At 42.2% G+C, this 122591-nt stretch overlaps 1 protein-coding gene across 1 annotated transcript; it reads right to left on the reverse strand.

Moving 5' to 3' along the window:
- Positions 1-1053: 1053 nt before the first annotated feature.
- Positions 1054-74577, reverse strand: rspo2 (R-spondin 2). The gene is made up of 5 exons (XM_086114478.1): positions 74446-74577; positions 42536-42724; positions 33003-33146; positions 32588-32776; positions 1054-2693 (listed from the first exon to the last, which is right to left on the reverse strand). Exons 1-5 carry the CDS (start codon positions 74543-74545, stop codon positions 2578-2580), a joined length of 738 nt encoding a protein of 245 aa, XP_085970604.1. The 5' UTR covers positions 74546-74577; the 3' UTR covers positions 1054-2577.
- Positions 74578-122591: the final 48014 nt, after the last annotated feature.

The raw sequence follows: 122591 nt of genomic DNA on the forward strand, positions 1-122591 counted from the left end.
TTAATGTCACGATTCTACTTTTGTTGAGTTGACATTTAGCTTCGTTTCATAGTTTTGTTTCCTCGTGTGCTTTTGTCTTCCTCATTTTGTTTTTTTTTCCACCTGTCCGGGTCCGTTGTGTTAACCAATCAGCTCCCATAACTCTTTGTGTTTTGTTCAGGTGTTCCTTTTTATCTCGTAAATTTGCTTGAATTTAGTTTCCTGGTTTCTGTCAGTCCTGGTTGGACCGTTATGCTAATCTCGTTTTTGTTTGTTTGTTTGTTTTGTTTTGTTTGTTTGTGCTGCTGTCACGTTGTTTTGTCCCGCTCTCATGGGTTATTGTTTGTTACTTTGGTTTCTTTACATTTTCAGAACTTTGTGTTTTGGATTTAGTTTTTCCACTGTTCCCCTATAAATCCATCCATCCATCCATTCTTTGATCCGCTTATCCTCACAAGAGTCGTGGGGCTAGCTGGAGCCTATCCCAGCTGTTTTGGGGGAGTAGGCGGGGGACACCCTGAACTGGTTGCCAGCCAATCACGGGGCACGCATAGACGAACAACCATTTGTGCTCACACTGAGACAATTTAGAGTGTTCCACTAACCTACCATGCATATTTTTGGAATGTAGGAGGAAACCAGAGTCCCGGAGAAAAACCTACGCAGGCACGGGGAGAACATACAAACTCCACACAGGGAGGCCAGAGCCGGAATCGAACCCTGCACCTCTGCACTATGAGGCCGACGCGCTAACCAGTCCACACTGGGCCGCCTAAGTCAAACAAAAAAATTAAAATATCTCATAAAAACTCATGTGCCAAGAAAAAAAGATATGTTTGAAATATGCATTTCGGGACACACAAGCCATATGTGATTGAAATTTGCTGCTGACCAGTGTCATCTTTTTAAGTGTATTAAGTGCAATGTGGAGCCCATAAAGATGTGATCAAATGTTCTGCTTAGAAATTCAAAACACAATTGTGTATGACTGAATATTCCGAATCTTGTTACACCATTTTAGACCAAACGGTCGATGCCAAATCCTTTGGCTTGATGCTGCACTGGTGTTTTGTGATACAAGATGATTATTTCCACGAAGGGTTTTGAAATGATATAATCGTCAAAACAGAGAGTGAAAGAGTTTCCGAGTGTAGACACTTATGTTCGAGATGAAGACAATAACAAATTTCATACAGTCACACGAAATATCGTTTAATAAAACACAATGTACACATATGCAGTCCTATGACCATACATTTGTTGGCATCTAATTATTAAACTCAGAATATATCAAAGCAGAGCTGTATACGTCATTTTTGCTTATTCTTTGAAACAGTGAAATCAGTAGATGTAGTTGAACGGATGGAATACAACACGGAGCAATGCATGACATGACAAAACAAATTCTGGCAGATATGCACATTGTGTCAAACTCAAAGAATTATTAAAGCGTATAAGAGTAACAGTATGAGGCGAAAAGACATTTTCATTAAAAAAAAAAGTACAAAATTGAATCAATAAATAAATCAAATATATACCTACTATATAAATGAAACTGCTATGTGATGGCCAGGTTATTGTTTTTAATCATTTTAATCTGCAGTTTGGTATTACAGCCTTTTATCTCGACATTTAGAACGGTGAGCAAGTCGAGACTGAATATACGGCAATAAGCTTTCATCATTAGATCAACTATGTACATGTGTGTCTCTTGCCATGCGAGTCAACCAACTCAAGTTCTTTGTTTTTTTTTCTTTCTTTCTTTCTTATGCACACTATACAGTGAGAGCATACAGCGGACTGAACGTAAACAGTTTTGTGCTGAGAATGAAAATACTTTGCAACTATGCATGGTAATTTATTTAATATTACTCTCAAAAATGTACAGAACATAAAGGCCACATGGAACAATCCATATCCATTCAGACAGACAGGTGAGGGTTGTTTGGACATAAATATAGAAATGGGGAGAAAAAAAATATATAAACAACTGTCTCTTTCAGCTCAAGGTGCCATCTTCTTGGCCGTCAACCTCCCTTTTCTCGTACCTCTTCATCATCCTCCATCTTTTCCTAGTTTCTCCTTTTAGGGCTGTTTCATGAACAGTTGGCCAAATCTGCCTGCCTTTCTCTTTCACTTCCCTCTATTTGGCTTGCCCACCCTTGCTGTCTGCGGTTGCCCACTCTGTCTTTAATCACCCTAGATAGTTGATGACATTGTTATTGAGAGGAAATGAGTTCACTAATGTCGACTGTTAAAGGTCCACAAGGCAAGGCATGAGGTGGAACCGCAGCGAATCGAGTCACCTAGCTGAACAGCGCAGCCAAGAGGAAGTAGCAACAGGCAGGTGCGTAGAGTAAGATTTTTAGTGTGTCGGCACGGAAATCGTATCGAGACAAAACATTTTGCAGTGACGGATTTACGAATGAATCATGGCGATGCTCTGGAAGGTGAGGGAGGTGGGCGGGATGTTATTGGAGGTCTGAGACGAAGGCGAGGTTGACGGTGTTTTGTGATGTTTGTCAGTCAGAGCATGGTTGCAGCTAGCAGCTTTGCGTAGATTCTTTGTTCAACGTCCAAAGTCCATCTTCTCAGTCCTCACTGACTGGAGCGCGCAGAGGCCAAGTGGTCGCTGTGCTGGTTCTGAGCCCAAAATCGCAGCCTCTTCTTCCCCTTCTTCTTTGGTTCTTTGGATCGATGCTTCCCCGAGTCTCCTGAGGAAAAAAAATGAGGGGAAAAAATGTTAACTCATCAATCAGCTCCTTTCTTTCTCTCTCTCTCTTTTTTCAGGGTCATAAACTACCATGAAGCTCTTATGGCTTCAGTGTGAAAAGTGAAGTTGCACCCCCTGTTGACTGCAGCTTGCGTGTTTTTCCAGATATGATCACTTTAAGCATGATTAGACGTACTGTACTATCAATGTTAAAGCAATGAGCTGCAAAGACTTGTTCATTTCATTATTTTTTGCATTTCCCCCCCAAAAAAAAAGAAAACAAAAACAGACAACATTTTCTCTCCTTTCTCCAAACTGACACGTGTTCCTTGCGCTTATCAAACAGGCACCACATACAGCAGGACAAGCCAATTTGTGGACCTGACTCCAATCGTCTGCCAAGATTCACAGCGCCTGCCTTTTCAAAGAGTTTCCATGGACTCTTTTGTCAAGTTTTCTCTTCACCATGACATGATACCAAATACACATGAAACATGAAACCAGTCAGCCGTATTTGTTGTAAGCTCCAATATTCGCGTCTGAACATGAGGTTTGAACTACGCGTTCACCCCAACACTTTCCGGTGCCAATGGAACAGAGATGGGAGAAAATGGCAGAAATTTGTGAAACTCAACTCTTCCCAACTTCGTCCCTCAGCCGGAGGTTAATCCATCCCAGGTTTCCCCGCTGGGACAAGATATGCTGGAAACTGACATGCCGCTCTCATGGAAGCATGTGTGGTGAAGGTTTTGCACCCTCAACTCTCTGTGATAGGGAAAATGCTGTCTCCTAAACTGCAAGGCAACAATCTGCCTGCCAAGGCCACAAATTAGATAAAGAGGTGCATGTGTGTGTGTGTGTGTGCGTGCGTGCGTGCGTGCGTGCGTGCGTGTGAGAGATAGAGAGATTTATGTAAGACAGAGTGAGGGTGAGGGGAATTTAAGGTAAAAGAAAATCTCACGATGCGGAGAGAGGGGAGGACAGCGGGACCAAAGATGATGTTGAAATACAACATAGTCAACTCCATGCCATGGTTCATCTGGGAGTCGGGTGGAGTGTGGGAGGGATGCTTGAGAAAAATAAATACGTTTTTGGAATGCTTTCAATAGCTTCTGGCTCTCATTATTGCACTTGTTCGACTCTTTCTCACGGAAAAAAATAGGCAACTGTGTGTAAAATGGCATTATCTCTAATTGCCTTCTCATATGTGCTTACACTTGGCCTCTAAAGCACCCCAAGAACACACCCTGTGCCCATTCCTGGAGTAAAATTTGCACTTGTTTAAGCTGACACGCATGAGAAGGCGAGATATTGCTCCGCTAATAGGCTCTCTTGATGAATAATACAGATGCATGCAAACATCAAACCATCTCAGAGCTATTTCCTGCAATTAATCGCAATTGGCTATTTTGAGCCACATTGCCAATTTAAGCCACGGCCATAAAGCTTCTCACACACAGCTTGCCCTGTGAGAACAACTTTCACATCACTTCCATCGAAACTGTATGCCCTGACATGGAAGAATGTCAGCGGAAAACTCTGTACACTTGCTTAACTGATGCCACTTTAGATTTTTAGCATGGCTTACAGCACGAGAATGTTTGCTGAAGCAAACCTGGACCCGAAAGGCATTTGGCTCATGGCATCGTTTTCCGAGCCTTTTAAACAGGCAATTTTCATTCAAAACAGCGTTGCTAGGTGCCTGATAAACAACGCTTTCAGCCTAAATCATATTTGACAGCTATAAAGAAACCGGTGCACCGTTAAACTCCTGTAACACGGAAAGCTCCATTCCTTGGAAACAAGGTTACATTTCAGCCTTTACTGTTAAAAATGTAAATAAAGATATGTTTAAAAAAATAATAATTCTTGTGTTCAGGTTGGGAACTTCTACAATGAAGCGTTACGTGTTTATACTTGTGTGAAATGTCCACATCAGGCCTTTGCCTTCCAGAAGATGTCCTGTGCACATCGTTTCATTCAAACGTTGAGAAATGACACCATTTCCCAGTTTGGTTTCTAAAAGTTACTACTTCTGCAGTTTGCTCTGTTTTTTTTTCTCATCCATTATAGCGTCTTAGTCCCATGCTATGGACAAGTAAAACTATTACAAGGTATGAAATCAATAAAAAAATTGACGATTAGCAATGGGCGGCCGACTGGTTAGCGCGTGGTCTCACAGTGCAGAGGTACCGGGTTCGATTCTAGCTCCGGCCTTCCTATGTGGAGTCTGCATGTTCACCCCGTGCCTGAGTGGGTTTTCTCCAGGTACTCTGGTTTCCTCCACAGTCTAAAAAAACATGCGTGATAGGTTGAACGTGTGACTGTGGATGGTTGTTGTTTGTCTTTGTGTGCCCTGCGATTGTTTGGTCTTCAGGGTTTCTCCCGCCTACTGTCCAAAGACAGCTGGGATAGGCTCCAGGATGCCCGCCACCTTTGTGAGGATAAACCAATCAGAAAATGGATGGATAGATAGATGATTAGTAGTTGTAACTGATTTGTATTTGAGGAAGTTATGAATGCAATTACAGAGCAAATGCACTCTATAAGCCTATCTCTGATGTTTCCCACTCATCAATTTCAACCATACCATTCTTTGTAGTATATTTAAACAATGCATCCAGTCAGACGATTGTGGTTTATTTCTTGGTCCAAACACTGCAAAGTGACTAACACGCTACACCGGGATTGCCATTTTGAGCTGCGCGTTGAACTCCAACTTCTCAGTGTTGGCAGCTAGAGGGCAACCAATATCCACATAAGACTATCTGACCAGATAGTCAGATGATCCATCACACATCTCCAAGATCCCCCATTTCGTTTTTTCCTCAAGGCACCATGCATCCTGTACCTTTCTATCATCTTCTGATTAAATAATGACTTAAGCTGATTAAAAGGGTCACAGAAGAGGCTTTTCCATTGAGACAAATTATTAACTTAAGTTGATCACTCTGTTCCAAACATATTCATCATTCATATGGAATGTGAAGATGATTTGATCTCGGGAGGCACAGAAAGTTTAATACCATTTCCCGCCTACGTTTTTACGTTTTAGTCAGTGGAACAAAAATGTTTGAATGGAAGAGGAATGACCCCTATCAGAATATGATGATCTTTTACGTGCTATTTGTTTCCATTCTAACTGCATTTGCATACCACAGCAGAAGCATAACTCACCAATGTTTAGTTTTCCTTTACAGATGCAATCTTTTTCTGCCAGCTTGACATTTGTATTTGAGCTGGAAATGAATGTAAATCAAACGAATTAAAAAAAAAAAAGCTCTAGTAGAAATCAAAATGTTTTGTATTCAAAATCAGAAGCAGAGCTTGTGGTGGGACAGTTGTTTATTGCTGTCAGAAACGACCTTTGGTGGAATTCTTTAATGTTCATATGTCTTTGTGTGCGTGCGTGTGTGCGTGCGTGTGTGTGTGTGTGTTTGAAACAAACACATGCCTGTAATTCCTTGTATCCCACAGAGTGTAAGCTCCTATGTCATCTACATAAACTTTGGAAAAGGATTCATGCTTTTTGCTCCTTGCGAGAATCTTTCCAATAATCGAGATAAATGTATGAGGAGAAAAAAGTTGCCACCTACAACACACATCATGATGACGTGCTACAAATGTCTAGAAAAGAAACAAGAATGATATTTTGCAATTATTTCCCACCTTAAAAACAAAACCAACAAAACAACAGCTCTCCTTTTTTGGCAGCTGCAACAAAAACGTCTTTAATAAAGCAGCGACACAGTTCACTGAACCAACGGCAAGTTATAACATAGTAAGCATGTCTCCAGCAAGGAGCCATCTTTGGGTCGACATATTATCGTAATGACCATACACAAGGCGCACCGGATTTTAAGGCGCGCTGTGAGCGTATATACGTATACCTCATACGAAAAAATTCGTACTGATGAAATGTGAATTTGGAGATTCTCCCGCTGCTACAACAGTACGCCACAAACTGTGGCATTTTCACCGTGGCAACAGAAAATCAAAACGCCGCAGAGAAATCAATGTATTGCATGATGTGTGGTGTGGTATGTATATGCATTGTCTGGAATGTACCATGCCCAAATAAATAAAAAAAACGAATGGATTCAAGTTAAACCAGCTTAGACAGTGGCAACGCAAGATGCCTTCACGCTCATCTTCTCCGTCAAGTAAGGCAGCAATAGCAGTCCAGGCTATTACATCCGTCTGTAGCATGAGCACAGGAGAGTTGTCGGTCCACACAAAATGTAAAAAAAAAGATAAAATAAAAAATAAATCAAGATGTTTTCGGAGCTGAATTAGGCGTAATCAGCAGTGTGTCATCTCCTCTAACGGTGGCTTGTTTTGTCTTTGGAATATATTTAACATGGGAGAATTTCAAGTCTTGTAGGAGGTGTTTTTTGTTTATTGTACGTTGGGGACGCAAGAACAAAAACAAGTCTAGAACATATTACAGTGTGGTCATTTCCAATTCCGAAATTTTCCAAGAAATTCTCATTGGAAGATGTTTCTTACTCTGCAACTGATATGTAAACAACTAGAAATGCACTGACTACAGGCACAGGCCAAATGATTTCATGCACTAACAGTGCTGGCAGTGCCGCATGAATCGAAGGCCTAATCTTACCTCCATTGCTTGCGGTTTGAAAGAGATCGATGACTGAACTCAAGAAGGCATTAAGACATACGGTAAATGGGATCCTATTCTGCTGTCAACCCCCCCCCCCCCCCAAAAAAAAAAACATCCCCCTCAGTGCACCTCTCGATGCGGGCTGCTAATTAATATCCTTTACAGCACAGAAGGAGGGCTTGACATGCTGCAAATCATCAAATTTGAAGGGGTGGACTGAAGGTAAATTCATATTCAGCAGCTTGGCTCTTGCATAGGCAAGCAGTAGTGCAGGCCATTATTTGTGAGGGGAGGGGGGGAAAGAGCACTACTGGCGCCAGTGAGATTTGATTTCAGTGGGAGGAATTGGATTATCAGCCATTAAGGGCCTCCTCACACGTACATTTGTAACTCTGTGAAGGCAAAAGGAGACATCTACAGGCAGTGTTGTCTTTACTTGCACACTAGCAGCTGTCTGGGGAAAAAAAAGTGACCTATTGTTTATACTGATGCCTCTCCAAACTTCTGCCACCGTTTAATCGGATTCATTGGTGGTTTTCGGCCGGATGACATCAGGTGAGTTAAAGTTCAATGAGAGGTAGTCCAAAGCTTGGTCCGAAGGGTCGGTTAAGGTTCAAAGTTTTCTGAGTTGGATATCATTTCCGTATATAATCATGTGAATCATGCATAAAAGTGCACTATTTTAGAAATATTGAGGCAAACAAATGCTGGGAAAAAGAAGTGAGCCTCATGACAGGGAGAACAATCATTTACAAGACGCTCATCTTGCCAACCAACTGACAAGAGGTTCTCTGCACAGTGTCACTAAACTCTAACAAGGTTACTGTGTGTTGCACTCTTTCATTCACTCTTCCACGTTGTGCTCCTCTTCTCCCTCCCATGCTCTGCTTCCTATCACCGTGCTGCTGGGCTAAAATGATTGAAAACATACACATTCCAATTCAAAAAGCTAACGTCGGGATTAGTTTGGTCATTAATTTCTCATCCAAAACCTGGTGCAGGATATGCGGTGGGATTAAAAGCATGTTAGTTCACCCATTCCCTCTTTGATGCTCTTTCTTACTGACAATAAGTTAAAGTGAAAACCGACTGGGAGATTAACATCTCTAAGCGGAAAAATCCCAACTGAACATGCATGAATGACAAGGTGATTAATATGGCCAATAGTCGGGACAGACAACATGTTTTTTCCCCTCTGAGAGAATCTGTCATAGCGGCAAGAATCAGCTGCAAATGGTCCACTCGGGCCAAAGAACAGAGGATGACCCTGCACATTAAAGTATCCATCAGTCTCCTCAAAGTTTAACGTGACACTTTAGTGCATTTCACAATATCTCAACTGCTCCCTTGTGATGTTTGGGTTACCACTTTTGGCTCCAGTGTTTAAAGGTGGATTAATAAATTTGACTGTTGTGAGACTCAAGGTTCTTCCCTTACATAATTCTACTGTCCTTAACTGACGTTCCAACTGTACAAGGACAGCTGTAAACACTGGGTCATCCTCATTCTTTCAAAAAGCACTTTGAAGGATACAATAAAACCAACATATTGGAATCTCAAAACTAAATTCAGTTGAGTTAAGCAAAACTATTATGTAATTATAGCAACTCTTTGTCTAGACATTCACAGACTGCAAGTAAAACAAATAATCAGCTTTTATGTACAGCATAGAGCATTTGGATTATATTACCTTAGCCTCGTTTCAAAGTGATACATTTCGGTTCGGTTTGTTCATAGAGGTTTGTTGTCTTTACTTGTCCCGAAATAACTAACCCAAACATTCCCACTTGGCAAATTTTGGTGGCAGTGGTATATCCATGCACGTTCATTGAGTAACAAGGGATTCAGTATAACAATGAAGGATATTTAAGTCTGTGAGCATGTGAAAGACGAACCAGTGACGCTGCCCCTAAAATCCAATATAATCAGCTCACATTACTGACAATCAATGGCTGACTCAACACTGTTCACTTCATGTCATCCACAATGGAAATGAAAGTCTTACTGCTTTGAATATCCTCTTTACATATCTTCGTCTCATGTATTACCTTCACCTTTGTTGAACCCGACCCTCTTGTGTAATAAATGTCACAAAATGACAAAACGTGACATTTCACACTTTTAGTGGCATACTCTCATATTATAGGATATCAGAAGGATTCAACTTTTAGGGTCCCTCTGTATCACACTATCGCAGACTAAATAATAATCCGACCCCCACCACCTTATTGTGGTGGAGAGGTTTGTATCTCCCAATGATCCCAGAAGCTAAATTGTCTGGGGCTTTATGCCCCTGGCGGAGTCACCTATAGCAAAAAGGTGCTAGGTGAGGGACGAAAACCCCGATGATGAATACAATTAATGTGTAATGTTTTCCCTCACCGGGAAGGCGGCTCATCGAGACCCCCCTCTGGAACCAGGCCTAGAGGTCGGGCTCGATGGCAAGCACCTGATGGCCAGGTCTGAAGAGGCAAGGTAAGTCTCTCTTCACATCGGCTCACAACCGGTGAGAGGGTCCAACGTGGTCAGGTGCAAAGAGAGATAGGGGTGGCCAGAGGCAGGGACCTTGGCAGTCACATCCGAGGCTACGTAAGATGGCTCGAGGAACATGGAACGTCATCTCTCTGGCAGGGAATGAGCCCGAACTGGTGTGTGAGGTTGAGAAGCTCAGTTGGGCAAGGACAGCAAGAGCTAGAGGGGTGTGAGCGGGAAGAAGCCCCCACCCCTTCAGTGGTGTTTTTTTTTTTGTTGGGCTTTCGTGCTCGTCATTGACCGTCCATAACTAACGCCCATCTTAAGACATAATGATGTCTACATACGCACTTAGCAAGAGGACACTCTCGGCTGCAGTTCGATCATCGACTTTATGGGAGTTTCAATGAACTTGCTGCCTCGTGTTTTGGACACTCGGGTGAAGAATTGTCTTGAGCTGTCGATTGATCACCACATGGTGGTGTGTTGCCTCAGATGGTGGTGAAAGATGCCAGTTCAACCACAGTAGTCTTCAACATGAATAATCTGCAAGAAGTTTAAATTATAATATCATTCGGTTTAACAATAGGAATGCTTTTTGTTATCTGGAGTTTTATGGATGTGGGCCCCGCTACGCCCCTGGTCATGGGGCACATTTTCAACATCCTTGACGTCAGAATGTTCTTAATAACAACAAACAAGTGACAGAGCTCGATGATTAATATGATGAATGTCTATAAGTCTTTCATTGGATCGGTTAAAACTTAAGTTGAAAAAGTTTATTGACTTCAGCTGCACCATGTGCTGTTACCCATTGCAATTCTTATTGAGTTGGAGGTTTACACGGGCCTCACACAGGATCAGATGGTTTCTTATCAACCGATGCAAAGTTTATTAGTTTCAAGCTACTTTCTGCAAAAATTACACTATATTGAAAATGTTTTCTTCCTGTTTTCTTCATAAAAATTATCCAAAAAAAAGAATTTCACTTTGAGAGTAGTGTAGCAGGACTACTCCGTGAGCATCTCCTCTACACAGTATCTATCGATCCATCCGACTAAGGGCAAAAAGTGGAGAAATACACCCTGGACTGGTCACTAGTCAATCACACATTTGACTATTTAAAGTCTTCAATTAATCTTGCGGCGAGTTCGTGGCTTCAATCCCGGCTCCGGCCTTCCTGTGTGGAGTTTGCATGCTCTCACCGTGCCTGCGAGAGCATGCAAACTCTGGGTACTCTGGTTTCCTCCCACACTCCAAAAACATGCATGGCAGGCTGATTGAACACTCCAAATTGTCCCTAGGTGGGAGTGGGAGTACGGATGGTTGTTGGTCTCTGTGTGCCGTGCGATTGGCTGGTAACTGGTTCAGGGTGTCCCCCGCCTACTGCCCGAAGACAGCTGGGATAGGCTCCAGCACCCCCGTGACAATGTGAGGATAAAGTGGATCAGAAATGGATGGATGGATGGATTAATTTAGCAGAAATTCATTGAAGGAAACCAGAGTAACTGCAGAACTTCAAAATGACGCCGTGAGAGTGGCTGCCTTTCCTGTAGTTCCTATATTTTGTTGTTCTACTTCTTCCTTTCATAACTTTGCTGCTGTGAATTGGGAATTTCTCCATTGCGAGACTAATGAAGGTTTTCTTCAGTTCTTCAACTCATATAAGCACAGGAAGAATACCCTCTTTGCCTCCACCCCCCCCCCCCAAAAGTAAAAAATTGAGAGCTTCTGAATGTATTGACTAAATGGAGAATGGTTTAAAGTGAAGTCAAATCCAAATGCTTGTAATGCAAGCAGTTGTTGAGAAATTCGTCATCTGCATGTTGATATGCAATATCAGGCACCAAGAAAAAGAAAAGCGGAAGAGTTGCATCCCTTGACAAAACTATGTTGAGGTGGTAATTCAAGGCAGAAATAAACACCTTCGATGTTTGCCCTTTTTGTCTTCCTATGCGTCCACTCCATGAAGCTCTTTTTCCTGTTTTCCACTTTGATTTATTTATTTATTTTTTGTAAACTCATCTGCAATGATTTCACACAGCCAGTTGTGTCATGAGGGGTAAGCAGCCAGGCCGTGAACAGCCATTAACGACAGACACGCTCAGCCTGATGCGCTTGGAAACCACAGGACTCCCGAGACCAACGAAGCCCCCTCTGTGGTTTGCTATCTCTCGACTGACTCATCGACACATCTGGACTTAAGTACATGTGGCTCTCATGCTGCACGGGCACTTGGGCAAATGAGGGATAATTAGGCTTAGTTGACTTTAATGAATGGCTTAATGTTGTGTTTCATTTCAGATGAGGAAAAATATAAAGCTCAGCACTTATCAAAGGGCAGGCCATGGTGATGCTCCTGAAGGCGTGTTGCTCTTGCGGGCTGAAAGTTTTGTAATTGTTGTATGGATGGGGTCAAGGCAAAGTGAGCTGTAGATAGTAGCAGCACATGAGGGAGTCGTTACAATGTGACCACAGATTTAAGGACTGGGAACACACTGGGATACACGGAAGCAAATTGATCATTCTCTCTGCAAAGTTACTACAGATGCGAACTCTGTCACTCCTCAATGACACAGAGAGAGCTCTAGCACTCCATCTCTATTTATTATACAGCAGGTAAAAATATGAGGAAAGAGCCTTCGTTTATATTGTAATATATGATATTATAGCAAAATGTAACTAACTTTCTGCGCGAAGCATTGTGCGGCTGTTTAAGGACAAGTACGAGCAAAGAGAAGCATTTTGAGTCGAGATAAGCAGAGCGAACATGTACCATAAAACCATTTCTGCAGTACGACCCCCATCGGCCTGTTGTTTGTTTGGCTACCGGAGATTCCCAAACCATTGGTGGCAATGGATGGCTAGCTTATCCTTGTGGATGGCTCTCCTGCGTTTCCGCAAGAAAAATGGCGGAAATGAGTCAGTTGTCACGTCACTCTATATTTGGCATCATGACTACATCATCTGCACATTTGTTATTGTGACAGTGTTACCACACCACTGGACACCTTGTGTTGTTTTGTGACTCTACATTTGTTCTCAAAATCTATTTTGCTACAGTGGTTTGTTTGCTGTCGTTCTATGGCCACTCCATGTAGCAGAGACAAATTCCTTAATAAAAGTAATTCGGATTACATATACGTTCTACATCATATGATACAAGCAATGCTTTGCAGAGTAATCGATGAATCACTTTATTTGAATCGATAAACAAAAAAGAAAATATATATCAAACCAGACAATATGGAAAATACATCACATACTTCGTCAGAGATTACATTTATAAAGCCCACACCAACATAATACAACTAAATACAAATACACATATACTGTACATAACACTCTAAGGAACCCGCACTTTTATTTCCATACACCGACTCCTCCGTTTTGTGCATAGACTTAATAATTTTAGATTTAATAGACACCTGAAATTATATGACTATTTAGAAAGTGGATATCATTTTTTTTTTCTTGGACTGCAATCATCACACTGAACAAGTAAAAGATTACATTGAATTGCTCTGCCAGATCTGTGATAACCACTGTACGTTTAGCAATAGAGGGCGTTCAGGCACCACACTCCTGACCAGCTCAGTCACCTTGAAAGCTAAATAAATAAATCAATAATGAACTACTACTACTACTACTACTTCGTGGTTCTGTAATTAAGGCTTCACTCTATCTTAAATGCTCCCCTCTTTTTAATTTCCAAACACAGCCTATGTCCTAAACCAATCAGTAGCATATGCTTGAACTGTTTCCATCTGGACTGCCTGACGCACTGGCATACCGTGTTCCCAAATGGAGTGCTGAGAGTGTGCACCGGCCCTCCATTTTGTTGCACTCTGAATAACTGAATGGCACATTTGAACAATGCTCTGAGTTTCCGAATGGTCAGAGTGGAGTGAAACAGTGCGCGCTCTGACTTTATTTCCAAACACGCCCTACAGCTCATATGTACATGCTGCTTCACTCAGATCGCCAAATGCTAACGTATACTGTACATACATATATATACTGTATATATATATAAAATCCTCGTCTCACCCTTCGGGTGGTGTCCGTCCCCTATTCAACTCGGGTCCTCTACCAGAGGGCAAAAGAAGCTTGAGGGTTCTTGTGCAGTATCCTTGCTGTTCCCAGCACTGCGCTTTTCTGGACAAAGATGTCCAATGTTGTTCCCGGGATCTGTTGCAACCACTCATCTAATTTTGGGGTCACTGCCCCGAGTGCTCCAATCACCACAGGCACGACTGTCACCTTTACCTTCCAGGCTCTCTCCAGCTCCTCTCTGAGCCCTTGGTATTTCTCGAGTTTCGCGTGTTCCTTCTTTCTGATGTTTCCATCACTTGGGATCGCGACATGTTCCAACTACAGAGGGATCACACTCCTCAGCCTCCCTGGTAAGGTCTATTCAGGGGTGCTGGAGAGGAGGGTCCGTCAGGAAGTCGAGCCTCAGATTGAGGAGGAGCAGTGTGGTTTTCGTCCCGGCCGTGGAACAGTGGACCAGCTCTACACCCTTAGCAGGGTCCTCGAGGGTATGTGGGAATTCACCCAACCAGTCTACATGTGTTTTGTGGACTTGGAGAAGGCGTTTGACCGTGTCCCTCGGGGAGTTCTGTGGGGGGTGCTTCGTGGGTATGGAGTACCGAACCCCCTGGTACGGGCTGTTCGGTCACTATACCACCGATGCCAGAGTTTGGTTCGCATTGCCGGCAGTAAGTCGGAATCGTTTCCAGTGGGGGTAGGACTCCGCCAAGGCTGCCCTTTGTCGCCGATTCTGTTCATAACCTTTATGGACAGAATTTCTAGGCGCAGCCGAAGCGTTGAGGGGGTCCGTTTTGGGGGCCTCAGTATTGCATCCTTGCTTTTTGCAGATGATGTGGTGCTGTTGGCTCCTTCAAACAGGGCTCTCCAACTCTCACTGGAGCGTTTCGCAGCCGAGTGTGAAGCGGTTGGGATGAGGATCAGCACCTCCAAATCTGAAACCATGGTCCTCAGTCGGAAAAGGGTGGAGTGCCCCCTCCGGGTTGGGGAGGAGATCTTGCGCCAAGTGGAGGAGTTCAAGTATCTTGGGGTCTTGTTCACGAGTGAGGGCAGGAGGGAGCGGGAGATCGACAGGCGGATCGGTGCAGCGTCTGCTGTGATGCGGACGTTGTATCGGTCTGTCGTGGTGAAGAAGGAGCTGAGCCAAAGGGCGAAGCTCTCAATTTACCGGTCGATCTACGTTCCAACCCTCATCTATGCTCACGAGCTATGGGTCGTGACCAAAAGAACGAAATCCCGGATACAAGCGGCCGAAATGAGTTTTCTCCGCAGGGTGTCCGGGCTCTCCCTTAGAGATAAGGTGAGAAGCTCGGTCATCCGGGAGGGGCTCAGAGTCGAGCCGCTTCTCCTCCACATCGAGAGGAGCCAGATGAGGTGGCTTGGGCATCTGATTCGGATGCCTCCTGAGCGCCTCCCTGGTGAGGTGTTCCGGGCATGTCCCACCGGGAGGAGACCCCGAGGAAGACCCAGGACACGCTGGAGAGACTATGTCACCCAGCTGGCCTGGGAACGTCTCGGGATCCCCCGGGGAGAGCTGGAAGAAGTAGCTAGGGAGAGGGAAGTCTGGGCTTCCCTGCTAAAGCTGTTGCCCCCGCGACCCGGCCCCGGATAAGCGGTAGATGATGGATGGATGGATGGATGGACAAGTCACGCTCGTAACACCACCGATTTGTCAGAAAAATTATGAAGTCTTCCTAATCACCACTGAAATTATTAGTACCATCAGCATCTTAAATAACAGTCCTTGGAACAGTAAATGAATTAACTAAACAACATTAGTGACACGGACATGCAAAAGCGACCATGCATGTTCCCTCCATACATAGAATTGGCCTTCATGCCAAAGTGTTGCTCATACATGTGCATGTACAGTGCACATATTGATTATCGAATTCCACCTGGACTGCATCACCCTGGTTTCCGTGGGCCTTGTAACAGAAAGGAGCATAGTACAGGAGGAAATTGTCCATCAGGAATCATTCTAATTTCTGCACAAGGCCTTTCATCCCTTCTTTTCTCTACTGGGAGATTTCATGAGGAAATCCCGCACATGTTTGGACATGGAGCGCAACTGTCCCAAAACAGGACCAGACCCTAACGAGTGGGGAGCCAAACTAAGTCAGGCAGGCTTAGGCACGAAAACAGAGACAGGGGCCATCCGGATCACGCAGCGACCCCTCAGCAAGAGCTGGTGATGAGGGAATACGTGCAGGTTGATTCTTTTTGTCTTCTGATTGTAATACTAACTCTGGAAGGCTCTGTTCAGTGTCCTTTCGTGATCCAACACATATTGTTTGATAAAAATAGCTCAATAGTTCACAGAGTTTTTGGAAGAAAGGAGAGCGTGTGTTTGATGTATTAGCAGAGCTGCTGCTGCACAGGGTAAAAGGAAAAGCCCGTCCAGGAAGGGTCTGATCCTCTTTAAGGCCTGCGCTGCCTCAAACACTTGTCAAACACCAGGCAGATGGACAGCTGAGTGGCTACGACAGATTGGATCACAGAAAAAGGCCAACAAGAATCACTGTTGCTCAGCTCATCTATCCAGACATGGCTCTCAAAACTCCTGTCAATAATCCCCGTTGCGTCTCACTCAAACACAAACAGAGGGCTTTGGGCCATATGCCAGACATTTTCTTGTTGGCTTTAGATGTGTATGATTACAGTGCAATTTCAACGGTCATTTCAAGGTCTCACCTCACTGAGGTTTGTGTAGCCTGGAGATACAGCACAGGAAGGCAAAAGGAATTAAATCAAAGTGAGACCCAAGATCCCACAAATCCGAGAGAGATGTCCATGGTCTATTGGGATCACGGACCTGAACCTTGCCACCCAGCAAGAAAGGATATTTATGTTTTAAAGAAGTTTGATCTGGTACCCTGGCAGAGTGCAGCTTCTTGACAGTAATCCCCCAATTATGTCTTGGGTTTTGCTAATCATTCAGTTATGCCATCCTCCCACCTCTGTGGACTACCAGTGTCAAGAACAATGATGTCCAATCTTGTTCTTCTCAGGGTCATAGAATAAACAAAATGACAGGACACAAGGGCCATTGCCATTATTCACCTTGTGCCTATATAAGCCAAAACCAATCCATCAGTTTAGGTAAATATTATTAGCTATGAGACTGTATATCAATTGTGTCAAAGTCAAGTCCCGGGGGCCAGATCTGGCCCGTCACATCATTTTATGAGGCCCGCAAAACCAAATCAAGCATGTCAAGTTCCATGATGCTTGCTAAAGTCTGAACCGAAATTTCTAATTGTCATATGTAATCCACAATAACAGTCATTATTCTTGACTTCTAATTTTAAAACTAGGTATCCACCAATTTTTTTGTGCACTGAATATGTAATATGTGGAGGTGATTAAACATTTACTGTGTACTGTTTCCCAAAATTTATTATCGGCCCTCCAAGGGAAACTGTAACTACAATGTGGCCCGTGACAAAAATGAGTTTGACACCCCTGCTATTGTTTTGACACACAGTGGCTATACAGTGCCATGTCTTTGTTCGATAAAAAAATGAGACCAGAATAAATCATTACAAAGAAGCTGACAAGGGTTAAAGAAGCTGCAGAAATTTCAAGCAAGTATGTCTATTGGCTATTTAGTACTTGTGATAACCTCCAGTCTTCATTTGTCTGCACTATGGGGTCGAGTGCCAAGACAAGCACATTAAAAAAATAAAAAAATTATGCTTGAAATTTCACAATTGCTTTTCAAAAATTGTGTTATGGGCTGATGATATAGATTCCAGACAATTCTAACATGTGATCACAAAAGATTCTGATCAGTGGTGGCATGCTACTCGTGACGGGTCCTACAAACCAAACAGGTCCGAGTTGTTACTTGTGAAATGGGGGGAGTACTTGGCAGTTGGCACAAACACACGCCACACTGAGGAATAAGCTTCAAGCTGCGTTTGCTCGGCAGCGTGGTTAAACATTCCCTCACTCTGTACTGATCCTCTCCTCTAATCCTCATCTCTGCGCCTCCAAACAAGTATCATAAAATAAGCATTGTCATCATTGAAGACAGATGAGAAGTAGCCTAAATGTTCGACAGCAGATGAGCAAGAACAGAAAAAAGGAAAACAATATTAATCAGCTAATGTTGTGTCGCGAAACACCAGAAAAGGGGCTTCGGTGAACAGCACACTTTTTACAGAAGTGTGGCTGGAACTGTCTTAAAGCGGAGAGCAACCAGCCACAAACAGCAACTGAGCAGATAAAATAAGTGTCTGGGGAGAAAATAATAGTTCAGCGAACAGCAACACAGTGTGCACACATCCCTAAAACGCAGAAACAAATTAGTTACGTCAGCCAGGATGAGGTCAAAAGTATATTATTTTATTGGCTATATTTGATATTATAGTAAAAATAATATTCACTTTTCCATTTATGTTTTATATTTACAGTGATCTATTTGTGAGTGTCTGCTCTACATTGAACCTGACAGTGCTGATTGTTGTGATGTACACATTGATGGGTCTTTCAAAAACATTATCCTTATTAATGAAACCAATTTCGCTTTGCTGTGGGACTATATTTATGTTATTTGTTAAAGTTATTTCATTAAATAGAAGATAAAGTGGTTATGTTTACTTGAAAATGTATTGTGAATCAAATCTAAAATAATAAAAACAAATATCCTGAAATCATTCAGACCGAGTGCAAACAGCATTTTTCAGAACCAGATCGAGATTATACCAACAGTGAAGCATGGTGGTGACCACATCATACTTTGGGGCTTTTTTCTGTGACCTCAGTCAAGGTGGATGGAATTAGGAAGAGTGCCATATACCAGTCAATGTGAGCGTCAAAAAAAAAAAAGTCAGGAAAAGCCTATTTGAGCAACCAAAATGTATTTGACATCTTGACGGTACATCTTAACTCACTTAATACCAAAACGTAAAAAATATGTTTGCAAAGCCCATTCATTTAGTGCCAATACGTTCTGGGTGTTTTTTTTTAAAAATATTATAAAGTGCTTAATCTCGCGCCACCTTACCTCTCTGAGCTCATCCGCCCCTACACACCTGCCCGGCGCCTCAGGTCTGCGGACCAGACATTATTAGAAGTACCAAGAACTAAACTGAGGCTCAGAGGGGATCGAGCCTTTTCTGTTGCTGGTCCCTCTCTCTGGAATGACCTCAAACTGAACATTCGGCAAGCCTCCTCGCTGCCCATCTTCAAAACCCTCCTCAAAACTCACTTGTATTCTTTGGCATTCGACTCAGCATGACTTAGATTTGTTCTTGGTTTTACTGTTTGGTGCTCTCTACTGCCTTTATTACCGATTTGTCTTACTGTTTATTGTGCATGTTAAATTGCTCCATGTACAGCACTTTGTATGCAGCGATGGCTGTTTGAAAGTGCTCTATAAATACAGTTGACTTGACTTGACTTGACTTGCTTCGTGCATCTCCTCATTCAGTTTCGATTATGTGGGAATAATTTCACTAGTGGTTTTTGACCGGATCTTGGTCGCACGCAACGTGAGTTGTGTGGGGTGTGGTATGCTTGCTGATCCTACGTCGCAAGGTGACGTGCGGAAGCAGTGTGCTCGTGAGAACATGGATGAATACCGGCAGCAAACTCTAAAAAAGAGCTTTTCCAAATCAAAAAGATGACGAAGTCCTTTCGTCATCCTTAACGAACATGTGCACACGCACACACAGGCACGCATGCAAGCACACACACACGCACACACAAAATTCAACGTTCATGCAAACTTCATGCATCAGTGCAGCGTTTACCTTGCAATAAACTGTTATTTTGCAATCAAAGTGGATTTTTTTATGTTGTTTGTCTTGTTATTGACTTGGAAAGCATTGCTTAGATATTTGAGGTATGAAATGCAAAATTCCACAGAATTTCTCTTAGGTTTCTTGAAAATACTGAATTCTATCAATGTTCCAACTGCTGTTTACTAAAGAATGGTAAAAGGTAGAAAAACGTTTTTTCCCTGATGAAAGAAGAGGGGTAAAGCTTTGTTTATGTAGGTTCCATGCTTATATAGCTGGAACGCAATTTTCTGTAGACCTTCAAAAATTTGTCAAAATGGTCAAAAATGGCTGGCACCAACTCTCCCAATTTGAGAAAAGCGGCCGGCATTGAATGAGTTAAATGGTGTCAGATGTGTCTGACTCCCATTTAACTTCAATAATTTAATTCTGAAGATGGTCATACACCCGCTGATTGTTTTTCTTTAGTAGTTGCACACAATTGTATCACCACATAATCTACCTTGCTTATTTTTACTTAGCTTTCCAATTATGCTATACTGGGTATCGAACACATTAATAGTGGAAAAAGTTTTGAAATTATTTATCTTGGCATCATTTTCCTGGCATCATGTCACAACACCTGGCTTTTTATTTATCCACGTTATGTTGATACATATACAGTATGCATTTACTTAAAAACAGCTAGGCGATGAAGATAGATAGATAGATAGATAGATAGATAGATAGATAGATAGATAGATAGATATGTATGTATATGGGGATGCGGGGGGGGGGGGGGGGCTCTGGGTATATGTGCCCTGGCAACCAGTTCAGGGTGTACCACGCCTACTGCTCGATGACAGCTGGGATCGGCTCTGACACGGCTCGTGAGGCTAAGCGGCTCGGATAATGGATGGATGGATGGGTGGGTGGATATTTTTTTTTCAGGCTTTTCGGATGACCACCTGCCCTCTATTCCAGTCGAATAAATCCATCATTGTATGGACTTCAACACAGAAACTTTGACTGTGAAGCCGTAATGTTAGCCAAATGTTGCTGTGTATCGCCAGCATTTTAAGGTAGCAGAAAGGCTGTATTTAACCCTTTCAGTGACAGCGGTTACTACAGTGGACAGCTAATCATGTTATCAGGTTACAGAGTGCATGAATGGGTTAAAGCATTTGCTCTTCTGAATTAAGAAAAACATATGACTGCAGCTTGTACTTGTGGAGCGATACCATGGCCAAGTATGGTGATTTGTCTTATACTTTTAGCAAAAACAAACAAATAAACAAAAAAAAGCAAATACATATTCATTATTTTTTATTCACTATATATATATATTTTTTTACTTTGGCTTTGGCAGTCTTTGGGCTCTCTGAGTTCATACAATACAATACAATACATGCTGATTTATATAGCGCTTTCACAACAGCGGCAGCTGTAACAAAGCGCTTAACAAAACAGTTAACATAAAGTAAAATAATAAACACAACACATGACATAAAACACGGACAGTCGTCATGCAGTTCTAACCACTTTTCCATCACACGCTTTGTTGTTTGAATTCATCTCCTTTTTGTGGTCACAGACACCCAAAAAAAAGAAGAAACTTTTCTTCTTCTGTTTGACTTTTCTTCCAAGTCAAACAGAAGAAGTTTATCAGCTCCAATAGCCTCATGGATGCAGGTTGGCCTGTTTTATGTCATCAGAAAACCAATAAATGTCACTCTTTTCATCTTAAATTGTGAATCTGTGACATCACTTTCGTGTTCAGCTTGACTGTGATGGTGGGAGTGCAGGGCTCTGCTTCATGCTCTCTACTTACCACCAATAAGGGTCTACTTTTACTTGTGCCCTGTATTTGTTCCTGTATCGTTCACCTAACACACACTCACAAAGAGAGAAAATCACAAAGATGTGCATACAACCCAAGAAAGCGGGTCTATACTTGCCACTTTGTTGTGTCTTAAAGTCTCCACCTTGGCTCATTGCTCATGGACAAGATTGGGTCGGAAACCAAAGTCTCGCTCTGAATTACTAGATGTAATTAAAAGCTGTAATGTGTCTGTAAAACTGACAGCCAGATATAGAGATAGACAGGGAAGAGGAGGGTGGAAAGAGGAGGAGAGCTGAGAATGAGCTTCTGGTGGATGAGTTTGAGTTGCTGTAACTGTGCACCAGATGTTTTCGGGCACCCCTGTTCATATTTCCTTCTTCTCTCCTCAAGTCAAGATCACTGGAAGCAGACAGCATGCAGAGCTGCTCTCAACTATGTGCGCCACATCCTCCTCTATGACATGCATGTTTGTTCCCTAGGCCGCCTCGCTGAATGAAATGTAACAAGCAAGCCAGTGTTGAGTCCTATCTGAGACAGGAAAGGAGTGGAAACAAGACCAAGCAAAAGTGCTGCTAATGTCGTGACGGACTCTTCCTGTGAGGTCGTTTTTATTGTTACTTAATGACTTTTACTTGCTTCTCACAGGCAGTTTGAGAATGGGCGCATATGATTCCTCATCCGTATGGTGGGGGTTATGATGAAAGTTTTGTGGCAGATTGGAGAATTGTCAGAAGCAATGTAGTGGAGGTCTGGCAGACTCGTAGGAGCTTGGGTTATCTAAATATGAGGTGAAAAACCCTGACACTGGGCCTACTTAAAGCGAGGGTTACATCGCTATATAGTCGGGTGACAAATTGAGGTGAGCGAGCAGCCAGAACAGCTCTGGCATTTATTCCACAGATTTCTGGAAGTCCGCGGGAGGAATACAAAATCATTGTTCCTCAGATATTTTCTCTTTTGGTGGTGGAGAGTACTGTCTCAAAAGTTGAGCCAAAATGTCCCAGTTAAATTGAGTTTAAATGGTTTCACTTGACCATTCACCCATTAAGTGGTGCATGTTCTATTTCAAACAATCTGCCTTGGTTTCTGCACGAATTTCTTCATGTTTTGGCTTTTGCTATCCATCAGTGGAGACTTGCAGTTTTTGGGTATTACTTTTTTTAAAAATCTGAAATCCCACTTTTGAAGTTTCTGGTAACTGTAATGTTTTGTTATCAAATCAGTATCTAAATCGATTTATTTGAGCGACAGTTATAACTACACACAGATATTTCACAATGTTATTATCGTCATCATCATTATCAATTTTTACATCAAGAAATACGATTTCAACATTTTCAGCATTCTCTTTTGTGATCAGAAAACATCATGAAACCATTAAAGCAGGCAAGACGAAGGTTGAAAAAATGTTCATAAATAATTTTAGAAAAACAAGTTTTTACTTGTTTTATGATGGATTTTCTCAAACTATCTATTCATTTATTTGCCAAAGCTACTCTAAATAATGTCAGATGGCTGAACTAATATCACAACATTGAATTTGAGTTTAGAATCGTTATTTTTTTTACTGCACAGAGTACAACCGATATCAAGACGCATTGTGGATGTCGAATATTCTCACTGTAAAAAAGTGGCAAAAGAACTGTACAGGTACTTCAAAATAATTAGAACATATGATGTTGAGTGCAGGATTTGCCCAGCAGGCTTGAATTTGACATTTGTGGTATAGGTTGTGAAAAACAGTTTAAACTGCTCATCAAGTAAAATACTCTCCAAACATGTACTGTAATGGGTAATATCAGCCCATAGAATGCTCAGCGGGGGTAAATTGTCATGGTTCTGTTTGTAACCAACAGGTGGCACTGTAGGGCTCCGCCTGCAGCTGCACACCTGTTGGTCGTTGTGTCATTCGTGGTTTAAAAGGACTCAGCATGGCCACTCGGTGTTGGGTCATTGTTTTTATTGCTGTTTCTGTTAGTTTTCTGCTTCAGTCATGGTTTTTGTTTGTTACTTTGGACTATTTTTGTTTTCAAGATTTTGTTTGTTTTGGATTTTGTTTCCTCAGTGTTTTGTTAATACAATTTGTCACGCTCACATGGCTCCTCCTTCCTGCCTGCTTTTTGGGGTCCTGCACCAAGACCGCAATGCGACATGAAAAGGGAAACTTGTTCAGCGTCTTTCTTGGTGTCTTCTTCCCTACTCAGATTTGTTGTTACTTTGCCTGCAGGTAACACAGGTGTGATGATGGCAGCCCCTAACTTCCTCATTTTCCAAAGCTCTGAAAATTAGTGATGGGTCCATGAAGCGTGTTGACACAATGACACACTGTGTTGATACTGTGCTGATACTGTATAACTGACCACTGATACCTGCTGGACTTTCAAAATCCCTGCAAGCAACCCACTTGACAGACTGAACTGACTGATTTGATGATGAAGTGTATACAATATCATTCATATCTATGCGTTCATATTGTATTATTCAATATGTTTGAATAATGTGAAAATGATATAAATGAGGATGCTTGTGGGCTTTGTCTGCACAAATTTTTATTCAGGAAAAATAAGTTGCTCCAGTGTTTTGAATTTCAGTCTGTTGCGTTTCTTGCATGCTATTTCTGTCACGTTCCGTATTTGACAGCAGGGGGCAGGCGTTCTTGCTTGCCGCCTGCACACCTGCCATCCATTTGTCGGTGATTGCACCTGCTATATCTCGGCGCTCCGGCAGTCGACTCACTGCCGGAGTATTCCACGCCGAGCCATTGCTATTGCCTATTCCTTCTCGGTTAAACACTGCCTTAAAGACTATTGACAATTGTTGCGTTCCTAGATATCCTCTCGTGTGTGATTATAGTATTTTGCCTAAACTTTCTCCTTGCCGTTTTTTCGCAAGCGTTTTCTGTTGCCTCGTTATAATTATTTCCTGGTTCTCTTTTTGACCAGCGTTTTCTGTTGTCTGTTTAGACAGGGGTTTTTGTGTTGAATAAATATCATTTTCATGACAAAGTTCCTTTCTGTGTCTGCTATTTCGGTGATCCACTTATCTCCAGTTTGTTGCGCACAAAGCGATTACTGTCGCTTCGAGCACAACGTGACAATTTCCCTTGCTGTGGAGAACACACGCTCGCATGGCACTGGTGATGCCGGCGTACAGAGAAGCCGCTTTGCGAGGTCGGAGATGTTTGGAAAAATAGTGTGTTGGTCCTTCGATTATAACAGTGGGTCTTGACTGCGTGCAATTTTCCCCTCTGCCAGGTATCACTGGACCTCAGGTATAGCATCTGCTGTTGCATTTTTCCCAGTCTGCCTACCTCATCATCCAAATGTTGCCACAGGTCATCTAAAAAACCAAACCTAACAAATTCGGCATTTAGAACAGTTTCCGAAAAACAAACTAATAATGAGCCTACACATGAGAAGAGTTGATTACATCCGGCTAGAATGCGTTGCTTTTGTGCTCTGTTGTACTTCCGTCATCTTTCCTTTTGTAGGAGACTGGACTGTCTCGGAGTCGTTTGTATACCGTAGTTTGTTCCTCTGTTGTGTGTTCACCCCCCCCCCCCCTACCCCCCCATAGAATATATTTTGTGATTTCTTCTCTTGATTTTCTGTTTGGCGCATTGTTTGCTTTTCTGAGTGTCTTTTTGAAGTCATCGTTGATTTATGTTTTCGGGGGCGGTCATTGAACGCCTCTCGAGCAGAAGGCACGGAGACCGAGAAGGAGAAGGACGTGCCTGTACAGTAGTTGCTTGAGTTGTGTATGTTTTCAAAAGAACCAACACGACAGCTCTTTGTTTTGTTTTGCATGTGAACGCTCCACAAAATTTGCTCCGGTGTAAGATATATCGCAACAAAAGACATCGGTGCAGCACCGAAGCAAATGTGTGCCGTGTGAACACCCCTAGACTCGCTCCTATCTGCGCATATGGAGTGGTCTTATTAAATTAAACTAAGGCATGGCTCCCCTAGTCACAACAGGCCTCCACGTGAGCCACACGTAATCACTATGACAGGGCAACTGTCAAAATGCTATCTTGCTCTCTTGGAAAAAAAATTCTCACTTGGCTCCCGCTGGCAGGAAGAATTGATCCAAATTGTCAATGATATTAGCCTTGCCAGAGATAACCCTTAATCAACACCCGCCATTTCATTGTGGCAGATTTCGCCATTTCATCAGAGCAGGATTCGTGATTCATGTACAAGCCCTCCCATGTCTAAACATTCGAAAGTAGATCAAAGGATCCTTAAGGTAAGTACAAGCAGTGGTATTAATATTTGAACAGTGGCCATAGTGCTTGCTGTAATCCAGATGCTTTGCCTGATTTATGGAGTAACTGCACAATCACCTCTCTTGCTGAGATAAGAAAAACATGCTGAATTTGAGACTAGTGTAGACAGTGGTGAGCTTGTGCATACTATGGGTTGTACAGTCTAGCTGACAAGTTGACTTCTCGTCTTTACAACGCAGAAATGACATTAAATGTGTGACACTGGATAGTTGCCAATCATGTATTTTTGTGATGAAACTTTTATTTTGAAGGCCTGTCTTTACAGCCAGGGGCAAGTAGCTTATCTGCAAATATGGCACTCTGGTTTGAGAACATCCACCTCCAACATCCCCCGGAAACATGGCTGTGGTGTCGTGGAGCAAGACACCGATACCCTAAACTGCTCCCCCGGCGATGAAGTAGCTCCCCGCTACAGTGTGCGTTACTATCAGTGTGTGTTTTTTGTGGACACGACTATGACGGGTCGAATACAGAGGTCAAATTTTGTGTCTGTCTGTCTGTCTGAGTATGTACATGACAAGTAAAGATTCTTCTCCCGGCGAGAGGATGTTTACGCAGATAATGCCTGTGTATTGCTGCTGTGGTCACTGTTTCCTGCATTCATGAAGAGAAGCTTACGCCCTGCCATCTGTTTGAACCTCTTGATAGAACACACACTTTCAAAGTGGAAACAGAGCAGGGTATTATTCCACTCCACATGAAGACGTCCTTGATTATTTGCAAACACAACAAATTCCCACCTTGCAAAACCCGCATCGGCGGTGGGCCCAGAATGAGGACGGGTTTCCCTGTTGGACCAAGTTAAGCAAAGTTTACCTGTCTATTCCAGTGGAAAGCAAACTGAGAGAGAGAATTTTGTTCTCTGGCTGTAATTGCCATCACCAGAAAATATGTGTTCTAACCTGTATGTCCTACGTAAATTTGGCATATGAGCTGTCCATTATTGGTGAATATGGATTATTGCAGAGCATTCTCTGTTACACTAAAACAGTTTTGTGTTTTCATGGGGAGATATTTTGAAGCAGATGGTTCACAGACAGTAATGATCAGGTGGGGCGCACAGCATTGTAGAGTCACCCCAGACCCTGACTAGCTTCTGACAGAGGGTCCCACCAGTCAAACATAATCTTACATGGTCTGGCTCTGGATTTACATTTGCCCTTGTGCCAGCCAGACGAGAGCAAAGACTAAAGTAAATAAACTGCCCCTTCTCATATCCAATGGGCTTCAACATGGTCAAATATGTTTTTCTACGTTGCCCTCTGGAGGAGTGATTAGGTAGTAATCACAATCGTGCAGCCTTTAAAGTTTTCTGTACGGTAGGATACACGGGAAATGTGTGGCAAAAAGAATGAGATGATCTTGATGACAGCAGAGAGTTAATTATGTTTATTACCGGTAACACCCATGCATGGCATGACAGAAAGGATTTGTGGTGACAGCATATTGGAGCTCAAATGACAGACAATTGGATATGGGGAGGCTTGGCCTGCTTTGGGGCCCACAGCAAAAAGAGCGTCTCTGGTTACACAAATGAAAAATCAAATCCCTCACTAGAGCCTGATGCTCGGGTACAGGTATCGAATCCATTGGCTAAATCTAATCAAATCTTTCATCGTTTGCATCAAACGTCTTTTTATGACTCTGTCAACGCCCTGCAAGGTGCATTTTGCCTCAACTGGAATGGGCTTCATTTTGCCTGTGCTTCAGCACGTTAAGGTTTGTTCTTTAAAAATGTGCCCTTGTGTTTTGTTTCTATCAGGGCTGTGTCACGTTATAGCACCTATAATGATAATGATGCAAAAATGCTACACTGCAATACTTGACGAAAAAGTTCCCTGGATTTGTGTGGATGTTTTGGATATTAAAGGTGGGACCTACAGCAAACCACAATGCATTTTATTTATCACAGGCAAGAAAAGGGCTGCACCTTAAGCTTGTAACTACAAAGAACAGATTTAATCACTTAAAATGTACCGGTGACTGAAATTAACCGATGAAGTTCAAAATGGTTGCAGCAGCAAATTTAGCTCCTGCTGACAGGCAGCCAGAGACCGTTTTGTTTGCACAAATACATACTACAGCCTGTAAACTGTAATTACTGCTAAATGCCCAATGATGGGTGTGAGTGAGGGCGTGCATGGTTGTTCGTCTCTGTGTGCCCTGCGATTGGCTGGCTACCAATTCGGGGTGTCCCCCGCCTACTGCCCGAAGACAGCTGGGATAGGCTCCAGCACCCCCGCGACCCTAGTGAGGATGAAGCGGTTCGGAAGATGAATGAATGAATGAATGCCCAATGATGAAATTTTGAGGCTCATTCCTAGTTTCCAAATTGTTCAAAGACAAATTTCAATGTCTATATTGACCACAAAAGAGACATAAACAAAATCAGAACATAAGAGAGAAAAAAAAAACTGTTTCCATCAGCTTGCTTAAAGGCCCCTTTATCATCCATTTTTTTCTCCCAGTTTTATGCATAACATGTCCAAATGAGTTTGACATCTACGCAGCAAGGACACCGGGCATCACCATGGAGATGGGAAACATTTTCCTCAAGGGGAATGGGGCCATAGCCTCTGATGGTGTGGTGGTACACTGGCCTGACTTGTGTGCGGGCAGCGTAGGATCGGTTCCCACCCAGTGCCGATGTGAATGTGAATGAGAATGGTTGTTCGTCTCTATATGTGCCCTGCGATTGACTGGCGACCAGTCCAGGGTGTAGTCCACCTTTCGCCCGAAGTCTGTTGGAAGAGGCTCCAGCGCCCTCCGTGACCCTCTACAGGATAAGCGGTGTTGAAAATGAATGGATGAATGGATGGGCCATAACCCTGTCAGAGCCGCATTAGGTTTCACTACATGCAGCCTCAGTTCTGATGACAGCCCGGTATCCCTTGGGGAAATGTTTTCTAACTCCATGGTGATACCTCAGGGCCACCCAGTTTCTTCTCTAAGGCAGCCCGACGAATCCACAGCATTCGACTGGTTCTCAGTGGTATTCTGATTTTCTTGTTAAATGCATCTGCACGGTGACATTGCACAACCTTGCAGCCGCCATTCCAATGGAGTCAACAAAATGAAGAGACGGTGGCCACAAGATGCCCATATATTGGGAACTAACCAATCAGAGGAAAGCTATTTTCCACATTAACTGAAGGACAACAATTGGATTAAACTTATTTAGGAGTTATTTCTATTATTTTGGATATCAAAGATTATAAAGAGAAAGAGAGAGAGAGAGAGGGAGAAATTTTATCAAGAACAACTTAAAATGCAGTTGGGAATTCGACGTTTCCTCCTTGTGAGCTTTGCATTATGCAGTTTGCTCCGCTCACGTTATTTTCTGAATGCAGCCTTTCATTAGCAGCTAGTGCTTCAACTGTTTACTTTTGTTGTCCTGCTTGACACACTGGGCTCCGGTACTCCATTTATTTGGGGCACTCTGAATGACTAAACGGCATATGAATTTCTTACCGGTCTGAGTGAAGTAGAAGTTTATTTCCGAATGCACCCTTATTGAGAGATATGGGATTTGGGGGGCAGACTCGTTTTTTTGTAAACTACGCCTCCCCTGCCCCATAATTAAATACGTAAATAAAATAAAAATCAACATATTTCGGTAATCGAGTGGTTAGCGCGTCGACCTCAAGATGTAGAGGTGCAGGGTTCGATTCCGGCTCCGGCCTCCCTGTGTGGAGTTTGCATGTTCTCCCCGTGCTTGCGTGGGTTTTCTCCAGATACTCCGGTTTCCTCCCACATTCCAAAGACATGCATGGCAGGTTAATGGAACACTCTAAATTATCCCTAGGTGTGAGTGTGAGCGCGGATGGTTGTTCGTCTCTGTGTGCCCTGTGATTGGCTGGCAACCGGTTCAAGGCCTACTGCCTGAAGACAGCTGGGATAGGCTCCAACAACCCCCGCGACCCTTGAGAGGACAAAGCGGATCGGAAAATGGATGGATGGATGGACATTTCGACTGGCCCTACTGAGAAGCAAAATAACAAGAAAACCCGCAATAACCGATGATGTAACGAGGGAACACTTTATTTAGCCATTGGAGCAATGAGAATGAAATGAAATGAGATTCTTCAATGACTGCCACCTACAACAACGCATCATAATACCTACTTATATCAGATGTTGACTTCATTTAAAAGTCGAGAGCAGGTTACAAATGTTCTCCTTGACTTCATAGTCCATGCCAAGTTTACCTTCCCACAGTGCATGACGTATAGTGCTGGAGCAGCTAGTAACGAAGCATGTAGATATTTTGTGATGCCTTACAAGCTATATCAAGAGTGGAATGCAAACCGAAATTTAGGATTCCTTATTTATCAAGAGATGGTCTTGAAAGGTAGTTACCGATCATCTTAAAAATTGTTGTGGAAGTACATCCTTGTTGTGGTGGTGAATACCACTGATTTCTCTTCTTTGGCAAAAGCAACAATTATTTTATGTAATCAGTGTTTAGAAGGATGGAAACTGTAAGGGGTTCATAGTGGCTTTATAGAGGTGTAAATTAAAATGATGATAATCATCATCATCACCATTATAGTATAGTTAAAGTTAACACCGATGTGTCAGACCTGTTATACATTTTTAGAGCTGTATTTATTTAGTCTTTGTTTAACCCAATCATGCTATTTCTCCCTTGCAATGCTGACTTTAAGGCAACTTGGGCTTCAGCGCCTTGTTCAAGAAGACTTCAACAAGGGAAAGTCAGAGCAGTGATCTGAACCGGTGAAGCTTTGGTCACTGGGCAACTCGTTCCACCACCTGAGCCCCAGTCACCCCATAAATATTATGTGACATGGCTCAAAAGTTCAGGCAAGCAAGCAGATAAAATGTATACTGTAGATTTATTTTGGGTACTTTTTTCAACTAAAGCCAGAAAAGCTGGTCTGTATTGTCATACAAGTGGAAAATTATAATTATCTATACCGTACTATACTGTATATTCCTTGAATAAGTATAAGCTAGCTGATGGGAGCACAATACATTGCCAAACTTCGAAAGTTGACTTCAATGCAGCTTGACAGTTGTATGAAAACAACATATGGTATGCTACCATATATTTTCTACATCCTCCACATCAAGGATGAACCCCCATCTTTCGGACAGAGTGAAGAATCAAGACACCGTTATTGTGGCAACACCAGCTGAGAACAGCTAATGAATCCCAGCAGTGTTAGCGATGTGCACTGTTTACACTGACCTGCAACTTATATGGAACGCATCAGACACGGTTTACACCGCTCTTAACATTTGCTGTAAAAACAAGTTGCCTCTTGACATTATCTGCAGTTCTGCACTTTAGTTTTCATGCTTGTGTCTAGTTTCTCAGAGGGATTAGATCAATCCGGGCATAAGGAAAAGAATACGATCGGCTACATCGTTCCTGTATGTCTCGACTGAGCTTGAAAGCAGAGGTGAATCAATACCGTTCAGTGTAATTCAGCTGCTTAGAAATGCATAAGTGATACATACTTACTTCTCTTCTGCTGCTTTGTTTTAATTCCCCTGTCTGTTTAATCCACAAAATCCATATGGGGTTTTATAATCCTCCGCTTAACAAACACATTTGTGTATGGCGTCTAGAGAATTATGCAGATAAAAATGTTCATTTTTAGATTAGTTTCCACATTTGACCGCTATAAATCCTTCTTATAGATTCCAAAGCTTACATTTCAAGTAGGTCTAGCGATGAATGGAGAGAGGGTTGTTGCTGTTTTTTTTTCTTTTTTCTTTTTCTTTTTCTGGTCAAACTGGCTGCAACATGTCAACCGCCGCCTGCCTTTCAGCCCTCTCATGCAATATGACAAAAGCAGTATGTTTTGTGGAAAGAGATGATTTTCCGATGCCAAGTCAATGTCTTGGTCTTTTTTGACTTCTACGTCCCATTCAGCTTGTGTAGTTTACATTTTCTACATAGTATTTATTTCAAGGAAAGAGTGTAATATTTCATTGGCTTTTGTCAAGTGGGGATTTTCACAGGCAGTTAAGCAGTGGGGAATTAAGAACACATGCCAGAGCCTGAAATGTACAGTACCTCTATTAAACCATGTCACAAGGTTAGGAACTGCTGGGATATACATCCAGTGACACTTTTACACACAGCTTTAAACCCAGCAACTTCTGTATCATTGAAATATGAGAAACCAACAGAGGTTATTGAGGTTTATTAACTCTTTCAACACTTCACTTTATCATGCCTCCGTTCAATGAGCAAGAGTACTTTCCTCTGTCACCTGGCCATTTTACTTTCTTTATTCAACAGCCGAAATGATATCAGCCACTAGAATTGCCTCCTTATTTGGCTGAATTAAATATTGAGACTTTTCTTATCCTCATGCAAAGTGTACAAGTGAGTACAATAAGGTTTAGCACATGTATTTTAAAAGCAATGAAAACTGAAGCCATCACACCAAATAGTGCTTTGAGCCATTGAAAAATGACTGCTTCAGATTTGACTTCCCATTTAATGACCCAAAAGGCTTACTTTGTGCAACCGCAAATATCTCTCAAATTGACGAGTGGAAACAGAGGCGACCATTGAGGTAACCTGCAGATCGTCCTTAAGGATGGTGGAAGAGGGGGGGGGGGGGTATACCTCAGAGAGAAAACTGTCTTGAAGCCCGCAATGGGAAATAACTGAAATTTCATGCATGGAAAAGCCACAGAAAGCCTAAATAGTGTTTTTAAAAAATTAAATAAATATAAAAAATAAAATGTGGCGTGTCGAGGATTCATGTTACAGGTGGAACGGTCAGATGGTGGACAAGGTCTGTGTCTGGAATTCAAAGTCGTTTGTCTTTGTTTATATTTGCAGCGTAAGCTTTTAATTGAATGTGGAGGCTGTACAAAGCATTTCAACATCGCCGTGTGACATCCGTACCTTTTCTGCAGTGTCTCATGGCCATTTTGCACCTGCGGGACTCAGCAATGGTGGGACACGGTATTGTGTCCTTGGGTGGTTTCTTTATAATGTGCCGCGTCCGGGTCTCCAGACCCCACCTAAAGCCGCAGGTTTTGTTTCTTCTGGTGCAAGCTCCCCAGTCACTCCACTGCCCGACCTCGCAGCCATCTGTAAACGCACACAGTGATGCGCAGGGGAAACCACAGCAGAATGTCATTTTGAAGCAATCCACAGACCCCAGGTCAAGTTTTAGTACTGACTTTACTAGGATGACATGCACTTCTTGTTTGTGGTCTGCTTGTTTTTAGGATTTAGAGAAGAAAATTCAAGAGCATACAGCATATTTAAAACTTTGATGCGAACATGCACGTGTTTTTCATACTTGTGCTGTTACCTCCACACTCCATGGTGTCCTCCAGTGGGGCAAAGCCCTCAGGGCACTTGTCAAAGCATCGCCCTTTGTTGAGGTAAAAACCTGACTTGCATTTGGTGCAGAAATCTTTACTGAAGCAGGACTCGCAGTTCTCTATCCTGCACCCTGGAGAGAGAAGGAGAGACATAAGGGTCCATCTGATCAGTCCTCTCATCTGGAGTTGATCCAGAGTTTTAGGGTTTGGGGAGTGGGGTTCGTCAAAGGATTACATAGTCTGTGCCTCAGAAAAAGCTGACAGTGCCTTGTGAATCATTTCCCAGCAATGCACAGTAAATCTGGAGCTATTTGTCTTCTTTTGAGAGAGCAAACAAATGGTTTAGAGATAAGCAGAAACCTCGACCATGTCCTGCATGTCCACCTGACCTACAGTTCATCAGCAGATTGCGCCGGCATCTAACTGTCAAGACATAAAAGTCAAGTATCCGTAAATAATTCTGTAAAGAACAGTATAGTTCAGATTTCAACAGTATGATTCGGAACAGTCAACATAGATCTGGCTTGCATATCCTCCACGGGGAATGTGTGCCAGATTGTGATTGTGAATATAGTAAGTAGTGCAACATCAAAGCAACAAAATTGTGTCGACTACCAATTAATTCAACAAGCAAGTGATACATACTACTGTAAACAAAGGCCGGCTGTCAGCTTTGTCTTGATCAACACAAGTTCTTCTTATTAAATCCTTGTTATTGCATAGAAGTGATTAACTTCCCAACAGTTTGCAGTCTCTCTCTCTCTACCTCTTTGTTCCAGTTTACCGGAGTATGCCAAACTGTGTGTGTATGTGTGTGTGTGTGTGTGTGTGTGTGTGTGTGTGTGTGTGTGAATGCAACTGTCACTGAAAGAAGGCTGAAAAGGAAGTTCAGGTTTTGAACTACCAGTATGCTGCAGTAGGATGAATGCATGCGTTTGGGCTCTGAATTACACCTGTCATAATTCACGACGTGCTTTCAATGGTGCGTCGTGTTCTTTGTATTGCTTTCATGACATGCAAAAATGATGATGTTTACCAGTCAGGTACAGTGCCATCCGATCCTTGTGTCTTATAAGTAAGTGGTTGCAACTGAGCATAAGCCTGTGAGTTTCTTGGAGCTTTTAAACATTGTTACTGTGATTTTCCATATGTGAAAGCAATAGACGCAGACGGTTGCACATTTGTCTGTGAGCCATACAGGGCCCAGGAAAAGGAAGGCTCTCACAATCATACCCCTTAATTACACCATCTTCAGCTAACCATCAGTCCTCCTCAACATTCCTCCAAAACGAGGGGGTCCCTCCCCGCATTACTTTGAACCCTAAAGTATGGCCTCAGCCCACTGAGTCTGGTCTCACGCTTTCCACAGCAGTCGAAACAAACCATGGACACACACATAGGCAAACACACAAAGCAATCAAATATGGTTTGACAATTGATTTGTGTGACAAAGGTTCATGACATACTGAAATGTGTTGCAACACTGAGCGTAAATCAAAAACATCTTTGGTTATTTCATGTTCGCATACTGTTTTGTTGTGTTTGAAATTATAATTTGAAATAATTCCACATTTCCAGTGACTTTTTTTAATTTCAATACAATGCTATGTGTGACCGCACAATAACGCAGAGCTAGATTTGAGTAGAAATGTGTAAACTTGAAGAAAGTAAGAAAATATCTCTCCCTCTCGGCTACTGCTCAACTGATTAAAGAAACTACATCAGGCTTTTTTTGTTTTTGTTTGACACAAACAGAGCACTATTCAGACACTATTTGGGACGCAAATAAATCACAAAGCAATTAGAAAGCACAACGCTGTCTTTTACCCTTCACACCACCCAGGCCTGTCATCACCAGAGAGACTTTCAGCTCCCTAAAACAAAAACAAAAAAAGAGGAATAATAAGAAGGAAGAGAACATCTGGCAGTACTCTCCAGCACTCGCAGCCTGATGTCCAATCCGAAGGTATTGACAGTCAATTAAAGCTGGACGACAAGTTTACACAATAATTTCAACTTGAAGTTTAAACAATATCAAACAACAACAACAACAAAAAAAAAACCTCTGCATTTCACTGATGTAACCAAAGTGCTTGGACAGTTTGTTTTCCCAAATAAAAGATAGGTAAGAATGTCCCCCCACAAGATGGATGAGGTGGATGGCACATCCACAAGCCTCCCTGGGATTTACAATGCCTAGAGGTAGACCTTGAGAGTCAGAGGTCATCAGAGAATAGAATGAGTAGGGAAGAGATCATTATGACAGAACACTATCCCGTTGTCCAGTTATCAGGCAAAAGGCTATCTAGGACAGTGTAGGCTATCTTTGACACTGGAAAATCTCCCACAGTGACCACCAGCAAGTCTGCTGGCCAAGTCAGTGGATTGTTCAGCAGCTCCAGAAACAGATACAGGGGAGCGGGTTCATTCTCCCAGTGGGATTAACCTCTGGACCACCTTTCAAGGCTTCATCGAGGTGTCTATGGGAAACTAATGAGAAATAATGAGGCCATCAGATCTCACTGACGGTCCGGTGTTCCAAAGACTTAAAGACAGTATCATCATTATCTTATTGCCGGCTTCTGCCTGCGAGTTATAGCATGAAGGCAAGAAGATGTTGGCACTGTGAGAGGAAATTCAAAAGCCGCCGGGGCAATGAGATTACTGCAATGTCACTGATGCTACATAACTTGAGAAATCAAATGCATTTTTAACTTGAAACATGAGTCATCAAGAGTCATTTGTCACACAGTGGTACATGCTTGGCAGAAGCCTGGGCCTGAGCAGAAAGTGCACCAATTGTACCAAGGACATGCAAAACCTCATGTCAGCTTCAGTCAAATTTTGTTCCAGCGCAGGCCAACAGCATCAAGTGTAATCATGCAGTTTATTTATATGAATCTTCACTGCTTCGAGAAAGGGTGCTAAAAAAACAAAGCAAAAACAAACAAAAAAACGATTGATTCATCGACAAAGAGTTCCAAACCGGGGTTTTAATACATCTGAGCAGGATATGGTTTCGTCACACCACTCATCTCAGACTCCTCCTGAAAGCCAACCAGACTTGATGTTGCATAGCAGGAGTGTCCATTTCTTAAAAGACCTGGCAATGGGAAAAGGAAAACAAGCCCTATTTTTTCCATTCTTTGCCTCCAAGATGAGTAGAACAGCTCTGACCTACTCTCTTGGCCTGGGGTTTGGCTGACATGGAAGCTTTGGCTTGCTCACTGCCACTCAGCCATGACATGCACAGCTACGGATGGCAAGAGTTCACGTCAAAGGCCAAAGCTGCCATGTTCCTTCCAACTCTTCCTATGCTGTTTTTTTTTCCACATGGGTGCACCTCTGCATGCCACTGTCAAACTAGGTGAAGCAAAGGTGGTGTTCTTGTCAATCACAATGAACTAGAGAGGGGATAACAATATCAGCCACGCAAAGAAATAGTCAATGAAAGACCAAGATCTGCTTCAGTATCTTCACAGACAGCTAGCTGCAGGACACACAAACATGTCTGAGGTTCAGACAGTGGTCAAACACGCATTTGTGGAGTCACACAGCAGTATGCATGTTTCATTTTTCAAAAACTTGAAACTGGCCGTCTGGCCGTTATGTCCTGGGAGAAGGGTTTGGTTTGTTGGGATCACTGTATTATCTGCCAAATCTGAAAGTGTGGTTAGTAAAGCTGCAATGATTAAATGTCTCTTGGTAAAGTAAAGAAGCCAAAAGCAACTGGTCGCTTCGATGGTCAGGCAATGCAATGGAAATACCCGCAAACTTCAGAATTCAATTGCAAAAGAGAGGACTTGAACGATAACGATTCAAAAGCAAAGAAAGAAAATGCCATTGTTCCCGAAGCCAACAATCCAGTCTTTTACAGTACACCTTCGAAATGCATTTCACCAGGGACAAGATGGTCGCTACCGTTGGGGGAATAGAAAAGCCAATGGTCCAATATGCAGGAGAGCAGTCAAAGCAAGGCAGGAGTGCACAATGCGCTCTAACAAAAATTATTAAATTTCCCAAAATTAAAAGGCAAACAAGGCTGGTGTAAAATATGACCCAAAAAAACAAGATTTGAGTAACAAAGACACAAAACCAGACACCGCAACAGGACACACTTCAAAAGCTGGTTAATGAATGAACCAACAAAATCAGGAAGAGACCAGGGAACTAAATACAAGTAAACTAACAAAAGATGAGGAACACCTGGACAAGACAAGTTACTGAGGGAGCTGACTGGAAGTCACAATTGACCAGGTTCACGAGCACAAGTGAAAACAAACAAAACAAAACAAACTAATATGCAGGAGAACGCATGAACCACGAGAAATGACATAACATGAGACAAAACTAAACATAATCTCATTAACAAAAAAACTGATCATGAAAACGTAATGGCTTTATTCTGTGTAACTACTGTAATTTCCACACTCAAGGCACTTTGGAGTTTCAGGCGCACCTTCAGTTAATGACCTATTTTAAAACTGTTTTCATATAGAAGGCGCACCACATTATAAGGCGCACAGGATAGAAGCTACAATAGTGGCTGCAGTTGTGTTATGCATACACTAGATGGAGCAACGCAAAAAGGAATATAATACAGGCAGGGGACACTCTGAACCAGTTGCCAACCAATCGCAGGGCACACCAAGACGAACAACCATCCGCGCTCACACTCACACCTAGGGACAATTTAGAGTGTTCATTCAGCCTGCCATGCATGTTTTTGGAATGTAGGAGGAAATCGGTGTACCCGGAGAAAACCCATGCAGGCCTGGGGAAATTACAAAACAACAAATGAAAGGCACACACACCTCGTGGGCTCACATCCACAGGGTGCTAAATATCCTTAGAAGTCTTGCGTGTCTCCTTTTTCCTTCGTGTAATCAGTAGTTACCTATGCTTGTGGCATTATCTTCGTTTCATAATGAATGTGCAGAGCTTCCAGAGTAGTTGTCTGTTTGAGTGTGTAACCATGTTAACTAGTGTCGGGTAGAACCCTTTTACGTTCCAATGGGTTCCTGCTAATAATCACCACTAGATGGCATAGGAACACACTAACAGGAAAACAACTCAATGGGGAATATAAAGAGATTGTAACACCATATATAAGGCGCATCGGATTATAAGGTGCACGGTCGGCTTTTGAAAATATTTAATGCTTATAGGTGCGGCTTATAGTGCGGAAAATACGGTATATACAGTAACCTACCTTTGTTCCTCAGTAGACTGAAGAACTTTGGGTTTGACATCAAAAACTGTTTATGAGAATACCATTTCAGGTTTTCACCTTGATTTCATACACTCGCAAAACCATTCGAAGAGATAGACTTGCTGTAGTTGCAAATCATAACTTTAACGACGGCATCAAGTCTAGGACTCATTCATGTTCTGTGAGGCTTGTCATCTTCATCCTCAGTTGAGGTTTATTTTCTCCCTTCAGTCCCTTTAAATCATCCACTTCTATCTCCTTCCGAACCTTTTTGTTGTTTTGGCAGTGTGCTTGGGGTCACACCATGCCAAATGATGAATGGCCTTCCGATCAGCTTGGCTACACGTTTCTTTTAAATGGCAGACACAAGATGACTTCTGAGTTCACTTTACTGCTGTCATTATGCAATATACTGTATCATCAATGAAGATTAGTGAGCCCGTCTGAGAAGAAGCCTTGCTATACTATTACCTCCACTGTTTGACAGATGAACTTCTATATTTGGGATCAAGAACAGATATTTTGATTCTCTCTCTCTCTCCAAAAGCCATCGGTAAAGGTTAATCTTTGTCGGATCCCTCCATAAAATGTAATACCATTTTTGGGGGGCTTGTCTAACAACTTTTGTACAAAACTAGCTTGACCTTTGTATTCTTCTTGTTGATTAGTAGTGTGCATTCTCTGGTATTCGGTAGTTTGATTTGTATTTTGAGTGACATGTTTTGGGACCCGAGAGAGCCTTTGGTGACTTAAACATCTGCACTTGTGCTGTCTCCATCCACTTTAAGGTGAACAAATAAAAAATTGTCATCAATGTATTTGCAATTCTTGTTTGTTCAATACGCAGTCCAGGCAGTAAAGGCAAGTCCTACTGCAACATGCACCATGGACATGTTGCTCATATTGTGTGGAGATATACTGTACCTCGATGTAGTTTGCTGCAAATTGTTGCCAGAACAATCCATATTGTGAGGATTTTACTTTTGATCATGAAGTCTTCTGCAAATAATTTATTGGGATACATTCGCTCCTGACCTTTGAAGGTTTTTGTTCATGTCTATGGCTTGAGGTCTTTTGAAGTCAGCATGGTTTGGTGAAAACATTGAACAATCTTCCAATGGTTCCTCCATTACATTATTGTGTCTAAAGGTTTTGGCACCTTCCACTTGGGCTTCATTTTAGTATGCCTGCCAGCAGTTTGTCTCAGAGAACCATGATTTCAAGTTCCTCACTGTTTTCATAAGAAACACTCAGCCAACACCTCCTGCCCCATGTAAACTCATAAAGGATCACTCTCATCTCTTGCTCAATCTCTCTCTCTCTCTCTCCCATTCTCTCTGACCTCACGTTAAAATTGTGATTAGGACAGGGTGCTATATGAGGAGGTGAGGGAGACATTCCATTAATTGGCTTCGGAGTCTGTGATTGGCTGGTGACCAGTCCATAGTGAACCCTGCTTCTTGGCCAAAGTCAACTGGGATAAGATCCAGCACACTTGCAACCAGAGTGTGAATAAGCTGTATCGAAGATGGATGGACGCACTGGAGTTAAAGTTTAACAAGAGTTACTAACATTTCAAATGACATCTGTTATTGTTATGGCTTTGGAGACTTGAATACAATACAACATGTGGAAGGATTTTCAATTGTGCATTAAAAATAGTTTCCAAGAAACAAAATGATGGCATGAGTCATATTTACAGGACAGTCAATGTTCAAGTAAAATAATGGTTATATTATACAGAATTTGAGCATGTGGGCATAACATGTGTTGCTTTGTGACTGGAGAGTTTAATTTTGTTAAATTAATCGTCATCCAGATGACTCATATTTAAATGGAATTCTTATTCTGCAAAGTTATTGCTTTCTCAAACTCTAGTCAAAATATGTAGGATGGTGTGGAATCTGCATAATTCTGCTGCATGGGTTTTCTCTGTGTACTCCGGTTTCCTCCCACATTCCAAAAACATGTGTGGCAGGTTATTGGAGCACTCAAAATTGTCCCGAGGTGTGAGTGTGAGCGCGGATTGTTGTCCATCGATATGTGCTTTGTGATTGGCTGGCAACCAGTTCAAGGTGTTGCCTCCTGCCCAAAGACAGCCGAGATAGGCGCCGGCACGCCCGCGACACTTGTGAGGAAGAAATTCACACACATACACACACACACTTACACACACACACACACATATGCACAACGACTATAGGCCTGTCGCCCTGACGTCTGTGGTCATGAAGTCCTTTGAACGCCTTGTGCTGAACCACCTAAAGAACGTCACCGGACCCCTGCTGGACCCTCTCCAGTTTGCCTACCGGGCAAACAGGTCTGTGGAAGACGCAGTCAACATAGGTCTGCACTACATCCTCGAGCACCTCGACAGCACAGGGACCTATGCAAGGATTCTGTTTGTGGATTTCAGCTCTGCGTTCAACACCATCATCCCGGAACTCCTCACCCCCAAACTTCTCCACCTCGGTGTGTCCCCTACGATCTGCCAGTGGATCCTCAGCTTCCTGACGGGACGGACACAACAGGTGAGACTGGGAGCAACAACATCATCAATACGCACCACCAGCACTGGAGCCCCACAGGGATGTGTCCTCTCTCCACTGCTCTTCTCTCTCTACACAAACGATTGCACCTCAACAGATCCAGCTGTCAAACTCATAAAGTTCGCAGACGGCACCACGGTCATCGGTCTCATCAAAGACGGCGACGAGTCTGCGTACCGCCAACAAGTGGAGCAGCTGGAGCTCTGGTGCAGCCGACACAACCTCGGGCTGAACACGCTCAAGACTGTAGAGATGATCGTGGACTTCAGGAAACATTCTTCTCCACAGTTGCCCCTCACACTATCCAACTGCCCTGTGTCAACCGTCGAGACCTTCAAGTTCCTGGGAATCACAGTCTCCCAGGACATGAAGTGGGAAGTCAACACCATCTCCATCCTGAAAAGGGCCTGGCAGAGGATGTACTTCCTGAGGCTGCTGAGGAAGCATGGCCTGCCACAGGAGGTGCTACGACAGTTCTACACGGCAGTCATGGAATCAATCCTGTGTTCTTCCATCACGGTTTGGTTTGGGGCCGCCACAAAAAAGGACAAAATCCGACTTCGACGGACAGTTAGGACGGCGGAAAAAATCGTTGGCACCGCCCTACCCACTCTTGAGGACTTGCACACTGCAAGAATCAAGACACGGGCACGGAAAATCCTCCTGGATTCCCCGCACCCTGCCCACCACCTTTTCCAGCTACTCCCCTCAGGCAGACGCTACAGATCCATGCGCACCAAATCCAGTAGACACTTAAACAGCTTCTTCCCTCTAGCCATTAACTCCTTAAACAGTCACTGACGTAGTCACTCTTCTTGTACTACAAATACTGCTACTGGTTACTCTAAAATGGTTCAATGATTTGTTGTTTACGATGATACTAATGCAGCGTGTTATACCGGAGACAAATTCCTTGTGTGTTCTACATACTTGGCCAATAAAGATGATTCTGATTCTGATTCTGATATATATATATATATATATATATATATATATATATCCATCCATCCATTTTCCGAACCGCTTGATCCTCACTAGGGTCGCGGGGGGTGCTGGAGCCTATCCCAGCCATCTCCGGGCAGTAGGCGGGGGACACCCTGAATCAGTTGCCAGCCAATCGCAGGGCACACAGAGACGAACAACCATCCACGCCCACACTCACACCTAGGGACAATCTAGAGCGTCCAATCAGCCTGACATGCATGTTTTTATGGAATGTGGGAGGAAACCGGAGCACCCGGAGAAAACCCACGCAGGCCCGGGGAGAACATGCAAACTCCACACAGGGAGGCCGGAGCTGGAATCGAACCCGGTACCTCTGCACTGTGAAGCCGACGTGCTAACCACTCGACTACCGGGCCGCCCTATATATATAGAGAGAGAGAGAGAGAGAGAGAGAGAGAGAGAGAGAGAAAGCACAACATCTGTCTGCAATTCCTGAATGCTGAACCAAATTTATCATGTTTGGGATGCTCGGGATTGGTTTAATAGACTGTGTGTTCCAGTTCCTGCCAATGTCCACGAACTTTGTACAGCCATTGAATGGTGAGTGAACCAATATTTCACAATCCAAAATCAACAACTTGATCATCTCTATGCAAAGGAGATGTATTGCACCGTTTGAGGCAAATGGTGATCACAGATACTGACTGTTTTTCTGGGAGTGTATGAGGAAACTGGGATGGTGTGCGGAGAGGAGGTGGTGGTAAATTGTTGGGAAGGCATGCAGGACTAAAAAGGAATGGACAGTATCACTTACTGGAACACATATTGAGTTCGGGGCTGCGCATGCCGTAGTAACCAGCTGGACAGTCATGAAGACATTCGCCATACTGTCTCATCCTTTCTCTCCGGAGAAACAGGAAAAGTTTAGGCTGGCAGTTTACACAGCCGTTGTCTCTGGAGCACACTGAGCAGCCTTTACAGATGGGGTATGCTCCATAGCTAGCTGCAGGACATAAAGGAGAGGCAATCAGCGAAGGCGACCTTAAATCCCACAAACTCTTCCCAGCTGAAAGTACAAAGATTTAAAAGAAAACATTAATGGTCATCATTTAACACAGTTTACATGTTCAAAGGGAAGTAGGAAGAAGTAAAAAAAAAGATTATACTTCTACCATTTGTTCTTTGTGTATTTTGACTTGTTTCATATTAATACAATCATAGGTCATTCATGTCGTATATCCCAACAAGAAAAGGAAAAAAAGTCAACATATAAACCTGCTTAAATATACAAATGGATTTACACTTATACATATGCCAACAGCATATGTACATGCACAGAGCCTTGAGAAACCGCAGGAGTGATGTCCAGTTGATTAGATTTTTTTGTTGAACTGCAAATATAGATCTTGATTATCTTACACCTCTTATGCCATATCTCTCTAATTTATTCAGTAACACACAATGATCCATAATATCAAATGCTTTATTCAGATCAATAAAAATCCCAACGGTAAATTCCTTATGATGTATACTCATGGCTATTGCGTCCGCAAGTTCCATTGCTGTCACTGAAGTGGTCCATTTCTCTGAAGCCATATTGATTTTCACTTAAAAGCATGTTTCTGAAAGTTTTTGAGTCTAGATGAACATTTTTGAGAACTGTATTTGTGGTGACATTGCTCAATACTCAGTGAATAGGTGTCTCTCTCCACTTTTATAAATAGGAATGACTTCTGCTATTTTCATTTTTGATGGAAAGATACAAGCTTTGAATGACAAGTTACATGTATGTGTGAAAGGTTGGTGTCATGGTTCTGTTTCGCCTTTGCCATGCTTCTGCCTATTACGGCTCCTTCCCTTCCTCCTCTGCTCTCCTCTCCCTCTCTGCAGTGCTGTAGTGTGGCAGGAGGCAGGGGCTCATCTCCTCAAAGGGGCCACATCAGTTTGATTAGGTGGCCGCCTAATTAACCAGCTTCTCCCATTCATCATTGACGGTCACACTGTCTTGCCACGTGTTACAGCATCAAGAGTTGAATGGTGGTCGAGTTTATCCGGTCATGAGTATGTATTTGAACCAGGTGACTTTTAGTTGCCATTTGCTTCATTTTTGGTGCCTATCTCTGCTTCCTGGGCTTTTCGTTTGGCTCCCGCCGCATAACAGAATCTTCCGTCCAAAACAAAAATGGAACCAGCAGAGACGGAGAGTCTCAAGCTTGCGCTTTCTGCGCAAGGTAAATTGGTTGTCCACCACTAAATGACACTGCAGCAAGTGGTGGACCACCTGCAGCAACTCTCTGCCAACTTGATCCGGTTGAGTGAACAGCCGGTAGCCGTCAAAAATCATCTCCCTTCATCCAGCTCCTTGGGTTCCACGCCCTCTCAGAAGTCATCTCCCAGAGAGCATTTCATTCCCATCCCTGCTAGGTATTCTGGAGACTTGAGCACCTGCGCACAATTTCTGTTGCAATGTACTTTAGTGTTCAACCAACAGCCTAGTAATTATCCTACAACTCAGTCTAAAACGGCCTTCATCAACAGCTTATTATCAGGACAGGTGGCCACTTGGGCCTTAGCCATTACTGAACAAGAATCAGAGTTGCAAATGGACTGCAAACAGTCTACAGAGGAAATTAAGCGTACTTTCGATCACCTAGTGTGGGGTAGAGAAGTGGGCGTGCAAATTTTGGACCTGCATCAGGGCAGTTGGACTGTTTCACAATATACTGCTAATTTCCAAACTTTTAGCAGTAGAAGTGGGTTGGGTGACTTGGCTATGATTAAAGATGGCAGTAAGGGAGGAGTGTGGATCACTCAATGAGCTAATTAAGTTGTCCACGCGCATAGATGATAGACTCAGGGAAAGATGGAGAGAGATGACGGACCAAGTTTGTCGCCCTCCGACGTTCTCATCACTTAACCCAGCTGGTGCAGGGAACTCCAACTTCTTTTTAGCTGTCAACACTCCTGAGCCTTAATCTGTTTGCCATCCATGACTGCAGATGTTCATGCCTTCGATGGTGGAGTATGCCAACAACTTGCTGATCAGCATGGGCATGTGCCCCTTTATGGTGAACTCAGGCTACCAACCTCCTTTTTCCCAGCCAGGAGTCCGAAGTGACAGTCAGGTCCATCCATGCCCATTTTCGCAGAGCTCAACGGGTCTGGAGGGAGACTCGGGCAGCACAGAGCGCAATCGGCCTCTGGCTGACCGGAGACGGATCCGAGCCCCGGACTACCAGGTGGGGCAGACTCTGGTTGTCTGCACGGGATCTGCCCTATTCAAGTGTATTGTCCCAAAATGGCTCCCCGCTTCATTAACCCCCTTCCCCATTGACAAGATTGTCAACCCCAGTGCAGTCTGCTTCCACCCTGTCTTCCATATGTCTTCCCTGAAACCTCCTCCTCCCCTCATTGATGGCCACCCATTCTCAGGCATGGCAGAGGGTTCCAGTACCTCGTTGAGTGGGAGGGGTACATCACGGAGGACCGCTCCTTGATCTTGCGTTACCTCATTTTGGACCCACAACGGCTGTGGGATTTCTTTGCCCGCCAACCTGGTAAACGCGGTAGAGCACCAGGTGACGTTCGTTGGGGGGTGCTGCTTTCATGGTTTTGTTTCGCCTTTGCCATGTTGAGGTGCCTACTCCTGCTCCTCCTCTTCTTCCTTCTCTGCTCTCCTCTCCATCTCTGCAGGGTTGAACTCAGAGGCGTAGACTCACCTGTGCCACATAAGGTTGAATAGGTGGCAGCCTATTTAACCAGCTTCTGCCATTGTTCTCTGCCGGAGGATCTTTGACAGTCACACTGTCTCGCCATGTTCCTGCTTTTCCTCCTGCCAGGCGTTCCAGCGTCAAGAGTCGAATGATGATCTAGTTTATCTGGTCATGAGTATGTCTGTGAAGGTGCTTTTCAGTTGCTACTTCGTCTTCTTGAATGTAATAGTTTTGTTTTTGAGTAAATTAATTTTGTGTTGCTAGTTTGGACAAGATAAACTTATTTTTGGTGCCTATCGCTGCTTCCTGGGTCCTGACCTTTGTTTCCTTCATGGCACATAACAGTTGCACTACACAATCAATCCGAGTTTTTAATAGTCTCACACCAATTTTAAAATCTGATTATTTTTTAATTATTATTATTATTATTGTTTAATTGTTTTCATACGTTGTCATTTACAGCACAAAGGAACATCGTGTAGGCCTTGTTTTAATATATCTGTTTCAAATGTTTCTTGGCTCAGAATTTATTTTGCTAGGTTACAACCAATATTGAAAAGTTATTCATTCGCTATTTTTGCAATTTTATCAAAACAGCATTATCTTTTATCAAAGATCAGACGATCACAGAACACTTGGAACAAACCACTCAGACATACTGTACATTCACACCTATGATCAATTTAGTGTTCAGTCAACCAAACATGCATAATACAGTATGGGAGAAAACACAGGGAAGCATGAGACTCTAACCCAAAACTCATCAAATGTGAGGCGGACGTGCTAACCGGCGTATGCCGCCAAACCAAACCACAACTAGAAAAAAAAATTACTGGAGTCTGATTAAAACTAAATCATGCTCATGCAAACCACTTGGTTTTTCCCATTAACGATGGAATTTGCAAAAACAGAAGTTGTATTTTGCCTTTCCTTGCTTATATTTGAGTACATAGAAGCCAGGTGTCAATGATGAAAAACAATGGGCAATGATTAATACAACAATATTATCTTGTGTAACCAAATGTGAATGGCCTGAGTACAAAAATAAAATAAAATAAAAACAAAGCATATATAAGCTGAATTCAAAGCAAATGTCCAGTTCAGGAATTTGTCTCTCATGCAAACTTTGATTTCTTCTTCTCAATGTCGATTAGTTCTGAATGTGATGTGACTGTGACAATTTTGGTCAGAGCTGGCATCCATGATGACTCAGTTAAGACAAGGGTTGAAAACCCAAAAAGCCGCAGTGACTTGTCTCATCTCAAGTTGCATGCGGTGGACAAAAGGTCCAATATAAAGACAGCCGTTTTCCATGGTATGTGACTTTCTGTGCGATGTCCTAAGCATTGCACTCACAGGAAAAAGTCCTTGGGCAAATCCAGTTTCTTCAAATATAGGAAATGTCAGTTGATCCTCGCCAAGTCTGAAATATCCTTAGCAGTGACCACGCAACAGTGCCGATCCAACTCAGCGCCCTACCACGATTCCTAATAAAACGTTGCACGCACAAAAAACATGGACAAACCTTAAAAGACAGAGCATGCCTGCTTTATTGGCAGTGGATCATCATACATATTCGCTGGATAGATTTAAGAAGATGAATAAAAGCCATGATGGCCCGGTATACGTTGGTTTATAATCATGTGAAAGCCGGTTAATTGGTCTCTCTCTCTCTCTCTCTCTTTTTATATATATATATATATATATATATATATATGTGTGTGTGTGTGTAGTATTTGTGTGTGTGCTAGGAGTCTTTTGGGGTCATGCTTGTTGCTAATATCTTACACAGAGTTTCATTATCTAAAGTGGATACAATTCAGATTAAGTGTCACAAAAGCGGTCTTCAGAGATGAGGACAATCGGGGTAATTTAAAGTTTGTTAAAATTGGCCACCTGATTTTGAACTACACAGATGAATCAGACCCAATTAATTGGGGGGAGGGGGGGGTCGACTTAAGAATCAGTCATCTGTTGTCAACATGTATTTTATTTGATTATGTCTGTGCATGTGCGTGTGTGATCATATCTGCTTTTAAGCGAATGGAAGAGTTGTATTCTAATGTAATGCCGCATGATTTGAAGGAGAGTTCAGGTAGCAAATAGAGATACTTGTTAAACTGTGTTGTAAAATATGTTCGTGTTCATTGGTCGTTTAGCTACAACATTTTAAAGATCTGCCATTTAACGAGGTAGTCAAAGTCATGATGTGGAACATTTCATCAATTGACAAAGTTATGTAATTGTTATATCAAACCTGTCGAAGAGTGCCAAGAGTGTGACCTCATCTATTTTATGGCTCCACTGTTGGATTTCAAAATGTTTCGCAGGTGTCTTGTAATGTTGCGGCGAGCGAGTCTTTTCAGCTATTTTATTGCATTTTCTCCTGCCGTCTTACCATTTGACACATTACCTTCTCTCACATTCTCCATCTGCCGTAATAACATTGGATTTACACTACTGCATGCTAAAATAATATTGCACTGACAGAAAAGGAAAGACATCTTGGCAAAAGTAATGAACTGTGTGGCTGGAAAGCTCATTCTCTGGCTTGTTTCGGGCTGGCTCAAACCTATAAATATTGCCTGTGCGCTATCAATAGAACCATTAAAATAATAGAGAAATCAGTCATATTAGAACATTGGCTGGTCAGACAACATGGACACTAATCTTTAATCGAATAAAACTTTTTTTGATGGATTTATTGAAAAAAAAATAATAACACAAGTGTGTGACATATCGTTGCACTGCTCTGAGAATTTGAATTGCTATGTTTGATCCTGTGCAGCAGATCTCACGTTCTGGATTGAGTATGTAACTGGGGCAAAACAAAAAAAAATGGCTGGGTAGAGTGGAGGCAACCTTTTCTGCTGATTTTGGGAGATTAGCTTGTATTTTTCTGTGGAAAAGGTTTGAGGTTCAGGCCACAGGTATGTCAGAAAGCAGGCCATATTTCAGTGGCTGGAGCTGCACTGTCCTTGCCTGAGAACAATGCCAGCCAGTGCACACAAATCCACCAGCCGGTTTCAGCAATTGTAAAATATAAACTGCTTGGGAATTTAAGTAAACCGGTGATCTGAAAACTGTAGAATCAAGCTATTTTGACGCATTTCACAACATTTGCGAGTGGCAACAAAGACGAGATGAGAGATGAGAAACTCAAGCAAGCAGCTGATGTTGCATCTCGCATGACTGACCTAAATTGGTAGGAATATGTTCTTTAAACACGTAATGCATCGGATGCGGCCTTTTATTGTTTCTTTTCGTACAGCAGACACATTTTTTTTCCAAATGCCTTTTGCATTTTGACACATGCGTAGCTGTGTTTTGTCTACATCGTGGCATGCCACACATCTTTTATGTTTGTTTTGTTTTTGTTTTCCTCTGTCAGTCACGTTGAAACACAAGTAATTTAGTTCTACAGAACGTGTGTCTTTTTTTTTTTTTTTTGCGAGATTATGTTTTGAGGTTTACCAGATTGAATATGTTCAAAACTGGATCGAGGCTCACATGCCATTTGAAGAGGCCCTCCCCGCATTCGATAAAGTGGATCGTTTTTGGTTTCAGCCGCAGAATACATATAATGTGAAGCAAAACAAGTCCACATTTCCCACTTCTAACATTCAAAGTGAAAATTCCACTGAGCCCTAAAGCGCTGTATTTATGAAAAGACAAGGTCCATGCATTCATGGCAAACATCAGTGAAGAACCCCGAGTGAAGATTTCTTACTCAGTGTGACAGGGCTGCAAGGCAAAGTAACTTGTATATAAGGCCACTGGTCTTCAGGAACCACATTAAAACGTTTTCAAATATCCTCTGCATCACCCGTCAACAATCTAGTGTGACAGCTCCATTCTGAATTAATGTAGTGTGCTAAAGAGAGATTATATGTGACATTTGGATTTACAAAGGAAAATGTATTCAATGTGCACAATATGTTTGAAAGCTACAGTTCAGCATTTTTTGTCTTGTTTGTAGTCTTTGAGATTTATGAATTGAAAAATAAAAAAGAAGGCCAACAGTCAAACTAGCTGTTAATGAAGATATTTTCAATGATGATAAACAAGCCCCTCCAAAAAAACTGAAACAGTAAACAGAATTCCTGTATTTGTATTCTAGACACCTTAAGACGATTATGCAAGTAGAGACCAATATTACTGCTTTATTTCCATGAAATTCCATCTGGATCTGATATAAAAGTTAGGATTGAAGCATTAGGTGGGCAAACGTGAATTACATAAGCCTACGGCCACATGACATCATCAAATTTTTTCATTCTTCTTTCGTCCTTCTTGTTTGGCCTTTCATCTGTTCCTCCTTCAGTTACTCAGTGGTCATTTGGGGTGGGGGGGGGCTGAATCTTGTTGTTAAGTATATATGGATGCAGTATATGGTCCTATTCACTTCTGCCATCGAGAGTTTGTTGGCGATGTCATGATCTATTTATTGTTTTTTTGAATTGCCTCAGTTACCAACTGAGGGTTTTCTTTGGTTTTCCCATTTGATGTCTGTTACTTGGCACACCAGTGATTTATTTCTTCTGCAGGCAGTACCAAATGGTTGTACTGGCTATGGTCATTTTTCAGGCAATGGCTCTGATTGGTATTCCAGCTCATCTCAGTTTCACAACTGCTCGTTTTTCACCCGTAGACAACTCAAATTTGTATTTTAGGTGCGTCTGGTTACACTAAGACTATAAAATGCAGTCTTTAAAGGCAAAACCCACGTCTTTTATATTCTTTGGATAATCCATGTAATAAGACACCATACAAAAAAAACAAACCAATCCATAAATTCCAATACTTTTGCTCACATAAAACATGGGTGCGTTCAAAGAGAAGGTGCTATCTTACAAGGTTTGCATACAATCCACGTGTAAATAAACAGGAAAACAAATGTTAATGGTTTTATACACATCTTTGGATGTCGAAACAGTCTGACAAACCTCAAGTAAAATGTCTTACCGTTCCAATACATTTGCTGTGGACTGGCATTGTATAAAACTGTATAGCAGTTGTACTGTATTCGATGGTGTTGGATGATTTTTTTTAAGGACTTAAGGCATTACACAGAGCCAATCGCCCGATGAGCAATTCATTTTGAAACCCTAATAAAATTATTGACTTTCTCAGAAGAAAATATTTCCAATAGGATTTAATAAAAACGTCACCTTATTCATTAGGAAGCTGCTATTCTGAACTACATATTTCACGAATCCTGTTGGAACTGGTTTTCTATAAAGGTCACCTTCCAGTATAATACATTTTTTTTCTGACAGTTTGATTCATAACACATGTCAATATGTGTCTGTGACATGATTTGAGGTTCACACTCGTGCGGTTCGTCGTTTGCATGGAATAGCCTTTGAAAATCGAAAGCGTGTAGCAACGAGCGGGTTTGAATTTGGTACTGTTGTGGTGTCCGATTGTGACTCATTATTCAAATGCGTGCCCATTTTATGTTTGCAACCCGCCCATTCAACTCAGGCAAAATGACTCACGGTTACAATGCACGCATCTGAAACTGCGTCAGCTGCCCATCTCAGATGATTTCGGAAATGAAATGCTGCAATTCATTTTGAAAGAAACTCCTAAGGATTTCCGATTTTAGTGTAAGATGGCTTCGCCAAGTCAACGGTCTTTCACACAATGTACAAGTACATTTCTGCCTTTCAAACGAACCACCTACATACACATTTACAGACCCTTTGATCAGTGTGCTCTGGCAGCTGTGAGGTTGCGCAGCATCACAACAGAGGTTGTGCTGGTATTTAAAAAAAAAAAAAAAAGCTGGTTGGTGGGGAGTTTTGCATACTTCGGGAGCCAGCTAGGGAATGTGGCTTTGTTCACGCTGCTCAGTGCTCCTCAGCGGGCTAGGTAGGTGGCCGTGATTTCGCCGGGTGTCACTATCCATTTGTCACTAACCATCACCCTGCCGTGCCGGCGTTAGGGTACACTGAGGCCATCCACCAATCTGCCGAAGGCCCGGTCCCCTTGGAGGGAAATCTTTCCACTTTTAATCATCAAGCCCAGTGGCCTTGCGGCTGCACAGACTGGCCACTGTGGAGTCATCGTCTATGGCTGGATCTCAGTTATAATGATTTTCTTGTAAAATTCATCTCCACGGTCACCCTGTGCAACCTTACAGAAGGGACTGACCAACGTGTGTCTGTGTGACTGTGTCGCTTAAAATCTGGAAATGTATTTGTGGTATGTGTGAAAGCGTTGATGAAGCCATCCTCCAGGAGATGCGCCAAACACAGCACGATTCTGGCCCACTGCATTCCAACGGAGCCAACAAAATGAAGAGACGGTGGCCACAAGACGCCCACATATCGGGAACTAATCAATCAGAGAAAAGCTGTTTTCCATTTCAAATTAAGGCGAACTCAGGTCCAATCGGGGCAGTGGATCTTTAAAAATGGCGCTGCGAGAGTGGCTGCCTTTCCAGCAGCTCCTATATTTTGTTGTTCTACTTCTTCCTTTCATAACTTTGCTGCTGTGAATTAGGAATTTCTCCATTGCGAGACTAATAAAGGTTTTCTTATCTTAACTCTTCATATGAGCATGGATTACATTAGAATCTGTGTATCGGTGGTTCTCTACGATTCCTAAGTTCACTTGAGTGGTTGCACACCTCAAGCTTGCATGTAGTCCAAAGAGAGATGAAATTAAAAAAAAATATTGGAGCGCTTGAAAGTCAAGGTATCGGTGTATATATCTGCACTCATTAACAGAAAAATAGTACTGTGTTAGTGTTTAAATGTTGTTTGGGAATTTTAGACTTCTAGAGTTTGCAGTACAGTATATTTGAAATTCCTCATTCCTGCACAGTGGCAAAACCTCAAGCCCTCAGTGAATATGAATGAATGACTCTGCATGAAAGCACATCAGGTGGACGACTGGTTAGCACATCCGCCTCGCAGTACGGAGGTTCAGGATTTGATTCCTGGCTCCCGCCGTCCTTTGTGGAGTTTGCATGTTCGGCCTGTGCCTGCGTGGTCCTCCCACATTCCAAAAAAATGCATCCATAAATGTAGAAAAGCGCAGATTTAAATCATTAGAAGTAAAAAAATAAAAAAACAAGTAAATATTTGAAAACAGATATTATCTCCACATCTTTGAAGTCAACCAATTTTAGAAAACTGAACATAGCATTAAAATAATAGGTATTATGTTTTCAATAAAAGACTAAAAGAGTAAAAAATACATGCATAATCATTTCTGCAGGGTTTCCATATGTCCTCCGTTTTTACATACTGGCAAAATGTGATGCAAGTGAAACCGTTACATTCTACTACCTATATACATTTCCATCTGTTGAAGCATCAAAGACGTACTTTTATATTTTTGTCCACAGTGCTTTTAAAAATTGCAGAAAGGCACAAAATACTGTAATTTATTTATTTTTTCGTTATTTCTAAGACACTGATTTATTTTGTCACCAATCTTTCATATATTCTCGGAGCAGCTTGTCCTTACGATAGAGACGAACACAGCTGGCTTTGAGCGAGAGGGAGGGCACATCCTGAACTTCGGCACAAACAGATAAACAACCATTCTCACCTGGGGATGATTTAGGGCATTCAATTAACCTACCATGCTTGTTTTTGGAATGTGGTAGGAAATTGGAGTACCCGGAGAAAACCCACACAGGCATGGGGAGAAAATACAAAGTCCACACAGGAAGGCCGGACACGGATTCGAACCCACACCATCTGCACTGTGAGCTAACCACTCACTAATCATTTCTATAATTAAAATAACATTTTAATAATAACTGTTCTACTTCTCGCTGTTCGTGACAGTACACATGCATTAACAGTGCAAGTCAAAAAAAACCACCAAAGATAATTGTTTCTGTATGTACTTATTCCTTGCACACCCAGACTGCATATCTCCTCATTTTAAGTGAATCTAACAAACCTGGATACACGCTATTGATTGCTTTTTGAGTTAAAAACAATCAAACTAATAAACAAAACAAAAATACCACAAGATAAAGAGTGATATTAAATAACAGAACAAAATTATTCATGTTTTAATGTTAGCTCAATGTCTGACAGTCAGCATCAGGTAGAATGGCCACACTTCAGGTGAAAGATTTAGGTTCTTTGTGAAAAGCATTACATCCACAACAGAATTACACGCGTTCTCAGAGTCAATTCTTTTTATATCATTTGTTAAATGATGGTATAAATTAACCGGTGCTCCAGTTTAGAGGAAAATGAAAGACCACATCACCCCTCCCAGCCACTGAAGACAAAATGAACCAAACCATCGTGCAAACTTGTGAAATGATGCAGAAAAAAAGTCTTTGAACTGACAACTGCCACTAAAAAGTTACACTTAGCTCAAGAATAAATGGTGGCAAAAAATGCAGTTTTATTGGAGTTAGGCATGTGTGATGAAGGCAATTTTATTTTCCAATTCAGCAAAAAAATATGTTGGACCCTTTTCCAGCTGAAAATCGTCAGGTTCTATAGCCTAAGTCTTTTAAGTGGTCATATTGTAAGCACATGTTTATAATTTCGGATTGTTTTGCTGCTCATAGCAATGTAGCGGGAATAAACTGAGAAAACACATTGGGTGTGAGAAATATTAGCCAGGCCAACTGAGTCCTGTAATCCAGAGGGTGAGGTTTGAGAAAGAGCAGCTAGTCAGTGCTGAAAAAGGCACGCACGTGCAAAATGTGGGCTGAATTACAATTTATAGAGCATGTTATAACAGAAGCTCAAGGGAAGTTGGTTGGTTTTATGCATCGGGTTGTTACAAATCATATACAAGTGTAAAAAATCAAATGGATGGACAAAACCCCAGCGTACTGCTTCACTCAGCTGACTTAAGTGTTCCTTGCGTGGGAGCTAAAATGTAAATTCCACAAAAAAAAAGTTAGATTTTTACGACTGTTCACCTGTTCATCTCGTCTCAGACTACGGCTGTCAGACAGACTCGGACTGCATTGCTGAGTCGTCATTAACCTGAAAACATGTTCTGCAACTTGGTTGAGCTCTGTCTACTCCGATGTGGCTCACCCGCTGTACTCTGCCCAATTCAAAGTAAAGACCTGAGGTTTGATCAGTGGCATTGTTTTACTGTCATGACGTATTTCATTTAGAATCCCATTTTCCAGACCACATCTGGGGCTGCTGATCTTCGAGGGAAATTACAAAAGAACGTGACCTTGCTCACCTAACCATATATCATCACGTAGCAAGTCTTGACCAACACCATCCTTGCATGTGAAGAAAAGAAAAGAAAGTCAGGTCTGACAAAGGACAATCACTTTTCAATCTTTGAAACAATGCTCTGATAACAAAAGTATGGTACGGAACATCCTCGCATGAAGCAACTTCCACAATGTCTCAATGGAGACTCCATTCTCTTTTGGTCGTTTGGATTTTTATCACTGGGAACGAGTGCAATTTAAAGCCAAACTACCTGTAAAGGCCATTAGCCAGAAATGTCTTCTTTTACATTCTTCTTTTGTTTTACGGCAGCTGCTTGTCAAGAGACGCATGCCAACAGTCGGCAGATGCTTTTCAACCTTGCAATAGGGATCTCCGCAAATATATATTGTGTTTGGACAGAGCAGGTGTAGGAGCACTTTATGACACTGTAGAATTGAAGCACAGTAAGAGTTATCTCATGACTTACAATGGCAGACTCTCTCTCTCTCTCTCTCTCTCTCTCTCTGGGTAGAAGCAAACATGTGGTTTGCTTCTTGCCAATTCTTCCCTTCTTTTGCCCATACATCTTTATTCAATCTCTCTTATAGAAAAGAAAACAGATGTTAAAGTGATTTGGCCCAGTTGAAACCCCACAAAACCTATAAATCAGCTGTTGAGTCAATACAAAAAACACATTTTCGTCAATAAAGATGATACATTTCAAACCTAAGTTATTGCTGTATGAAATTTTATATGATGACTCAATGTGGAAATGTGTCCAAAACACCTTTAGGCGAGTCCAGGGCTCCTGAAAGCTACATTTGGAAATTATTATTAGTTCAGCTGTGCAGTCAGTGTTTGCAAAATACAGTCACTTTGTCACACAATTTTATCGTGATGTGGAACTTCATTTGTTGAGCACAGCAAAGATCAAGGTGCCTGATTTCTTCATACAGGATACCAAATAGGGGCTGTTGACTTGCACGTTCGCTCGCTCTAACAGATTGCTCACACTGCAACAGGTGTAAAAGTGGTGTCGACGGGCGTATTGAAAAGAGGGAGTTTTGCATGTTAGGCACGGTAGCTCTGATGGTTGTCACATCTGGTGCCACAAATGTGGAGGGTACCACAAATGTAAAAGTACAAAATAAGTTTTTAGAAAAATAATCAATTGTAAATCGCTGATGGTATTGTGCAGGGGCCGACAACCCAAAATGCTGAAAGAGCCATATAGGACAAAAAACAAAAACAAAAAGCAAATATGTCTGGAGCCGCAAAAATAAAATGAAAGCCTTCTATAAAATTTACAATGAAGGAAACACATGCTGTATGGATGTAGGAGACTGGACTGTCTCAGAATTGTTTTCGTTATTCATTGCTTTGTTGTGTGTTCACAAACGTCCCCATAGAATTTATTTTGTGATTTCCTCGCTTGATTTTCTGTTTTAGTGCAGTTTTTTCGCTTTTCTTTGTGTCATTGAAGTGATCATTCATTTCCGTTTTTCGGAGTCTGTCTTTGAACGCCTCTCGAGTCGAACGAGAGGAGAGAAGGCACGGAGTCGGACACAGACGTGTCTGTGTTTGTCGAAACTGTTAAAAGCAGAAATAAAGTGCACGTTTTCAAAAAACCAACACCACAGCTCTCCTTTTTTCAGTGCTGCAACATCTATCTGTCTATATGAGCTACTGTATATTATACAATTACACGATGAGCCTTCATGATTAAATGTTTTGTTTTGTTTTTTTGTGCAGTGCATTCTGTAGAGCACGGGTGCCCAACCTTTTTTGACCGAAGATCTACTTTTCGTTCAATCGACCCGCGCATACACAACACACTTACAAACGCATGCCTACCTACTTCGTCGAGATCTGACAAAGGAGGCATGAGACGCACTTTTGCAGCGTTTTTGACTATCGTAGCTCACGTGTACCATTTTAAAAATGCTTTTCACGGCCCTCCAGATTCTCTTTGCCAGTAGCCTCGGTGAATTGTACATGAAACACCGGTTTATTTTTATTTATTTATTTATTTATGTTTTTTTGCACCAACCTGCCATGCATCCCGCCCTGCTAATAGAAACGGGTGCCGTAGGCTGTGACGCAAATCTTTGTTGACAGAAACGTTGAAATGTAATATTTATTCTACACATTTTTACAGCATTGGGAAACGTTAAGAATGTTTGTGTCATGTTTTTACTCCTACAGAAACCATATTTAAAACAAAAAAGACATTTCTTCCCACATCTTTTTCCATTTTCAAAATTTTTTATAAAGCTCCGGGGAGCCACTAGACGGCGCTAAAGAGCCGCATGCGGCTCTGGAGCCGCGCGTTGCCGACCCCGTGTATAGTGGTACACTCGCCTGATATGTGTGCGGGCAGTGTGGAATCGGTTCCCACTCAGTGACGGTGTGAGTGTGGGTGTGTATGGTTGTTCGCCTTGATATGTGCCCTGTGATTGACCAGTTCAGGGGTTATTCTGCTTTTCACCCAACGTCAGCTGGGATAGGCTTCCGGCAGCCCTCTTCAGGATAAGCGGTGTTGAAAATGGATGGATGGCTGGAGAGCAAATTGTCTCTTGGCATTTTAATTTGTATTGACCTGGCTTCTTAAATGACAGTCGAAAATGAGGAAACGATGTACGGTCTTTCTGTACTCTTGCAAAACTCGAGTCTTTTCTAGGACACAGGATCGCTCGCTCATGAATGACTTTGGTCAATACATGGGATGTAAAAGGACATAGCGTAAGTTTGATATTTGAAATATTTCATCCGGTCTGCTCCCCCAAATCTACTCAAGCTGCGAGTGAAATGCGTTTCCCTCCACAGGAAGGAGAAGAAGTCCATGGGTGGAGTTGCTCTGATTAGGCCACATGTGTGCAATTCACCACACATAAAACTCACACCTAATTTTCACACCTGCAGCACAACATGCACTAATAATAGTCTAATAATTCACTCAATCACTCATTCACGCAGGCGAGTGTCTCTTTTCTTTGGATTTGCTTCAATGTCGGGCTGCAGTAAATACATCACAGGAGTGGAGCAGTGAACTGATGGCCATGCTCTGAATATTTGTACTCGATGTTCCCTTGCTTTCTTTCGCACCCAAAATGCCGATCGCACGTTGTGCACCATTTGTCATAGCATTGACAAAACTTCCAACTCTCACATTTGACGACCAAAAGGTGTTGGATGTGTTTCCTACATGCCAAAAACGTGTTAGCTCCAGATGGGAAATATATGTCTTCTGACCAGGTGACTCATGAAATCAGATTGCGGATCAGGAAAAAAAAAAGTCATAGAAGTATCTTCAAAGTGTGTTATTGTTTCTCACTGATTGATAGGACCAGCAGGGGAAGCCAAATCCATTAAACAATAAATCGTTTCATGTACCATCATATCTTTGGATGGGCTGAAAAATGTTTCAAAACAAATTTTTCAATACAAAATGAACTGAAAAATTGAAGCAGCAACAAAACATTGCTGTTTTCTTGCTGCTTCAATTTTTCAGTTAATGCTGGTGTTCACCAAACCATGAAATGAGACACTTTTTTTTCTTGATCTGTGCACAGCACTTTGTTCCAACTGTGTTGTTATTTTAAGTGCCATCTAACAAAAGTTGGGTTGTAATGGGTAGAGTGAAAATTCAACTCCTCATGCAGAAATCATGGAAGGAAGTGCAAAGGCTTGAAGGGGGTGAAAAAAGACCCTAAACACAACAATCACAACACATTCTTGTTCTCAACAACAATCTTCTGTCACACAGATGGCTACGAGGCCCAACATGAAGGCTTCTTCAAACCTTCTACCTCATTAACCTTTTACCAAGATACACCCTAACACCCCACCTCTCCCACCAAGGCCAGGAGGGAGATCTGAGGTGATCACCAAGGGTCAAAAGTGGAGTGCACCACAGGGGGACAGATGTCAAAGTATTGGTCTTAGTTTCACACATGGTGTCTGCCACAAAAAAAACAACAAAAAAACCTAAACATCAAAGCTTTTGTTATCGCACCCAAAGGAAGAGATGACTCTACTCTTTACAACAGGTCCTTCATATAAGTGTATTTTTGTCTCAGATCGGGGGCGGAGTCCAAACCTTTTCCATGGGGTGGCCGGGGTGATTCAACGAGTAAAATTCATGACTCAAAACTATTATCATAGCGTGATGCCCATTCATCTCTGCACATTGAACACTTTATTCTTGAACACTCTATTCTTTTTGTCAAGTACAAAATGACTTTGGAAATATGTGAAATTCAAGCCTCTTGCGTTTTCATTCTGCTACGTCCACAGCTTTCCTGCCTCAAAGACTTGAATAAACATTGCCTTTATCACTTCATGATATTTATTTTATCTTATGTTTTACTTACTGGACTAACATGGGATCTCAGGGCTTAGACTGTATGCCACGTGATGTGGATATGACCAAAAAAAGTCCTCGGATCTTTGTATCCTTGAATTTTGAGGAAAGGAAAATCCCTTGAATCCTTGAAAAGTCTCATTCAATTACAACTTCAAAGGACGAGAAAATGAATTGGTAAGAAGGTAAATAAGATTATACTATTGGAAAAGACAAAAACAAGTATTGTCTGTTCCCTGTAAAAACTAAGCATGTTTTGTATTTAAATATACAATATATATATATATATATATATATATATATATATATATATATATATATATATATATATATATATGCTTACTCTTGTGTGATTAGTTTTACAATAAACTCCAACTAGGCTGTCATTAAGAGCTTAAAGCGCACTCAGGGATGGAAGAATCACATACGCTACAGCCAGGGGTGTCAAACTTATTTTTGTCGCGGGCCACATTGTAGTTCCGGTTTCCCTTGGTGAGCCGTAATGGATTTTGGGAAACCATATCAATGTTTAATCACCTCCACTATTACATGCACGGCGCACAACAAATTGATGGATAACTTGTTTTGGAATCAGACGTCAAGAATAAGGACTGTTATTGTGGATTACATATGTCAATTTAAAATTTTGGTTCAGACTTAAGCAAGCATCATGGAACTTGACATGCTTTCGCAGGCCACATAAAATGATATGACGGGCCAGATCTGGCCCCTGGGCCTTGACTTTGATACCAGTGCGCTACACACTTACTACGCGAGCAACATGGTGTATTCAACGTCAGGAACTTGTAAACACACCGTTCTGCACACTCATTGTTTTTCTTTGATTATAACATTTTAAAGATCTAGAGAAGCCGAATTCGAAATGACAATTAAAGTTTTGATTAAATGTCCAAAAAGTTCAGGGTTTACTCCGCCTACTGCCCAAAGAGAGCTGTGATAGACTTCAGCAGGCCCACGACCCTCATGAGGATAAGCGGTTTGGATAATGAATGGATGAGTGTTAACCAGTTATTTGTCTGAGTAAGCGTGGCAAATTAAAAATCCAATCAGTTTGTGGACTCGGATCAGAATTGGCATTTTATTTTTTAAAGTTTTTGGGCGAGTCCACCTTTCTATCACAGTTAAAGACATTAACCATGTGGGAATGTCAGTTGGGCGACCCGGCAGTCCAGTGGTTAGCATGTCGACCTCACAGTGCAGATGTCGTGGGTTTGATTCCGGCTCGGGCCTTCAGGTGTGGAGTTTTCATGTTCTCTGCGTGGATTTCCTCCGGTTTCCTCCCACATTCCAAAAACATACATGGCAGGCTGATTGAACACTCAAATTTGTCGCTGGGTGTGAGTGTGAGCGCGAATGGTTGTTCGTCTCTGTGTGCCCTGCGATTGGGTGTCCCCCGCCTCCTGCCCAAAGACAGCTATGATAGGTTCCAGCATGCCCCGCGACCCTTGTGAGGATGATGCGGACCAGAAAATGGATCGATGAAATGCCAGTTGATGCATCTTAAAAGGGAATTTGTATGCCTTCCAAACACATTAAATCATACCTGACGTTCTTTTGACAATGCTATCTACAATCTATTGACAGCACCCTTCAAGCCTTCTCTGGTCATTTGATGTAAAACAAACACAAAGGTGTCATTCCGGGGGTTTTTTTCCCCAAGTTGTGAATTCAAATATCAACAGCGCAACAAGTTGCCAAGCTGTTCAACAAACATTTTGAAATAGTACAGGGGGTGACGGTCGTTCAGAAAAAGGAAACAAAATATGTTTAAGGCTTGTCTCAGCTAATATCGATGGTCTCCACAGCTAGCGGCATCGAGCAGGCAGGCTACCCATTCAGCATTCAGGATGTTTGCCGCAAGGACTATTTACAACTATTCTCCAGCATCAAAGCCTCTTTGTGCCCGTTGTGTTCATATCTTGAGGACCATCTGTACTTTTAGTATCGCTTCTAAGTACTTCATTCAAGACTGGCCATACAAAGTCACAATCCAAACAGATAACTTAAACCACAGATGGGGAACTCCGGTTCCTCGAGAGCCATATCCAGCCTGTTTTAGATCCCTCACTACACCAACACCCCTGATTCTAGCAAGCTCTGTCAAGGCCTGAAACAATCAATTGAATCAGGGGTGTTGGTGTAGGGAGACCTCGAAAACAGGCAGGATATGGCTCTCGAGGAGTTCCCTACCCCTGACTTAAACCATAAACTCCCTTCACACTTGTGATAAACAGATAAATTGTATCCACACATCAAGCAAGTGCCTGGTGCTTTGTCATCTGGCTTCACTGTAATTTCATTACTACAAAACTGCTCCTTAATGGCTGGCACTACCCGGGCATTGTACCAGCAAATGAATTGTGTTGGCGCTCCAAGTACAGCCCTTAGGACTGTTTGTGTGTGTGTGTGTGTGTGTGTGTGTGTGTGTGTGTGTGTGTGTGTGTGTGTGTGTGTGTGTGTGTGTGTGTGTGTGTGTGTGTGTGCGTGCGTGTGCGCAAGTTTTCCTCTGTGCCATGTGGAAATAGACTCTTAGGACGAATGCCATGAGTCAGGGGTGTCCAAAAAAGTCCAAATGGATCACATCAAGCAAAATGAAAACGATGATGTGCAAAGTTAATTTCCTCTCAGGAAAAGTACTGTGATCCTGGATATATAAATGTAAAGGGCTGCCACAATAAATAATTCAGTTTAAGCTTCATAAAGTGTGTGTAGACGCAATATGTCCTTGCGAAAATGTCATTTCCAATCATGAAATTCAAGCAATATATGTAATTGCTTGAATTGGACTATTTTTCAGCAAGATGTGTTTTTTCAATTTTCCAGCCAGATTTTGCAACATAACAATAAAGACATACTCAACTGAACACGTTCATAATATGGTATATCATGCTATCATCATCAATGCTTGGGTGAGGGCTGTTCATGGTGGGTGTATGATATCTAAAAACAAACAACAACAACAAAAAACCATGCTACTTTTATCAACTGTAAGATGTTGTAAGGAAACAGGACTCGTGCAACGCGTGGTCTAAATTTGCACAGGACTTTCAGTTGGTATTTTTGCAGATGCCTGCAACCTGATGCAGAATGGTTTAATTGATTGATTGACGTTTTGTGCCGTTGTGGGGGTGAACACGGCCGACTCGATTCACCGCTAATCCAAGCTGCTCCTGCCCCTCCCTTTAAATGCAGCATGTGAGAGTAGTCCTTTACATGGCTAAACAAGAAACTCATTTGCTCTAGTCTGGCAGCAAGTGAGTTGAGAAAGGACTGCAAACAGATCTCCCCCAGCAGATGATATCAAGTTGGCTTGCAAGACCATAGATGTATGAAGTAAACACTCTGAGATCGCCTTCCACTCCAGTTGTTCATGTCGCAAGTGTGAGGCATGCCCCCTACGACGCTACCTTCCATAGCTTGGCCATGGCCAGTGGGTGATTGTAAAAATATAGTAATGACGATAACGACAACACCTTTGATTCATTGATTGTTACATTTATTCAAAGGGACCGGAGTTCACAAACTCCGGTCCCGTAGGCCCCACGTTCGATTTACATGCCCCCAAACATAGACGGGGTTCAAGCTGGTCTAAGATTCGGATGAATTTCTGCGACTAAAATGTCACAAACATCGGGCTCATGGAGATGGAAATGCCCTCTGTACAACAGAATGCCCAGTAAGGTGCAGAAAGATGTACCACATTCACGAACACCGATCAATATGCACTCGTTTCTACATTCGAGTGCAGCTGTGCCGTTGATGAAAAAAAGGCCCTTTATGTCTGTCTTGCATGAGATGACTCCATATTTTTATTATTTTTTTAATTACATACAGTATCTCTCACAGAGTCGGATACAAACTGTGCCCCTCTTGTGCCTTCGGACCACAGTTGATTATTCTCACAGCATCATGCGTAAGAGAAGACAGTCCTCGCTACCCATGCATATGGATGCACGCACGCACAAGCTAACCGGCCCCACATTGTCAGCTGCACTTCACTCCTGTCCACTACCACAACAAAGCCGTACCCAGTTAGAAAGTAATTAGCCAGTAAACATGTAAACTCCACCAGTCCTCTCTGAAGATAGCCAAACCAAAACTCCTGCTGTTAACAACTGTTTACTTAACCAGGAATGCTGCTTGTGTAAGCTGGCCCCAATCCAAATAAAACAATATACAGTTTAGAAGTTGTGTAGGACAAGTGTATATGGTGGACTAAAAGAGTGCCATTGTCTCCATAGTGTAACATGCACAATTCCATTTCAGTAAGTCTTGTCACATGCGCACACACATGCTTGTGTCCACAGCTAGACAGCGTAGACTTTGGCTGTACTATTTTCACAAAGACAGCAACAATGAAAACAGGCCTTTAGTGAGCAAATCACACACTACGAGTGCAGTGAGATGACATTTATTACATTTTCAAAAAGCAAACTTTTAGTGCCATCCTTGGGTGTTGAGGCAGTGTGCTGCAGAACTACTTCAAAGCTTTTTATTATCCTTTCCCATGTGTGGATCTCATCTGGAAGGATTAGCGAGTGTCAGATACTGAGGCTGTTTTAATGGAAAGTCAGTGTTGAACACAATACAAAGATGATGTATCACTTTGGAGCTCATTAAGTCATCCTATCTCCTCAGTTGTTTCCTTTAGTTTACCATACATCTGCTGTTTATTTCAATTGTGCACTTAACTACAACTACTGCACTCCTATTAAAATGTGTGACTCGTTTTTTTTGGGGGGGGGGGGCAGTATCCCAGACTATATAAACAGTCCTTGACATACAGATGTATCTAATATTTTATACTTTAAAATAACTTTGGTTTGAATCGAGTTTCTGGCTACCTAAAAATCTTTTCACTCAACTCTACTCACCCATTTTATGTTCACCAGATGGTTGTGATCTTTGCTTGATGTTTTGGTTTCCAGCTGACAATAAGTTTTTTTTGTTTTTTTTTTTACTAATAACAGACATCCAAAACAATAGACTCAATTTAAGTGACAATCTCGCCAGTTCAGGAGACTACTCTCATGACACGTTGTCAGTCATCTGATCTGCCAATATAAAGTACTTTTTAACAAGCAGTCTGCTTGTTTTGGCTTACATGGTGAAGCTGAATTTGAAGCTGTGATTATGAGGAAATCTGGTAAGGGAGAAAAAGGACAAGATTATGCACTATACAATATATTCACTACATCTGAAAGCCAGTTTCAAAGATGAGTTGTAACAACAAATTATTCACAGGCAAGGTGCTCTAGCAGAAGACACTTTGCTCACTCTGATTACATTATTGATCCAACAACCTCGGTGGGTGCCTCTTCAAGACAAGACTGTCAAACTCATTTTGACTCAGGTGACATTTTATTGGGGTTCCCCTCAGAGATCCATTGTGACTGGGAAAATGTATTTTCCACTCATAATATTGCACATACACAACAAATTGATCAATGTTTTTTTTTAAATCAGAAGACAACAAAAATAGCTTTTTCAACTGTTGTGTCACTTCATTTTAAAATGGGGTTTGGTAACAAAAAGGATGCTTATACAATCCAAACAAATTAAAAGTGAAGTCAATTTGAAATGGTGATACCGATTTCTCCAAAAAAAAAAAAAAAATACGACACACATGAATTGCTGGAGCATGCTAGATAAAGTGATGTGGTCGTACAGATCTGGTCCGTAGACCTTGAGTTTAATACTGGTCTGTGCGTTAAACAGACTGAGGCATATTTCGTCAATTGATTCTCCCACTGATACGGCCTTTATATAATAACTTACGTTCCCAATGTGCCTTTTATTACGACCACTTAAACCTACAGCAAATGACCCTCCAAGACCTCTTTACATCTGACAAGCACGCTACGTTTCCCCTTTCTGTTACCCGCCCACCCCCACTTACTCACTGAGAGACAATGAGCTCAGCATCAAGGCCCAGTAATGACTCCCAGCCCAAGTCCTGATTAGAAACATGCCGGGTGCTTCTGCACTCCGCAGGCAGCCATGAGGCCCCCTCACAACACAACGCACACGAGCTTTGAGACCAGAGCTCAAATGGATGGGTGAACCTCTCCCACTATATCATTTATTGCTCCTCCAATAATTAGTTCTACACTAAATCCACAGACAAGCTTTTCATATAGTCCAAAGGTGCCGTGTTTCCAACATAAACCTCCAACTCTGTCGTAAACATGACATACACTTGACAGAGCCTGCTTGCAGTCCCCGACTTGAGCATCCTGATGAGTCTGTCTTATTATTCCATTCATCCATCCATTTTCTGATCTGCTTATCCTTACAAGGATCGCGAGGCATGCTGGAGCCCATCCCAGCTGTTTTTGGGCTGTATTATTAGTAGTAGAAGTCGTAGTAGGAGAATTACTATTTTTCGATTTACCCCTTCCAGCATTTAGGTTAGTGAAGGCTCACACCATGAGCAAGCCACACAGACATAAACTTATAGTATCACTTCATTCTACAGATTTATCACATCTCCACTTGAGGATCTGCTACATCAGACAGCAAGTGGGCAGCAGAGAGGGTTAATGCGCACTTACCTTCCTTAAAAGCCATATTTGTTTCACAAAATTACAGGCAAGCCCTGCAGAGAGATGCTTTATTGCATCTGACCAACTAACTTCCTCTCAATAACAAAAGCATTGCATGCTGAGCTGTATTTTGATGTGGTGTGTCAACATAATTAGAGGTCCCATGAAGTCAAAGAGATGGGGGCGAAAGGGAGTCATGTCCATCTGTCAAGTGTTAGGGAGGTGGGCACGGAGTTTAGCAACCAGGGTTCTATTGCTCACTGTTTGTAGGGCAGAAGTCACTTAACTGATATTATTATTCTTGCACAGAGTGCCAGTGTGTGGATGTGAGGGTGCGAGTGTGTGTGTGTCTCTGTGTGTGTGTGTGTGTTTCTGCACATGTTGATGCAATGTCTCAGGGAACCTCAAGAAGTTTAGAATTACTATGCCTCGCAGATCAATGAGGAATGGTTCGTTACCTGCGTGCACACAGAATAACATAATACAACAATATAACAAACAAGAGCATTGTCTAGAAGCATAAACACTAAAGTTACGGATTACAAATGCTGGTCCCCAGAATGAATCATCATGGTGACATGGTTCTTTAATACAGTAAACCTCCGGCTTTTCACATATTGTCACTTATAAATTCACCTACAGTACTGACATTTTCTTTTTTTTTTCTGTAGAACTTATTCTCAGTTATTCGCTGAAAACTCATCTATTCGCTTGACTCACTTTCAATACTACTTTAAGATGCCGTAAGAGGGTGCCAAAGTAGTAATCATGTCAAGGAAGTAGAATGAAGTGATACATCTGCCTAAGACACAAACATCTTTGTATGTCGAGGAGGAGCTTATCTTTAGCCTGGCTTGCGAGAGGATGTTATGGAGTCCTCGCCACATGTGCTTGTACAGCACATGTACTAGTATGGCAGTTGTTTGAAATCAACTGGTGGAACAGAGTGGCCACAGTGATGCACTCATTCTCTCTGATGAAATGCAGCTGATTGCTTATTCAAGGACTAGTGGGCAGGAAATGCTGAGATCTCTGAACTTTAGAAGGAGACCAAAAGACAAAAAAGATGGGCACAGAAGAGAATCTTCACAAAGTACTCACAATACTACCTGATGGGTGTTATGTCCATCAAATTTCTATACTGCTTGTCCTTGATGGGGTCATAGGTAACTGTAGCCTGCGACACTAACATATACTGCACAGAAAACCCAACCTCTATTTTTTGGATTTTTTTGGGGGTGTGGATTGTTTATCTTCATTTTGTCCAATTTAGATGCAATTCCACAGGATGACAGCACACTATTTTGTTTGACATGGTGTAAATTTGGAAGAAAAAGAATGAAAACAGGAAGTATTTTGCCTCATTCTCATTTTTTTTCTGAAGATTATTCAATTTCTCTTCCTTTTTAATCCTGCTTTTTACGCCTACAGAAAGTGACGGCTGTACGTTAATTTTATAAATGTAAATCTTTGGGCATGATCATTGATGAATGTTGTCAGATAGTACGTTTGTTGAGTTTGCGGGAAAATATATTTGTTTACTTTACACACAGGGAGATCTGTACACTGTTAAGTCCTTTTCCCATGGCACTCGCTCAGGATGAAAGAGTTGTGTGGCAATACAAATGCTGGATTTTCAGTGTGCCCACATTTGAAAGTACTGGAAGTATTTGGAAGTGTTCAATTTAAGAAGGAGGAGGACACAAACGGCAGAGAAGAGTTAATGGCTGGGCGGGAACTTGGATAGGTTAATCGTGCCGTTACTTGTAAATACGTCTACCAAAATAACAATAAATCACTCTGCCTGCTCCTCTCCAATTGGAGGAGCTTGTCGCCACCACTTTCAAATAGAACAACAATTTGAGGTGTCTTGCCACCGCGGCAGGAGTCCTGTTGTACTGTATGTATTATTTGAAAACTGTGCTTAAAGAGCTTAAAAGAATAAGTGCCGTAAATGCAATAGAAACATGCGCAGGCCATATTTAAATAGGGTATTTCTTTATCGTGGATTCTGAAATGCAACCCCGTGCAATAGAGGCGGATTACTGCAAACGTGATGACGGTGAGGCAAATGTGCATTTTATTCTGACCACTTCAATACACAGCATGTAAGCCATCTATCCAACTTTACATCAGACATGAACGATGCATTTCCCCCTTTTGTTACCCGCCCTCTTCAAGATTGGAACCCATATCTCCTGACTGTGCGGAAGACAAGCTATCCACTGCTCAACCATGGTGCCTGGGGTATGCTCATGATGTAGTCAACCTAATTATACCATTGCTCACTGAAATCTTGCCCATATATGGCTGTTCCTTCCTGGAGTTGTCAGGCAACTCTTAGTGACCTCATAATTGGCAATATGTTTTCTGCCTTGTATAAGAGCCAGACTACAGCTGCATCACATTGTTTCCAGTCAAATAAAGTTGCTATCTTGACACATAATTGACTTGGCTGGAAAACAAATGTATTTATGTTCTTAGTTTGGTCCAGGAGTGTATTTAATAAACAGCAAAATGGTGGAAATGAGATGATTTAAACAATTCCCGCGATCAGATTCATTGGGGGAAAACACAATGGCAGCCTATTGTATCTGCACCATTACCTTTGCACAGCTCGTCCGTGAATTCTTTTCGAGTTGTGTATTAGTAATGTGAGAGCAAAGTAGTCTAGAAGTGCCTTTCACTCCAAGCCTGAGGGCTTCGGGAAGCTTTCCTACCTGTGGAACACTTGTATGAGTCATTTCTCCCCCCAAAATACGTCTTTTGTGTTGTTATTTTATGTGTTACTAATGATCCATGCATTAGAAATTTTACGATCCAATAAACTTGAGACATTGGAACCAAATTGGCTGGTCGTACTTAGTAGCTTTATGAGGAAACATATTGAGGTGTAACTGCCTCAAGGGAGCATGCACTTGAGGGAGCAAGTACACATTGGGTGAGTTTTAAGCACATCCTCTTGTATTCAATAGGGACACTGAACTTCTTGTCTGCAATTAGAGAGTTTGTCATTGCCACATTAATATGTTGCATAAAATGTTCATGTCATCGCAGATTTTGAACAAATCTTTACACTACGGTAAAATGTCACTTAAAACAAAAACATCTGTTTGGCACTCATCTTTAGGCAGCATGTGGATTCCTGTCATGATAATGATTGACAGTAAAGGAGAAGATCCTGTTGGGTACCTCCTCCACCCTCCCAAAATAGGAACGAAAGATAACCATGTACTGTTTTCGATATAAATTCGCAGGACATAACATTAAGTACACCTGAACAATCCAGTGAAAGCAAAAGCAAGCAGTATAAATATATATACTGTATAAATACTACAGACAAAAACAAGATCACCCAAAAATACAAATATTTTCTGATTTAGATTGGCATCATAAGAAAGAAAATGTGAATTGAACAATTGTTTATGATGGCGCTTGAACTTTGCAGTGGTGTAGAACTGCACTGCATTATAAGGAAAGGCGTTTCTAATTTGGTGATATATATTTGTTTCACTACATAAGAGAGGAAAAAGCCCTCCAAATGATTCAGCCCAGTTTGACACAAAAATATGGTGACAATAACAGACATTGTTTGTTTCAAATGTTCTTGTGTCAGGCAGCGCACAGGAACAGATTCTTGACAAAGGCAGGTAAGGATTGATTCAGCTGTCTTATTGCATTTTATTAAATTGTGTGGACCTAATGTTGTGGCCAGTAAGGGCATCTTGCCTCAACGCAGGGCAACTGTCAACGGTACGAATATGAATCCTTTATCTCCTCCTCCTACATGAATACGTTTTTTGTCTATTTAATTTGATTATACATAATTTTATTAATGAAGAAAAAATGGCACAATGGATATTTTTTAATGGCCTTAAAGAATCTCTGTCACCCTCCCTCATAGATAATTCATACAACCGCATACTTTCGCTTCTGCCGGGACTTTCAGCAGTGTAGTGTGGCATGCGCACACTGAGGAGCCTTTCACCAGTTTCATCTGATACGCTGTGACTCCAAGCAGGAGCTGACGCCACAGACAAGGTCGACCTGTGCGGGTTAGTAGGTCAAACAAGGAGCTAGTCTTTTGACAGAGTTCGGAGGCGGGGTCAGACTAATGTGATTTATCAATACAGCACAAAAGTGATTCATTGTGCGTCATATCGACTGATAATCCACAAGATGGGCCGTGGCCATCATCGCCTAATGAGTGAGGAGGTGTCTGGGGATGGTGAATGGGGTGCTTGTGAGGGAGAGTGTGCATCATTGTTCTGGGCTTGATTCGAGCACCAAGTATATGCACCTGCAAGATGACCTTATATTTGTCAGCTGTTCCGCAACTGCTTCCTTCTCTTGCACACGCACATACACACACAGATTAATGGAGGGGCCTGAGGAAAAAAAAAAAAGTTGTGTGTTTGGAGCTCGGGTTCAGGTCAAGACTCTGCTCTGTGTAATCCCTCTCAGGTGATGCTGTTCACATTCAGCTCGTTCCTGCTGATCTGCTTAAATATGCCTTCCTCACCCCGTAAACCCCCCCCCCCCCCACCCTCTTCTCACCGGCAAGGACGATGAGAGTGAGGGAGGGCTGCTGCTTTTCCTCGCCCATCAAAACCTCAGATCATTTTTCAGCCTTTCTGCAGAGCCATCAATGTGTCAGTTAGCTGGTGCCACACAAGAATAAAGTCAACAAAGCTTGACAGTTTTATGGAAAGAAGAAGGTCAGGATGCAGGGCTCACATCACCTGGATTAGACAAGCATCATGTGAGAGAGCAGTGTCAACAGACATGCCATCAGAAGGGCTGCCTTCCCTTTTTCCAAAAGCTACAGTGGCAATGCGGGTTATAAAGCAGCCACTTGGAGCTTTTCCGCGCTCATCAACAGATTATATTGCACAGAAGTGCCGGGTTCCAACATTAACACTACCAACCACAAACTGGGGAATTTGTGGAAGCTTTCAGCACACATAGGCCTGGTTTGCAGGGCCAGAATGGAGAGGAACCGTCTGAGACTTTTTATTGTACAGTACGTCTCCGGCCTTCCCTTATCAACTATTAAATGGGCATAACTTTCAGGGGTAAAGAGACAAGTTGAACGCGTTTCCAACTCTAATGCTTGTCGAATGTCTGCCCTTATTATTCTTTGCTGAAATAAGGGCTTAATCAGTTTCACGTCACCACCCTTTTCTGTGGATTTTGGCATCAAAATACATCCCGCAATCCTTGTACTGACTGTCATCAGTGGTACAGTGTGTCATGCCTTTCTGACTTTGCTCCCTACACCCTGCTAGGCCACAGTTGATTCATTTAAACACTTTCATTCTTTAAAACATCTGGAAAGGCAGTTCAGCAACACATCACTGCGAATTGACCATAAAATGATTGCAAATTAGCTGCAGACGTTTGGTTATTCAAATTCCGGGCTGCAGATTCGAAGGGGTTAACGGTATCACATGGCAACTTTTCACCACTCTGGCTGCTAGTACATATTCATTACCTGTTCAACATCTGGGTATCTGTGTTGCTCCTGGCAGTGCTGCTCAAGTGCGATTTTATGTAGTCAGCAGCGGCATCATTAGCCAGCAAATAGAAATACCAACTGTTGTCTTGTCAATAACGCCCTTTCTAAGGCACAATGTCATTTACATGACAAAACAATCACCCCCCCCCCAAAAAAATCAATCAATCAAAAGAGATACAATACCAGCCATAACGCATCAAACAGTTTGCATTAAAAGCTAATCATGCTCAATGTTGACACTGTCAGAGAGCTTTAAACATATGCATGTGTTTACCGTTCTGGTTGTACTTTGCAGTGTCCTCTAGAATGGCACTGAATCACGCTGAGAGGCATTTGTTACCTCATGTGCAGTATTTGTATGAGTAGAACACACAAGACACCTTTCACTATGTTACGGTGCAATTTGACACAATCGCAATATGGCATTTTAGGTAAAACTCACATTGTTGTGATATGTTGTTTACATTTGAATCATCCATCCATCAAATCCATTCGTACCGCTCAACCTCACCAGGGCCGTGCGTGTGCTGGAGCCGATCCCAGGTGACATTTGGGCAAGAGGCGTGGTGCACCCTGAACTGGATGGCAGTCAATCTCAAAGCAGATATAGACTAAGAGCCATTCCCACTCATGTTCACACCTACAAACAATTTGGAGTCTTCAGTTAACCTCAAGGTTAGTTGATTAGTTAGTTGAATGTCCATTCTGTGCTATGATTTTTCTTTTCTGTACACTTGTATATTATTTGCATGTTCAGAATTTGTTAAAGATTTAAATCAAATCCTACCGTGCATGTAGGAATGAGGAGAACAAGCAAACTCGACACACAGGAAGACGAAAACCCAAATTTGAATCCACAACCTCTGAACCATTAATCAGTCACCCAACGAGTACATTTGTGCTCATGACTGCGCGCAAGATCTTGATGGCCAAAACTAGCAGCCCCTTGTGTCAGTTTTCAAAAATGGATGGCATTTTTTCCCAACGTGCCAGTTAATCTGTCAAATACAAACTCCTCCACTAGAAAATGAATCTATACATTCAAAAGCCATCATTCATAACTAATCAGCTGGGATACACTGTGGTTCTCTGCTAGCCATAATCATAAAAGTTACATTTTTTGATGCCATTCTTGCATTGGATCTGAAAAGATGTTGTGGTCGACCTTAAGAAATGTCTGCAGGGTAATTGTATAAAACATAACCAAACAGACTGTTGTGTCATGCAGCTTGTGAGCTCCAAAATAATTGTAATCAAAAAGATCCCAATCACTTGACTAAATTTAAAACAATCAGCTGGTCTCCTTGAAATCCTCACAAAATTGCTCAGTACAGAGCGCCCCTCACACCTCACTTGGTTATGTTGATACGTGCATGCCTCACATCAGTGGCAAAACTTTTCCATGCGTGTTCCAAAAGGCATGAGTGTTGTTATTGTTAAACATAAAACAGTTGTGCTCGGCAAGAACAGTGTTGCCAAATTGACTTTCAAGCGTGTCTGGGACTCAACACTGCTGAACGATTTGGATAGCTCCTGGTACATGCCAGACGGACTGTGTACAAACCTGTCAGAAGAACATGGAGGACTACAAAAATACTCGATTTTTTTTTTTGGACTGGACAATGATGTCTTACACACCTCTCTGTGTTGCTGTGGTCGATAAAAACAGCAGGCAATTATCAAGCGTTTGGGTTGACTTTCTCAAATGGCACTTCTGCTCCAGTGTTCTGCCAAGACACCTCTGAGGGATTAAGAAATCCCAATAGTTTTTAAAACTGGAATCACCTGATGTACTTTAAAGCCTTTTTTTAAAGTCAAACTGTCTTGACCTCATCTCCAATGCATCTCCCCTCACAGTCTCAGTCCTTCTCTTTCTATCTCTCTTACACACAAACACACACACGCGCGTGCACACACTCACACGCACGCACGCAAACACGCGCGCGCACACACACACACACACACACACACACACACACACACACACACACTCGCACGCACGGGTTCCGTAAATGGGAGAAAAGTGATGATTATTTTGACTAACGGAGGACCTAGACTACAGTATTTTCAGGCAGAGGGATCTCAAAAAAAACTATATACATATATATATATATATATATATATATATATATATATATATATATATATATATATATATATATATATATTTCCACAGAGCCCCAAATTCCCGATGGCACCCCAACACACACAAGCATGACATGAAGCAAAGATGTGGTGCCATCCAGCAATTTTAGGATGGTTGAACAGGACAAAAATACAAACATAACTCTAAAACACTACCTAACAGTCATTCAAGACAGAAGAATAGAGGAACACAAACAGAAGGGTGAAAAAACGTGTGTGTGTGCCAGCACCCCGCAGTGCTTTCCCTGATTATTTGCAGATGGACAGTGGAGGGCTTTCAGAGTGTGGAGGTTCCCCCTGGCACGCAGTGCATATGATTAAAAGTGTGATTCCCATACAATGTACAAGCAACCCCCTTCCCTGACTTTGAATGATTTCTCTAGAACATTAACACACAGCGGGGACACACCAGCCTACACCCATTGGGCGCCCAAAGGATTCGATGAGTGATGTCACAAGTCTAAAGAAGACTTGGCTGGGGCCAACTCTCTTAATCTCACTGTCTCCTCGTTCATTGAGAGTACAGAGCAGTGTTTACAAAGAGGCTGATCCCCCTCTTCAACTGCGCCTCCGCTGAGCGATTGTTATGCGGGTTTCCTACCAACTGTTCGAAGTGGTTATGAGATCAATTAAAACCAGCTTAGGAGGCTTGAGAGGAGATGTGCAATTCATATGTCGGGGTAAAGGGATTCCGTAACCATTCATGAAATAACCCCCTTTATCCACCGTGAGATGTAACTATGCAGCAATGCGCATCAGCAATGTTTTGGACAGATTCACTTTTATTTCTGATCAATTATAGAACATTTAGTTCTCCTTTTATCGGCGATATATATTTAAACACAGCTAGAATAATTTCACTCAACATTACGATGTTTGCAACTACACGTGCCCAGCGTATTTGCGCACGTTTTACGCATACCGGGAGCGAAAAACTACACAGCCTCTTCATTCCTTCAACGACTCTTTTGTAACCTTACACCATGTTGGATGACTTAATGTTTGAGTTTATGATCATTGTGGTTTATTCTAAGATTATGGAATGTTCATTAGTGTAGTTTACGCCAAAACGCACCTGAGCGTTGTCAGAACAAGAAATGAATACGACGTTGGGCTATTTTTTTATGGAACCCCATTTTAAAAGGCGCGTGTAAAATACTATACAGCACTGTGAAAATTAAGACCTAAAAGCGTATGCGTCGAAGCCACTAGTCATCTGGATGCTGCGGTACGAAGCTGTAACTTTTACCTCTTTTGTTTCTCCTCCAGCGTTGTGACGGCGCCTGACAGCTGCTGTACTCCATACAGTTCAATACTATCAGGGCAAATGAGAAGAGTCGAAACTGCATCTGGACGGCTATTAAATTGTCCGGACCCCGATTTTTATTTTTTTTAAAAAGGGGGGGGGGGGGGGGGGTGCCAAGCGGGCTGGTGATGAATTCTTTTTAAATCTTCTCCCGGAGTTCCTTTTAGTCGAGCTGCAAACTTGTCAAACATCAGACGAGATGCGACATATCAGGTCGCCAGTTGGGATCATTTTATGGAGCGAGATGATCCTCCGCTGAGTATGAGTGAGTGTCCACGTCGGTGCGCTGTGGAGATAATCACAAAATAGATTGGTGTGATGGAAGTGTGACGAAATCAACACCGAGACCGAACAATGACGCGCGAGGTGATAGCTTTGATTGCAAGTCGTCAAACGAATGTGTGGTTTGCGTGGTAATTTGGTGAAACGATGACAAGTAGACCAACAGAAACAAACGCCCCTTCGAGGACCTTCGCGCAATGGTGCGTAAAAGTGAACAAAACGCTCGGCGACATAAACACCCAGTCAAATTACCTTTCATCGAACGAAATGTTACTCTTCTCCGGTGTCCGGCTTTTAAGTTAGGTTCCCCTGGAGTGCAAGTGCGGCTTGGGAACACGCAGCATCACTCCTTGTGTGACAAAACTTGGGTTTCCAAGAAGAGAGCAGAGGTCCGACAGCTAAGAACTCGTTGCAGCGTGCATGAAGTGAAAGCGAGGCAGCTTCCCCCCCCCCCCTTTTTTTGTCAAATTATTGGATTCCGTTCACCTGGGTTTCTTCAAAGTTTGTCACGAAGAAAGAACAATGGATACAAAAACCACGCGTGGTTGTACTTGGACGGATTGAGAGCCGCAAATGCGAGGCATGTGCGTTTCTGCGCGCTGCTGAGGTTGAGCGGTGACTGACTCCAGATTGGTCCTGATGCTTTCTGCCTCCTTCCTCATATAGTGCCGGGCTGGTGTCACGCGTGGAGACTTTTAGTTTTTGCGTTCTTCTTATTTATGATGCTAAAGATGACATGTCGTATATTCGCTCCCCTCCAGCCACCCCCACCCACTTTTCTTGCACGCTCACTAGTGGATGCGAGGTCGCTTCTGGGTGCTAGTGGGCGTAAACGAGCTTTTTGAGCCTGTTGATGTAAGACAGTTTAAGGACAAAAAAGTCGTTTTGGGGGCTGTCTAGATTTGGCATCGTGACTGCGGGAGCAATTTACATTTTTCCTGTACAATCACCCATATCCCAAAGAAGATCCCACTTCCTCAATCCTTAATTCAAGCCAACACTTTCCACTGAAATTTAGTCGGATCAAAAATGAAATAATGACATACGTTTCAGACTAAAAATTGCTCCACTGTTAATTAGAAGTTGGAGGTATAAGAAAAAAACGAGGATGTGCCTAATGTGTGTAATAAAATGAGTCTGCCAGTCTCGCCACGTCGTTTTATTGCACGCCAAGGACTAAATCCGCCACCCGTCCCCGAAATTAATGTAAATCGTTAGCGTGGCTCAAGTAGTTGTTGCGCGTGCATAAATCATTCTCTAATTTAAGGGTTTTCTTCAGTTCAAGCATTTAAGGCTGACCCGTGTGACCTCATAAATGGATACAATCTCGGGCGTTCAGCTTCTCCTTCAGTCAGATCTACCTTGCTGAGGGACACGATGCTGGCTGGCACTCATCCGCTTTCCAATGACATTCAAACTCTGGCAACTTGTCAACTTTGAAGCTCTTTCAAGGAAAAAAATGTGACTCACGGGTCGTGTCTCGCACTCGTGTAATGGGAGGTAATAACAGAACCTTTCAGTTTACATGGTTTAAAATGAGTGGATGGGTAAACCAAAAGGTCCTCTTGTTTGAGCAAATCGAGCAATTGAAGTCGTCTGGAAAACTGACGGGGGACACAGGTAAAGAATGCTATACCCAATTCGGCCACTAGGTGTGGCACTTAATCTTTCATGTATTTCAAGGGATGAAAAGCGTTTTCAATACCCACACGTCACCACTCCATCCACTACATGGACTTTCATGACAAGTAAAAAAAAACATAATTTGTTCGGGGTTGTTGCATGACAACACATATTGACAGATGAATTGAAAATAAATGACATTTGACTAAGTTTGAAACAACAAGAAAACCAGTGTGAATTGATTGTTCTCTTCTAAGGCAATAAAACATGAGTATGTTTCTATTTCTTCGCTGGGACTAATGAAAATAACTTGAAACCCTCTAACAGTATATTAAAAATAAGACCCATAGGTGTTTCCTTGCCAAAGCCTATAGTGACCTTTGTCCTATCTTTATTTATTTATTCAGAGAGCACTGACGAACATTGTGGTTAGGAGGCCTGTTTTAGCTGCAGGCGGTGTGATTAGTTTGGGTTCCTCACTAAAATAACATCTGAGAGTGCTTTGTTAAGGTGAATGTGATAATTTATGCCTTGGGCACTTTTTATTTTCATGATGTGTCACTGAGACGGGGGATGGCAAACCAATCACTTTAGTCTCCTTTTCCCTTCTTAGCTCTGCAACCTCCCTCCCTCTCATTGCAGTCTACAGATAAATGGAGATGACGTCAGCATTTGGAAGATCTGGCTTCAAGCCCTTAGTGCCATAACAGCAATGACGTAAGCTGCTGTACATTGTCATCAGAAAGAACAGACTGAAGGTGTGTGTGTGTGTGTGTGTGCGTGTGTGCGTGGTTTTTTCTTCCGCACGGGTTGTCATTAAATCTATATGCCAATTGCAACAATTGTTGTATCTGAGAGGTTTTGTCTGATACCATACTGATAACTCAGTTTGAACAATTTTGTAAAAAAAAAGGAATTCTTCAACAGCCTCCCCAGCAAACTCACATGTTTACGGTGGCTATTAAAAGACGGCATGGTGATCTACGGGTTAGCACATACGCCTCACAGTGCAGAGGTCGTGGGTTCCATCGCGGCTCCGGACTCCCTGTGTGGAGTTTGCATGTTCTCCCCGAGCCTGCGTGGGTTTTCTCCAAGTACTCCGGTTTCCTCCCACATTCCAAAATCATGCACGGTAGGTTAATTGGAGACTCTAAACTGTCCCTGAGTGTGATTGTTAGTGCAAATGGTTGTTTATCCATGTGTGCCCCGCGATTGGCTGGCAACCAGTTCAGGGTTTATGCCCGCAACCAGGCATTGGATAAATGGATTCAATAATGGAGGACGGATGAGTATTGAAAGCCGACATACCTGGTTAGATGCCGTTTTTTTACGTTATAAGAAAAAGGAAACAAAGATTAAAAACAAAGTCCAAACTTTTTCCACCATTAACTACAGCTATAACATCCATCCATCCATTTTCCAATCCGCTTTATCCTCACAAGGGTCGCGGGGCGTGCTCGAGCCTATCCCAGCTGTCTTTGGGCAGAAAGCTGGGGCCACCCATTTGCCAGCAAATCGCAGGGGCACACAGAGATGAACAACCATTCGCGCTCACACTCACACCCAGGGAAAATATAGAGTGTTCCATTAACCCAGGGGTGTCAAACTCATTTCACATTGTGGGCCACATGCGAACTCGGTAGATGTCAAGTGGGCCAAACCATTAACATTATACCATACTGTGCTATGAATCACCAAAATATCATCTCTTTCCTTTGTTTTGGTCTCAAGAAGCTCAGGAGAAGGCCCTGAGCACCAGAGCCATTGAGGCCCAGATATACCACACCAGACAAGACCCAAGGTGTAGGTTGTGCAAAGAGGCACCTGAGACGATCCAACACATAACTGCAGGGTGTAAGATACTGGCAGGGAAAGCCTACATGGAACGCCATAACCAGGTGCCTGGCATAGTCTGCCGAAACATCTGTGCGGAGTATGGACTGGAAACCCCAAGGTCAAAATGGGGAACACCTCCGAAGGTGGTGGAGGATGACAGAGCGAAGATCCTGTGGGACTTCCAGATCCAGACTGACAAGATGGTAATGGCGAACCAACCAGATATCGTGATCATAGATAAAGGGCAAAGGAAAGCCGTTGTAGTGGATGTAGCGGTCCCAAGTGATGGAAACATCAGAAAGAAGGAACATGAGAAACTCGAGAAATACCAAGGGCTCAGAGAGGAGCTGGAGAGAGCCTGGAAGGTAAAGGTGACAGTCGTGGCTGTGGTGGTCGGAGCACTCGGGGCAGTGACCCCCAAACTAGATGAGTGGTTGCAACAGATCCCGGGAACAACATCGGACATCTCAGTCCAGAAATGTGCAGTGCTGGGAACAGCTGGGATACTGCGCAGAACCCTCAAGCTTCCTGGCCTCTGGTAGAGGACCCGAGCTGAATGAGGGACGGACACCACCCGAGGGGTGAGATGAGGATTTTTTTTTTTACTGTACATATATACTGTATACATATATATATATATATATATATATATAGAGAGAGAGAGAGAGAGAGAGAGAGAGAGAGAGAGAGAGAGAGAGAGAGAGAGAGATTCGTCTTAACAACCAAACAGAACATTTACAATTTCCAGATTTTTGACGTAGAGTCATACAGCAGGTGCAACCTCAATAAAATTCAAATGTTGTGCTTAAATAGTATGCATGGGGGGGGGGGGGGGGGGGGGGCGGAGTCAAGGAAGGAATGTGAAAGAATTGCCAGTTTTAGGGAAATTGCGATAAAGAGAGAGGGAGTGAGTTGCAGAAGACTGAGTTATGAGAAGGTCAGTTGTAGGGAAAAGCGGGGGTGGTGGGGCCGACATTAAAAAGATTGTGACCGTCTGGCTAATGGTTCTTTATGACTCCCTCATGTCCTCAGATGGCCAGAATGACTGGCAGGGATTATGACCGCTGGTAACTGAACATCACTTCTGTGTACCCCTTCAGCTCATGTCCAACTCAAGGGGACTGCCACTGACGGTAAGTGTACCACTTGAACACCATAAAACCAATAGACTAAACAGCCATTCATCTTTGCAGCTCACACACACACCAAGTTTATCAGACACAAGGCATTTAACTGGCCCACTCAATGACTCAATATGCACGTTAAATCCTCATCAGGTATTACTGTTGCAGGAAAGTCTAAAAGCTCAAACCTCAACCGCAGAGTGAAATGTCCAGAAATAAGACAATCATTTGTGAACTGGCTTTGTTGATTTAATTGAAACAGTGTTTTGAAACAAGTGCGGAAGCCAAACACCATGAGGTTTGGGTGGGGTGGGTAGGGGTGGAGGTTGGGGTAGCACAATGATTAGGCAACATTTATCTTTGAGCAACTAAAGGTTTCCTGACCTGGCAACTTTGTGTCTGGGAGAAAACAAATCATCAAATTAGACCATTTGAAGATCAAACCCATGTTTTTGTTGTTGATCGTGGGAAATGTCAATAAGTAACAAATGTGCTAGCAGTTAAGCGCTGACATGTTCCTTGTGTGTGTATAATGTGTGTGTTCTGTCGGTAAGCTCTGGGTGGCTGTGGGCTGACAGGGACCTAGAGCAGCTGGCCCAGATGGCAGGCAGTAAATGTTTTCTACACAGTGTGTAAGTGATTTGTTGCCTTAAGGACACAGAGACAGAGTGGTGGGCTGTGTTGTTTGTAGCCTGTATTATCTAATTTCAAAAGCTCTGGAATGAGGGTACACTTATTTGCCAGTTTTTTATATTATGACGGAAGTGACGCAACAGCGCACAGTATGGCACCAGCTTCCCGCCGTAGTTCAGGCAGAGCTACCGGGGAAGTCACAGGGTAAGTCACATTTCATTGACGGTCCGGATTCATTTCTAGTTTAATTACAATATTTCGCTTTGTTTTTCCTTTTTCTATGGTGCTGTGTATTTAATTGCTTCCCTGATTTGTTCCGAGTCCACATTGCTTTTTGTGTCGTTATTTAATTTAAGTTTTGTCGAATGAAAGTTTTTATCCATTGAGTTAATAGTGCTTTTTTTGTTGCGCAGTTATTTCTGAGACCGAAAAGCCCCGTGATTTCACCTATCCCTGCCGCCATACTGTGTTGCAGGTAATGTTTGTTTCCATTTGGTTGTACTGTATATAGTTTTTCGTGTCGTTTTTCATTTGGCTGTTTGTGTGGCTGGCGTGTGCCCGCTGTTCGTCGCGGCCGCCATTATTGTACATTGCGCAGCCGTTCTGCTGCATGTGATGCGTTCAGCGGCATCACGTAAATACCAGTGTATGTGCGGGTTTTTTTCTTTTTTGTAAATAGTATACAATCACCTATGTTGTGTATTTTGTTTTGTTGTGCATTTTGTTTTGTTATGGATGATGTTTTGTTCAGGCAGAGCTACCAGGGAAGTCACAGGTTATTTCTGAGACCGAAAAGCCCCGTGACTTCACCTATCCCTCCCGCCATACTGTGTTGCAGTAATAAAAAGAGAGAAAACCCACATCCCAGTGTCTGGTGTTCTTGAGGTGGCAGCGACGTGGAGCTCGAGACCATCACAGTTGTGACCCCCGTCATATATATACAGTGTATATATATATATATATATATATATGTATATGTGTGTATGTATAGATAGATAGATAGATAGATACGTGCTGTCGAGTGATTAAAACATGTGAGATTAATTAATTTGGGTCTGTAATTAATTGATCTAATTAATCTATATTTTAATCTCCTAAAAATTACTGAGAAAACCCCTATTTTTATTTTAAATTCATTACATTGTTTAGGCAGATCAAAAGATGAAAGAAAAAGTGGGATTATAAAGTATTTTATTGTTTTTCAGCAGACTTGGACAGATGCAGTCCTAGCCATTTACTTTCTGCTGTATTTGAGACTAGTCAAAATCCTACCTGCAACCTTTAGTTTCGACCACGAGGGGAATATCAATGTTTTTTTTTTTTTTTGTAAATCTCCAAAGAATTACAAAATAAAAATAAAATAGAACATCAGGTCCTTAAAAAGTGCTTAGATTAACATATCAAAAACAGTAAGAACAATTTTCTGAGCATTACAAGTACTCAACACTGAACTTGCTTCAGATAATAAACAATAAATAAAACAGACCCTTAAATCACAGTGCTGTAAGTTAGCACTTCAGAAATAACGCTGTTCATCATGACAAAGTAAAAGCGCTGGAAAAAACATCAATCACTTCTAGTCGTCTACAGAGGACACATCAACTATGCCTCGTACGAGTTTAGTTTGCTGAAGAGCTTTGCTATGTATGGCTCGCTTGCGATATTGCTAACGCTTTTGGTGCTAACATTAGCTGTGGCTGCACTCGCGACTGGGTGCTTTGCATTGATGTGGGAGACTGAATTTGAGCTGCTTCGGTGGTAAGCAAACTCCTTCTTACAAATTAGGCACAACACTCTACCTTTATCAATTGTGTCATCAGGGCGTTTTGGAATGTACATTTTCCATTCATTGTGCCGAGAACTCCCACATGCTCCTCCATTTTCACCTCTCCACTCCTCACCGCTGCTTACTAAGCCCGCCCAAGTCCAATGGGAGCCTATCAGCTTCGGCACACACACACACATGCAAGATAGGGTTAATGGTGCTGTGAATGCGACTCAAACAATAGGGTGGAGGTTAATTGAGCACATCAAAAGTCCACCACTTAAAAGCTGATGCGTTAAAAGTTGAACATTTCAGATGTCTGTTGAGAACATGACCTTGATACTATCTGCTCAAGCAACAACCCATCAATCTTCTTTGACAAAAATGCCTGTTTTCAGTGTTGGAGCTGTGTGAAGTAATACGTCTCATCTCAAGTTCAGAGTGTGTGCATGATTATGATATTCTAGATAGTTGCAGTACTTGGAACAGTGTGGTACATACCACTAGAAAACACAAGGTCAACATCAAAAACACACGTTTGTGGGATGACTATACCCCGAGCCACCCGTTTGCAACAAGTAATAAGCGCAGGGGACTCTGGACATTGAGTAATGTGCACCAAAAGCCATTGTGAGGGTCCACCTTATTTAGATTTCTGAGCTTAGTCACTGTGCTCCAGTCTCATTTTATGATTGCTTGGATTCTACCTTGTCATTAGGCCTTTGAAGAGCAACAGAGGGATGAAAGCATTCGCACTGTTAAACTTGCTCCTACTAGTTTATTTCGCGCAAGGAGAGCTTTTGTTGATGGTTCATCAACATTCTTCAGCCTTGTTCTTCTGAAACGACCACTAGGAGCAACTAATTGAGTGTTTCCGACAGTATGTGTACGGTATGTTGGAGTTTATCTGATTGTTTTTGCAATATATCCAATTTCTCAATGCTCTTGATGGCCAATATTTAGCTATGAAATGAGTATGTATTGTTCTTCCACATCAATTTGATCTGAAATACATCCTTCCATAAAGGTAAGACGGTGTCTTCACAAGTCCATTTCACATCAAGTGCGAGTGCATCAAGATAATTCAATGGTGAGGACTGTGCTATGATTTACTGATTACACAGAACTTGGACCAACTGCAGCGTGAATACATGGACCAAACATGGTAAGCTAGTCAGACATGGGCAAATATCAAGTAAAGTTATGACTTTCAAGTCTGAAGCAAGCCCCAGGTCATGTTTGTCTTGGGCAAGCCAAACCAAGTCCTGTGATAGGTCAAGTTAAATCGTCTTATTAATGCAATCAAGAGAAAAGACCAGTAAGGTCAAATAATTATATTTTTTGCCAATTTGATTCTAATGTACTCAAATTCATCACCACTTCAGAACAACTTCAAGAACCATCATGTACTTTAAACATTTGAGTGTCTATCAAAACATCTTTAACCCTTTCAGGGATCGCGGTTACGGCAGTAGACAGCTTATCGTTTTATCAGGTTACAGGGGGAATGAAAGGGTTAACCTGCCAAACCGCTTCCGATGTTTTTTTTTTCTTCCCAAAAATTGACACCAAGACAACATGTTTGCAGGATATTTCCAGAAGTCATTTCCATTTTAAATGCTGTTGCATTTGTAAAATGTGATACTGTATCAATATATATTTTAAACGGTCCTGTCTGTGAGCCAAGCACATTGTCTGGTGTTCTGTTTGTTTTTGTCTGAGTTTCAGCTGGAGCGGTGGGCGTTTCCCTACTGCGGCGCACTTGTCTCACTGTGTGATATCAGGAGTTTCGTCAGGGCAAGAGGAGTCGTCTCAGGTCAAAATATCAGCAAAATCCAAATTTATTTTGGGGTTCTTTTTTTTTCAAAGTGGCTGAATAGTGTGAAAAAAAATCTGTAATTTTCTTTCCACGTTTTTGTGTCTGTTCATGCAAGTAGTGCTTCCGTTCTTACTTTTAATGACGGTTTGTAACATACACGTTTTGGGTCCTCTTTTCCATTTGAGATAAGCTATTTCCATTTATATTCATCTCACCTTTTGCAAGGGCTTTTTGTTCTTCTCGAATGATTGTGGTTTATTGTACCAGCATCATTATTATGAATATGATAATATTAAGACTATTTGTCTATAGTTTATATCAATACATTTGTACATTTGTCCATAGCTACCTTATTTATGTACATTCTGTGTAACCTTCAATATATCAGTCAATAGTACTTTTTGATATTTAATAATAATAATAGTAATAATACTAATAAAATAATTTTTGAAATTAGTTGCTTACTATTACCGGGTACACACTGGTCAACCTGTGCATTTTGCTGTACAGATTTTAGCTCAACTACTGCGAGATAATTGTTGTATGCTGCAATTATGCTTTCGTCTTGTACAAGTACTGCATATATGTGTACTTGTGCAATGTAATGACGACGTCAATCTAATCATATTTAGTGACAATCACTCCCCGTCTTTGGGCTTAACGTTAATATTCAGACACATGAAGCCAGTACTGTATAGGGTCGAGCTACAAATACAATATGCTGCTTCTAAGTGAATAGATATGTAAAACAGGAAAGGAAGCAACAAAACAGATGTTTATAGATGTTTATGTATCATGTTTCTTATGTACCTTCACAGGATCAAAACGTATTATGTACTCTTTGAGCAAGTCATGACATCCATAAATTTGCATCCATATTAATCTGGACATTATTCATGCTCAACTTTGAGATGTAAGTGTGACCTTTCTCGTGTATGACTTTTTTTTTGTCTCCATCTACTTAAACATAAAATGGCCCCTCATCGACAGCGTATATAATTTTGTCATCCTCTTCCAACCGTTCACTCATAATATGTGACACCACTCATTCCCCCCAGAATTTTTTATTTTTTTTGTTTGATTCATTCTTTTTGGTTAAAAAAGAAAGCTGATAAAGATAATGTTTACCAAAACATCTCTCTGCTTTCTCAAGTGTCATATTTGTCTCATGATATTTCGTACGTAACAAAAAAAAAAAAAAAAAAAAGTGATTTCAAAAGTATTCTTTATCCTGTGGGGTCGGCCCGGTGATCCAGTGGTTAGCGCGTCGACCTCATAGTGCAGAGGTACCGGGCTCAATTTCAGCTACGGCCTCCCTGTGTGGAGTTTGCATGTTCTCCCCGGGCCTGCGTGGGTTTTTTACGGGTACTCTGCTTTGCTCCCACATTCCAAACACATGCATGGCAGGCTGATTGAACACTCTAAATTGTCCCTAGGTGTGAGTGTGAGCTCGATTGGCTGGCACCTGGTTCAGGGTGTCCCCCGCCTACTGCCCAAAGACAGCTGGGAAGGGTCCAGCACCCCACGCGACTCTTGTGCGGATAAGCGGATCGGAAAATGGAAGTCAATCAAAAAGACGTTATTTCATGTGAATAATGTTAAGTAAGTTATAATTTTCCGGTAATTTGGTTGGTTTAAAACCTGTGTGGGAACTTATTAATATGATTCCACATGTATACACTGTTGTTAAGGGAAACAGTGAATTGACACACTTAATAGCCGCAATAGGCATTGTACCTAGAGGACAAGGCAGGAGTTTGGCCCAGAAAAGAAGAGAAAACAAGGCACTGTACTTTGGAATGAATAAATAAATAGATAGATAGATACATTGATAGATAGATAGATTAATAAATAACAAGAGCCCCAGAAACATTGTTCAAAGTACCAAACCATAACTGGGAATTGAGTCATAAATGGGAACATGAGAGGAACTGACAGGAACGCCAACAGACGCACCAACGAACTAAATACAAGCAAATTGATAGACAATGAGAAACCCAAGACTCGTGCTCATCAACCCAGGTTGATGAGCACAGGTGGAAACTAAAAACCGAATGAGCAGGACAATCACCACAGGAAACCATAACATGAAACAAAACTATAAATACAATCTAACAGATCAATCATGACACAGTGCTTTACAATAATTGTTTTATTGTCTTATTTCCATAAACATCTACCCATGTATTGTTACCTGCCATGGGCCAGGGCTTAGAAACACTTGAATACAGCTAAACACATGACATCGGAAGGAGTGAGGCACAAGTGTGGCTGGCATACTTGAATGCAGCTGGCTTCCCTTGTGGCTTTCAAAACAGTTAGACTCCTTCATTAACCACATCTAAATCCCCCCACACACACATTTCCTGTCCCCTTTCCTTCTCATTGACCCCCAACACCCTAACACGCCTACCACATTTCATATGAGGACCCCAATAAATATCCCAAATCCAACTGCACTCTGCCTACAATTACTGCATCAGTAATTCCGCTAGTCTCAAAACCAAGCCTTTTATTTTACAACCCCAAGAAAAAAAAAGACTCACAAATATTACACACACAAACACATCATTATACAGAATATTGCCAATGTCTTTGTTCAAAATGAATAAGGGTTACATATCCTACAATGAAACAGTTCACATTTGATGAAAGACTTTCTAATGAATCAGGCCACTGAATAAGTTGGACTACCCAGTGGCCAGTGTCTACCTGCTCTCACGCGATGGCCCTCCAACCATCAATCTGACACCCATTGACTTTCATGGTCACGTGCTTTAATTTTATTGATATAAGTCACTATTTTCATGTTAGTACATTATACCCCTCAGCAAAATCATGGATGAAGATTCGATTGGACTGTGCCACCGCTTTCTAAATATTACAAAGCCAATTCCGGTGAAGTCAGGACATTGTGTTTCACATAAATTAAAACAGAATGATTTGCAAATCATGTTCAACCTTTAATTGAATATGCTACAAAGTCAAGACATTTAACTTTCAAGCTTTATAGTTTTTTAGCAAATAATCATGAACTTAAAATGTTATGGCAGTAACATGTTCCAATTGAGATGGGACAGGTGGCAAAAAAAGAAAGTTGAAGAATATTCATCACACACCTGTCTGGAACATCCCACAGATAAACAGGCTAATTGGGGACAGTTGAGTGCCATGATTGGGTATCACAGGAACTTCGTGTTTTTGTCAACGGTGCCCTAAAATCTGATTGCCCTGGCTGCCAGGAACATAGTGTGTAATTGTAGCATTGGCAGCCCAAAGGCCAAATACAGACACAGGTTACAGCGAGACTGATCAATATTACTCACTTTAACTCGCCTACTCCAGCCAGTTAAGTCAGGGCATCAAAACATGTGGAAACTGATGTATGACAGCAAAATAGCTACAATGGATCATTATTGGGGACTTAACAAGAACAGCAAAATGTGCCAGCTGTCACATAATTTTGGTTGTGATGGGTAACACATGTTTGACGATTGCAAAACGACACTATTAACCCCATGGGGGCTGGAGATGTTTTGTTATGTCAAGGTCGCTCTTTTCTACAGTCTCAGATGCTGGCATCGTAAACACAACTTGCTTGATGCTCATCACAAAGAAGTCTATGCGTAATAAGTACAATTTCACAACATTTTGAATGTTAACTACATTTCTATTGTAATTTGTTCTCATCTACTGTACATGATCTGCCCTGAGGACTGAATACAATGTGGTTTCCCGTTTCTCTCCTACCTGCAGAGATGTATCTGTCACTCACAGCAGAGCATAACAAACAGGACAGCAGACGCAAAACAATTGTAAATGTTCTTTTTTTTAGGTATTTATTAAAAATGAATGTATGTATTATTTATTGTAGTTCACTACTTGGCTACATTATAGCTGAAGTTTTTCCTTGACATGATTTACATCTACAATGGCAATGGCAATCAATGACACCTCATTTATAATTATTAGATTGTATTTCATTGAACTCTCAACTCATTTATATTATTACATTTGAAAAAAACATTTGTGGCTGACTCTGTTCAAGCCATAAGATTAAATGATTGCTGAGTGTTCCTGGGTGTTTTGTTTGGCAATTTAGTAAAGTGGGGGGCACATGTCAGTCAAGTCCAGGTCAAATACGATGATCAAAACAAACACGATCTGGTTTCCTCGCTGGGGAGTCCAAGCTCACCCCTAACCTCTCTACATGTGAGCTCTAATGCATCAGACTTGAACACAGAATGCCCCAAAGTGCCCTAGGCCTTGGCCTGTGCAAACACATATTCCTGTAATCTAATTTATATGAGGTCTGGCAATGTTTTACTCCCAGGAAGAACTCTAGGTTGCTTTATGTCATTGTTTCAGACAAAGCTGTACTAACAGCCCCTGTTAGACCTCACAGCAAAAACTTTAAGCACTAAAGACCGAAAAAGCGCAACTTGTGAGAGGGAGCAGGGAATGGTTCAGAAACGACACTATTGACATCTATGTGCCCTTAAGCCAAGCAGACAGCCTCAATTACTGGTTTTATTTTACAAAACCATGATCCTCTTCCTTAGGGGAGAGGAGATAATTTTCATTTCGACCCCTTAAACACGCCGGAGCTTTCGACTTCAGGCACGGGGACTCCAGTTAGTGTCAATGCCAACCTCACACATCGAAAAAAGGGTCAGACATTGGGATATAATTCTGTTAAAAGAGAGAAGTACTTGCAGCATCCGTATCTGAAAATAATCCCCCCTTAGCACGCCTGGTCTGAAATTAATGCATTGATAAACACTAACATATGATATTGTTAGGAGTACTTCAAGCCATTTGGAGCAACCCCACTTTTAGCTTGGGTTACAATTGATTTTTCAGGGAAACTGAAATGATCATGCGGTCTTTTTCTCCTGACTCAGATGTGAGGTGGAAAGATCTTCGCAGTTACTCTTCCAAATACATACACAAGAAAATCTCTCAAACTGCTTGTGATGGGTTTTTTTTTTTTGGTGAGGGTGTGGGGGGGGGGGGGGACAAATAATAACTAGGTCTGAAGCATTTCCTTCAGACTAAAATGTTCAAAGGGGCAACAAGTGCGCCTTGAGGTCACAGTAAGCTCTTGTCAATTATATAATTGGTGTAAACTAATGTTAGATTTCAAACATGGATGCAAAGCTCAATTTGAAACATATGGTGGTAAATGAAAAGTCTAGACAAAGGGTACTTGTGGGTATAGTATTTTACTGGACAAAATAATTCACATGAACCTCTGGTGTACAATATTTCAAGCTAAATGCAAAAGCTGGCTAGACATTTTTGAAAGCATCACTGTCAACAGCTGTGAAAATACCCACATTAAAACATCCATCCATCCATCCACCCAGCTAGCTAGCAAGCTACTGTAGCTGTGTAACAATTTTCCAAAACAATGCATGGTTGAACCCTGAAATGATTTCTGATGTTTTTGTTTTGCATATCTCAAGAAACAGTGTTGGAAGTACCTTGAAAAAAATGTGAAAAGAAAATAAATTGTCCAGTAATTTCCTCTTTGAGTGTTTACCACTAACATTTGAGGCCCTCAACAAGCAAATGGATCAAATTGCGATATGTGTGCCATAGAGAACTAGGACTCCAAATCAATTCCAGGCAATTTTCAGCTAAAAGATTTCTGATCATGTTCCATAGTTCAACCTTGACTGTAACAACGAATGGAATAATCATGTTCAAATCAAGAGAAGTAATTTATTAGTTCTTTGAGAGCAATTTTGACTGTGCCAGCTGCAATATTCTTGTTCTTATGGTGCGTTAACATCAATTTGATAAGTATTCAAAACAAACGACCTCCAATTTGTTTGGTTTTTCGCTGAAGTAAATTTTACTTGGAGAATTCAATTAACCCATGAAAAAAATCACGCTATAAAAGATAAATTTCCTGTGCATTTTAACATTCTTAAACCATCAGTGTAAAATTAAATTAACCACATTCAATGGCGTCATTACGACTATTTTAGCTGAAGTCTCCCGAGACCAGTGGTTCTCAATTATTTTCTGTCATGCCCCCCCAAGGAAGAGGAAGACATCTTGCCCCCCCACCCCGTATGACTATAAATGGTATCATTTGTCCATAAAATTGTTATAAGTACACCTTTGCATAACACTGTAATCTTATTAACGTATCAGAGAATAAAAAATGAAACAAATATGGACCAACTTACAACAAAGAATAGCTTTAGAAACTGGAACAGAAAAGATTTAAAGTGCATCTGAAATTCAAAAATAACATTAAATCCTTCATCCATCCATCCATTTTCCGAACCGCTTGATCCTCACTAGGGTCGCGGGGGGTGCTGGAGCCTATCCCAGCTGTCTTCGGGCAGTAGGCGGGGGACACCCTAAATCGGTTGCCAGCCAATCGCAGGGCACATTAAATCCTTAATTTAACAATAAATATTTTTTGACTGACCATGTCAAACCATACGATACTGAAAAATAAAATTACATAAAATCAATAACTAATAATGCATTCAAACTAATCACCAACATGATCTCAGGAGCACAATATTTTAAAAAAAACTTTAACCAGCAAAACAAAAATATATAAAATAATTTGTGTTTTTTTTTTTTTTTAAATCAAAGATGACGTCTGGATTAATGGCTACAATGAGCACGTTTTGCAATGCACAGCTTTTCGAAGCGAGGTTTGAAGCAGGACACAGCAACTCTCCGCTCCTGCTCAATGTGAAGCCGGGACCTGTATTTTAGTTGACTGAAGTAGCAGTCACAAAGTGGCATGATTGTTGGCAATATTCGGCACGTTTTCACTGAAAAAAACTCAAGCAACTTATCAGCGTGTTTGAGGTGTAATGTCTTTAAGTGACGCCTTAATTTATTTGGCTTCATGCTGCCCGCTACCAAAAGTTTTAGACACAGTAAGCACATCGACATTCCTTCGTCTGCCACCACAGTCACATTGAAGCCAAGCGCTACATACGCCTCGTCATATTTCCTCCCTGAGAATACTTCCCGCGCAAACTCTGCCAATGGGAGCGCCACTGCCCCCTAACGTAGTGGAGGTGCAACTGCACGTTATTTTAGGACTAAAAAAATAAAAAAGCATGCTCCCCGAGGGCAAACGTGCCTCCCTTGACGGAGCCTCGCGCCCCCCCCCCCCCCCCAGTGTTTCTCTCTATTTGAGAAACACTGCCCTAGACTGTTCTTAAGCCCCCTAAATGGTTCTGTTGCATATATACAGTATATATAAAGCTAAAATAAAAACTTAAATGCAAGTAATCAGAAAACTAAATTAAATAAACCATCACCTATCATCATTAACCTGTGGGTTTCCCAATATCCAATCCATTCCACTTTATCATATAGAAAACGTCCTTATTAGTAGAAAGGTCCATGTTTTCACTGCGACCATGCTAACAGTACGTGCCTCTGATTGCATCTGGGTAGCAAAGAGTGATGAGTCTGCCGACTAAAAGTAGCATAAGGAAAATTGTGTGAAGGAAGGACTGTAATTAATTACTGATATGACAATCATAAATAAATTGATTTCCTTCAATTCATACTGTTAGAGAGAGCCCTTGTCACGGTTCGTTATCCAATTCCGATCTGTCCCACTTGAACGTCTTTATTACTAAGAATCCATCCATTTTCTGATCCGCTTATTAACACATGGGTCGTGGGGCGTGCCGTAGCTTCACACTTGACTGTGAACCGCTCCAGTCAGAGTTGATGATCGCGGCTTGATGAAGCTGACAGAGCCGTGTATGTGTGGGGGTTGGGGGGGAGTGTAGGAGTGTACTGTACATGCGTGTATACAGTGCCGTGAAAAAAGTATATAACCTTTACTCAAATTTGTTTAACTTTATCAAAGAATTGCAGGTACCCATAATCTGTAAAGAATTGCAATGTTTGAATGATGATTTTAATTATTAAAGTAAAATAAATGATTCAATTCCACGCTGTCTCGTGTGAAAAAGCAATTACCCACTAAACACTCCTTAAGACCTTCTATGACTCTGTGGTGGCATCAGCCATTCATTATGGCTTAGTCTGCTGGTCAGGCAGCATCTCAGCCAGGGACAGAGAGCAACTGGACCGACTGGTCAGGAGGGCCAGCTCTGTCCTGGGCTGCTCCCTTGACACTCTGGAGGAGGTGGGCAACAGGAGGATGCTATCCAAGCTAAAGGCTATGATGGACACACCCTCCAGGCCACCATGACAGCACGAGGCAGCTCCTTCAGCCAGAGACTGATACACCCGCACTGCAAGAATGAGAGGTACTGCCGCTCGTTCCTGCTGACTGCTGTCAGGCTATTGAATTGACGCTCCTGAAAACCTGGACTCACCCCGACTAATCCATTTTTAAGATGCTTATATTCATATTTTATAATTTATATTGTAATATACTTTTTGTTCTTCTACTTCTCCCTTTCATAATGTTGCTGCTGTAAATTGGGAATGTCTCCATTGTTTCCTATCTTATCTTATCTTATCTTATCTTATCTTATCTTAAAAACTTAATAACTGGTTGGGTATCCTCAGTCGCAACATGGAAATCAAGCATTTTCTATAACTGGCAATAAGTCTGTCAAATCTCTGTGAAGATATTTTGGCCCATTCTTCCTTGCAAAATTGTTTTAATTCAGCAACACTGCAAGGTTTTTGACCATGAACAGCTTTTTTTAAGGTTATGACACAGTATTTCAATCAGATTCACATCCAAACTCCCCAGAGTTTGACGATTGGCCAATAGATTTACTTCACCTTTCTTAAGTCGTTCAGAAGTTGACTTGCGGGTGTTTTTTTCGAGCGTCGCCCTTCTCCAGAACTAGGGTTGAGCGATTAATTGCATTTGCAATATAATTGCGACTTGACAAACCGCGATTATGTAATCGCGGACTGCAATTTGGCATGTCATTCAGGGACTGAGAATCGGAGGGGAAAAGAGGGGTAAGGGGAGAGTAGGGCTTGCAGGGCTACCAAAGCAGGCAGACAGCAGGCTAAAGCAGTAGGTTTCCTTCTTATGAGAAATTTAAGTGAGTGTCTGGAACAAGTTTGGTCTTTTTCACCTCGCATGTTTGTATATCAATGTCTCATGTATGTGTATTTAGTCATGTTTTGACGTTCGTATGTTGGAGCGTGTGTGTGCATGTGCGTGTGTGTGTGTGCGTGTGTGTGTGTGTGTGTGTGTGTGTGTGTAAGGGATGCGGTCATGTTTACGTGTGCCCATGTGTATTCGAGAAGTGGCGCGGCCAAGAGGTGAGGAGTTAAATGCATGCAACTATGACACCTAAGAATGGTGATTATGAATTGATGGCGCACACACACCAAATAAACTTTTACCCAAAGCAGGAAAAAAACCTCAATCATTTTCTTTATTATATATATATATATATCTCAAATAAAAAATAAATATATATATATATATATATATATATATATATATATATATATATATATATTTTTTTTTTTAATTTGAGATAACCGGATTACACTAGGTCTCGTTTCACCCCTACCTGAGAAATTGCCCCCATACATGCAACTTACATGGTCCACACGTGCAGTGCATTGCTTGGCAACCTGGTCAACTCTCAATTTGCACCGTCTCCTAAGCTTTGTGTTATGAGAATGATTTTCTGTTTAAATTGCCTGCATTGGATTCATTAGAAAGTGAAGGTAAAAACACACGCTCCTTCAAAGTAGCCTATGGATGAGCCGCACACGCATCACTGGCGATAACTTCCGGATCCTTCTGGAATTCTCATGTCTCATGAAACCTCCACGATCCATAAAGTAGGGCCACCCTCAGACTTCACTGAATCATACCTCTTTGGTGGTTGTGCACATATGTCAGGGTTATGTCATAGTGGGTGTGTAAGAACACGAGAAGGAGAATCACCACCTCTTGAAAGAGTGTACCGTACAGTGGGTGCTAATCATGGCAGATTCAGGAGCAACCATGGTCATATGTAAAATAAGCGATTCTTTGTAGCAGCAGTGGTCGACTGGTTAGCGTGTCAGCTTCACAGTACAGAGTTGCAGGGTTCGATTCCGGCCTGGCCTTCCTGTGTGGTGTTTCATGTTTTCCCCGTGCCTGCGTGGGTACCCAGTTTCCTCCCATATTGCCAAAACATGCATGACAGGATAATGAAACACTCTAAATTGTCCCTCGGTGTGAGTGTGAGCGCAGATGGTTGTTCTTCTCTGTGTACCCAGCGATTGTCTGGCAACCGATTCAGGGTGTCCCCCGCCTACTGCCCGAAGACAGTTGAGATTGGCTCCAGCGACGCTTGTGAGGATAAAGCGAATCAGAAATGGAAATGAATTACTTCAGTGGTAAATTCAAATTCCTACAGGGTGTTGTTCAGCCAAATGGGGTAAGTTTCACCAATCTGATTTTTAAGATTTATTGACCAGACTGTTGGTATTCGTCATTAAAAGGCATTTGACGGCCCACTTAGTATTTGCCAACGCACCGAAAGAGATTTAAGAGCAAAGAAAAATCATGTTCCATTTTTTACCTGGCCAACATGCATGGATTGCAGCGGTCGCATTATGGTATTGAACCCTTTTAAAAAAATGCAACAAAGAAAATCATCGATGAAGAAAAATCCACCATTTGGGCCCATTTTGCATACTTGAACTTTTATGCATGTACATCTTGATGTGATTATTATACTGGGTCATGAACCAGCCATGGCCCCCAGACATATTAATGTGTATGGAAGACTCTCATTTGCACCATTGGTATTCTCTCGTAAACAGGCTCTTACATCAGGGAAGTTCACCTACAAAAGTTCCGTGTTTCCATAAGTATGCAAATTGTTCAGCTTTCCGCTTGAACAAATCCAATCTGCATGACACTGTCTGGCACCGCACGTCCCAGCACTGACAATGCTTATCGGCCTGAAACCGATAAACACTTGACTACCGCAATTAATGTCATCTGAGACTCAGACCACCAGATACAAATCGTGACTGTACCTTTAAAACGCTTTTCATGCAGACTCAAATGTTTCTGTTGTAGCTATATTCGACCTATAGTTTAAAATGCATGCAGCTGTCTAACATCTGACAATAATTCTAGATTTGATGGGGAAACAAAAATGGATATACTGTATAGCAAACTTGGCTCCAACCATTCCGAGGGGTCCGGTGAAATGAAGACAGCAGGCTTGAAAAGAAAACCCATATCTTGCTATTACAGTAATCAGTAAATAGATGGGTGCCACTCTTCTCAAGGGTTCATCAAGACAAGAGCATCCCAGTGGAGTATCACTTTACAGCAATCCCTCAATGGTATGTGAAACTTCCCTTTACCTCTGTTACCACAAGGTTTTTATAAGCCTTTTTGAGAAGCTTAAAAGGAAACTAAATGTCCCGGCTTGAAACGACAATTTGTGGAAAATGTTTGCAGGCAATTACAGGTAATGTATTAAAGGTGCTGGTAAATATTTTTGGAACCACCTACCTCGCGAGTCCTCCTTGTTACATAAATAAGGTCAATCAAAGGGCATTTTTACGATCACTGGAGATGTACTGTTAAAAAAAAAAAGTCAAACAAAAGAAAAACAAGGTGGTGAAGAAATATTGCTTATTGGGGTCTTAGGGGGTGTTTTTGATGAGGAATTTGCATTTTAACATGGCTACAAGGTGAAAAACCTACATTTTGCATGATACAGACCCTCAAAGATGGACTTTTAAGGAAGATATTGTTGGAAAGTTCCACAGTTTGAACCATAATCACTTTCAGCTGATTTTGAATGTATACGTGGTATCCTGAGAAGACACATAAGCCGACTTCAGACTACATGAATGTTGCCCGATTTTGAACCAACAGACGTATCGCGGACACATGTAGTGTCTCGTAGACGATTTTGAGTTGCCTTGAAGCATCGTAGCACATGTAGTGTGACACGATTGGTTGTGAGGCATCTGGGATGGTTCACGACCACCACAACGAAAGTCTGGCATGTCAGAATTTGTGTTCGTCTTGCCGTATAGTGTCCTACGTTGTCCTTCGATCAATTCTTGGGCATTAAGTGACGGGAAGTCAGTGCCCCAGGGCACTGAGAGACTTGACGTGGCACACACAATCATAATATGGTGTTAAAAAGTGATTTGAACAAAAGGGGACATATTGGAAAGTGTACACTTGTTTGTTTGTTTATTGAACATAAAACATATATACAGTAATAATTTGACAGAAAATAAGGTAGATAAAAAAAGTAAAAAGAAAGAAATCAATCTTCATTCAACACAGTTATTATGTTCAAGGGAGTAGGAAGAAGTAAAAAACTTATCTAGTCCTACCCCGTTATGTGATTGTATCTAATAAATCATTTTTATATCAATCAGAAAAGAAAAAAGTAAGAAGAAAGAAGTCTCCATTAAGGCTCATACTTTACCCTTAACCGTGATATTTTTACAACTTTTGGTTTGTATCGGGATTATATACTTCCACACCCTGACACTCTTGTGTCAATTTTCTCTTAAATTCATAATGGATATTTATATACCTTTCTCTATTTATCAACTTAGTTCTGATTTATCATTATATTTAATGTTTTGAATTTATCATTTTAACTCTGATTGATGTAGGTTGTTTGTACTATTTTTTTGAATTTGTTTTTTAACTCAGCAAGCGATTTACTCATTTTCAGGTCCGTTTCGAGATTATTCCACAGATTAACACCTTTGATAGATACACTTCTTTGCTTGATGTTTGTTCTTGTTTTGAGTTTTTTGAATAAGTTGGTACCTCTTAAATCATAGCTGCTTTCTCGAATTTCGAAAAACTTCTGAATGTTTTGGCAGAGCAGGTTATTGTGTGCTTTGTACATTAATTGGGCGATTTTAAAGTCAACCAGGTCATAAAATTTCATCGTATTTAATTTGATAAATAGTGGATTTGTGGGTTCCGTATATTTTGATCTATTAATAATTCGAATTGCTTTTTTTTGTAGGTTGAGAATAGGGAGTGTGTTTGTTTTGCAGGCATTTCCCCATATTTCCACACAGTAGGTCATATATGGTAATAATAATGAAGTGTACAATGTGTACAAAGATCTCTTATTTAGCACTTCCTTGGTTTTGTAGAGGATCCCTACGGTTTTGGCTATTTTTCTTTTTACGTTATCGATATGTGGCTTCCAACATAGTTTTGAGTCTATTACTAATCCGAGAAACTTGGTTTCATACGCTCTTTCTATCTCAATTGAGTTTACCATAATTTTAGCTTGGTGTTTGATTGGTCTTGTGCCTAAAACAATTAACTTCGATTTTTTCAGGTTAAGTGACAATTTATTTCTGTCGAACCAGTTTTTTAATTTGTTTAATTCGTTTTCTACGGTTGTCAGGAGCTGTTTCAGATTTATTCCAGAACAGTAGAAAGTTGTATCATCAGCAAATAGGACACATTTAAATTGTTTTGAGACCTTGCAGATATCATTTATATATAAGATGAATAGTTTTGGACCAAGCACTGACCCCTGAGGAACTCCGTGAGTGATTTTCAGTTGATTCGTTTTTTTATTGTTGACTTGCACGTACTGATATCTGTTTTCTAAATAACTTTTTATCCATTTATAAGCTACACCTCTAATGCCATATCTTTCTAGTTTTTTCAATAATATACTGTGATCTATTGTGTCAAAAGCTTTTTTTAGATCTAGGAAAACCCCAACAGTAAATTCTTTGTTGTCTATATTAGTGGCTATTGCTTCCACAAACTCCATAACTGCCATTGAGGTGGTCCGTTTTTCCCTGAAGACATATTGATTCTCACTTAACAGCGCATGCTTTTGTATAAAGCTATCAAGTCTGCGAGAAAATAGTTTTTCTAATATTTTTGAAAATTGTGGTAGTAGTGATATTGGTCTATAATTTGTAAACCGATGTCTTGGAAATTTGCTCACAGCAAAGATCATAATCTGATTAGCAAACATTGTGTCATTAAACAAAATTACCTCAAATTCTTTTAAGAGAGTGAACAGTCCATACTGCCCTCTCCCGAGCATCTAGGAACAGATCCACTTTGTTTTGTTTTTTTAAATTTCCCTTTTCTGAATACAGTGTTCCCTCGCCACTTTGCGCTTCAAGTTTTGCGGTTTCAGTGTTTAGCGTCCCCCCCAAAGTAATTTGAATAAATAAAGAAACATTGAAAAACATAGCCATATCGGCAGCCATATAGTGTGGAAAGATGCATTGTTTCATGTTGATGTGCGAGAGAGAAGGTTTCCCCTCCATGCCAGACAAAGTGCTGACGTGATTCAGAGGCTTTGTACTGTACATGCCCACTTAACCCTTGTAATGTGTTTGGGTCCAAATTGACCCGTTTTCAAGTTTAGATATAGATACGCTTCATCTAATCCTCAGACACAGCTATTATGATGCAAAAAAAATATTTTTCACAATTTTAGGAATCTCAAACAAAAAAAAAGTGACATTTGTGGTGTTATGGGTCACCAGCAGAGAATAATGGCTCTTTAAAAGCTGAGGATTTGCTCTGTTGATCAAATATCACTCAGTGTGCCCCACAAAACACACACAGACACACACACACAGCCCCCCTTCAACACTCCAACCCAACGTGAACTCAAAACATTCTAGTGGAGTATTGACCAATGAGAGCACGAGTGGATTTATCCCGTGAGCTGATTGGCTGCGCACATCACAGACTCACTCAGCATTTTCCCTTGTCTCGCATATTGTAAATTTTGATTAGTTAAGCTGAGCTCCAACCCCTCGCCGCCACCGAAGCAACGGGTCCCTGGTGTGTGGGAATATGTTAGATCGGTCGTCGGATGTGGGACCATCAGCAGGGACACATTGCTTCAACGGCGGTGCAGGGGGGCTTGACTGTCTTATTTTGAAGGTTTCCCAACCTGGTTAGCTGTTTTTTAGACCGGTCACAAAGAAGCAGTGACAGCTCAGTTGAAGGTTGAAGTGACAGTCGAAACTGTCAGCTTGGTAAGAGTTTTTTTTTTTTTTTTAATCAGACTATTGTCTGATTATTTGAAAAAAAAAAAACCTTGAACCTATTTCAACTAATAAGACGACAAGATGAACGTTATAGCACTAGTAATCACCATGTTTTTCTCCAATTTAAAAACACTGTCAGCGCCTCCAGCAGAAGAGTCTCAGAGTGGACCAAAAGCCTACGAGTCAAGTTAGAGCTGTCTTCGACGCTACCAACACAGGCCTCTTCGCCTCTTTCAGAAGGCAATGCTGATGAATGTTAATTACTGTATAAGGTTTTATAATTAAAGATGTAAGTAAATGCGTGTACTGTGGCAAACTTTGTCTCATGTATGGAAAGTATAAATACTCTTACAGATTTTAAACACGCTGGTACCCACATACACATACAGAAAAATTCTTAGGGGGTAGGGCAAATTGTACCTCGTGGTTTTCACCTTTTGCCGGGCATTTCTGGACCGCAAAAGAAAAGAAAACAAAACAACAAAAAAACGAGGGATTACTGTACAGAAACCGATGGACTGAATCTTAATGGAAGCACACAACGATTGGTCAGGTCTGGTCAGGAACGGACTTGTAATGTCACATCTTGTGTCCAAGGCACAACAATATTTATCAGGTAGTCTGACAGTGCAGTGAACGACAAAAAATGTGTAGTTTGACAAGGCCTTTACATGCGGGTCGATGGTGTCTCTTTGATGTATATTTAGTGAGCATGTCAGAAACATCAGGTGGGGGAACATCATTAAGACATCTTACAACTACAATTTTAAAATTGATTCTTTACTTAACTGGATAACATTTTTGATAGAATTCTAGTTGCAGCATTTTGAAGTATTCTGAATGATTATTTTGTTAAGACAGAAAAAAAGAGCATTACAGTAATCTAAATGACTTACTGTAATGTAAGTCATTTGCATAAACTAATGTTTCAGATTCTGACACAGATAAGAATGATCTAACTTGAGATATGTTCCCTCAATGACAAAATGCACACTTGCACATATAGGAACTATTCTTTTTCAAGTTGAGATCCTCGTGAAAAATTACACCTAGGTGTCTGACGTCCTAGCAGTGTTTTACAGTGTCCTAGCAGGGAAAAGGATAAGCAGTTCTGAAAATCGATTGATGGATGGGAGTCTACAGCGACGAAACTCGATGCCCCAGAGCCTTTGGGCCAACCAACAAAATTTCTGTTTTGTCCTAGTTAAGCTGGATAAAATTCTCTGACATCTGGTATTGGACATTTTAATGCACTGGATGAGTGGTTAGCAGAAGCAGATACATATAATTGTGTGTCATCCGCTGGAAAATATACAGTATGTTTTGCATTTGTAGAATGGAACTTAGTGTGACCATGCATAAATTAAATAGGAGAGGTTCAAGAATGGATCAGTGGATCATGGAAAGATTGCATAATGCAATTTGTGGTCACCAAGATGAACTGAAAAAAATTATTAATTGATGAGATAAGAGGAAGACCAGTTTAGAACAGTCTCCGTGAGACCTTTACGGTGTTCCAGGTGATGAAGCAAAATGGTATGGTCAACCGTATCATAAGCAGCACGGAGATCGAGCGGATGGAAACTTTATCGTTTTGCATGGGGAGCAAAGATAGGATGTTTTCTAAATAAACATGGTCCAGTGATTATTTTGAACTTGCCTGAAGTGTCGACAGGACAGTGTGTCGGCAGGATTTAGAAGAACAGTTACTGATAGCCTGCCTTATATTGTTGATATAGATACTGAAAAGAATCAAACCCCAGACCTCTGCACTGTAAGGCGGGTGTGCTAACCAGTTGTCCACCGTGCTGCCATCATATGAACTTATGAGTTTTAAAATTTCATCAAGGTTTTACCGTTGGTGATCTTCACTATGAGTTTCTCAAAGGGCTATTTTTAACCATTACATTAAGATGAGTTTCAATCTTAGTTTTGCGAACCTTAAGAAAGTCCAATAATGCAGCGGGCATGTTATTGAACACCAATAGGTGGGCTAACCTGATTGTTTTTCTTTAGAAAGAAAAAAATATTATATATATATATATATATATATACAGTAAATATTCCCATCCCCGGAATTCTACGGAAAGGAATATCCTTCACCCGGAATAAAAACCTATGCATTAACATTTTGACTACAATATTACATGTTACCGGAAGTTGCGTAAGCGGAAATCCCACTACCCGTAACCCGGATGGAGTTGTAATGCCGCGGGAGCTTAAATACACGCAACGCCCACCTGATGCGACGGAAAGGCCAACGCTGAAACAAGTTTTCACTTCGCGTTTTTCGATCGTCAGATTCTAAACGACGACGTGCAAGTGAGTTTTTATTGCCGTGCGTTTTACTGTAATTTTGAATGATTTTAACTTTATTCACTTACGTCCTGTAGAACGCGGCACTAGCTTAAAAGCAGCACCCACTAGACACGACCGAAGAAACGTGTTCGCTTCGCCGTTTTCATTCATCAGATTCGAAACGAAGACGTGTAAGCGACTTTTTATTGGCGTGCGTTTTACTGTAATTGCGAAAGATTTTAACTTTATTCACTTACGTCGTGTAGATCACCGCATCGAAACGTAGAAGAACTGTAACAACTGGAGCGAAGCGAGTGAAATGCGTCCGTTTGAGCGAGGCTGGACACAAAGTTAAAAAGATCCAGCAGACACTTGGAGTCGGAAAGACGCAAATCTACGAAACTTTCAACAACAAGGCATCGATTCAACTCTTGATGACAAGCCACCATCCAGCAAGGAAGCAATGCAAATGGCAACAAAAATCCTTCAGTATGCACAAGAATTACCAGACATCGGTGATCAACGGGACAGTTACTTGCAACTAGCAAGAAAACTGTATGACACGCAAGCAAACATTGTCATAAACCAAAGAATTCATCCAACAAAACAATCCAAAATACATATTTTTTCCCAAGACAGAAAAAAATAAAAATAAAATAATGTACGTATTTTACTGTTGTGATTTTTTTTTTGATACACCTGTATTGCAGTTTTTGTTATATAAACAGTTTTTGGACAGTCTATTTTTGTATTTTATTGATTGTGTTGTTACACATGCATTTTGTCAACATACTTGCAGGTTCATAAAGGACATGTACCATGCTCATTTCCCAAATGAGGAATTTCTGTTATCAGGACAAATTGGACAGCACAAACACGAGTCCGTACTAGAGAATATTTACTGTATACTGTATATATATATATATATATATATATATATATATATATACTGTAAAAAAAAAATCCTCGTCTCACCCCCCCTCGGGTGGTGTCCGTCCCTCATTCAGCTCGGGTCCTCTACCAGAGGCCAGGAAGCTTGAGGGTTCTGCGCAGTATCCCAGCTGTTCCCAGCACTGCACATTTCTGAACTGAGATGTCCGATGTTGTTCCCGGGATCTGTTGCAACCACTCATCTAGTTTGGGGGTTACTGCCCCGAGTGCTCCGACCACCACAGGCACGACGGTCACCTTTACCTTCCAGGGTCTCTCCAGCTCCTCTCTGAGCCCTTGGTATTTCTCGAGTTTCTCGTGTTCCTTCTTTCTGATGTTTCCATCACTTGGGACCGCTACATCCACTACAACGGCTTTCCTCTGCCCTTTATCTATGATCACGATATCTGGTTGGTTCGCCATTACCATCTTGTCAGTCTGGATCTGGAAGTCCCACAGGATCTTCGCTCTGTCATTCTCCACCACATTCGGAGGTGTTTCCCATTTTGACCTTGGGGTTTCCAGTCCATACTCCGCACAGATGTTTCGGTAGACTATGCCAGCCACCTGGTTATGGCGTTCCATGTAGGCTTTCCCTGCCAGCATCTTACACCCTGCAGTTATGTGTTGGATCGTCTCAGGTGCCTCTTTGCACAACCTACACCTTGGGTCTTGTCTGGTGTGGTATATCTGGGCCTCAATGGCTCTGGTGCTCAGGGCCTGCTCCTGAGCAGCCAGGATGAGTGCCTCTGTGCTGTCCTTCAGGCTAGCCCTCTCTAGCCATTGATAGGACTTCTTGAGATCGGCCACTTCAGTTATGGTCCGGTGGTACATCCCGTGTAGGGGCTTGTCCTCCCATGATGGTCCCTCTTCCAGCGCCTCATCTTCTGTTCCCCATTGTCTGAGACATTCTCTGAGTACGTCATCCGTTGGAGCCTTCTCCTTGATGTATTCATGGAGCTTGGATGTTTCATCCTGGACAGTGGCTCTCACACTCACTAGTCCCCGGCCTCCTTCCTTTCGGCTTGCGTACAGTCTCAGGGTGCTGGATTTGGGATGGAACCCTCCGTGCATGGTTAGGAGCTTTCGGGTCTTAACGTCCGTGGTCTGAATCTCTTCCTTTGGCCACCTTATTATTCCTGCAGGGTATCTGATCACTGGCAGGGCATAGCTGTTTATTGCCCGGGTCTTATTCTTGCCATTGAGCTGGCTTCTTAGGACTTGCCTCACTCGCTGGAGGTATTTGGCCGTAGCCGCTTTCCTTGTTGCCAGTTCGAGGTTGCCATTGGCTTGTGGTATACCGAGGTACTTGTAGCTGTCCTCAATGTCTGCTATTGTTCCTTCAGGGAGTGAGACCCCTTCAGTGCGGACTACCTTTCCTCTCTTAGTCACCATCCGACTACATTTCTCAAGCCCGACAAGCCCAAGAGCAACCATGGAAGCCATGAGATACGTTACCCACCATGGAGAAGACGGCTGGAGGCTAAGATCAAGGCGGCTCGGAAAGATGTGAGTCAATTGACGGAGGCCCAGAGAGGTGTGATGAAAAGGCCGATACCCGAGAGGTACACCCAGATGACCATACCTGAAGCACTCGAAACTGCCAAACAAAGGCTCCAAGCCTTGTCCAGCCGCCTAAAGCGGTACACGAAAGAGAATGAGGTCAGACGAATAAACAGGCTGTTCGCAACACAACCTGCAAAAGTGTACGCTCAGTGGCAGGGTCCTAACAACAGAGCTGACCCACCAAGACTGGAAACTGAAAGGTACTGGAAAGGCATATGGGAGAAGGAGGTTGCACATAACAGCAGTGCACAATGGCTGATGACCCTGAGAGAGGAGCACAGCAACCTCCCTGAACAGAAGCCAGTTACCATAACAGTGGCAGACATACAGGAAAGAGTCTCAGATATGAAGAACTGGACAGCACCAGGCCCGGACATGGTCCACACCTACTGGCTAAAGAAACTCACAGCACTCCATGAGCGCCTAGCAGCACAAATGAACCAGCTGCTGAGGGATGGGACTCACCCAGGATGGCTAACCGAAGGGCGAACGATCCTGATCATGAAGGATCCCTCAAAGGGTGCAGTCCCATCCAACTATCGGCCAATAACCTGTCTCTCCACAACATGGAAGCTCATATCAGGCATCATTGCGGCTAAGATAAGTGGACACATGGATCAATACATGAGCAAAGCACAGAAGGGCATTGGTAGAGATACCAGAGGAGCCAAACATCAGCTCCTGGTTGACAGAACAGTCGCACAAGACTGCAGGTCCCGACGTACCAACCTGTGCACAGCCTGGATTGATTACAAGAAAGCCTATGACTCGATGCCACATACATGGATCACTGAATGCCTGGAGTTGTATAAGGTGAACAGGACCCTAAGAGCCTTCGTTGCGAACTCGATGAGGATGTGGAAAACCACACTTGAAGCCAATGGCAAGCCACTTACCCAAGTGTCCATCAAATGTGGCATATACCAAGGTGATGCACTCTCCCCACTGCTGTTCTGCATAGGACTGAACCCCCTAAGCCAAGTAATCACCAAGACAGGCTATGTATACCGCCTCAGAAATGGAGCTACAATTAGTCACCTCCTCTACATGGATGACATAAAGCTGTGTATATATATATATATATATATATATGACAAACGCAAAGCTGTATTTGAGGGGCATGTAAGTAAATGTATATCTGAGCAGTCTAAGTAAATAAACGATGTATATATTATGTTTATTCCTTGTATGTTATTGTAAAGATATGTGTTTGTTACATAGCAATGTTCCTTCTTTCTTTCTTTTTCTGTTTGTTTGTTTCTCTTTCTTTCTTTGTATTAAAGTTCTTACTGCTTCCAAACTGTCAGACAAGACAGGTGTTGTGTAGTTAGTCCTCTGTCTATGTAGCAATAAATTCAGATGCAATAAGTAGTGCCTCTCTGCCAACAGTTCGAAGGTAAATTTTAGCTAGACATGCATTTGCGTGTTGATCTGCTGTTTAAGTGCCACTTGGGCGCGGTCACCATGGTGCCAGGCTGAGCGTCAGAGCAGAAGTGAGAGGCAGCAAAGGAATGTCGGAGACAAGACATGCGGATGCGTTTGATCATATTTGAAGGTAAATAGGTGTGACAGCTGACCACAACACACTGACCATTTGGTTTTCTAAATTGTACCTTTTTTTTTTCATTGTGGATGATTAAGAACAAAGGCAGTTTGGTGGCCAGGGGTGGCAGCTGCCACCTTTACCAAATGGTTTACCACCCTCGGTGCCACCTCTGTTGGCAATGAATCTATGAATACTAAATTGTACATTTTGGTACATTTCCTTATATTGTCTCAATAGTGCACATAAAAAAGTACTTTTTGTTTTTGCTCCCACTCCAATTCCCCCTCCTTTCAAGAAGACATGGTTGTATCCTTCAGTGTCATCAAATTAGTAAAAAAACAAACAAACAAACAAACAAACAACAACAACAAAAAACCCTGCATTTTAACTTGACTATCCCAGGTGAGGTCAGTCATGTAAAAACATATTTGTGGTTGCTGTAATCTGTTTAATGTTCAAATGGTCTGTCAAGTGTGACAAATGATGTGCAATCTCTCTCCAACAACTTTCAACAACTGTCCAGGTGAATTATTATTGAGTGGGGAGATTCTCTGTGTTTTTGTCTCTCTGGCTCTCTTCCTCCAAAGTTCCAAGCACATTTTTTGATTGGCTCCTTTGTGAAGGCATTATGAACCAGAAGGAAACGTCATGGCAGACCTCGAACATGATAGAAGAATTTTGTCAGATGGTCTGGGAACTGACTGGGCTCCTGGATGCTCAAAGAGGTGGCTGAAGACAGGGCAGCCTGGGTTACACTTACTGACACTGTTGCCCTGTGATTTGAAAAAGAAGAGAAACATGGATGGTTGCTTTCAGATTAAAGCGTTATCTGACAGCTGTTCAAAACGATTAGTGTAAAAGGTTTCACAAGGGATAAGTCAATTTGACTTCACACCATAACTTTGCGTAACAATTACCCCATGATCCTCTTTGTAAGGACAGATATGGAGTCGCGAAAAGTGTTTTTCAATAAGTAAAGTTTCAACGGTTTTTGAAGGACGAGAGTTTGTCAGAAATGATCATGGGAGTTACAATTACCATCATTTCCACCCATTACTTTAAACAACTGCACAATTCTGTTGTAATCCAAGTGTAATTAGAGAGAAATTTGAACCGCTGCTAACTAGTTGCAAGCTAGTTAGGATAAGCATTGTAGATGGCTACTGTTTCTTATTTCTGCAACAGACAAAACAAACAGAAAAAAAGACTCAGGTAATGAAACACAGGTTGAGAAAGCCTCTGAAGTTCAGCAGGGCAATCAGCAGAGAGAACACTGGACTACACTCAAAGATCCCCTGGGAAACTTACCATGATAACACCAAATTCCAGGCGCAGTGACATGAGTCAAGCAGGAAGTAAGAGTGGGTGTCTGCTGAGCGACCAAAGATCCATCGATGTTAACCACGCTCCCCCTGAGACCATGAGACAGCCACTGAAGTTGACAGTGAGACACAGCATGTGTAAGGAAACCCAAAATAAGAACAGCCTTCCATTGTCACCGCACAAATTAGCAACATTATTGAAATAAAATAAAATTTCAAACAGAAATATAGCAACACAATTACACACTTCAGATAGATTTATCCATTCAAGTATTTAACGTGATCTTTATTTCAAGAAGTCGGCGCGTGCTGCATCGAGGTGACCTCCGGGTCATTACATCAGCTTTCCCCACACATACACAGTGTGGCTTTCACTGGCGGCCACGCTAGAAAAGTTTAAATATTGTGGCTTTTCCAGCACTTACCTTAAGTTTCCATTGGTTTGTGAAATGGGCACATTTTCCCTGACTGACCAGCAACAATAAATTTACTGTGCTCAGGATTCGTCGGGATACTCAATCTTTACTCTGAACATCCAATTCCGGCATTAGATGACGATATAAATAAGCAGCTCTTTGCGTCCTTGGCCACTCTGTAACTAGATCCGTGGCATGGATTTTCATTCCTCCATTTAATTGACTGGGTTTCCCACGTTCAATGACTTCATGAAGCCTCACCTCTCCCATGCAGGAGGGTGACACAAACAAGGGGCTTGTGAGGATGGGACCACCAAAGTGAAGGGTACAGACTTTCACTTATGGAATCCTTTTCCACCCTTCCGCTCCCCCTTTTGAAGGCCACGCGCATTGTCAAGAGTAAGCAACAAATAGCTTTTTACAAAGCCTGATTTGGCTCTAACTTCAAATGATAAACATTTTCAGGGATAAATTTAAAAAAATCTGGGACATACACCACAATAAGAGCAAATCGGTATTATTCTGATAGACCGTTGGCGTCTCTTTTATTGTTTCATCAATTTGAAGGGGACTGTAATCATGTCGGATGAATCTAAACCCACTTAGACTCAAGACAATGCAAATCCATCAAATAAGGTATCTTCTAACTTCTTTAGGGAGTGGCCGGGTGGTCGACTGGTTAGCGTGTCGGCCTCACAGTGCAGAGGTGCAGGGTTAGATTCCGGCACCGCCCTTCCTGTGTGGAGTTTGCATGTTCTCCCTGTGCCTGCGTCAAACCTCTGGACAATTTAGAGTGTTCCATTACCTGCCATGCATGCTTTTGGAATGTGGGAGGAAACCGGAGTACCCGGAGAAAACCCATGCAACCACGGGGAGAACATGCAAACTCCACTCAGCAAGGCCGGAGCCGGAATCGAACCCTGCACCTCTGCACTGTGAGGCGGATGTGCTAACCAGTCGTCCACCGTGCCACCCTAAAGTGATTCATTGTTTTGTTATTAGATTTTAATTGAACGCAGAAACACCTGATTTTTCATATTTCCCTTGAGACCCAGATCAAAAATTTAACATTGCAAAATGGGCCAGAGGACTATGTTTTTATTCATCAATTGTTCAACAATTACAATTGAAAAACACTACTTGAAAAATCGATGTATTGTTTCGAGAAACAAAATGAATTGCAGATAATTTAGGGATTTCTTCATCTGCAGTCCATAATATCATCAAAAGATTCAGGGAATATGGAGAAACATTAAAAGCATGTTTAGAGTACGCTGTGCTCCAGACTTGCGGGACAAGAATAAAACTATAATCAATCTTGTATTAGGCCCAATGAATAATTACTGTGGACTATAATCAAAAAATAAGCACACAAACTAACGTATACTCATTGGTAGAGACATATTGTGATTTCTGAACATGGCACCGAATGACATCCGCGGCCTCTTCGGAAAGTCAAATCTCACCTTTGTTGGATTGTGTCATCAAGTCAAGGAGGGATCAAAACATGCTTTCTTGACAACATAGAAAAGGACCACACTGTTTCAAATTAAATCAAATTTCTCCGAACTGATGTAATTGCGCAAAGTTTCGAGCTTGCGGACTTTACCTGCAAAATATTAGCTTGATCATAAAATGAAAAAGATAACGATACTAGTTGTTGTTTTTGCGAAGGATCACTGAAGATGTTTTTCATGGATTTGAGAATTCCCCACTCTCAAATAAATAATGGAAAGTTTTATAAAGTATAATTGTCTTGCTGTTTGTGTCGAACCACACATTTCCTTGTGCTTTTGACCTATATTTGTTGGCCTCATTGACTATCCACTTGTGACCTGCTCCTCAAAAGGCCTCTTGCGCTTCCTGTACGGTAGGCAGCAGTATGCTCTTAAGAGTTATAATCCACCAATGAACAAAAAAGAAGAAGAAGAAGAAGGGTTATTATTGTATTTAAAGGTATGAGGGCACTGCACAAGACAAAAGATGAAGATGGTATATCCAGAATGAGATTTGGGCACAGTGTTTTAAATATTCAGTTGTTTTTAATGAAGAAACATGTCTTTGGTTGCTGTATTGACCGCACGGACAACTGTGAGTTTTTAACATAAAAAAATGTTCTTTTCCCTTTCTACGCAAGCACTGGCTTTTTGAAGAATTGGCAAACACACAAATGCTTAGAATGCCTGAGTAAACATGATGAAATAATCCTCAGTTTAGTTTGGCAGTGAGAGACGTTTCCTGTCAATTACTAATCAACACATCTGCATACAGAATTTACCTGCTCATGGATTAAGTTCAGGTTCTGTATTTGACTGAACCAGAGTGCTGTCGTTTCCACGTCCATACGAAGACGTGGCAATTTTGGAAAAAAAACAAACAAGAAAAAAACGCTCTTTGATAGCAGCAGTATCATCATTTGGGAAAATGTGTGGTGTTCTAGTTAAACAATGTTTGGATATTTGTCGCTTCGACAAACAATACAGCAGCAGAAATATAGCTTCTGTCTCAGTCATTTTCAGATTTAGTTTACAATGCAGAAATGCTAGCCTTTGTGTGGTACACCACTTCTATTGCTGGTATTTTGAGTGTTTGTAATGAAGTTGCGAATACGTGGTCACGTGAATTAATGGTGAAACATTGGAATCCCTAAGGATATTATTTCTAGCCATTTCCTGTACATTCCATAAAGAGTGGATGTAAAAAATGTACACACCCTTGTTCAAATTGCTATGGTTTTGTCATATCGAAACAAATGACAAGATAAATAATTTTAAAACCTTTTTCCTGGATTAATTTAATGAATAACATGCGGCTACAACTCAATTGGGGTGGTTGGGGTGGGAGGATCTTTTAGAGGAGAAATTAAAATAAAGAACTTTGATGATGCAAAACTAATCACACCCTCTCGGGCATGGGGCTGCGTTCAGAATAAACCAGTCAGATTAAAACTCTTGTTAAATGCAAGTCAACTCACACTTTATAACATTTAAAGTCCCTCTGATTAACCTTAATTAAATCTCAGCTGATGTCTGAAGGTTTTGTGTCAACTGCGGTCCATAATTTTCTCCACTTTAACTGAGACACCATTTCCAGTTGACGAAAAACAGTCCCAAAGGAGTCAGGTCCAGTTTTCTTTTGGTGACAAGCAAAGTTGAGTCTGCACCAGTGTACTTCTTAGAATTACCCTCAGTTTCAAAATCCGCTCTCCCAAAAAAATTTCCAAAAAAATATATAAATCAACATTTCACGAATGCATTTGAAAATGTATGAAGCAAAGCATATGTTGATGGATGAGTCGGTGTTGCCATTCGCTTGGACAGTGACCCGATCTTTTTTCATTTCATCATATTGCGCACTATAATGCTGTTTGGAGATAACCTGAGAATATGGTCATGATATGGGAGAAAGAAGAGCCCATTGGAGGGAAGGTAAGAAGTCAAACATCAAGATAAGTATAGAAAATTTAGCATTCTTGTGGCTCTGTCTTCGGGCCCCCAAATGCGTGTTTATTCTTAACAATTCACCGCAAAATGTAAATGTCCACAGAATTTGTGCAAGACACACAAATCCTGAAAATGAGTTGAGGGTTTTGGAAAGTAATTCCGACATTTCTGTGTGTGGCCATAAAACAACCGCGGGGTGAAACGAGAGCCATGGGAAATGCACTAAAGAAGTGAGAAGTCAGCAAGGCAAGCCAAATAACACTGTGTTTTTCTGGCCAACAATCAGACAACATCTGTCCAACTCTGGAAAAAAAGCAAGGCAGTTGCTATTGTAGAGGAAACCGAATCGATCAGTGGGTGCCATGTAGGATGATTCATATACTTTGTCGCACTTGCGCTGAACTGAGAGCTGTATATAAATGCATTCCATTTCTTGTTTGATGAATCTTTGATTACAATTGTGCTTTCATCAGGGGTGAAGACAGAGGAAATACCAATTTCTTAGCTCCACCCAAGATATAATTGGATCAACACACACTTTCCTCTAAAAATAGAATCCCAATTGAATTTTCAACACTTATGTGACCGGTCAAAACCTGAGCTGAAGCATTTTGAGTGAGCTGCAGCTGTTTGATGCTCTTTTCTGCAATTTCAATCACAAGATCAGTCAACTGGGGATAAATTCATGCATAATCTTCTTCTAGTCTGCTGGGAGCATGCAACCCTTCACTCTTGATACGTTTTTTCAGCTGGTAAAAGTCTGTTTTCGTGATTGATTCGATATGACAGCTGAAAGATGGATCCGAATCAATCAGCACACCATGGTTTGGGACTTCAACGGCCAGGGCTTTGTTTTCATTCCCGGTGCAAGTCTAGCGCAAAACGCAGTTTAATGTGTGCATGGGTGGCATTTTCTTTCTTTTGGTATTTTGTTATGCTCGTCCCAGGTAGAATTGGACGTAACGTGGCTTGTGCGTCTTCGTGGGATGGAAGTACTGTCGTAATTTCCCAACCAATCCTAGCAGCATCCCTCATTTAAAAAAAAAAGTCAGGGGAGTCGGAGTACAGTATGCCCAAGTATGCCATGCTTAATTAACATTGTAGAAATAGAATTTATTCCGCTAGGGTCCGTGCATTAGATTGGTAGGTAAACTGGAAGATCTCCCTTTGTGAAATGTAGTTGGCCATGCAGGTGACATGGGCAATTTGAGACTACCTTCATGCAAGTACACACAGGATAGTGACAGGGATGCGACTGAAAATGTTTTTCAGAGGATCATGAATACAATCCCTTCAATGAATTGACTTCTACAATGATTCAGAGGAATTGTCCCACAATGGTGTCATTTTTCTGAATAAAATCCGATGACATTCACCACACACATCTGAGAGCGCCGAATTTATCTGACTGTGCGTTACACTATTAGCGCCACGAGTTAGACCTCCTTTTAACAGGTCTAAAATGTAGTCTACATTTTGTATTCAAGTTTGCCCATAAAAGTGTAGCACATCTACCAAAGTCAAAAAACCCATTGAACTACACCATTCCCCGGGCACAAAATGACGATGCGCCTCTTTTGTGCCAACTATTTTCTGTCCCCAAAATTGACACCGGGACACCAAGAGAGGCGCATCACGGCCCCAGTCCCGGTAGACTAGACTTGCATTGGCATGAAAACGAAACTATGTCAGTTTTTACGTCAAGTACACGGGCGCCAGTCTACCAAAATAGGGCCCCAAGCGTTTACTCACACGAATGCTCTTTTCTGTGTTGACGAAAACATTTCTCTCTGTTTTGTTTTGTTTTGGTTCAACTGAAGGAAATTTGGCTTCATCAGTTGTTAATTTTTCCTGGAAGAGTGACACAACACGTTAATTTAACCGTTGTCCTTTGGGGGCATTAATAGATACAGCTATATGTCATCTGCATAGCCACGATAGCTAACATTGGCATTCTGAAGGATTCGACATGAGGGGATCATTCCGTATACCGGCGAAACAAAGGACAAAACAATACCTTAGACGAAAATTGACACCTTTCTTGAGTCAGTGCTCAATCATATCATTTAGCACTTTTGTAAGAGCACATTCTGTACTGGGCGGCCCAGTGATCCCACGGTTAGTGTGACGACTTTACAATGCAGAGGTGCAGGGTTCGATTCTGGCTCCGGCCTTCCTGTGTGGAGTTTGCATGTTCTCCCCGGGCCTGCGTGGGTTTTCTCCAGGTACTCCGGTTTCCTCCCACATTCCAAAAACATTTATAGCAGGCTGATTGAACAATCTAAATTGTACTGTGATGAAGTCAGAAACATTTCAAAATTTCCTAAACCACCGATCACCTGATTGACTCGCAATGTTCAAACGTTTTTTTTTAGTCATCAGGAGAGCCCCTCCTCTTTTCCTCTTGAAGCATTCTCTGTGTACTTGCAAGGTGGAAAAAGAAGCATGTGAATCACGCGAAAGATTATAGTTGACTGAAATGCATCCGCACTAATCAGACCAGTTTTGATATTCTCAGTGTAACTTAAATGCAGCAATGGAACATTATGTTCATAGTCTTATTTCTGATATGTGAGGTGTTAACTTTTTTTTTTTTCATCAAAATAATTCTGAAAAACTGCAAAGACAGGGAGATGGTCACGTATATCAGTAATAAGAAGTCCACTTTCTATTTCGTGGTCAATTTTATTTCAAAATATGTTATCTATTAATGTGGCTGGATCAACTGTTATTCTACTAGGTTTTATCATTCCTGGGAAAATACTTTATGTTGTATTTATAAAATCGTTTTTTAAATTTTTTATGTCCGTTAGGATTTAACAAATCAATGTTAAAGTTGGGGCCCAGTAGTCAAGTGGTGAGCACGTCGGCTTCACAGTGCAGAGGTACCGCCGATTCCAGTGTGTGTCCCTGTGTGGAGTTTGCATGTTCTCCTCGGGAATGCGTGAGTTTTCTCCGGGTGCTCCGGTTTCCTCCCACATTCCAAAAAAACATGCGCGGCAGGCTGATTGAACACTCTAAATTGTCCCTAGGTGTGAGTGTGAGCGTGGATGGTTGTTTGTCTCTGTGTGCCCTGCGATTGGCTGGCAACCGATTCAGGGTGTCCCCCGCCTACTGCCCGGAGACAGCTGGGATAGGCTCCAGCACCCCCCCCCCCCCCCCCGCGACCCTAGTGAGGATCAAGCGGTTCGGAAGATGAATGAATGAATGAATGTTAAAATCACCACACATTATTCATGTTTCTTTCATCATTCGAGGAACTGAACATAATATCCATTAGTTTTTTGGTTGAATTTGTCAAGACTTGATCCTGGTGTCCTATAAATGCAACTTCTGATAACATTTGATGCTTTTTTTTTAAATATGGAAGTATTTAGTGAAACATTCCATTACATTGTCCATTATGTTTGTTAAGCTCTCAAATTTACGACATGTAAGAGCTTTGTTTACATATATTGCAACCCGCCCACCTTTTTTTGTTTTCCCTACTTGTTGCAAACATTTCATATCCTTCCGATTTCATCCATCCATCTTCTACCGCTTATCCGGGGCCGGGTCGCGGGGGCAACAGCTTTAGCAGGGAAGCCCAAACTTCCCTTCTTCCAGCTCTCCCCGGGGGATCCCGAGGTGTTCCCAGGCCACCTGGGTGACATAGTCTCTCCAGCGTGTCCTGGGTCTTCCTCGGGGTCTCCTCCCGGTGGGACATGCCCGGAACACCTCACCAGGGAGGCGTTCAGGAGGCATCCGAATCAGATGCCCAAGCCACCTCATCTGGCTCCTCTCGATGTGGAGGAGAAGCGGCTCGACTCTGAGCCCCCCCCGGATGACCGAGCTTCTCACCTTATCTCTAAGGGAGAGCCCGGACACCCTGCGGAGAAAACTCATTTCGGCCGCTTGTATCCGGGATCTCGTTCTTTCGGTCACGATCCATAGCTCGTGACCATAGATGAGGGTTGGAACGTAGATCGATCGGTAAATTGAGAGCTTCGCCCTTTGGCTCAGCTCCTTCTTTGCTGTGATGCGGACGTTGTATCGGTCTGTCGTGCAGCTGACGCTGCACCGATCCGCCTGTCGATCTCCCGCTCCCTTCTGCCCTCACTCGTGAACAAGACCCCAAGATACTTAAACTCCTCCACTTGGGGCAAGATCTCCTCCCCGACCCGGAGGGGGCACTACACCCTTTTCCGACTGAGGACCATGGTTTCAGATTTGGAGGTTCTGATTCTCATCCCAACCGCTTCACACTCGGCTGCGAAACGCTCCAGTGAGAGTTGGAGAGCCCTGCTTGAAGGAGCCCACAGTACCACATCATCTGCAAAAAGCAGAGATGTAATACTGAGGCCACTAAAACGGACCCCCTCAACGCTTCGGCTGCGCCTAGAAATTCTGTCCATAAAGGTTATGAACAAAACCGGCGACAAAGGGCAGCCTTGGCGGAGTCCTACCCCCACTGGAAACGATTCCGACTTACTGCCGGCAATGCGAACCAAACTCTGACATCGGTAGTATAGTGACCGAACAGTCCTTATCATGGGGTTCGGTACTCCATACCCACGAAGCACCCCCCACAGAACTCCCCGAGGGACACGGTCAAACGCCTTCTCCAAGTCCACAAAACACATGTAGACTGCTTGGGCGAATTCCAACATACCCTCGAGGACCCTGCTAAGGGTGTAGAGCTGGTCCACTGTTCCACGGCCGGGACGAAAACCACACTGCTCCTCCTCAATCTGAGGCTCGACTTCCTGACGGACCCTCCTCTCCAGCACCCCTGAGGAGTGTGATCCCTCTGTAGTTGGAACACACCCTCCGGTCCCCCTTTTTATAAAGAGGGACTACCACCCCGGTCTGCCAATCCAGAGGTACTCTCCCCGTTGACCACGCGATGTTGCAGAGGTGTGTCAACCGGGACAGCCCCACAACATCCAGAGCCTTGAGGAACTCCGGGCGGATCTCATCCACCCCTGGGGCCTTGCCACCGAGGAGCTTTTTAACCACATCGGTGACTTCAACCACAGAGATAGGAGAGCCCACCTCAGAGTCCTCAGACTCTGCTTCCTCCAAGGAAGGTGTGTTGGTGGAGTTGAGGAGGTCTTCGAAGTACTCTGCCCACCGGTTCACAACGTCCCGAGTCGAAGTCAGCAGCGCCCCATCCCCACTGTACACAGTGTTAGTGGTGCACTGCTTCCCCCTCCTGAGACGTCAGATGGTGGACCAGAATTTCCTCGAAGCCGTCCGGAAGTCGGCTTCCATGGCCTCACCGAACTCTTCCCACGCTTGGGTTTTTGCCTCGGCGACCACCGAAGCTGCGTTCCGCTTGGCCAGTCGATACCCGTCAGCTGCCTCTGGGGTCCCACAGGCCATAAAGGCTCGATAGGACTCCTTCTTCAGCTTGACGACATCCCTTACTGCTGGTGTCCACCAGCGAGTAGGGGGGTTGCCGCCACGACAGGCACCAACCACCTTACGGCCACAACTCAGATTGGCCGCCTCAACAATAGAGGCACGGAACATGGTCCACTCGGACTCAATGTCCCCCGCCTCCCCCGGAACATGGGAAAAGCTCTGTCGGAGGTGGGAGTTGAAACTCCTTGTGACGGGGGATTCCGCCAGGCGGTCCCAACAAACCCTCACAATACATTTGGGTCTGCCAGGACGGACCGGCATCTTCCCCCACCATCGGAGCCTACTCACCACCAGGTGGTGATCAGTTGACAGCTCCACCCCTCTCTTCACCCGTGTGTCCAAAACATGCGGCCGCAAATCCGATGATACAACTACAAAGTCGATCATCGAACTGCGGCCTAAGGTGTCCTGGTGCCAAGTGCACATATGGACATCCTTATGTTTGAACAAGGTGTTCGTTATGGACAATCCGTGACGAGCACAGAAGTCCAATAAGAAAACACCACTCGAGTTCTGATCGGGGGAGGGGGGCTGTTCCTCCCAATCACGCCCTTCCAGGTCTCACTGTCATTGCCCACGTGAGCATTGAAGTCCCCCAGCAGAACAAGGGAGTCCCCAGCAGGAGTACTCTCCAGCACACCCTCCAAGGACTCCAAAAACGGTGGGTATGCTGAGCTGCTGTTTGGTGCATATGCACAAACAACAGTCAGGACCCGTCCCCCCACCCGAAGGCGGAGGGAGGCAACCCTTTCGTCTACCGGTGTGAACCCCAATCTACAGGCACTGAGCCGGGAGGCAATGAGTATGCCCACACCTGCTCTGCGCCTCTCACCGTGAGCAATTCCAGAGTGGAAGAGAGTCCAACCCCTCTCGAGAGAACTGGTACCAGAACCCAGGCTGTGTGTGGAGGCAAGTTCGACTATATCCAGTCGGAAATTCTCGGCCTCACACACCATTTCGGGCTCCTTCCCTGCCAGAGGTGACATTCCATGTCCCAAGAGCTAGCTTCTGCAGCCGAGGATCGGACCGCCAGGGTCCCCGCCTTTGGCTGCCACCCAGCTCACATTGCACCCGACCCCTTTGGCCCCTCTCATGGGTGGTGAGCCCATGAGAAGGGGGACCCACGTTGCCTCTTCGGGCTGTGCCCGGCCGGGCCCCATGGGTGTAGGCCCGGCCACCAGGCGCTTGCCAACGAGCCCCACCTCCATGCCTGGCTCCAGAGGGGGGCCCCGGTGACCCGTGTCCGGGCAAGGGAAACTTAGATCCATTCATTGTAATCATCATCAGGGGTCTTTGAGCCGTGCTTTGTCTGGCCCCTCACCTAGAACCTGTTTGCCATGGGTGACCCTGCCAGGGGCATAAAGCCCCAGACTAAAAATTAGCTCCTCGGATCATTGGGACACACAAACCCCTCCTCCACGGTAAGGTGACGACTCACGGAGGGGCTTCCGATTTCATTTCATTTGTTTTTTTTTTCATTGTCAAGTGAAGTTTTTGATATGGCAATTATTTCAAATGTATTTAATTTAGTCAAGCGTTCTTTGATTTTTGTGAAGTTTCTGTCGAGGCCTCTTCTGTTGCATTGTATAACTGAAAGTGCATTTTTCATTTCAACATTTGTGTTGCATTGATCATCCACGTAATGCTCAGAATTAGAGATGCTGTGATGATTATTGAAACATTGATTGGGTCCAAATTGTTCTCGGGATCGAATGTCTTGTGGTCAGCATATTCAAAGGTTTTGGAGTCCATTTTTTTTTTTTAGTACCGGTACGTGGATTTACTATTACAGTAGAGTCTAAGGTTGATTTACAATTCTCAGCATGTGATGCAACACGGCTGACCTGATTGGCGCAAAAAAATCCAACTTTTTCGTTAAATGGATCTTGAATCTATTGTATATTTATTTTCTGCAACTGTGGAAAATAGTTACTTTTTTTAATTATCCATCCACCCATCCATTTTCTGATCTGCTTATCCTCACAAGGGTCGCAGGGCGTGCTGGAGCCGATCCCAGCAGTAGGCGGGGTACACCGTGAACTGGTTGCCAGCCAATTTCAGGGTACACACAAAGACGAACAACCATTTCCGCTCACAATCACACTTAGGGAAAATTTATATTGTTCCATTAACCTGCCATGCATGCTTTTGGAATGTGGGAGGAAACCAGGGTACCCGGAGAAAACCCACGCAGGCTCTTGGAGAACATGCAAACTCCACACAGGAAAGCCGGAATCGAACCCTGCACCTCTGCACTGTGAGGCAGATGCACTAACCATTGACCCCTTTTTTCATGAATATTTTTAATATCACGTAACACTGTTACATGTACTCCATTACTACCCAAACCTGAACACCACACAGAGTAGCTCTGGTTGCCTTGCACTAATCCACAACTGGTTAATTTAACCATGTCATGTCAATTCACCATCATATATCTCCTTTCAAGATCTCAGGAAATAAATGGGAAAGAAACGATCCCTTGTTTTTTTTTTCATTGTGATTATTTACAGGCCTTTGAGTATTTATTTATTTTTCCACATTATTATTGCAGGGTCTCGGAATTCAAGGCCACTGAGATGTTCAAAAGCTGATTACATAAAAAGTAAAATAAAATAAAATAACAAAATGAACAAGATCCTCAAAAGCACTCAGAATGCCAGACTTTCCGAGACCATGACAATAAGCCTACTATTTCTCTCACTGCTGGCATGAATCCGTCATTAATGACTCACAGCTGAAAGTAACTGAAACACTGACTGCCACCAATTTACAGTCGAGGCAGCTCATTGTGTTTTTTTATTTTTATTTTTTGATGGTGGTGGGGGTCTTTTTCCCTTTTCAGATTTTATTACAACACTTTCCAACCTCAACTTCAATTTTTTTGAATACAGATACGTTTTGATTTTCCAATGGTTTCATGTCTGACAGCCCTGTTGTTGAGTGATTCATCCACCATGAAATCTCCCATGAGTGCAACATAAAGAACTCGAACAAACGCACCGCCCAAACTCTTTGAATAAACTGGTACATAGACCTCCTTCAGCAAAATATGAACACTTCAGCTCGAATACCTAAAGGACTCAAATACAAGATTAAGGATTGAAATGGTAAATGCCAATTTTTATACATCACCGTCAAGGAGCTAACCACCTTCCACAAAGGATAACATCAGTGGTTCCTCTGTAGCAGCTTCTCCATTGAGTCGGATAGTCACTCCTCACTTTTTGATGGACATTGAAGTAAAGATTAGATTGCCCCCACAGCACAGTGGCAGCATCAACTGTTGCCGGTGGTGTCAGGAAGAGGAGAAACCTTCAAAAAGCAGGGATCCACTGCGCTCGATTTCAAGCTGAGCTAATTTAAACTGCATGTTTATTGACTCTGCTACCTCCACCCCCCCCTCTCAGCTGCCACTCACCCCCTAATTACTGCAGCTTCCTATATAAAGGGCCTCCACATTAGTAGCCTGATCAAACCCTGAGAGCCCAAACGTGCTCGCCTTTCAACATTGTTTGGTGGATCCCTCTTTATTTAAGTCCATTGAGTTCCTCAATCATATGTTAGCGTGGGAATAACTTGGGGTGTCACAGTCGAAGAATCAAGGAGCAAGGGGCTAGTGAGAATGTAATTAAGAAATATGATATTCGCCCATTGTGTGTGGTGTGATGTGTTTGTATTCTTGAGTACACCACACATATGGTCCACCATTGCTTAATACATATCTGAAGTTATTTGATATTTGAAAAATATGTTATGATAGCTGCATTAGTGGTACCGGTATGTACAGTATGCAATTTGATTAATAATAAATATTGCTCAAGAATGGATCTTGAACTTTCTCACATTAATCACCATGGTGTGGTATATTTTAACAATAATCAATTAGTGGGTTTTCTTGACAAAGTTATGAATTTTGACCACTTATTTGTTCCCACCCTGTCTTCCACGCCTCAACAAAGCAGTTTGAATTCTTCACATTTTTCTTCACACACTGTGGGTAGTCAATGTGATGTGATAACTTACCGTCTTTGCCTCAACTATGTTATTGAGACATGGAATCATCATTATGTGGATTGATGTGTTAGGAGCATAAGGATGGTGGTGAGCACTGTTGTCTCACAGCAAGTACGTTTTATGTCTGAGACGATGCCAGATCTGGCTTTTCTGCAGCGTTTGCATAGTCTCTCGATGAGTGGATTCTCCCCACAGGTTGCTTCTACAGCACATGAAGATTTTGTTGGAGTGAATAAATTTCATATTGGTGTGTATAGTCCATGTATGGCTATCAGTGAATATATGCGTCAATCTTAGAATTGACAGGGGATCAGGTCCAGATCAGACACCTCTCCTCATCGATATTTTTTACATAGAGCCCCATATGCAAAATGTTATGTTTAAATATGCATTGTGTGGTTAGAAAAAAAAACGTTTGGCTACATCCTTGTCAGCCCTGTGAATGACTTGTTCTCAGATGAGCATTTAGACAGTTTTCAATCAACCGATACAGTATTTGTTTTTCATTTTTTTACATCAAGAGGTACATAAGAAGGGGATAGAGAGAAGCCTGCTAGCTGTCCATTTTAAAAACTCATCTTAAAACCGCTTTTCGTTAGATGGATTGAAATCTCTGGTGTTCAGTCACTGAGATGGTTCAGAAGGTCCTTGTTGACTAAGTCCCAGGGGTGGATGAGATCCGCTCAGAGTCTGCGGGCCAGACGCTACTGGAGGTGTCGATAAATAAGTCGAGCCACAGAGGGGATCGAGCCTTTTCTGCTGCCGGTCTTTCCCTCTGGAACGACCATCCAATAAGAGGACTCTCTCTGTCCATTTTTAAAACTTGTTTGAAGATGCATCTTTATTCTTTGGCTTTTGACCCAACATGAGGCTGACACTGTTCTATTGTATTCTGGTGTATACTGTTTATACATATGAATATCATAAATTTGTATTTTAATTGACTGTTTTCACAGTTTTTCTAGTTGTATTATTGTTATTTTATGTTATATGGATAGTGGTGTTACAGCTACAGCTGTTGTGAAATGCGTGATAGAATTTAATCAGAATCAGAATCAGAATCCTCTTTATTGGCCAAGTATGTAGAACACACAAGGAATTTGTCTCCGGTATAACACGCTGCCTTAGTATCATCGTAAACAAGGACATGACAAATAGGTATGCAAGGACATTTCGTAATGTAAGTGAACCGTAGTGCGGTGGTACCACCCAGTGACAACTGTGAGACAATGTGCAAAGTATCAAGCAGAGCTAAAGTGAACAGTGGTAGAATACAATACTATGACAGTTTGTACAGTTGGTGCAGAAAATCATTGAACCATTTTAGAGTGACCAGTAGCAGTATTTGTAGTACAAGAAGAGTGACTACGTCAGTGACTGTTTAGAGTTAATGGCTAGAGGGAAGAAGCTGTTTAAGTGTCTACTGGATTTGGTGCGCATGGATCTGTAGCGCCTGCCTGAGGGGAGTAGCTGGAAAAGGTGGTGGGCAGGGTGCGGGGGATCCAGGAGGATTTTCCGTGCCCTTGTCTTGATTCTTGCAGTGTGCAAGTCCTCAAGAGTGGGTAGGGCGGTGCCAATGATTTTTTCCGCCGTCCTAACTGTCCGTTGAAGTCGGATTTTGTCCTTTTTTGTGGCGGCCCCAAACCAAACCGTGATGGAAGAACACAGGATTGATTGAGCGTGTTCAGCCCGAGGTTGTGTCGGCTGCACCAGAGCTCCAGCTGCTCCACTTGTTGGCGGTACGCAGACTCGTCGCCGTCTTTGATGAGACCGATGACCGTGGTGTCGTCTGTGAACTTTATGAGTTTGACAGCTGGATTTCTTGAGGTGCAATCGTTTGTGTAGAGGGAGAAGAGCAGTGGAGAGAGGACACATCCCTGTGGGGCTCCAGTGCTGGTGGTGCGTGTTGATGATGTTGTTGCTTTAAGTTGGGTTGTAAGGAGGCTGGTAGACTGGTTAGCATATCCACCTCACCGTGCAGAGTTCATGAGTTCGATTCTGTGCCCCGGCCTTCCTGTGTGGAGTTAACCGAGCATGCATGTTTCTGGAATGTGGACAGTACCCTGACAAAACTCACGCAGTAAAACTGAAGCCTGGTATCGAACCACGGACCTCTGTACGGTGAGGCGGACGTGCTAACCAGTCAACCACCATCTGACTAAAGGAGACATCTTATAGAATTTGTTACTGTGGAAAAATGTCCCACAAAAAAGTTTTTAAATGAGTAGCATGTTTTCATCAAAAGAGTCCAAAGATCAATAATTACTTCTATTTTTTTTGTCTTTCTGAAATTGCCTTGTTTTCAGGGGGTGACACTGTCTCATTCTCATGAGTCACTTTTAACTCATCCCCATATACTGCTGAGTCAGTGGTGAGTAAGGCTTTTTTTTTTATTTTTTACCATGACCTTTGATTATGTGACGTGGGGCTGCATGCTGGGCATTAAAAAAAAGAAAAAATTAAACAACACTAACTTCAGCTCGACTTATCTTTTGCCTTGGACATTATTTGAAAGAAAATGTCGTCAAGCCATTGCTTGAAAATAGTAGATGAAAATCAATTTATGGTTGTGTAAAAATGTTTTAAGGACAAACTTTTACAAATAGCAATATTTTGGTGGGGGAAAAATACGGAAGAGGCAGTTGAAAACAATGCAACAAAGATTATGTGGTAGTACTCAACCAAGGCAATTGCGTACTTATGACCTATGTGGTGATACAACAACATGGATCTGAATATTGCTCTTGGCAGCGAGGAAGGCCAACAGTGATGTTCCATGAATTCTTGCTCGGGGCCTCTCACTCGGGATATGGGAGAGGTCAAAGGTGCACTAGATGGAGTCCGTAAGCGTGCTGAAGTCATCTGTACAGAGTTATTCGCGGTGAGGTGAAAGCAACTTGGTCAGACAGGGGACCAATCAGATTCCAATGTAAACATCATGGCGCTGGCTCAAGAGGGCTTAGTCCAAACATGGTTGCTAATTGTATTGATCTTCTTTTTCCGCAACTCACTGTATAATACAGACGAAAAGGAAATCTAGATGGAACAGGAACTATTTCAAAACCACAAAGAGCACCTCAGTCT

Source organism: Hippocampus guttulatus, chromosome 6 (assembly GCF_054856545.1).
Source record: "Hippocampus guttulatus isolate MCC_2025c chromosome 6, RoL_Hgut_1.0, whole genome shotgun sequence".
NCBI lineage: Eukaryota > Metazoa > Chordata > Actinopteri > Syngnathiformes > Syngnathidae > Hippocampus > Hippocampus guttulatus.

What these genes read in the sequence shown, in the direction of transcription:
- rspo2 (XM_086114478.1), bottom strand. Translation starts at nt 74,545, where the DNA reads ATGCAGTTTCGACTCTTCTCATTTGCCCTGATAGTATTGAACTGTATG. An exon ending in CTGGAGGAGAAACAAAAGAG is followed by an intron (nt 42,725 to 74,445) that starts GTAAAAGTTACA and finishes TATGTCCTGCAG; the next exon opens with CTAGCTATGGAGCATACCCC. An exon ending in GGACACCATGGAGTGTGGAG is followed by an intron (nt 32,777 to 33,002) that starts GTAACAGCACAA and finishes GTGCGTTTACAG; the next exon opens with ATGGCTGCGAGGTCGGGCAG.